General features: G+C 35.0%; 7 protein-coding genes, 1 long non-coding RNA gene and 5 pseudogenes across 8 annotated transcripts; 5 read left to right on the plus strand and 8 right to left on the minus strand.

Moving 5' to 3' along the window:
• The first annotated feature begins 320 nt into the window (after window positions 1-320).
• On the plus strand, window positions 321-7,591 carry LOC120128209 (annotated as a pseudogene).
• Window positions 7,592-10,713: 3,122 nt separating this feature from the next.
• LOC120128220 lies at window positions 10,714-12,620 on the plus strand. The gene has a single exon (XM_039145950.1). The coding sequence runs from the start codon at window positions 10,758-10,760 to the stop codon at window positions 12,357-12,359; it is 1,602 nt and encodes a 533-aa protein (XP_039001881.1). The 5' UTR covers window positions 10,714-10,757; the 3' UTR covers window positions 12,360-12,620.
• An 8,092-nt stretch (window positions 12,621-20,712) lies between these two features.
• LOC120128277 lies at window positions 20,713-22,954 on the plus strand. The gene is made up of 4 exons (XR_005516621.1): window positions 20,713-21,297; window positions 21,977-22,132; window positions 22,212-22,580; window positions 22,776-22,954. It is a non-coding gene; the product is annotated as an uncharacterized LOC120128277 (long non-coding RNA).
• A 300-nt stretch (window positions 22,955-23,254) lies between these two features.
• On the minus strand, window positions 23,255-23,936 carry LOC120128276 (annotated as a pseudogene).
• Window positions 23,937-27,997: 4,061 nt separating this feature from the next.
• On the minus strand, window positions 27,998-29,592 carry LOC120128274 (UDP-glycosyltransferase 92A1-like). The gene has a single exon (XM_039145983.1). The coding sequence runs from the start codon at window positions 29,576-29,578 to the stop codon at window positions 28,079-28,081; it is 1,500 nt and encodes a 499-aa protein (XP_039001914.1). The 5' UTR covers window positions 29,579-29,592; the 3' UTR covers window positions 27,998-28,078.
• A 2,196-nt stretch (window positions 29,593-31,788) lies between these two features.
• Window positions 31,789-33,274, minus strand: LOC120128275 (molybdate transporter 1-like). Its single transcript, XM_039145984.1, has one exon. It carries the CDS (start codon window positions 33,227-33,229, stop codon window positions 31,877-31,879), a length of 1,353 nt encoding a protein of 450 aa, XP_039001915.1. The 5' UTR covers window positions 33,230-33,274; the 3' UTR covers window positions 31,789-31,876.
• Window positions 33,275-37,384: 4,110 nt separating this feature from the next.
• LOC120128341 lies at window positions 37,385-43,307 on the minus strand (annotated as a pseudogene).
• A 3,873-nt stretch (window positions 43,308-47,180) lies between these two features.
• LOC120128384 (aspartic proteinase 39-like) lies at window positions 47,181-58,819 on the minus strand. The gene is made up of 10 exons (XM_039146065.1): window positions 58,569-58,819; window positions 58,326-58,455; window positions 57,514-57,761; window positions 56,736-56,963; window positions 55,560-55,722; window positions 55,400-55,473; window positions 54,703-54,790; window positions 48,603-48,678; window positions 48,071-48,142; window positions 47,181-47,586 (listed from the first exon to the last, which is right to left on the minus strand). Exons 1-10 carry the CDS (start codon window positions 58,802-58,804, stop codon window positions 47,435-47,437), a joined length of 1,467 nt encoding a protein of 488 aa, XP_039001996.1. The 5' UTR covers window positions 58,805-58,819; the 3' UTR covers window positions 47,181-47,434.
• Window positions 58,820-59,433: 614 nt separating this feature from the next.
• Window positions 59,434-79,465, minus strand: LOC120128317. The gene is made up of 3 exons (XM_039146019.1): window positions 79,174-79,465; window positions 78,636-78,999; window positions 59,434-59,460 (listed from the first exon to the last, which is right to left on the minus strand). The coding sequence occupies exons 1-2, from the start codon at window positions 79,348-79,350 to the stop codon at window positions 78,664-78,666; spliced, it is 513 nt and encodes a 170-aa protein (XP_039001950.1). The 5' UTR covers window positions 79,351-79,465; the 3' UTR covers window positions 59,434-59,460; window positions 78,636-78,663.
• Window positions 61,687-64,055, minus strand: LOC120128316 (ras-related protein RABA5e-like). The gene is made up of 2 exons (XM_039146018.1): window positions 63,622-64,055; window positions 61,687-62,157 (listed from the first exon to the last, which is right to left on the minus strand). Exons 1-2 carry the CDS (start codon window positions 63,956-63,958, stop codon window positions 61,838-61,840), a joined length of 657 nt encoding a protein of 218 aa, XP_039001949.1. The 5' UTR covers window positions 63,959-64,055; the 3' UTR covers window positions 61,687-61,837.
• Window positions 65,077-71,589, minus strand: LOC120128318 (annotated as a pseudogene).
• Window positions 79,466-108,529: 29,064 nt separating the features above from the next.
• On the plus strand, window positions 108,530-112,911 carry LOC120128279 (annotated as a pseudogene).
• A 4,574-nt stretch (window positions 112,912-117,485) lies between these two features.
• On the plus strand, window positions 117,486-119,349 carry LOC120128342. Its single transcript, XM_039146031.1, has 3 exons — window positions 117,486-117,561; window positions 117,755-118,734; window positions 119,002-119,349. The coding sequence occupies exons 1-3, from the start codon at window positions 117,486-117,488 to the stop codon at window positions 119,347-119,349; spliced, it is 1,404 nt and encodes a 467-aa protein (XP_039001962.1).
• The last annotated feature ends 13,504 nt before the right edge of the window (window positions 119,350-132,853 follow it).

Here is a 132,853-nt window from a genome sequence, read left to right on the forward strand (position 1 = left end):
TTAAATTTGTTAATATTGGCACCTAAAAGTTTTAAGATTTTGTCTTATGTAAAAATAATCTACCCCTAAGTGTAATTTAAAGTTTGATTTAGGTTTTGGGTTAATTTAATTTAAGGTAGAAAGAAATTAGTTCAGGCTATTAATTAATTGGGTTTTGACATATAAGAAAGTTGATTTGATTTAGGGTTAATTTAGATTACGTGTTTACATTTTATAAGCATGGCCAGGAGCCTATAAAAACGCATTCTTCGTCACCATTTCCTTTTAACTTTCCCGCCACATACACAAACGAAAAGCTTCGACAAATTATCTAATCGGCAATGGCATCGACCACCGCAACCACCACATTGCTCAACCCTTCTCCTTAAACTTCCCCCTTCAAATCTTCAATACCCATTTCCAAATCCATCATTTCCTATTCAACAACCACTCGAAAGCTCACACCTTCTCGTTCTATCGTGAATTCCAGCTCTCTTTCACAGTCAATCTCCAACGCCGCCGTAACTGCCACCCCAATCTCCGTGATGTTGTTTCCCATTATTCCTCCGACGAGCCTAAAAAGGGCGATGATATCCTCGTGAAAGCCCTCGAACGTGAAGGGGTCGAGCACGTGTTGGCTTACCTAGGTGGAGCTTCAGCGGAGATCCACCAGGCTTTAACCCGATCCAAATTGATCTGAAATATCCTTCCGTGTCACGAACAAGGAGGAATCTTCGCCTCCGAGGGTTACGCACGCTCCTCTGTCCGTCCTGGAGTCTGTATTACAACTTCCGGCCACGGGGCAACTTAGTGACTGGCCTTGCTGATGCAATGCTCGATAGTATCCCTGTAGTGGCGATCACCAGCCAGGTACCTCGGAGAATGATCAGAACCGATGTTTTTCAAGATATTCCGATTGTTGAGGTAACAAGGACTATCACAAAGCATAATTATCTTGTTCTTGATGTGGATGATATCCCTAGGATCATTACCGAAGCTTTCTTCTTAGCTACCTCAGATAGACCAGGCCCTGTTTTGATCGATATAACTAAAGATATACAACAGAAGCTTGCTGTTCCTAAATGGAACCAGCCTCTTAGATTACCTGGTTACATGTCTAGGTTGCCTAAGGAACCCAACAAGGCTCATTTGGAGCAGATTGTGAGATTTATTTCAGAATCTAACAGGCCTGTTTTGTATGTTGGTGGTGGCTGTTTGAACTCCGGTGAGGAGTTGAAGCGATTCTTTGAGCTTACTGGAATACGGTCGCGAGTACCTTGATGGGTCTCAACTCGTTTCCGAGCTCCGATCCGTTGTCTTTACATATGCTTGGGATGCACGGAACCGTGTATGCTAATTATGCTGTGGATAAGAGTGATTTGTTGCTTGCTTTTGGTGCTTGGTTTGATGATCGAGTGACAGTAAACCTTGAGGCTTTTGCCAGCCGGGCCAATATCGTGCATATCGATATTGATTCAGCCGTGATCGGGAAGAACAAGCAGTATCATGTGTCGGTTTGTTCGGATGTCAAATTGGCATTAAGGGGATGAACTGGATATTGGAGAGTAAAAGAGCTAACCTTAAACTTGATTATTCGGTTGGGAGAGAGGAGTTGAATGAGCAGAAAGTGAAATACCCTTTGAATCAGCATCAGACATGGGTTGTTCAGTTTTACAAGTACAAGAGGCCGCGTCAATGGTTAACATTCGGTGGTTTGGGGGCAATGGGATTTGGATTGCCAACTGCCATTGTCACCACCGTTACGAATCCAGGGACGGTTGTTGTCGACGTTGACGGTGAAGGAAGTGTTACTGAAGACGGCTATCGGATAGAGCAAAATCGCAACTGATAATTTGAGAAAATAAAAATGAATATAAAAGAGGCACAAAATTTTTGTGGAAAACCCCTAAATAATATAGGGTAAAAACCACGGGCAACGATAGAAGAATTTCACTATGAGAAAATAGGAATTACAGCCTCTCTCGATCTACCAAGGAGGAAACAATGATAATTCTCTCTAGTATTGGAAGAAAGCTAGAATGCTTTGGGATGGTTTTGAAGCTAAATGAGCTAGGGTATTTATAGTTGAAGCTTTAAGGACTAATTTGTAAATACCCTAAATTACAATGGCTAAAATTGAGGTTCTACCATTTCCAAAATTCAGTAAAATCAAGCTCCTTTTTTACTACACAATTCGGTGGAGATAAGTTTTTTTTTCAACATTTGCATGCTACTTTCGGTGCATGCTACTTTCGGTGCATGCATATTAAATTTTCAACAATCTCCCACTTAAAGATTTGATTGGAACAATCATATCTTCACACCATTCTTTCTACCTTATACCATCATGTTGCTTACGTTTCTGACAGGCCACAAGAGGACCGACACCAAGTAAATTTATCGGTATTGATCGCCTTCGTCATGAAATCTGCTATGTTGTCTTTGGTATGGATATTCTGCATATCTACTGTTCCTTCTTCCACCTTTTCATGAATGAAGTTGTACTGAACTCGTATGTGTTTTGTCCTTGAATGAAATGTTGGATTCCTTGCTAGATGCAAGGCGCTTTGACTGTCACAAAACAGAGAAACATGCTCTTGATTGTGCCCAAGCTCCTCCAATAACATCTTCAACCAAATTGCTTCTTTACTGGCTTGTGTAGCTGCTACATATTCTGCCTCTGTTGTGGATGTAGCCACAACTGACTGCAATTTTGAAACCCATCTTACAGCTCCACCAGCAACTTTGAACACATATTTTCTTTTATCCAAATCCCCTGCATAGTCAGAATCTACATACCCATTGATTAGTAAATTTGATCCTCCATAACATAATGCAATATTTGAGGTCCCTTTGATGTATCTCAAGACCCTTTTTACTATATTTCAATACTTTTTGCCTGGATTCACCATGTACCGACTAACCACTCCCACTGCTTGTGCAATGTCTGGTCTTGTGCATATCATAGCGAATATTAAACTTCCCACTGCTGATGCATACGGTACTCGAGACATCTCTATCCTCTCTTCTTCACTGCTAGGACTCATACTGGAGGATAATTTGAAGTTAATAGGAAGAGGGGTAGAAATTGGCTTACAATCTTGCATGCTGAATCGTGACAAGATCTTCTTCAAGTAATTCTTTTGTGAAAGCCAAATCTTCCTATTACTTATGTCTCGGTGAATTTGCATCCCTAGAATCTTGTTTGCTGATCCCAAGTTCTTCATTTCAAATTCCCTAGCCAGTTGTGCCTTCAATTCTTCAATATGATCTTTGTTGAGTCCTGCAACCAACATGTCATCCACATACAACAACAATATAACAAAATCGTTATCACCAGACCTCTTGAAATAAGCACAAGGGTCTGCATTAAGTCTGTTGTATCCAAGGCACATAATGAAGGAATCAAATCTCTTATACCAACACCTCGGCGCCTGCTTTAGACCGTACATAGATTTGTTCAACCTGCAAACCAAGTTCTTCTTTTCTTCTTCTTCAAAACCTTCAGGCTGGAGCATATAAATATCTTCTTCAAGATTTCCATGAAGAAAAGTTGTTTTAACATCTAGCTGCTCTAGATGTAAGTTCATTGTAGCACACATTACCAAGACTACTCGAACTATTGTTAGTCGAAGCACAGGAGAAAATATTTCATTAAAATCAATACCTTTTTTTTGAGCATATCATTTGACCACCAGTCTTGCCCGATACCTCTCCACTTGATCATCACCATTTCGTTTGATTTTGAAGACCCATTTGTTACCAATTGGATTCTTTCCTTGTGTTAGTGGCACAAGATCCCATGTATTATTTTTATGAAGGGCTTTAATTTCTTCTTGCATCGCCATCATCTATAGTGAAGCATCTGAGCTGTTTATTACCTCCTGGTATGTTGATGGCTCACCGTCCTCTGTTAAAAGGCAGTATGTAACATTTCCTTCTATAACATAATATGAGTTCCAATTGGGTCGTCTTCTCACACGATCTGATTGACGAGTTGTTGGAGCTTCAGAACTCTCTGGTTTTTGTTCATCATGTGCTGGTTCTGCTTCAGAAGAATCTCCTTGTTCAACCTCTTTTTCCACATGTATCTGTGTAGTCTCTGACTTTTCAGCGCTATCATCATCTTCTTTTCTTTATAGCTTATCTTCTACAAAGATAACATCCCCGCTGATGACTACTTTGTGGGCAGTGGGATCCCACAAGCGATACCCCTTGACTCCATCAGCATACCCCAAGAATTTGCATTTCCTGGATTTTGGATCCAACTTTGAGATTTCTTGGGAGTTGTACATCACGTACACAATACTTCCAAATATATGGAGGTTTGAATAATCAGCTGGTTTACCAGTCCACATCTCCATTGGTGTCTTCAGCTCTATTGCAGTTGATGGAGTTCGATTCACCAAATAATAGGCGGTATTGACTGCTTCTGCCCAGAATGATTTGTTTAGGCCTGCATCCCTTAATAGGCTCTTGTTCTTTCTAACAAGGTTCTGTTCATCCGCTCTGCCACTCCATTTTGTTGAGGAGTGTTCGCCACTGTGAACTGTCTTTTGATGTCTTATTTCCTACAAAAGTCATCAAATTCTTCGCTTGTGTATTCTCCTCCATTATCTGTTCTGAAACACTTGATCTTATTTCCAGAATCAAGTTCCACCCGCGTCTTGAAGTTTTTGAAAGTTGAAAACACATCTGACTTCTTCTTAATAGGGTACACCCAACATCTCTTGGAGTAGTCATCAATAAATGAGACAAAGTACTTTGCTCCGCCTAGGGATGTAACTGGTGCTTGCCATACGTCAGAGTGAACCAATTCTAGAACATTTTTGCCTCTGGAATTTGATGTGTTGAATTTCAACCGGTGCTGCTTACTTGTTATGCAATGCTCACACAAAGGAAATGTTACCTTTGTTAAGCCTAAAAGTAGCTTTTGCTCCACAAGGATTTTCATTCCTTGTTCCGACATGTGTCTAAGTTTCTGGTGCCATAGCATTTCAAAATCTGAACTACATGAGGCAACAGAGGCTTCTGCTTCTAGCAAAGTTTCTCCCTTCAGCATGTACATGTTTGCAGCTATCATTTCGCCTTTCAGCACCACAAGCGCTCAACGGAACACCTTCATGATTCATTTCCGTGTTTCAATCTTACTTGCATTATTATCCAACAATCCGTACGATAATAATTTTTTCTTCAGGCCTTTCACGTGCCACACATCTCGAACAACTTTAATTGTTCCATCATACATTTTTAATTTGATGGTCCCCACGCCAACGATCTCTAAGGCATGATCATTGCAACTATACACAGATCCTCCTGAGACATGTTCATAATGATGGAACCATTCTCTTCTTGAGGTCATGTGATATGTTGCTCCTGAATCAATGAGCCATATATCTGCAAATCTTTTTCTACCTTCTACGGTGGTTGACGCTTCACAGCATATAACATCTCCATCATCTGAAGTGTCTGCGGTATTGCCTTGTGGATTGGAGTTTTTATTTAGACCCCAACAATCCTTTTTCAAGTGACCATTCTTTCCAAAGTTGTAGCACTTTAAATTCTTCTTGCTCCTCGACTTCGATCTACCATGTTTGTGACTGTTGCTTTGACCACGTTCTGTTGATCTCCCTCTCATCGTTGTCAACGCTTCTGCTTGTTGCAGATTTACTTGTCTATCTTCCTTGTTCTTGCGCCGATTTTCTTCTTGGAGAACAGCAGCTGCAACATCATCGAAGACTAGAGTGGTGACATTACTATTTGTCAAGTTGATGATGAGTTGATCATACGAATCAGGTTGACGCTTCACAGCATATAACATCTCCATCATCTGAAATGTTTGCGGTATTGCCTTGTGGATTGGAGTTTTTATTTAGACCCCAACAATCCTTCTTCAAGTGACCATTCTTTCCAAAGTTGTAGCACTTTAAATTTTTCTTGCTCCTCGACTTCGATCTACCATGTTTGTGACTGTTGCTTTGGCCACGTTTTGTTGATATCCCTCTCATCGTTGTCAACGCTTCTGCTTGTTGCAGATTTACTTGTATGTCTTCCTTGTTCTTGCGCCGATTTTCTTCTTGGAGAACAGCAGCTGCAACGTCAACGAAGACTAGAGTGGTGACATTACTATTTGTCAAGTTGATGATGAGTTGATCATACGAATCATGTAGACTTTGAAGTAGAAGTTCAGCACGTTATTGTTCTCCTATTGTACATCTTAAGGATGTAAGCTGAGAAAATAAAGTGTTCAACGTGTTTAAGTGTTCCGTCACTCAAGTAGATTCTGGCATCCGGAGAGTGTACAATTTCCTCTTAAAGAAAATTTTATTGTGCAACAATGTGGCCTCGTACAGTTTGGTGAGATGATCTCATATCTCCTTAGTTGTCTTCTTCTCCTCGATGCTTGACAATACTTCATCTGCTAATGCTAGATGAAAGTTTGCATAGCATTCCCGTCCATTTCGATCCATTTGTTGTCATCTGTGAAATCCACCGGCCTTTTACATATAGCTGCTAGACAACCGTCTTTCCTCATGATGGCCTTCATCTTCAATTTCCACAATGAGAAATTTCTCCCATTGAATTTTTCAATATCAAATTTCGTTGCCATAGCTTCTTTTACGGGTAATAACTTCTTACTTTCTTATGTTGGAGGATCCACCTTTTGGTGGCAACCACAAAGACAATAAGCAGATATTACACACTCTAATCTGGCTCGGATACCAATTATTGCTGAAGACGGCTATCGGATAGAGCAAAATCGTAACTGATAATTTGAGAAAATAAAAATGAAGATAAAAGAGGCACAAAATTTACGTGGAAAACCCCTAAATAATATAGGGTAAAAACCACGGGCAACGGTAGAAGAATTTCACTATGAGAAAATAGGAATTACAACCTCTCTCGATCTACCAAGGAGAAACAATGATAATTCTCTCTTGATAAAAGGAGAAAAACAACTCTCAAGAAACTCTCTAAATTCTCTCTAGTATTGGAAGAAAGCTAGAATCATTTGGGACGATTTTGAAGCTAAATGAGCTAGGGTATTTATAGTTGAAGCTTTAAGGACTAATTTGCAAATACCCTAAATTACAATGGCTAAAATTGAGGTTCTACCATTTCCAAAATTCAACAAAATCAAGCTCCTTTTTTACTACACAATTTGGTAGAGATAAGTTTTTTTCCAACATTTGCATGCTACTTTCGGTGCATGCATATTAAATTTTCAACAGGAAGTTTCATCATGAACGTCCAAGAGTTGGCAACGATCAGTGTGGAGAATCTTCCCATAAAGATACTGTTATTAAATAATCAGCATTTGGGCATGGTTGTTCAAGGGGAGGATTGGTTTTACAAGTCGAACAGAGCTCATTCATACTTGGGCAGCCCATGGAACAAGTTCGAGATGTTCCCAAACATGATGAAATTTGCAGACGCGTGCGGAATATCTGCTGCCCATGATGCCGAGAAGCGATTCGGAAAATGTTGGAACGCGGGACCTTACTTTCTAGACATAATCGTTTCACATCAAGAACATGTACTGCCAATGATGCCGAGTGGAGGGACTATAAAAAATGTGATCACAGAGAGTGATGGAAGAACAAAATATTGATTTCAATGAAAATAAGATATATGTGTTTTAGTAATGTAATTTATATATGAGCAACATCGTATTAAATTATGGATGCGATTACAAGGTCGTGATTGCAGATGTTGTCATAAAAGTTGTAATAAAAAGGGTATTGAATGAGACATTGCTTATCAAACACCTACTATGGATCGGAGCAAAGGGTGTTACACTTACGCTCCTCCGGCCTTTCCGGAGTTTGTATGGCGATTTCCAGCCCCGGGGTAACTTAGTGAATGAGCTTACTGATGCAATGCTCAACAGTATCCCTCTCGTAGCGATCACCAGTTAAACCCCTCGATAAATGATCCCAACTCCCAAGAGATTTCCTTTGTTGAGGTAACAGGGTCTATTACAAAGCATAACCCCTCTTCTCCTTGATGTGGATGATTTCCGTAGGATCATTACCGAAGCCTATTTCGTATGTTGGTGGCGGGTGTTTGAACTCCGGGGAGGAGTCGAAGAAGTTTATCGAGCTTATGATGATACCCGTCACGAGTACTTTGATGGGTTTCGTCTCATTTTCGAGCTAGGATCTGTCGTCCTTACAAATGCTTGAGATGTATGGAATTGCGCATGCTAATTAAACTGTGGATAAGAGTGATTTATGGCTTGATCATCAAATCGCACACCAAAAGCAAGCAACAAATCACTTTTTCCACAGCTAAATTAACATACACATGCATGCGTAACAACAACGGATCTGAGAGGAAGAATTTATAACTATTTTGTTCAACTAATATTATTATTTCCAGTCAAATTATTACTTATAATTGGAGTAGCAGTTGAGAGGAATATATTTTTATTGCAAATTTATTTTTTTATTGAAATAAAAATGTTGACTTATTATTATTATCGTTATTATTTAATCAAATTGTTATCTATAATTAAAGTGGAAGTTGAGAAGAAGCTTCTTTTTTGTAAATTAAAATTTTCATTGAAATGAAAACATTCTTATTATATCACTTTACGATAATGACAACTATTATCATTACTAGTATTATTATTTTACACGTTTATATTATTTTTTTCTTACTGATTATTTCTAGTTAAATGTCTCATCTAATACATTTAAATAATTATTAAAATATAAATCTTAAATAAGACTCATGACAATAATAAAAACTCATTTGTAAAATATTTTTTTCATCGTTTGGGCATGAAATAAGTTTTTCATTATTGTTATTGTTGTTCGATTAAATTATTAAGCAGGAAGTTGAGAGAAAGATGTCTTTTCTTGGCAAATTGATTTTTTTATTGAAATGAAAACGATCTCATTATATGAACTTACGATGTTGATTATTATTATTGCTTGGTCAAATTATTATTTATAATTGAAGTACAAGTCGAGAGGAAGCTGCTTTTTGCAAACTAGAAATTATTATTTATATTGAAATGGAAACGGTCTTATTATATTAATTTACAATGATTTATGCAATACCAATTCGTAAGGACAAAATTACATTTGGTAAAGCAAAAGAAAATTGCACAAAAATGCAAAGAAATGTGAAATGCTATCGTAAACGAGTGGAAGAGATAGGTGTTTGTCACTTTTTTTTCAGCAAAAACATATTTTATTAATATAATAATATCACCGAAAAGTCAAAAATTACCGAAAGTTACACCTAAAGAAAAATAAAGAAAATATCTATCTGAAAAGGCATAAAGAAAAAATCAAACAACAAGATAATCAAATACGAGGAAGAGATTTCAAAACACCCGTGGCCTCAATGTCGTGTAAGTTACTTAAAACAAGACAATCTACTTTTCAAAATTTGATTCAAAATTTTTTCAACAAAATTAAAATCTTAAAATAAGACTCGTAAACTCAACTAACTATTTTGCTACGATTGACCTTATGCTTCCAATTTTAGAGAAAGATCGGTTTTCCATATGGTAGACTTGACATCTTCATTGCCGAGCCTCAAGTTTACGGTGATGCTCGCATTTTGGTCACTGATGATAGCAGAATTTTCAACGAAACTCAAATATTTACCAAAAGAAGTTTGTTTGAAGCTGACATTTCCGTCGTTTGCAATGATAACCTCCAACGTGAAAGATGGATCATTGAGTCCAGCAGCTACAAACCGCTGATAGGGTCGGCCGTTTAGTGGGCTGAGACACAGATACTGATCGTTATCTCCTTTAAGTGCCACAAACTTCGGCAATGTCAATCTCGATGCTGATGCCATTTTTCACTACTTCGCTCTCTTTCTTCCCTTGTTGTGTTTATTATGCTTTGGAAAATCACAGGGTAGCTAAGGTATTTACAGCTGAAACATGGGTGCTCTCTTTTGCCCCTCGTGAAACATGTTGTTTGTCTTGTTACCAGCTCAGTTGGTAGAACACAAGGTTCTTAACCTTGAGGTCGTGGGATCGAGTCCCACGGAGGGCATTTCATAATTCGGAGGTCTTCTATAGAAGCTGCTCTCAACCTGGTGTTGGGGTCAGCCTACTATCTTACCTCCCCCTTACCCCATTACAAATTATTTCAAAATATTTCCATTTGCAAATTATACTTCTCTCCTAATTGTGGGTTTAATTTACACAAGAAATGTGTTGAGCTTCCTCTCCAAATGAATCATATGTTTATGGTTATTTGAATTGTAAGTTTGTTGTTAATATTGAATGTGTATCGAACGTTGAATTATACCAAATTTGATAACGGTCATGTTAACGTTTCCGTTAAATGTTAACGGCAAATGATTTGATTGACGGTTATGTCGACACCAACTCCATAATTAAGTGGTCATTTGAGTTGTTCACTCATATAAAATTTCCAATTGATTAAGGTGAATCCAAATGACCCAATAATGTTTCTTGACACGTAAATAACACCTAACACACATTTGGTATCAATTATGATTTGTCCAATCCACAAAGCAAGGAATAAAGTGAAAAGTAAAAAAAAAATATAAATCCTCCAAATGATTAAGAAGAATCCCAATATTCTTTCTTCACACGCACATAATATATGTAGCACACATTAAGCATCCATTTCATTCGTCTAATCCACAAAGCAAGGAATAGAGTGAATGCAGACTCTTTTAAAGAAATATTACTAAGATTGCTCACCAATCTCCCCTTTTCCAAATTTATGCCTTTACTTTGGTTATTGGATTTCAATTTCTGTGCTACATCAGAAGGAGAAATGGAGGTGTCAAAGAATTATGGGCATCAACATCCACTTGTGTTGTTGAATGAAGAGCAACTCATCACCCATCAAAGTGGAGTAATAGCCGACTGCTCCAGGTGTGGGGAGAAGGTGTCTGCTCCATGTTTTCGCTGTGCCGAGGACTGTGGTTTTTACCTTCACAAGGTATGTGCCGACGCACCTTTGGAGCTTAATCACCCTTTCCATCGCAACCATCCTCTTCTTCTTATGCAAAAGGCACCTTATCGATGGATTTGCGATTTTTGCGATGGAATGGGTGAGAAGTTCGTTTATCATTGCTCTTGTGGTTTGGACTTGCATATTAAATGTGCTTTGTTTACATTTAATATTGCTCAAAATAATTTGAAAGCGCTTGAGCATGTTGCCCTTGAAGATCCTTTGATTTCCACTAAAATTGATGTTAGAAAGTGCTTTGGGTGCTGGGAACCGTTAGCAAATGATGCGTACTTCTCTCCTCATTGTGAGTTTAATTTACACAAAAAACGTGCTAAGCTTCCTTTCAAACTGAATCACATGTGCCACCGCAAACATCCGCTTCTCTTACAATTCAATAGCGATCGGCTCTCTTGCAAGATATGCCAAGAAACCCGACGAAGAGGATTTGTTTATGGTTGTTCACCTTGCAAGTTTGCTATCCACATTCAATGTGTATCACCGAAACCCATCATTGAAGATAAAAGTCATCCACGCCCATTCTCTTCGTTCTTGAGACAAGCTCCATTCATCTGTGATGCGTGTAGTACCGAGGGAATTCATGTTGCATATACATGTGGTACATGCAGCGTTATTGTCCATAAAGAATGCATTTCATTGCCACGTATTATCAAAAGCAGGTTCCATGATCATCGTGTTTTTCACACATATTCCCTTCACAAAGAAGGTCTTGGAAGTTTGAATTGTCTAATATGTCACGATGAGGTCAATACAGATTATGGAAGCTACTACTGTACAGATTGCGATATCATATTCCATGTGAAGTGTGCAACGAAGGACAGTGATTGGTATTATGTTGTTCCACCAGAAAATGAAGATGAGAAGCCTCTTGATGTTAACTCTATCACTAAAGTTCTTGAGAGGAACGTTGCCGGAGAAGCCACATTAATAGAACATTTCAAGCATAATCACTACTTAACCTTAAGATACAACAACAGAGAGTACGGTGATAAATGTGTGATGGGTGTATGTTACCGGTCTCAGATTCATTCTATGATTGCTCTCAGTGTGAGTTCTTTCTTCATAGAAGTTGTGCCGAATTACCAAAATGAAGAATATTTGGTTTCATCATTGCCAATTAGCCGCCTCGTCCTTACTTCAGACGACATTTTCGAATGTGAACTATGTGATTGGGTTTCTAATGGTTTTGCCTATAAATGTAATGAATGTGGAAGACGCTTGTGCCTTCGATGTGCCTCTCTTAAACCGGGTTCTCTAACATGTCCAGGACACCAACATCCCCTTCTTCTGTATATAGAGGGTCAAGGAAGTGTAATGCTTGTGGTGAGTATGGTGCGGAGTATTGGTGTAAAGATTGCAAGTATTCTGTCGATGCTCAGTGTATTCGACTGCCAGAGAGAGTAAGACACAAATGCGACGATCATCTTCTTGCCCTCACTTATCACGAGGTTAATGATTATTCGAAACACCATCGCTGTGACATTTGTGAGAAAAGAACGGATCCAAAGCTCTGGTTTTATCATTGTGCTACTTGTGATACTTCTGCTCACGTGAATTGCGCTCTCGGAGAATATCCATTTATCAAAACCGGGAGCATCTACAAACAAGGGGATCATCCACACCCTCTCACATTTGTGAAGAAGATACATTTGTGAAGAAGATAAATTTCTACCCAGAATGCACTAAATGTGGTAAGCCCTGTGAATATCTGGCTCTTGAATGTGCAAAACCTGACTGCAACTACATTGTTCATTGGAAATGTATAAAACCAGATGGCTGATAGCAGTTTCGATTCCGGAGAAGATCCAGACGAGTGACGACAGTGATGTAAGTTTAAATAATGTAATGCAGCCATTTTATTAGTTTGGATTCCTTATTGTTGTCATATTGTATCTTGATCATGTTGTCATTTTCTTCTTTGCAATGGCTACTACGAAGTGAAGTCCATCGACACCAGCTCACCGTCATCGAGAAGATTGATTATTGTCTGGATTGCGAAAAATGTGATAAGCCTCGTGAAGATTTGGCACCTGAATGCAGAAAGATTGTCAGGGTAGCACGTTCTAAACTAGAAAACAGAGTATGGTCCTTGATTTGTTACTTGTAATGCTTGCTATATTTGTCCTTGTAACTTGGTGTTTCACGCTTGTATTGATGTCATGTAATAATCTCAACTTTGAGTTTGTGAGGTTTGGATTGGCTTTGATTGTTGATTTCTAGAATTTGATTGTAATTTGGCAGTGTGATTTTACTTGCATGAAGATGATAATAATAATAAGGTTGTTTGTCTATGTTATTTGCTGTGTAATCATATCTTTATGTCTTCATATATCTATAAATCATTTTATCTTTACCTTTTTCAGATTCGACTTCGATTCCAAGTGTTGATAAAATAAAATAGATTGGGGCTAAAGGGATTGTGATTTCTCGAGAAATGTAGGGCTCTGGGTCCCTTTTGTCTCATGTTTGGAGATATTTTTTTGTGGTTCCAATTTACTTCTCTGAAGATCTTGGTATACGAAACAAAAGAGATAGTATAACAATTAAAATATTAAAAAGAACTTGACGAAAATATCGACATTTAATTATTTTTTCCCTTGAAAGATGGTCTGAAAATTGAATGACCACTCATTGTTAATTGACTGCCAATTCATTTGCTGTTGGATTGCTGGTCCATCCCATTGATCATGCTTCTTGTCTATGTTTTCAATTGTATTGTGTTATTGCGATTACGGACATAATGAGTATTATTGCAGATATCGCGGTCGTGTAATAGTGGTTCAAACGATATAAAAACCATTTGTTATTCTAATGACGGACCGCTATTTAAATCTATGAGGTGATGTAAAACATTGGCATTCTGATATTTCTAAACAATCTTTCGAATTCTGGCTTCCTTCCTCTGCAGTGGTGCCAACTCGGGTTTCAACTCAAAAGAAATCCCAAATGACCAAAGCAATGGGAAACAGATCAAACAGAATGATAAAAGAAAAGACTTAGTACCTAAAATTAGGGTAATGCATTTTCAAATTCGGATTTGAATCTATCTAAAAAATTGAATATCTAAAATTTTGAATAGATAATATAATGATCTGTATTCGATCTAAAAAAATAAAATATTTAACATTTTCGATTTCAGATTTTTATGTCGAATATTCATATATCCAAACATATGATATGATTTGATATAACTTTTTTTAATAACTCCTATTAAGAGAGGGAAAAGTTTAAATATCCTACAATCTCGACATATTTAAAAATAACAATTAATCCTTTAACTCTGCTCGATTTGTGTATAACTTTTAAATTTGAATTTTACAACTTCCACACATTTTTTAACTGCGCAACTTACAATATATATATATATATATATATATATATATATATATATATAGTTTCATTCAATAATAACCCACACAAATAATCAAACTTAATCATAGACTTCCATAATGTTTCTGTTGCTACTGGTGATTGTCTTTTTTACTCATTAGAAATTATTTTAAGATTTATCTATTATCGAATCAATAAATGCAAAATTAGAATATTTAATCTCATTAAAAGATGATAAAATATTCTACAAACAAACAATTATAATATTAATTTCATATTCAAGAGCATATTATCAAACGATTTAACCATCTAATGATAAAAAAAATCATTGTAAAAGACTTAATGATCAAATCGATGCACAAATTAAAGTTATATGACTAATAAGATAATTTACCCAAAGTATTATATAAATATATATATTTTTAAAAATATTTATTTATTTTAAAAAATTATGCATATTCTATTTTTTATAATTTTAAAAAATATTATTTTTTAAGAAAGAAGTGAAAACCCGTTGGCGGAACAAACAACCTATTGAACAAACAATAAGAAAAGACCCTATTCTGTTTCTTTCTCTCTCTATTTCCATTGTCAGTAGCCGTTGCTGCTTCCCGCTCCGCCGCCACAGCTATTCAAGCGCCATTTTTTAGGGCCGCTAAGGTTCTTATATATCTTCACCTATCTTCGATAAGCTCCCTTTCATGTTACTCTTTATGTATTAAATGAAAATAGGGTGAAGTAGTTTCTTCGAACAATCCTAAATAAGTTTCTTTTGATGGGGGGTTTTTGGCAAGAGAGATGGAGTTTGAAACGAAAGATGAGAAATTTAAGGTCGGTTTTCTTTTTTGTCTAGAAATACAGTACCCAAAGGATGAAATGTGTGTTTCCCCCTCCTTAAGAGTTTAACTTAAAACCTTATGGAATAACTTGCTTTTGGATGTGGAATTGTGAATTAATTATGTTTTCTGAATTTGGAAGTCTTCAAAACTTTGTAGATGAGTGAATTTTGTATGCATATTTGCTAATTTTTTGTGGATATGTTGTTGCGGAAGACGGCTATCGGATAGAGCAAAATCGTAACTGATAATTTGAGAAAATAAAAATGAAGATAAAAAGAGACACAAAATTTACGTGGAAAACCCCTAAATAATATAGGGTAAAAACCACGGGCAACGGTAGAAGAATTTCACTATGAGAAAATAGGAATTACAACCTCTCTCGATCTACCAAGGAGAAAACAATGATAATTCTCTCTTGATAAAAAGGAGAAAACAACTCTCAAGAAACTCTCTAAATTCTCTCTAGTATTGGAAGAAAGCTAGAATGCTTTGGGATGATTTTGAAGCTAAATGAGCTAGGGTATTTATAGTTGAAACTTAAGGACTAATCTTATAAATACCCTAAATTACAATGACTAAAATTAATTATCCCATTACCCAATTTCAACAAAAATTAGGTACCTAATTTTTGACTTTGACAAAGCACCATTTGGTGCCTAATTTGGTGCCTAAATTATTTGACTTTTAATAATCTCCCACTTGAAGATTTGATTGGAATAATCATATCTTCACACCATTCTTTCTACCTTGTACCTTCATGTTGCTTACGTTTCTGACAGGCCACAGGAAGATCGACACCAGGTAAATTTATCAGCATTGATTGTCTTCGTCATGAAATCTGCTATGTTGTCTTTGGTATAGATCTTATGCATATCTACAGTTCCTTCTTCCACCTTTTCACGAATGAAATGGTACTGAACTCGTATGTTCTTTGTCCTTGAATGAAATGCTGGATTCCTTGCTAGATACAAGGCGCTTTGACTGTCACAAAACAGAGAGACATACTCTTGATTGTGCCCAAGCTCCTCCAATAGCATCTTCAACCAAATTGCTTCTTTATTGGCTTGTGTAGCTGCTACATATTCTGCATCTGTTGTGGACGTAGCCACAACTGACTGCAATTTTGAAACCCAGCTTACAGCTCCACCAGCAATTTTGAACACATATCCTGTAGTAGATTTGCTTTTATCCAAATCCCCTGCATAGTCAGAATCTACATAACCATTGATTAGTAAGTTTGATCCTCCGTAATATAATGCAACATTTGAGGTCCCTTTGATGTATCTGAGGATCCTCTTTACAATATTCCAATGCTCTTTGCCTGGATTCGCCATGTACCGACTAACCACTCCCACTGCTTGTGCAATGTCTGGTCTTGTGCATATCATAGCGAACATTAAACTTCCTACTGCTGATGCATACGGTACTCGAGACATCTTCATCCTCTCTTCTTCACTGCTAGGACTCATACTGGAGGATAATTTGAAGTTAATAGGAAGAGGGGTAGAAATTGGCTTACAATCTTGCATGCTAAATCGTGACAAGATTTTCTTCAAGTAATTCTTTTGTGAAAGCCAAATCTTCCTATTACTTCTGTCTCGGTGAATTTGCATCCCTAGAATCTTGTTTGTTGATCCCAAGTCCTTCATTTCAAATTCCCTAGCCAGTTGTGCATTCAATTCTTCAATATGATCTTTGTTGGGTCCTGCAACCAACATGTCATCCACATACAACAGCAATATAACAAAATCGTTATCACCAGACCTCTTGAAATAAGCACAAGGGTCTGCATTAAGTCTGTTGTATCCAAGGCACATAATGAAGGAATCAAATCTCTTATACCAACACCTCGGCGCCTGCTTTAGACCGTATAGAGATTTGTTCAACCTACAAACCAAGTTCTTCTTTTCTTTTTCTTCAAAACCTTCACGCTGGAGCATATAAATTTCTTCTTCAAGATTTCCATGAAGAAAAGTTATTTTAACATCTAGCTGCTCTAGATGTAAGTTCAATGTAGCACACATTGCCAAAACTACTCGAACTGTTGTTAGTCGAACCACAGGAGAAAATATTTCATTGAAATCAATAACTTCTTTTTGAGCATATCCTTTAACCACCAGTCTTGCACGATACCTCTCCACTTGATCGTCACCATTTCGCTTGATTTTGAAAACCCATTTGTTACCAATTTGCTTCCTTCCTTGTGGTAGTGACACAAGGTCCCATGTATTATTTTTATGAAGGGCTTCGATTTCTTCTTGCATCGCCATCATCCACAGTGAAACATCTGAGCTGTGTTTTGCCTCCTGGTATGTTGATGGCTCACCGTCCTCTGTTAAAAGACAGTATGCAATATTACCTTCTATAACATAATCTGAGTGCCAATTGGGACGTCTTCTCACACGATCTGATTGACGAGTTGTTGGAGCTTCAGAACTCCCTGCTTCTTGTTCATCATGTGCTCGTTCTGCTTCAGAATAATCTCCTTGTTCAACCTCATTTTCCACATGTATCTGTGTAGTCTCTGACTTTTCAGCGCTATCATCATCTTCTTTTCTTTGTAACTTATCTTCTACAAAGATAACATCCCTGCTAATGATCACTTTGTGGGCAGTAGGATCCCACAAGCGATACCCCTTTACACCATCAGCATACCCCAAGAATTTACATTTCCTGGATTTTGGATCCAGCTTTAAAATTTCTTGGGAGTTATACATCACATATACAATACTTCCAAATACATGGAGGTTTGAATAATCAGTTGGTTTACCAGTCCACATCTCCATTGGTGTCTTCAGCTCTATTACAGTTGATGGAGCTCGATTCACCAAATAACAGGCGGTATTGACTGCTTCTGCCCAGAATGATTTTTCTAGGCCTGCATCCCTCAACATTGTTATTGTTCTTTCTAACAAGGTTATGTTCATCCGCTCTTCCACTCCATTTTGTTGAGGAGTGTTCTCCACTGTGAACTGTCTTTTGATGCCTTCTTTCCTGCAAAAGTCATCAAATTCTTCACTTGTGTATTATCCTCCATTATCTGTTCTGAAACACTTGATTTTATTTCCAGAATCAAGTTCCACCCGCACTTTGAAGTTTTTGAAAGTTGAAAACACATCGGACTTCTTCTTAATAGGGTACACCCAACATCTCCTAGAGTAGTCATCAATAAATGAGACAAAATATTTTGCTCCGCATAGGGATGTAACTGGTGCTTGCCATACGTCAGAGTGAACCAATTCTAGAACACTTTTGCCTCTAGAATTTGATGTGTTGAATTTCAACCGGTGCTGCTTACTTGTTATGCAATGCTCACATAAAGTAAGTGATACCTTTGTTAAGCCTGAAAGTAGCTTTTTCTCCACAAGGACTTTCATTCCTTGTTCTGATATGTGTCCAAGTTTCTTATGCCATAGCATTGCAGAATCTGAACTACATGAGGCAACAGAGGCTTCTGCTTCTAGCAATGTCTCTCCCTTCAGCATGTACAAGTTTGCAGCTATCTTTTCACCTTTAAGCACCATAAGCGCTCTTCATGATTCATTTCCGTGTTTCAATCTTGCTAGCATTATTATCCAACAATCTGTATGATAATAAATTTTTCTTCAGACCTTTCACGTGCCGCACATCTCGAACAACTTTAATTGTTCCATCATACATCTTCAATTTGATGGTTCCCACGCCAACGATCTCTAAGGCATGATCATTGCAACTATACACAGATCCTCCTGAGACAGGTTCATAATGATGGAACCATTCTCTTCTTGAGGTCATGTGATATGTTGCTCCCGAATCAATGAGTCATATATCTGCAAATCGTTTTCTTCCTTCCACGGTGGTTGATGCTTCACAGCATAGAGCATCTCCATCATCTGAAGTGTTTGCGGTATTGCCTTGTGGATTGGAGTTTTTATTTAGACTCCAACAATCCTTCTTTAAGTGACCCTTCTTTCCACAGTTGTAACACTTTAAATTCTTCTTGCTTCTCGACTTCGATCTATCATGTTTGTGACTGCTGCTTTGGCCACGTTCTGTTGATCTCCCTCTCATCGTTGTCATCGTTGTCAACGCTTCTGCTTGTTACAGATTTACTTGTCTGTCTTCCTTGTTCTTGCACCGATTTTCTTCTTATAGAACAGCAGCTGCAACGTCATCGAAGACTGGACTGGTGACATTATTGTTTGTCAAGTTGATCATATGAATCCGGTAGACTTTGAAGTAGAAGTTCAACACGTTCTTGTTCTCCTATTTTATAGCTTAAGGATGTAAGCTGAGAAAATAAAGTGTTCAGTGTATTTAAGTGCCCCGTCACTGAAGTAGATTCTGGCATACGGAGAGTGTACAATTTTCTCTTAAGGAAAATTTTATTGTGCAACGATGTGGCCTCGTACAGTTTGGTGAGATGATCCCATATCTCCTTAGCTGTCTTCTTCTCCTCGATACTTGACAATACTTCATCTGCTAATGCTAGATGAAAGTTTGCCATAACATTTCCGTCCATTTTGATCCATTTGTTGTCGTCTGTGAAATCTACTGGTGTTTCGCTGATAGTTGCTAGACAACCGTCTTTCCTCAGGATGACCTTCATCTTCAATTTCCACAATGAAAAATTTCTCCCATTGAACTTTTCAATATCAAATTTTGTTGCCATTGCTTCGTTTACGGATAGCTCCCACTATTTCACTATCGTGAATAGTTCTCTGGAATCTTCAAAGAATGAGTAATAACTTCTTACTTTCTTATGTTGGAGGATCCACCTTTTGGTGGCAACCACAAAGACAATAAGCAGATATTACACACTCTAATCTAGCTCTGATACCAATTGTTGTGGAAGACGACTATCAGATAGAGCAAAATCGCAACTGATAATTTGAGAAAATAAAAATGAAGATAAAAAGAGACACAAAATTTACGTGAAAAACCCCTAAATAATATAGGGTAAAAACCACGGGCAACGGTAGAAGAATTTCACTATGAGAAAATAAGAATTACAACCTCTCTCGATCTACCAAGGAGAAAATAATGATAATTCTCTCTTGATAAAAAGGAGAAAATAACTCTCAAGAAACTCTCTAAATTCTCTCTAGTATTGAAAGAAAGCTAGAATGCTTTGGGATGATTTTGAAACTAAATGAGCTAGGGTATTTATAGTTGAAACTTAAGGACTAATCTTATAAATACCCTAAATTACAATAACTAAAATTAATTATCGCATTACCCAATTTCAACAAAAATTAGGTACCTAATTTTTGACTTTGACAAAGCACCATTTGGTGCCTAATTTGGTGCCTAAATTATTTGACTTTTAACATATGTAAGATAAGATTTATTGAAGAAAATGATAAGTGGCATGCTTACTCAGCTGCCGTTCAACATATGGGCATGCCGACTCAGTTGTCTTTAACTGCAATGACCGAAATGAAAGTATTCATTAATGGTAGTTAGTCGAATGAAAGTTTTTCTGATTTCAGTGACCAAAGTGCAAGTGCATTAAAAGTTCAGTGATTACCAGTGTAGTTTACTCTTAGTTTAAAATGACAGGCTCCAAAGGATTAAATGAACAGCTTTGTGTTAATTTTAAAGGTTGTTACTTGGCACATTACATTTCAGTGAGAATGAAGAAAATAATGATAGCCATTGGTTTCGAAGGATCAGCCAACAAGATTGGTGTTGGTGTTGTGACATTAGATGGCACTATTTTGTCGAACCCGAGGCACGCCTACGTTACCTTACTCGGTCAAGGTTTCCTTCCACGGGAAACTGCTCAACACCATCTCCAACATGTGCTCCCACTGGTTAAATCGGCTTTAAAAGAGCCCGAGATAACCCCTGATGACATTGACTGCCTTTGTTACACTAAGGGTCCGGGTATGGGTGCACCGTTACAAGTGTCCGCCGTTGTTGTTAGGGTTCTTTCACTGCTATGGAAGAAGCCCATTGTTGTGGTTAACCACTTTGTTGCACATATCAAGATGGGAAGCATTGTTACCGGAGCAGATGATCCCGTTGTGTTGTATGTTAGTGGTGGGAATTCTCAAGTTATCGCATATAGTGAAGGACGATACAGAATCTTCGGATAGACTATTGATATTGCTTTCGGGAATTGCTTGGATCGGTTTGCTCGAGTTTTAACCCTCTCGAATGATCCGAGCCCTGGATATAACATTGAGCAGGTACTTGAAAGTTGTTATGTTGTATTTTTCAAGTTCAGAAAGATCAAATATTTCTTGATTCCCGGTTATAACAGAGCTCCTTTGCAATGCTTCTATTGAACCTATTTCCAGTTCACTGTTATGCTTTAGATGCTCAAACATCGGAGGTTTTGCCATTGCTTGAATACCTTTAGGTTGTCAAATGCAGCGCATGTTGGTACTTCAAGTGATTTAAGTGTGTGTGTATATATATATATATATATAGATATAACCGTATGTATAAGGAAGGGAGCCGGATTTTGGTGTTTCAATACGGGGATATGGTCTTCCAGGGACCTCGAAAACTTGGACATCTTAGAAAAAATCGAACATACATGAACTCACACACAGGTCCGAGTTAGGTTAATTTTCTAACTTATTCAATCTGGTTTCATCCATTTCGAATCTGTACATCTTGCTGAAGTTTGATTTAATCATTCAATTGACGTATTCGGGTTTCTTTTGATATGTCTCTTTACATCTTGCTATTCCCCATTTGCACTTCTAGAGACAAAGTGGATGCTTTTACCGGAGCTTCCATGTTTCTAGATGTGTTTTCTATTTCCTTTTTCGGACCAAGTTTTTCTCCCACAACTTCATGTACTAATTTCCAAAAGTATTTCCGTTCGCCCTTCCTGATACGGCTTTTCTCCATTCCCAGCTAGCAAAGAAAGGTGAAAAATTTATCGATCTTCCATATGTGGTCAAAGGGATGGATGTTTCCTTTAGTGGAATATTGAGCTTCATTGAAGCTACTGCTGAGGAGAAGCTCAAAAACAACTAATGCAGCCCTGCGGATTTATGCTATTCGCTTCAGGTGAATTACTTAGAGGCCAAGGATCTTTACGTATGCATCCTAATGCATTGTTTTCAACTTATACCGTAAAACGTTGCAGTAAACTCTGTTTGCAATGCTTGTGGAGATCACAGAACGAGCGATGGCTCATTGAGACTCGAAAGATGTTCTCATAGTTGGTGGTGTGGGTTGCAATGAGCGGTTACAAGAGATGATGCAGACAATGTGTTCTGAACGGGGTGGGAGATTGTTAGCTACTGATGACAGGTACTGCATTGACAATGGAGCAATGATAGCGTATACGGGTCTCCTTGCCTATGTTCATGGGTCCACAACACCATTCAAGGAGTCAACATTCGCTCAGCGGTTTCGAACCGATGAGGTGCACGCAATCTGGAGGGAGAAACAGGAGTCCAGTGACTCGAGTGCTCTTGCAGACGGATGAAATTAGAAGCCAGTTGCTATTAAGGTATGTATTTCATCTTGGTGTTGCCAAAAAGGGAAATGAAGACTCCTATTTTGGACATATACTCGTATCCAAAACTCACTCTAGTCTGAGTCGTGACCTAATGGCCATTTGTGTGTGCTTTACTTCTAGAGTCATTTTAATCGTTTCCCACCATTATCGTTGAATCGTGTTTTAGGTCATTTCAACAATTTGCAGGTTTCAATGATTGTTGCATGCCCCAGATAAGGATCTTGAAGATTCACTGAAGATTGATGTATTAATTATACATATTATCTTGTAGTAGACTTTACCAGGAAAGATCTAAGTAAAAAGCTTTACTCTGTACTATGAAGATGTCTGAATATGTAAATCATGTTCTGAATATGTTTATTTGGATATCTTGTTAAATGTTATGCTACACATGCACTATCGAATAAAAATTGCATATATGGAGCACTAAGACCACCTAATTCGAATATGTAAATCATATTATGAATATATCTGAATATTATTATTTTTAAATCTAAATTCCATCTAAGACGATCATGAATTTCTGTAATGGTAGATCTTGATGAATAAAAATTTAATGCTGATTAGATTATAATTTATTCGATAGTTATTCTAAATCTGAATAAATCGAATTTTTATTTAAAATAAATGAAACCGAAATGGAAGAGAAGATTGTCTTGATCTATAGGAGAATGATGAGGTTGTATGTCAATATAGAGCACTAAGACCACCTCCATTCATCGTTTGTTTGAATTCATTAAAATTGATCCTACCATCCCCATCCTCGTCCACTTGCCTTATCATCCTCTTACAATCCTCGATGCTTTTCCCTTGTTTAAGCCCGAGAGAAATCAAAACGGATCCCAACTAATCGACGGAAATGTAACCGTCTCCGTTCTGATCGAAAACCTTAAAAGCTTCTTTTATATCTTCGTCTTCATATTTATCACCCATAATGAATTGGTACAACTCACTGAACCCGTTGATATTGACACAATCATCGACGTCGAATTTTTCAATCATTTGAGTTAAGTCTCCTTCGGAAACGGAGATGCCCAAACTCTCCAACGACTCGGCTAAGTCCTTCTTTGTAATCTTTCCGTCTCCGTTCTTGTCGAACATTTGGAAAACCCTTTCTAACTCTATTCGGTCCATTCCAACAAAGATGTGGATGCCGACGTCGGTGTCGTCAAGATGAAAATGAACTAGAGAGGTATGTTTTCGATCGGGAAAAGATTAATCCAAGAATGATGAAGCAAGGATTTCAGTATCTTAGAAACCTAAAAAAATTCTAAAACTGATTGTTTGTATGGTTAGAAAGTCAACAAGAAAATACTTGGCATTGGAAGAGAAAAAGAACCCCTAATTTCCAAAATCAATGAAGGTTGTTCTCAATTCAATGGCGGGGAGAATATTTTGGAGAAAAATTAGATGCAAAGTTGAAGGAAAAGCACCACATTGTTAATATTAGGATTTATATATGTGTGTGTGTGTGATCTTATGCTTTTTTTAAGATTAAAATTTTGAACATATTTTTGGTAAAAATTCTATATTATTAAGATCCTTCCCCAACCATAATTCCATAAATGAATAATATTGAACGCTTAAGCACATAGGATTAAATGAATAATCAATATTAGTTAATGAGTGAATTGACGAGATTTTGAAATGCATGGGATTGATTGAGTGTTGAAAAAAATATCCACAAGTTTAATTGATTTTTTATAAGCTTGTGGCTTTTAACAACCACTCGAGTTTAAATTAAAGTTTCGGTATCATGTCAGTGGACTCGTTGCGTTTGGTTCAAATATTGGTTGGGGTGAGTATTTAATCGGGTTAAGTTGAGTCGAGTAAAAAAATGAGTTAGTCAAGTTACACGTTTTATTTGATCATTGAAACTTCATTTTTTAAAGTTTTTTCGATTCGAGTTTGTGAAATTCGAATAGAGTCAAGTTCTTTGAATTTATGTTCAAATTAAATTGCAATCATTTATAATATTCTGGTACATGTTGGTTCTAATTTGTCGACTTATTCTAATCATATAAGATATACATATATATTCCATCATATTCTTTTCACATTGTAACGTTATTTGATAAATCAAATAATATCTAAAATATAAAGTTATTTATAATATTATTTTTCAAAGAATGTATTTTAAAGATGAAGTATTGAGGAGTGTATAAAGAATCGTATAATTGATAGGAATCAATAATTTGCAGAAAAGAACAAAAATACAGGTAAAAGATCAAAAATAATAAAATAAAAAGTTGAGAGACTAAATTGTAAAACAAGCACATTTGTTGTTAAAATTAGGAATCGAAATTACATACATATTCTATAGTGGTAGAAGCATGTTGTTCAAATTTAGTCAAACTGGATTTAAAATGGAGGAATTGAAGGGAAAAAATGAGGAAATCCTACAATGCAGAAGGATTAAATTAACAAAATAGAAAATTTGTTGTAAAAAAAAATTAAAGATACATACGTATTTTAAAATATTTTAAGAACATATGATTCAAATTTGATAAAATGGACTTAAAGTAATGAATTGAAAGAATAAAGAAGTTACAGACTAAATCATAAAATTATCAAATTACTTAACTAAATTTTTTATTTTTCAGTTGACTTGAATTTTTCAAATTCAAACTCAAATTTTAAGTTACTTGAATAACTCGAAATTTACATAAGAACTTAAGTTTTATTTGAATTTTAAGTGTGAGTTGAATTTGAATTTACAAATTTTGAATAATTTAAAAATTAAAATTAAAATGATATCATTCGGTTTTGACTTAAATAATTTGATTATTTTACCATATGATCCTTAATTATATTGTTCTTCAATTTCTTTTTTTTTTTAAGTTTATTTATTTTTATCAAGATTGAATCGCATACTCTTCAACCACTATAGAATAAATGTGTAATGTCATTCTTCTTTTTGATAATAAATTTAATCTTTTCATAATTTTTCTTTAATATTGTATTTTATTTAATTTAATCTTCCAACTACCATTCTTTACAAATTCTTTCTTCCTATTAATTATTTCACTTCTTCATATCCCTCAATATTTTTCCTCAAAAACCCTATATTTTTTTAAAAAAATATTATAAACATATTATATAACTTTAGATGATATTTGATTTATTAAATAACATTACAAATCTTATGTATGCATGTTAAAAGGAATATGAAAAATGTATATATATATATATATATATATCATATATGGTTAGAAAGACTCGTTTAAATTGAAATCAATCAGTAATATATCAATATAAATAAGGGTAAACTATGCATTTAATATCTAAACTATTAGTTTCGGTCCGTTTTAGTACCTAAATTTTTATTTATTTTTTTCAAAATCATACCTAACATTTAGTTTTTGTTTCATTTTAGTATCCTGTCGTTAAAAACTTAACGGACGGGCTGACATGGCATAGCTTCGATGGACGGACGACCAATCTGAACAGTGGACCACGAGAGAATGACTAGTCTACCAATATAGTCTAGTTTCAGGCCTATCAGACCGTGAACCGTGGAGATCGAAGGATGAAGAAATCGAAGAGCCCATCGTCAATTTGGAGAGATTGAGGCGTTTCTCGGTGAAATGGAAGCCATAATCACGTTTATGGGGTCGAAAAGGTGTGGGTTGGAAAGTTTGGGTTTCATCAGCTGACGGGTGCGAAGACCGGCAAGCTGTCCTTTAAGTTTTTAACGGCGGAGTACTAAAATGAAACAAAAAGAAAACGTTAGGTATGGTTTTGAAAAAAAATGAAAGTTTAGGTATTAAAAATATATCAAAATTGATAATTTAGGTACCAAATACGTAATTTACCCTATAAATAATTACATTTAAATTTGAACATAAACTCAAACAAATGTATTTGATGTCATTGATTCGATTAGACTTGAATTTTTTTAAATAAAGTTAGAATGATAAAAGGACACTCATAAACTCAACTAACACAGTATTTTTCTAACTCAACTAATTCAAAATTTCTCTACATTCTTTCAATCGAATAATCACCCCTACTTTTTGAACTTGCTTTCTCATTTCATCAACTTAAGGGGAGATAAACCCTTACCCAAAAGTCTTATATGGAGAAATTGAACATGTATAAAGAGGTGTCAACAGAGATGAACGAATGAATTTTTAAAAAAAAAAGTGTAAACTAATAGGAGGTTATATTAAAGACTTAAAAATATGAAATTATAAAATTTTACAAGATTTAAAAATAGATAAACAATAAAAAATTAAAATAAATTAAAGAGACAATCACAAAACACCCTCTCAAACTATGTTTATATCTAAGGGCCACTAGTTATTGATGATGGTGTTTTGTGGTCGTTGGTTTCTGTAGAGAATGTATTTATTATTGATGGAGTTGTCACTTTCAAATTCCATGTAAAGAAAGACGTCTCCTTGTAAGCTTTCTTGTCATAATGCTTCATATCAATGTGGTTGGAATTAGATGGACACCACATGAGTCAATGGCCTCATCAAATTTATTATGAGGCCCCTTTAATCTTTTCTAGAAAATTGTTTGGTTCTCACAAGATAATTTTAAATATATTTTATTTTCTTAAAATTATTAAAATTTTATATTAACATATTTTTATAAATTAAATTAGGTTATTATTTTTATGATATAAATTATATATACCACTTAAATTGTCGTGAATAAAATTCACAAATATTGATTTCTCATACAGGTAGAACCTTCAAAACTAATAATAATAAAATTTGCATTTGAAGAAACTAAAATTTGTTATATTCTGAATTTTTGAATTGACGAAAAATAATTTCTTTAAAAATCTCACCTCGTATTTTAAATACTTTAAAGTTCATATTTTATTTCATAAATAAAGGTAAATTATTATTGATTTGTTCAATTTTTAGAATTTTTTTACAACTTGAATGTCAAGATCTACTACTATAATTTTATTTCATTTTATTTGAAGAAAAATTCAAAAAGGAATTTATTGGGAAAAATATATTATAGATCTGCATTTACTTCATAAAATTACAAATTGATATACATGAAATTACGATTAAGTTTATTTTTTATAATTGATGTCATTAAAATAGAATGTTTAGTTCTACAATATTACGATAATCAAGAAGACAACAACAAAAATAAAATAAACTGGAAATAAAAATATCAAGGTTTGCATAAAAAATCATAGTCTCTAATATTTATTTAAAGGACTATATACAACAAAATGAATCTTTTTTAATACGAATTATAACATAATCATGTAGGGGACAGATATACAACAAAATTTGTAGCGTGGGACTTTGTCTCGCACCCTAATCAAGATAAATGATGGGTTGGGCCTCGTACATTCGCATCCACAACAAATCCTCTCCGTTTCTTCTCTTTTACCAAGCAAATCGAACTTTTTGGAATGGAATTAATACGGTTCATATGATCTCAACCTGATAAAAATCCTAACACAACTTTATTAATGGATAAGATGAAATTACAATTACTTTTCATAATTAAATTCAGGCTGAAACAACAGATCGATCTTGTTTCGTTGCTGTAATGGCTGAAACAAAATCATCCAATGCTTTAATGGAAGATCCTTTCTCGTTTCCTTCATCTTTCACAGCTGCCCTTATATGTTGTGCAATTTCTTCAGCTTTTCTCTTCATATCCCCTCCTTTCCCTTCCTTCTCCATCACCATTTCTATCACTTCCTTAACATGTTTACTCGAAATAGAATTCTGAACCCCTCTCGTCAACTCCACCGCCACACCCATTTCCTCCACCAACATCTTCGAATTATACCCCTGCTCCGCTGCAATCGGCCATCCTATGATCTTCACCCCTTGGCTCAAGCTTTCCATCGTCGAATTCCACCCGCAATGGCTTAAAAACGTCCCGGTCGATTCATGCGACAATATCTCCAATTGCGGTGCCCAGTTTTTCACCAACAACCCTCGGTTATTCCGATTCATTCGATCTTCGAACCCTTGTGGTAACCATTCTGATTCGAATTCGGCTTTCGGGTCGTGTCCGAGTGGAGGCCTAATCACCCAAATGAATGGTTTCCCACTGTTTTCCAACCCAATTGCCAGATCCATCATATTTGATGCACTAATAGTGTTTTGAGAGCCAAATGAAATGTAGAGAACTGAATCACGACCATGCATGTCAAGCCATTGAACACATTTCTCAGGTGAAATTCTAGGAGATTTTCTTACACGTTGTACTGTTGAAGATGACTGCAAATTGTTTAGCAATTGTTTTGGCAAAAGTGGACCAATTGGCCAAACTGGAGAATTGGTGTATTTCCTCAGTAAATCAAGTCCAAATGGCTCAATCTCTTCAACTGTGTAACAAAGCCACCCAAAAGACTGCAAACAACATGACAACCGTGGCTGCATACACATGGACAATGGATCGTTCCCATCAGCTTTCCTCATTAATCCATGCAGCTGAGTAACATGAAACTTACATCTTTGAGGGAATCCAGGTAAATTAAACTCTTCATCATCTGTTTTCCGATGCGGGAGATTCAACCAGAAGGAAACGTAAGCCAAAGTACCATAAGCACCACCTGTTGCAAAAACGATGTTCACGGTGTTGGTAGCGTCCGCAACGTCGACTGCCCATCCGAGGAGAAAATCCGATATGATACAAAGAGGGGGCTTCCCTTGTTTTTTGATGATACCTAACAACAAGTCATGGAGTGGGGTTTTGAGTGAAGCGGATGAAATTATGAGTTTACCGATTTGGTTCAACGACAAGTTCTCGGTGTGCTCCGTGCCGGGTGGCAAGCCGTGGTCTGCACCGTTGAATGGAAGCTCGAGTAAGTGGATCCATGGCGGAGAGTTTTGTTGGTGGAGATAATGAATGTTGAGAGGGGTATTGGCAATGGCGATGTTGAAGCCTGTGAGATGGTGGATTTGGTTTGCCAAAGCTAGAAATGGGATAAGATGGCCGTGGGCCATGAATGGGAGCATTACAATGTCAATCTTCTGTTCATCATTGGGATCCATACTTCTCTTCAGGACGAACCACATAATTTTAGGTTAAGACGAAGGAATTTATAATATTTTAACATAAATATTTTATAAAAATTTAGAGTTTAAAAGTATATTATCAATAAAAATTAAAAAATTAATTATATAATAACTTAAAATTTTTAGGAGAACAGTTGTTCCCACCAACTCTTTTGATTCATCTATATTCACCACTAATTTTCATGAGATTCCGCCCTTATTTAAGTATATTTCATATCCTATTTGATTATATTTAACGTTAGTGGAAGTTAATTAATACAATATATACTTTAAGAATGAATACATCAAGTGATTTAAGTGGTAAAGGAAAATGTTATTCTTATCAAAGATCTTGAGTTTGAGTATGCGTTTATATTATCAATTGATTATGAAAGTTCTAAATAGATATTATTTTATAATCATGTAAACTATCAATATATATATACACTTGAAGAACTCAACTAAAGAGAGAAATGTAATTAGTGAATTGCTATAAAAATATCAATAAAGAAGTTGTAAATAGAAGATGGACAGGTATGCCAGTGGTATGAAAGGGGTTAACGTGGACGTTGAAGGCTCCGCAGTCTTCATAAGAGATAAAGATGTGTATATTCAATCGGATGGATTAAGGAGATGTCGAAGACGATTGCATCTTTAATAAAATTTTCGGATGGATTAATAATCTAATTTTAAATTCTTAAAATTTAATATAATTTTCTGAATTTTATATTCGTTCTCAAATGATTAAGTATCCATACTAATAATATAAAATATATTACTAAAAATTCTTTTAAATAAATAATTAGTGTTTGATAAAATCTAATTTAAAATTAGTTTTATATTAATTAATAAATTTTGAGAAATCCCAATGAAGCGATGATCTCATGCTAGTATTTAATTATTATTGAAAGATTTACTGATTATATTGTCGTTCAAAATCTCCTAATAATTAGATTTAGTATTTCTATTACGATAATATTGTGAGATGTATATAATTTTATCTTTTATTCTATAATGGATATTAGAGAATATTATAAAAGAGATCGACATGATCGTAAAATGCTTATCATGATTTATCTCCTAACATAAAAATAGAATATTATGATTCAACTAAAAGTTTTAGCGATGTTGATGACATGATTCAAGAGCATGGAGAAGCACTTGCAAAGATGAAATTATATAGCGATTAAGAAAGATTGTTGCTCTCTCAAAATTTTGGTATAATGGTATTTTGGTTCCGTTTTAATTTAAATATTAATCTCAAAAGATGTTTGTCCCTTCCAATTTTTTAAATTTAAATATTTAATATATTTTTATTATTTTGATATAAAATAATTTTTCTCCCTCAACATTTGATCTTATCTCCGTTAATGGCACAACAATTGAGAACAAAGGATGTTTAGGGAATTTAAACCCATGACAAATCCCTTAAAAGGAATTTCCAAGCGACATTGGCATTATTATGTTCTTAATTGGGTCATTGTACGGTGTTACGATGTCAGAAGATAAATCACGATAAATGTTTTGTACATTACATGATTTTCAGATCTATTTTCTCCTTCTTTTTTTAAAAGATATTTTCTAAGACTTTTTATAGGATAGGGAAAAAACCACTAATATTAATCAGATTATGAATAATTTATGAATAAACATTACAGCTTAAAATTGTTTGCAGGTCTAAATCTTTATTTAGTATTCAAACTAGTGAATACAGATGTTGCGGAAGACGGCTATCGGATAGAGTAAAATCGTAACTGATAATTTGAGAAAATAAAAATGAAGATAAAAAGAGACACAAAATTTACGTGAAAAACCCCTAAATAAAATAGGGTAAAAACCACGGGCAACGGTAGAAGAATTTCACTATGATAAAATAGGAATTACAACTTCTCTCGATCTACCAAGGAGAAAACAATAATAATTCTCTCTTGATAAAAAGAAGAAAACAACTCTTAAGAAACTCTCTAAATTCTCTCTAGTATTGGAAGAAAGCTAGAATGATTTAGGATGGTTTTGAAACCAAATGGGATAGGGTATTTATAGTTAAATCTTAAGGACTTAATCTTGTAAATACACTAAAGTTTAATGACTAAAATTTGTAATTTGACCTTGCTAATTTTCAACCATTTTAACAACCTAATTTGAACCAAAATAGCAGCCGGCTGCTGCCACCTAAATTGACAATTATTTTCAACATCAGACACATAATTTTAAATGAATACATATGAACAAGATTCACTGAAATAACGTACATTTCTTTGGTTATTCAAAGAATAGCTGAAAAGCATGGTGTTCCTATGGAGTTGCACGAATATTAATCGTAGAACATGATCGATCTCGGCCAAAGTCCCTTAGTTTAAGAATCAAATGCACCACGATTCCGGAAAGGAACCCGAGTGCTGCACTCGAGCCAACGAGCGAAACCGCCGTGCATATCAACATTACGAAAGCTTCCCCCTTCGAGTTCATATCTCTGCAGGTCATTGCTAGCTCAATCCCTGCAAATAAAAGCAGAACACCCAAGAGTCCAACGGGAAATTGGTGCAAGATCACCACTAAAGAAGTTCCCAAAACCAAGCCCAACACCATTTTCGCTGCGCCAAGGATCGCCACACACCCGCCACTCCTGCCTCCGAACTTGTACTGTCCGGCTAGTCCACCTGCACCATGGCAGCACGACGGCATGGCACCAAACCAGCACCCCAACAAGTTCATTAGCCCGACCGTTATCGAGACCGAAGTAGCCGAGAATTCCTTTCCTGGAAAAAGGTCAGACGACAATTTGCATACCGCGATCACCGAATTGAGTATTGATAAAGGCAGTTGTGGGACGGTTTCCTTGATGAATCCTTCCTTCCATGCATGCCCTGTTATTTGCACGACGTCAATCGATGACGGTCCGAATTTGATGTGTTTTACCACTGCAGGCCTTCGTATAAATGCCAAGACTACTCCCAACATGAAAATGATGAAAGCTGAAGGAATATTAGCCATGATCCTCCTGATTCTTTTGGTTTTTGAATTTGTTTCTTCGTCGACGACATCGGTCTCTGTCTCGTTTCGTTCCTCACCGGCACCGTTGACAACAATTATGAAACAAGCACAAACGATTGCCAGAACCAATCCATCCAACCCCAACCAATGCCTGTTCCCAATCGATTTCGATTTCGAAAAATCCTGAACTTTTCTAATGTACTTAACTGCACTCATAGCAAATGACAACCCTTGTGCCAACTGAATTCCCCTAACAACAGACAATGGTATCAACTTATACACCAGCTGCATCAACCCCGTAGCACCCAAAACCAACAAGATCCCACCCGTGCAAATCCCGGCCGCCATGATTTCAGGGATATTAAAACCCGAATCCGATATAGCCGCCGCCGCGATTGACTTCATTGGCTGGACAGGCATCGGAACACCGTATATGGCGCCGGTGACGATGTTGTAGGCACCTGTGAAAATCAATGTGGTGCCTAAGTTAAGGTCCTTGGCGAGTGTCAAGGCCAACACAATGGGAGTGTATGTGCCCAAATCTCCCATAGCACCATTCAATTCTGCCCATTTGGACCGGAAAGTTAAGTTTCTCTTCAGTTTATGAGCCATGGTGGGGTTGTTTTCAGTGGTTTGGGGGCTTTGAGACTCCATGGCAATGAAATGCAGCAGTGATTACAGAATGAGAAAGGAATGTTAGGGCTTTATAGCTTGCAGAGGGTGGTGACTTTTTGGGTAAAATACATCATAATCTCACCTAATTATACTCAAATGATCGTTTTGCTCATAAAACTTTCAAACGTTATAAAATAATCAACTCTATCGAATCATCATAAAATGACCAATGCGACATTGTAACAAATGTGAAAGTTTGATAAAACTAGTGATAATTTTATAACAGTTTGACAAAGTTCAATAAACTTTTTATAACAATTCGATAAATGTTAATATCATTTATAACTTTCTAAAGTTCAAATAATCAAAATAATTGTTCAAATATAGTTCAGTAGCCTCTAATATATTTTACCCTAACTTTTACTGTCCTTTAGGTTCACGAGAGGCCAAATATGTGATGAGCATCTAAAATAGTGACCTTAGTTAGTACCGGACCAAGTTCATGTGACGTGACCCAAAAATTTTAAATAATGAAGAATAACAATATATTCCGAAAGTCAACTTTAATATTACAAATAGATTTAATCTTAAACAACATCATTAATTAATTTAATAATCGAGGTCAACTAGAAAGAGTAGTTTTATTGATAAAAAAAGATGATGTATTTTCTTTAGATAATTTAAATTCAAAGAGTTTAATAGGTAAGTATACGTGAGTTTATCTAAATTTTGTCGATAAAATATTGATAAGAGTATAAAAAGAATTCATTGAATTGATAGGAAGACAAAATTTGTAAAGAATTATAATTGGAAGATCAAATTAAATAAAACACAAAGTTGAAAGACTAAATTTTAAAAAGAAAATATTTATTCTTTAAAAAATAAAAATCGAAGTTAAATAGAGATTCTGCTCTAATTAGAAACATGTGGTTCAAATTTGATCAAAATTAACTTAAAATAATGGAGGGATTGATGAAACAAGTAAATCAGGATCAAATCACAAAATAATCAAATTAATTAGTTAAACAACAAAACATCGTTTTGATTTTTTAATTTCAATTATTCAAAAATATTCAAATTGAACTCGATTTATACTCGTAATCCAAACCAAACTTAATTTTTTTTAATATGAGATAAATACAAGATAATATATGTTCAAAAATTCTCAATATTGAATGCTCATACACCCTCGCATACGGGTGTTCAAATTCAAAATCTCAAAAATTAACAAAAATTCTTTAACTGTTGAGGTCACTTAGTTCGTATAGTAACTCAAATATTTTTAATATTCGTTAGTTATATTTTTTTATTTTAATAAAGTTGGAAGAAAATATATTGTTTGTAAAAGGGAATAACATTGAGAGGTGTTTAGGCAATTGAGGTGGAATTTATGCGTCTTTCAAGACGTGGTTGAATCTGTTTTATAGTCATGATTCGATCATCAAAACAACCACTTTTCCCCTTTCAAATTTACTTTACAACCCGCACACCACAATGAATAACTTAAGTCCAATGTGGTTCAAGGAAGGATTGAACTCCAAACTATGGACCTTAAACTCGAATAATTATTATTCACAAATAAAAATTTTATCATTCGTAAGCACCCTAAGAATGAGGGGTCCATATTGATTTTGTTTCCTTGTTTTAATTAAAGGTATTCATGTTTGAATTCTCCTACTTTAGATATTTGAAATATTGAGTAGGGCTGTTCATTCGGTTAATTCGGTGGTCGACCGAACCGAATTACCATTAATCGAGTTAATTGAATTTTTTTTTCTTTAACCGTTATTCGAATCGAACTTTTTTTCGGAAATATTAACCGAACCGAATAAATTTCGGTTAATTCGGTTAATTTTAGAATTAACCAAATTTTTTTAAAATTTTCTAATTTATATAAAAATTAAATATTTTTTAATTAAAAAAACAGTTTATAATTAATTTAAATAATATATAATTATAAAATAAAAATTTTATATAAATTTTTTAATTAATTAATATTGATTTAGGTTTAAAAGTTATTGGATCTTAAATTATTAATTAGGTTTTAAATGGTTTTGGCTGAGCTCATATGTTATATATAATATATTTAATATTTTTTAATTCAAAAAAAAACAGTTTACAATTAATTTAAATAATATATAATTATAAAATATAAATTTTATATAAATTTTTTAATTAATTAATATTTATTTAGGTTTAAAAATTATTGGATCTTAAATTATTAATTGGATTTTAAATGGTTTGGGTTGAACACATATGTTATATATAATATATTTAAAATTTAATTTCGGTTAATTAACCGATTTCGAACCGAATTAACCCTAAACCGAATTCTAAAAATTTTCTTAACTGTTAACCGATCAAACTAATTCGGTGACCGACCGAATTAACCGAATTAATTCAAAAATTTGAACACCCCTAATATTGAGTATCCAAGATTTTCGAGTATTAAAAACCTTTAGCCATGTCCTGACTTATAATAATCAGGTACCCACAAATTTTAAGTACTTACATTTTCAAATCACAAGTATTTATTTCATATTTATTCATTAATTTTTTTAAATTATATTATTTAAAAATACATGAAAAAAATATAAAACTTAACATTTAAAAATGTATAATACATAATCTAAGTACATAATTTAAAAATTCAAAAAAAATATAATTTAGAAAGATAAAACTTAAAAATCCAAAAAGAAAATTGAAAAACACAACTAAAACTAGAATGTTACGAGATTAGAAAAATAATTTAGTTTGTTACGGAAAATAATTTGAAAAATTAAAGATTCTGAATATTATGATAAAATAATTTAAAAATTAAGAATGGAAAATCTAATCTAAAATAATAATAAAATAATCAAGTAGTCAGATATCCGATTAAAAAAAATTATAATAAAAGTCCAACCTGCAAACCCACAAAAATAACAGATCGGATATTCAGTCCGTAAATTTAAATATTTTCCTTCTGATAATTTTTAATTGAATTGATGAGTCAACGGATTATTTTAGGTCGACAGATATTTCGACATCCCTAGTTTTAATAGCAGAAACAAAATAATGCTTTAATGGAACACCATTTTGGTTTACTTCATCTTTCCCATCACCGTTTCTATAGCACACCTAACCTCTTCACTCGAAATGCATCATTCTTGTCAACTCTACGGCAACGCCCCTTTCCTCCATCTTCAAATTATAAGTGTGGTCCGCCACCATCGCCCACCCTACGATCTCCATCAACATCTTCCAATGGTTTAGGCAAAAGAGGCCCAATTGCCCAAACAGGGAACTTGCTGTATTTTCTCAGCATGCAGTTGAGAAACATGAAATTTGCATCTTTCTGGGAATCCAGGTACATTAAATCATTGTAATCCATCTTTCAATGCGAAGTATTAAACCACAACGAAACATAAGCCACGATCTCATAAGCACCACAGGTCAAAAATGTGATGTTTACAGTTCCTACACTATTCGCAACATCAGCACCCCACCCGAAGAACACATCCGAAATAACACAAACAAATTTAACAATGCAATCCAACGTTAAGCTCTTGGTGTTCTCTGTGTCGAGTGGCAACCCGTGGTCTAAACTGTTGAATGGAAGCTCAAACAAGTGGATTCCGAGATTGGGGTCTTGTCGGAGAGTGTCAAACATTAAAAATGAGGAATCCGAACAACAAAGGGGAACACTGTAGCATACAGGCAGCATAGGTACTCCACTCCCATATAAACAGAGGGATACACAGTGAAATAAGTACACAATGCACAAATTATCCAGGGAAGATCGTATCCGACAATCATCCCAAGATTTATTTCTTCCCCATTAATCACATTATTTAAAGAATAAACGTGTATGTCACATTCTTACAAATCAGCAACCAAAATTACCCTCTAAAAAATCTCCATAACCCGAACAAAATAATGTTCCTAAAGAGGTAGAAGACCAGCATTCCGAAAACAACCAATTGGGGAGAATTTCCGAAAAGATGGCAAGATGAAAAAAATGGAAATGGAAGGACTAAGAAAACAACACAAACTAGTGGAGAGGGGGGCATCTTCTGTCAAAGAATAGCCCGACTCACCAGACTAACCAAAATCACAACCTGATAAAGTGGCAAACTTGGAGTTCCCTATGCGGATGAAAGAGTACTTTTTGTACAGAAAATTCCAAGCATATGAACCTAATAACTTCAGGACTGTATGGACCGATGAATGACTTGAATGGACTGGAAAACTAATCATGGTTTCATAGAACCATTTCTAAATGAACAGAAATTATCAATGTACTCAAAGCACAAAACCAAAAATTCAATCCAGAACCGAACTCATGATGGAGCAGCTGCGGCAGAAGCCTTCTCCATCTTCTCCTTTTCAATCTCACCTCTCCTCAGTTCAGCATGCTGAGCAACACCATTTGCAAGAGCTTGATAATGGAGATCCAGAGTCTGCATGAGGTTCTGAAACTTCATAGGATCTGATGCTTGCAAAGCTAAGGGAAAGAAGAAAAAGCCCTCATCTCAAACAATGCTGTGGAAATTTTGACGAAAACAGAAGATGCATGAAAACAAGATTAGAGGCAGTTTAACCATTTACCCTTGACAATATCTACAAAGAAAAGAAAAGGGTCAACATCATCAATTGGTGACTGCATCTCTTCATCATCACTAAAGTCATCATCAGAGTCATATTCGTCATCGTCCTCATCATTTCCACGGAAAGCTTTAGCCTACAAAGAAAACATGGTCAGGTGGAGTGAGATAAAGGATTGCAAAGTCCAGGCAGAGACCCATTCCTGAAAGAAAGTATATTCTAATAGTACATACATGGATATGTGCTAAGATACAAGCTCATTAAAGAAGTCCCATCACAGGATTAATATTAACTTTCAAAGTTTGTCATTCTAACAGTCCTTTCCAAGCAAGTCATTGGTACCAACATTCCGAGAATCCTCCATCCCATCCACATGATACCATACATTTCCCCATGGGCATATTTTCAGGACTTGCAACTTTTAACTGTGATATTTATGATAGAATGGAGTATACAACTTTAAGGATCAAAATCATGCATACCTGGGCAGCTAATTTTTGAAGCCTGAGGCTATCAGCTTCATCTTCATCCTCTGCATCGACTCCCATTTCCTTGTCAGAACCATCCTCATCATCAGCAGTCTGGAAACCATCCATGTCATTTGCAGCTTCTGCATGCACAAATAACAAAGGGAATTAATAACAGAGAATGATGGAAGGATACAATCTCAAAAAGACAGCACCCCCCCCAAACAAATACGAGAACGAGAAAGAACTCGATACCTGCAACTTGATCCTTACGCAACTAGGAGATCAAGGGCTTCCCTGAAAACACGCCCAAGAGCCTCCCCAGGTATCTGTTCACCAGGAAGTGCAAGAAGTGATGTAAGACCCAAGCAGCAGACTTTCTTATCATGTTCCCTGTATAAGCCAGATAACTTGTTAACTATAGCCAGACAATACCTGAAGTGGGAGCTTCATTGTAAAACTAATGATATTATACTCAAGTCTTGCACGGACTGATAAGGAAAATGATCAAAGCAAATACAAAACTACCTACCGCTTAAAATTAGCCCGTACACCACTCTTTCGAACTTGTTGCAACAGCTGGAACCAAAGGTTGAACACTTCCGTTGTAACAGCGAACTTATTCAATATGCTGAGTGTCAAAACAGCATTGTAATATATTGCGATAGCAATCTGGTTAAAGAAAATCAATATTGTGTTAGGGAATCGTAGACAAAAAACGTTTCCAGGAATACAAAAGCATTTCTGACAGAAGAAAAACAACAAGCAAAATGTGTAATATATATAAGACATGAGTCACATGATATGAAATATGACAAGATGTTGCAAAAGAATACAGCTATATCTTGACACTTTACCACTTTTATAAGAAGACATTTCAACCGTGATTTCTCTGTTCGATTCAATCGATCGAGTGTGATTCTTAAATATGGCTCAACCCAATGATCCACATGCCCTCTACAGTTTTGAATCACTACTTCAATCAGCTTGGGGGCTGGTTCAATATCACTGTCCTCTAAATTTTTATCTGCCATAACCTGCAAAAGAAAAAGTAAATGATATAGGCATTATAAACAAAAGAGATTGACATATAGGTACGACAGAAATTTGCAACAAGATAAAAAGACTGAAGAAAATGTACTTCATCTCCTTATCCCTTGAAAGTTTTCCATCTACAGGCAACTTTTTATAACTAAAAATGAACTCACAGATGAAATCATATTCCAAAGACTTTGCTGGTAGTCCGGCTCCTTGCAAGTAAGAAAATGTGCAGTACCCCTGGATACATAGTTGTCCAAAGGAACCAAAATATCTGCATGAAAACAGCTACAATTTAAACAACAAAAATATAAAGATAAAAGAAAACAAATAATGATAAATTGAAATTAAATGACAAAGAGAGTATGAGACTTCCCATTTTCGTTATTATAATGTAAACATAATCATATGAACCTACTAGAACAAACATAAACGAATTATCCATATTTTATTATAAACAAATCTGGATGTCTACATTGCAGTGGCAATCTGATATTAAATTTAGCGGTGTTGTCTTTGCAATTTAACAGTTAAAAAAACCATGAATCAGTAAGGATTGTTTCAAGTCAGCATGTCAACTCTTCATGATTTGTAAGAACATTATATGTTTTACCATACAAGTTAACAAACACAATTAATTTATTTGGCAATGTGGACCTTAGGCAAACATGCAAAAAACAGAAGTTCCAGATCGGTAGGTTATGAAAGCTTTTCAAGAAGCAAATAGGATTACTATGTAGTTCACAATGATGTAGGCCGTGATGAATTTCAGCCAATATAGATAAGAAGAAAACACTTAAAAGTGTTAATATATAGAGCCAAGTTAATAAATTCTAAAACATTCAGATAATAATAAAATAATGAAGGAACTAAGGCAAAAAGAAAGTCAAATCAAATCATACTTGGAAAGAAGTCTATAGCCCAATCGGCTAATGCTTCAATCATCAAAAGCCAAAGGCTCCACATATCCAACGAAATAGTCGGAGAAAAGAAGGTCATATATGAAACAATCTCCAAGACTTCTTCAAAAACCTCTCCGGAAGTATACAAAAAGAAGTCTGATGTAACGAACCCATAAAATGATATAGACCAAATACCATCTCATACAAGTCAACTTTTGCATGTATGAAATGCAATAGCCGATCCAATGAACCATTTGATAATGTAATTTATAAAATCACTTTTACATTTTCTTCAGCACAATAAATCTGGGTTCTTTTTTAACAAGTTCTAACAAAGCTTGGTTTACTTAGAACATAACCAATTATACACAAACACATTCAATATCTAACTACATTTGCCATGGTTACTCTGATGCAATTCTATAACCAAATTGCACAGGCTAATGTCACAAGATGCTCTTTCATCAAGAATTGTACAATTTTAAAAAAAGTCTAAAACATAAGTGGGAAGACAATCTCAAAAAGAACGTCAAGCTGTGGTTGCAATAAAGTATACATGCTATTTTTTATATGCTGCATATAAATGAATGTTAATTCAGTCAAAAATCCATTTGAATATTTATAAACTAAAAACAATTGCAATATGAAAACACAGGCGATGCAGAACACAGAAATTTCATATTGGTTGTGTGATGTAATAAAAGAACCCTGCTACCATAAATATATGGCGAAGTAGGGATGAGCTTTGTTTGTTTACAAAAAAAAAAGAGAGAAAAAAAACAGAAGTTAAACATTACACATAAAGAAATTATTCTAATTAGCACTGCAACAGAAAAAAATCATTGCTTTTTTGTATTAAATTTTTAAGTTAATACGATATAATTAGCACTTCCCAGGTAGCAGAAACCTCAGCAAATTTCCCAATCAGCAACAGATACAAAGTAACAGGCACGCAATGGAAAGAAAACATTCAAAACAAATCCTAATCTTTCAGTTGAATGCAGCTAACTTTTAGCCTTGAAAAAGTGGATGGTCTAGTTATCCCTAATCTTTCAGTTGAATGCAGCTAACTTTTAGCCTTGAAAAAGTGGATGGTCTAGTTATCCCAAAGGAAATGGCAATGCCGGCTCTCACTAAACTTCTTAAACTGACCAAAGAAAATCAAAAGCACCAGTTACTGACATGATTCGTGCATAAACACATCGCAAACCTGTTGCTTAGATATTGAAGAATGAGGTTGGTAACTCTGTCTGGGAGATAGCCACCAACACGAATAACACCCAATAAGTTCAAGTGGCATTCCAAAATCTTTCCAGCATAGTTCTTTTGAAACATTTGGGCAAAAGCCCTGTTTTCTGGATCACTAAGCTTTAAATCCCCAAACCTATGAAAAAGCCACCAAAATCACAAATTAGCTTGGAAACTCAAAGACTACAACAAATTACTCCAAACCATGTTCGAATTTTCAAGTTTACCTAGTATATAGCCTATTCAAAATATGAACAATCCATTTTTTCACCTTCCACCACCCCCATGATTTGCTGAGCTCAGGATCCAAAGGTTGGCCTTCCAGTGGTACAGACCTCTCCAAAACATTTAAGAAAAGCATCATCCAAGCACTGAAGGCATTAGGATCAAGTAACTGCTTAGGGATCTCCAACTGAAAAGTGCAAACAATATCCCAAAGACGGCATGTTAATCATAAAAACAAATCACTTGAAACTAATTACAGTGGGCATAAAACACTGAAGAAGAACGATAAACCAATTTGATAACTTACATAGATAGATGACCAGAAAATTTTACAAATAAGCTTTATCAAATCCGCTACTTCCACTGCTGGTTTTTCAATCTGGACAAGTCTGTTGAATATATTTAGAATCTGAGGAAATGTCTCCTCAACAATGTGGTGAACTGGAGTTCTCTCCTCGTCCGACTTAAACCTAGAATGATAAATAAAATGATGACATTAGTTTTCAAAAATCAAACAAAAACTGAGTTAAGAGAAACAAAGGTTTGCTATTCTAAATAAAGCCTTATAACACTTTCGAATGGAAAAAGGTCCATCCTAGCAAATATTCCACTCGAGCATTAAGGCCATCGAATAATTTTAATTGAATTAAGCACACAACTCGCATCACCTTCGTTGAGCAATTTACATTCTGAAAAATATCAAAAGCACAAACTGAAAACAAAAAGTGAGAATTTTTGAAACAAAAAAAAAGAAAAAAATTGTGTACACGTACTCATGTTTTCTAGCAAGTATCTGCAACACAAACAAAGCCCCATAAACCTGCTGTTCCTGTAGGTTATGCTTCACCCAATCCAGAAGCAGTGGCCACTGCTCCGGATAATCCGCATGGATAATGGTCTTGAGACACTCACCCAATTGCACCCTGCAATAAAACCGATATGATGCAGAAAGCAACAAATGCATGTAAACTACACACCCTACCATGTAACCAGTAAATAATTCTATACGAACAAGCAAGAGGGACAACAAGCAATATTACCTCAACAAAGGAGGAACTTGAGATACAAATACAAGAATATGATCACGAACCACATCTTTATCACTTTGCAGAATTTTCTGTGGCTCATCTACATTCATTAAAGAGAACAAAGTTCATATTCATGAATACAAACATAAACATAAGCCTAAAATGTGCAATATATATATATATATATATATATATATATGATTGATTGAGTTTATACTTGGATCAAGAGGAGCCCAATTCTTAGCAATGAAATTCTTAAACTGAATAGAAGCAACTTGACGAACCGCCATAGGACAATTATTATCAATGACGATCTGTAACAGTCTCACTAGATGCTGAGGCATATACTGAAACTAAAACCAAACAAAATTAAAAAAAATCAATCTTTTGATCTAATAATCAAATCCAATTACTATCAAATAAAAAATCAATAAATAAAATAAACCTTATTGAGGCTTTCTTCAGCAGCTTTGCGTTCAGCGGGATTGGGACTAAGTGCAGCTTGAAGAATCACAACAAGACTTGGAACATCCATTTTTCTCTAATATTAAAAAAACAAAACTAAAAAAAATTTAAACAAAAATCTCTAAATCTTAGTCACTCAAACTCAGTTCAATGAGATGAGAATCTAAGATTCAGAGGATGAGAGTGTAACCTCCAGACCCGGTCTGTAAGTTAGACCCAAATCTAAGTGGTCACATATCCCATTCAGATGTAATTTTTTAAACAACTTATAATACATTAGATATAATACAAAACAAAATATTAATAATACAAATATATCCAAAACGATAGCAAATACATGTCACCAGATACAACGGAAAGCATGTAAAGATATATGTTCGTACAAAATAAGTAGTTGATCTCCCCTGATGCCAAATCTGCTAGCTTACGGTCTGCTGTTATCTGAAAAGGGTAAAAACTATAGAATGAGCTAAAAAGCCCAGTGTGCTTCAAACAGTGTATAAAAATATTTTAATAAAATATTTCAGTAAAATCATTTCATTAAACATGTTTCTTTTATTTAAAATATGAACACTACCCCATCCGTCACGAACAAAATGTGTAGGTTCCCCAGAACCATACACCCCGTCACGTCCAGTAAAGCCCTGAGTACAAAGTCGAGGAGTCTGCAAGTATTCTTCCTCCAACAATTCCCCCCCCAATGTCAGTAATAAACAAGTATGTATTCAAGTAAAATTGGTGAATAATTCATGTTTTAAAAAAAACCATATACCGAAATACAGAAATCAGATATCAGGAAATCAATATTCAGGAATCACGTATCATGTATCATGTCATAACAGTATTATGAATTATCACCAATCTAAAACAATTCAAACAATATTTTTAAAACAGTAAAATAACACTGTCATGAAACACACCTGTAACAGTCTGAGAAATCAAATAGGGAAGCTTATTACTGGTTTTGTCGATCACGCTCTGCTGCGGCGCTAGATCCTACGAATTGAAAAAATCCATATTGGAAACCTAATATAAATAATCTAAATATTATTTAAATAATATACGGAAACCTACGGGTAATTCTCGTAGTACGCGGTTCAGGCTGATCTAACGAACGGACAACACCGGATCTAATTGATCCTTGCTCAGGTGAAACACGAGTACCTTCATAAAATATTTTTATTGAATCAATATCTTAACCAAATCTCAATTAAATAATCAAAATATTAAAATATTAAGCCTTTTGGGTTTACAAGCTCGATTCAGGAATTTCGGGTCAGAATTTGGTAAAACGGACTTCGGAATCAGATTTAGGACGTCGAAAAACATAAAGTATGACTTTCCGAAAATTTGAATTCTTGGTCAAAATCAAAGTCAATGGGTTTGACTGACGATTCGAAGACTTTCGGGTTTGAATTTTGTGAAACCGACCCCAAAAACGGATTCGGGACGTCGAAAAATGTCAAGATATGTATTCTCGGAAAAGATTAACGGTTGTTTAATGACCGGTCAAAGCCGGTCAACAAAATATCAACCATAGCCTTTTTTTTTTAATAATTACTAAAATATCACCTTTTTCAAATTAAATTCTTAAAATAGCACATTTTCAAATTAAATTCCCAATATAGCACTTTTTGAATTAAATTCCCAAAATAGCACCCATTTCGAATTAATTCCCAAAATAGCACCCATTTCGAATTTATTCCTAAAATATCACCCGATCAACGGTCAACGGTCCACGGTCAACGGGTCAGGTCGGGTCAACGGATCGGGTCGGTCAATGGGTCGAGTCGGAACCGGTTAAAAATCGGTTAAACCGGTCATTTCAACCTTCCCCACGCGCAGTGGCGACGCGTGAGGTTTCTTCTGGCTGCGTAAAATTCACAGAAAAATTTCTAAAAATTATTTTGAGCGATTTCAAGATACTTACAAAGATTGGTTCAAATTTTTGAACGGCGGAGAGCTCGATTTCATCAAATTGGAAACTTTGACCGCTTCACCTCCCCACGCGCCGCCATCGACGGAGACCGAGGATAGCACCGGCGGACTCGGAACGACACAAGGAACACGATGGTGCGAGAGGTGTCGTAAACATAGCAACGATCGGCGATGAATTTAAGATTCTCTCGGCGATTGAGCTAAAAAAAATCGAGACTTTGACTAGAAATTCCCGGCGTTTGGCAGCGTTTCACTTCAATTAATTTAAGGGAATTGTTCCTCACTCGATAACGAACACGATGGTGTTTTCAAAAAAACGATCGGAAGTCGAACGGCGTCAGAATCGAGGTTGGAAGTTGGGCGTATGGGAGGAGATTTTATGAATTGGTTTCTGTGTTTTCACGCAGAAACCAAATCATTTCCTTTAAAGAGAAAGCCTGTCGACACTTTTTGGGTTAATTCAGGGTTTGGTTCCTGAATTTTCTTCAACTCTAAAATATGTTACAAATTTAAAAAACTTTCAATTTAATCCTCAAATTTTCACCAATTTACACAATCAAATTAAAAAAAATTCCAATTTTTCGAATTGTTACATAGAGTGAATTTGAATAAAAAGAAAATGGGTGATGTTTTACTGGGGAAGACAACTGCAAACTTAGAGTGGAGGAGTGGTATTTAAATACTAGGGTTTTAGCTATCAAAATATAATAATATTTTCTTTTTTTAAAAAAAAACCCATTAATTCAGTACTACACGTGTGGTCGAATGTTCTGTTTTCTATACCTTAACCTTTCAAATCGGTGTCGTTGTTCGTGTTTGACTCGTGAGTAACATGGTCGCACGTGTGTCTCCGTATTAGCAAAGGTTTTTCTTATTTATTAAATATAATATAAAAATAATTTAATTTTTTATAGAAAAAATTATCTCTATAAAAAAATTAAATTTTAAATCGATTCATATAAAAATATAATCTGTCAAAAAATGGATAAATAAAATATATTTTTTAAAGCTATAATCTTTTTTATATTTTACTTCAAATAAAATATATAATTAGATTATGAGTATGATAAATATAATTAAGAGATAATATAATTAAAATAAGCATAAATTATATGTTTAGTATCCTAACTATCACTTTTGTTTCATTTTGGTGACTTAATTATATTTTTTTTACAAAATTATATCCGGCGTTGAAAATTAACAAGTGACTAGAATGAACTAAATCTAATTGTTAAGTATGGTTTCAAAAAAAATAGTTAGATGACCAAACCAGAATAGAAGTAATAGTTCATATACTAAACATGTAGTTTACCCTTAAAATAAATAAAATTAGAATAAAATAATATTGAAAACATTCTTCATTTAGATATTTATCTCCTTAATTTTTTTCAAACTTTTCCATTAAAAATATTTAACAAATAATTTTAATTTTAACTTATCGAACATGTTTAAAATATTAAGTTATTAATTTTTTACATTTTCAACGAGTTATCCGACATAACCTAAATATTTCTAATAATAAAATAATGATCGATAATATTTTCTAATGTGATGAAATACTAGACGATTGTAAATGAAACTCAAGGTCGAAGCATGAAACTAGGATATATTTGGTTTTAAAAAATATTTTTATTTTTTTATTTGCTGAAGATAATTTTTTTTTCTTCTTTCCAATAATTAAAAAAATATGTTTGGATAACAAAATATCAGAAATAAAAATAATGAAAATGTGCTTATCAAATTTTTGAAATAAAAATGAATAAATCATTATTAAATAACTAAATTAAAACATTAATCAACAAAAAATTAATTATAACAATAAATAATTAAACTAAAACATAATTATCAGAAAAATTGAACTCAAACTTGAGCATAAATAATCAAACCTGAAGTTGAACATGAATTCGAGTTTACTTTTCAATAAGCAAACAAAGTTAATTGAATAACCGTGAGTGGTTGGATCTATATTCCGACTCAAAGTTGAGCTCGACTCGATTACACCCTCTAACTCAATTGTAACCTTATTTTCACCCAAAAAATCAAAGAATAAAATATAAAATATGTATAACTTGCATAGCAAGCTAAGCTATGCCATTGATCGGAATATGCAATAATTGAACAATAGTTAATGTGCTACAATTGCTTTATCCCAGTTTGTTGTCCTATGTATACACATACATGTACAAGTTATGTATGCTATTGCTATGCTATCATTTACTTTTTAAATGGAATTCTATTCTATCATGTTAATCATTCAACAAACCATATTGAGATGAACAACTCGATTTCGATTTTATATTTAATTCCTTTTTATCTTAAATTCATTGTTAGTCGTCTACGGTTTTACTAGCAGCTCGAAAAGAAGTGCAGTAGCGTAGCTAGCATGATCAAAATCATAATAAACCTGGCCTTTGAATGGCAAGCAGAAGAAATATAGTGGGAACCTACTAGATGCACCGTTCCGGTCCTTTCGTCCAGCACTTGTATGCTTGAAGAGCCTGAAAACAAACGTAAAAACCACGTCACAAAACGGGAACACAAAGAACCCTAGATCTCTCTCGAGATCAAGTAGTTCTTTCTAGCTAGAATTGATACTTTCATAGTTGACAACCATCAAAAACATTACTTATAATAGTTATTTTCAACCGAAAGTTGAAATAGAAGTAAATTCAGAAAATTCATTTTCTAAACGATGAACAAGTTACATGTAGGCACTATGTGATAAAGAATATAAGAAACTCACTTCAAGGCAACTAATCTGGTCAAGAATATAAATGGAAAATAATGGTATATGCTTAAAGAAAAGGGACACTAACTATAGAAAACTAGTAATACTCAAGAATCGAACACAATCAAGTAAGAAAAGGAAAGCAGAAACATATCTTATAAAACAAACAAAATATTAACATTAGCTCGAGACTTACGCCTATTTAGCACAAAACTATTAACCAAACAAGAAAAGAAAAGTAACTGGATACTCACAATTGTACTCGGTCCATCCAATGGCCTGATTTTCCAAATCATACACAACGAGCTTGTTTGAAAGCACCAAATCTGTAAGAAACACAACAACGTTGAGAGGAAGATTATACCTTACACCCATCTCAGCAAATTCGGGTTGCAACTTAAGATTTAATACCTAAATCGACATTATCATGCAGAACGTGCTCTATAGCAACGAAGTCCTCAATTTTGTTTTGGCAAGTTACCAATCAGAACACCAAGCATTATATCAAATTATCCGCCAATATAACACAAAATAAGTCATTATAAGGAGAAGTATTTAAAAAACTCCAGAAATGTTTAATACGAATGCAAATAAACAAATCTAAGTTTGAATATACTCATCGCATTACGATAAATCATGTGGGCTATTGCGCAGCAATAATGTTTTCCGAAAACAGGTTAGAGAATTAAACAGGAGAGGAATGGTAAATGAAAACGTATAACAATTGTACTTGGAAGCATAAGTCTTCAGTTACAAAGTCACTAAAAGTATGGTTAGAAGGCATACCACCCAAGAGGGTCATATTCTTCCTATCCCTAGATTGCAATCCACTGTTTTGCCATCCAATGCACCACAATCCACTCTGCACAAAAACTCTCTCATAAATATCAATTTATGCAAACTCTACATGTTTATAACACTGGAAGAACCTATAACTTAAGACGGTTTAGATTTAATCACATGTCATAAACAATCATAGTTCTGCATCTACACAAACATCACAGTTCTCAAAATTAAACCTATTTAAAATTCATTGAACCTAATCTAATATTTACATGCTGAGCCAAAGACAAGGCAAATGTGACGCAAGGGGCCCTTAAATAATAGCAAAAACAATGATGAACAACTTAAGTTCCCTAAATTAAAACTATACCAAGTAAGAGCAAAGGCAAGTTTTATTTAAAGACTTTTTCACACAAGCATAAAGCATAGACCACACCGAACCGCATTGAGATACAAATTTTTACTTCAAAAGAATATACAGAGATGGGAACCATTAATTTTTTTTTTGATAGGAATGGAAGGCCTCGTTAAAAACCCCCTTCTTGATTAAAGGAACTTAGTGGTAAGCTCCTTAATCAGCGGAAGGAGGAAAAGAGTGCCTTAAAAACTTTATTGATAATATAATCTTACATAAGATTTAAACACTACACCACAATACATCCCATAAAACTTAACAACAATTTTCTAATAAACCTTCTCGCTGGACCAGAAAATCCAGTGACAGGTCCTTACAGTCAACCTATCCCTTTCTTAGCTAAGCTATCAGCCTCCCCATTACTCGCTCTTGGAATCCACCTCACTGAATGAACCTTGCCATTTGAAAGAGTCAAAATCTGATTAACCAAAGACAAGTAGAAAACAGGAGCCAAAGCCGGTGATTTAATCCATTCCACTACCGACTTGCAATCACTCTCAACAATCAATCTCCCAACAGAAACCCAAACTGAAGCCAGAAAAATTTCAATACCCCTTTTAATAGCCTTTAATTCAGCTAGCGGAGGAGTAACTTGGTCTACTTTCTCTGAAAAAGTCAAAAGCGTGCAACACTCCGAATCTCTCAATATACCTCCTATACCTCCACCCGAGCCTCCAAGCCTAACAGCTCCATCAACGTTCATCTTAAGAAAATCAACAGGGGGGGAATCCAACGCAGATTATGACCAACTTTAACTAAAGTTAGAGAAAACCCATCTGCTAGAGATGGATTACCAATCAGCAAATCCTCCTGAATATTAACCGTAGGAAACTTGGCTAAAAACCATTTTGATAGCCTGAATCTAACTGTAAAGAACAGAGACATGCTGTCCAGGTTAGAACCTTCGAACACTATAGCATTCCTGGCTTTCCAGATTGACCAGAAGATAACACCTGGAATAAACTTCCATATCGTCGAGTTTCCCCTCAACTCACCCCAGGAACTAAGCAAAGCAGGAGGGTCTTGAGGAAGAACAAACGAAATATCCCAGAAGCTAGCTATTTTATTCCACAAATTCCAAGCAACAATACAGGAAATAAATAAGTGTTGAATTGTTTCCTCCTGAATCTTGCAGAAAGGACACTGTATATCTTCCCCTAAAGAAACTCCTCTCTTAACCAACTCAGCCTTAACTGCCAATTTCTGATGTGCAAGTTGCCATAGAAAAGCTTCCACTCTCGGTGGAGCCAAACCCTTCCAAACTCCTTGTAGCCACACATCATTACTCCCTACCTCCGAGCCAATGTTTTTCCTGCATGATTTAACCGAAAACAGTCCATCTCCACTAGCAGACCAAGAAAGAGAGTCCTCCACCAGCTCTGACAGTTTGACATCCTTTATTTTTGTCATCAAAGCTAACCACTGGTCCAATTCCCAATCACTCAGATTCCTTCTAGTTTGGACATTCCACTCCCAACCACTCGGTCCATAGCTGCCAAACTCAACAATCTCCCCCCCTTTATTAATGGAAAGCACATAGATTCTAGGAAAAATTATTTTTAGAGGGACCTCATCAGCCCAAACATCATTCCAAAAAGAAATTGATTTCCCATTACCTACTTGCAGCTTCGAATTCAATCTAAGAAAGTTCCCTACCGAATCATTCTTAGAAAAATTATTAGCAATGCCTCTCAAGATCCATGAAGATTTCGGAGAAGTAACCTTTCCAATAGACATAGTGTTCCAACAAATCTTTTGCTTACTACACAACACAGATTTCCGGAGAGAGTTTTTGTCATTGGCAAATTTACACACCCACTTGCCTAGTAAAGCCCGGTTAGTAAGATTCAAATCAAGGACACCTAGTCCACCACAGTTCAAAGGCCTGCAAACCGTGTTCCAATTTACCCAGTGAATCCTCCGCTTATCCCCCTTCTCACCCCAAAGAAAGTTAGCCATTAAGGAATTAAGCTTCTTTCCGATATTGCACGGCATTTTGAAAAGAGATAGAAAGAAAATCGGCAAAGAGGTTAGCACCGACTTCAACAGAACTGTCCTCCCAGCCAAAGACAAACAGGACGCTTTCCACCACGCAAGTTTGGAACTAAAATTCTTAAAGACCGGATCCCATAGAGCCTCTGTGTTTTTCCTAGCTCCCAAGGGAAGTCCCAAGTATTCTGTAGGTAGAAAACCAACTGAACAGCCCACTTGTTCTGCCCAATCTGATAACACTCCCTCTTCCAAATTGATACCGAACAGCTTACTCTTTGCTAAATTGAGGTGTAAACCTGTCATAATGCTAAAGATCCTCATCACCCTTTTTACATTCTTGATCTGATTAATAGAGGCTTGACAAAAAATTATTAAATCATCGGCGAATTGTAGATGGGACAGCCTGGTAGAATTTCCAGAATTCCCCATAATAATACCCTGGAATAAACCCCTCTCGATTGCTTTAGAAAGCATCAAGTGTAGCATCTCGCCTATAATGTTGAACAAAAGTGGAGAAAGACTGCAGCCTTGTCTAAGACCTTTTTCCATTGCAAACTCCTCAGAAGGTGACCCGTTAACAAGAATCGAAATAGAAGCTGTAGACAGACATTGAGTAATCCACGATGACCATCTGTTTCCAAATCCCATTTCTTTCATTGCTCTAAACAAAATAGGCCATTCCACAGTGTCGTATGCTCTTCGGAAGTCAACTTTAAAAACTACCCCTTGTAGTCCTTGTTTTCTCCAGAAATCAATACCTTCGTTCGCAATGAAGGCGCAATCCAATAACTGTCTCCCCGGAATAAAAGCAAATTGGGATTGACTTATTATGTCGCCAACACAGCCACTCAACCTTTTAGATAATACTTTTGAGAGAATCTTGTATAAACTACCTACAAGGCTGATTGGTCTAAAATCCTCCACACTTTCCGGATTAGTCTTCTTCGGAATGAGTGTAATAAACGCGTGATTAACTCCGTGTTCCCATTTTCTACCTATGTAAAAATCCTGGAAAAACTTCAATACATGTTCCTTTAAACCCGGCCAACATTTCTTGAAGAAGCCCATGGTAAAGCCATCCGGTCCTGGTGCTTTAGAACTATCCGAAGAAGCTATCGCTTGCCATATTTCTTGTTCCGTGAACTGCTCCTCAAGTTTTAAAGATTGGAACCCTGATAGCATAGCAAACTCTAGGGATAAATCCTCTACACCCAGCGTTGACATAGAACTATAGGATTCCTTAAAAAAGGCCGCAATATGCAACTTAATAGATTGCGGATCTGCAACTTCAGAACCATTGATCTTCAAACTAGTAATTTCATTTCTCCTACTCCTGTTTAGGGCAGTTAAATGAAAAAATCTAGTGTTTCTATCCCCATCTTTAATCCATTTCGCCCTTGATTTCTGGAACCAGATGCTTTCTTCGATCCTATACAACCTCCATAGATCCGATCTGAACTGTAGCAGATGCCCCCAGTCCTGTTGGCAGAGGTCCCCAGCTTGAGCTTTAAATTCAAGATTATTTATCTTCAATTCCAGATCTGCTATGGACTCAGAAATTCCATTGAACTTTCTGCCCGACCAACTTCTGATCGATTTTTTAGTTTCTTGAAGAATGCTGAAAATGCCCCTACTCCTTCTACTCCCCCTCGAAACATCCAAGGATGATTTAACTATATCCTCAAACCCTTTTTCCTCTAGAAGATAGTTAAAAAATCTGAATGGTTTGGGGCCCCAATCAACAGTTTTTTCCTCCAAACAAACGGGATTATGATCAGATAAAGACCTCGGTAACATGCTTTGCAGAACATTAGGAAAACTTATCAGAAAATCCCCAGAAATTAGGAACCTATCCAATCTGACCCAAGTAGAGGCTTCTCTATTATTACACCAAGTGAACCTTCCCCCAACCATAGGTAGATCGATTAAATTAGTATGATTCAGGAAATTTCTTAGAATAGCTATAGAAAACCAATTCTGGGACATTCCTATCTTCTCTGTCGGATCAAAATACACATTAAAATCACCCCCAATGCAAACTGATACTGTTTGAGCAGTGACAAAATTCAGCAATTCCCTGAAAAAATCCTCCTTTTCAGCATCAATACTTGGACCATATACATTAATAATCACACATTTATCACATGAATTCTTAAAACTTCCAAAGACAGCTATGAATCTGCTGCTTAAATGTCTATTTGTAACTTCAAAATCCTTATCATTCCACAACACCATTAATCCTCCTGCAGACCCCACAGCTGGAATGACAATCCAACTATTAAGAATACTTCCACCTATCCTTCCCCTAATAGCCTGAGAACATTTTTCCAGCTTTGTTTCTTGAATGAGAAGAATGCCTGGTTTATAATTCCTGACCATAGTAGCTACGGCTCTAGATTTTTCCTTTTTTCGGATACCCCTTATGTTCCAAGAAATAATCTTCATCTTTACCATGTATATATCTATGGAAACAAAACCTCAAAGCAAAGCAGCCGAGAGATCCCTACTCCCCCGGAACCACCCCTTCCCCACGATCAGCCAAACCTTTCTCCATATTAATTATTTTATCCAAAAAGGCCTTCTTCCCCTCTTTGAATGAGATCCCAAGCAATTTACTGACTTCCCATGTAGCCAGCGCTTCTTCTAAAAATAAGGAAAAATTTGGAGAATAAACAGTAGGGATACTAGCCACGTCCAGTGCTTCCCTAATTAGTATCCTTTTCTTTCTTCTAATACCAATCCTTGCTTCTGATCCAGGCTTATTCCCTTTAACACCCTCACCATCTCCCCGGGGAAGCTGTGACCGAACTACATCCGAATTCTGACTAGAACCATCTTCATCCTGAGTCCCAATCGGGCTTCTCCCCGATATATTAGTAATAGGTAAAATACTCGAGGTAGGAATATTTCTAGACCTATTATGATCAGACACCTCCAGTGGAAACATTGACCCATTTTCTCTGCATGGATTAAACCACACCTTTCTTTCTCTGGATCTTCTATACACTCTGGAGACAGGCCCTCTCTTCCACCCTCCCAAATGCAGACTCCTAGACAGGTGATTGAAAGGACTCCAGCTACTAAGGCCAATAGTATGAGGCTCCTTATAACATCCACTCCCTTGATTCCTGCCCATGTGAATCGACTTTTCTTCCCTAACCTCCTCTATACCTTCCTCACTACTAGCTTCTTTGTTCAGGAATGTTCCTCCATCAATCAAAACCTCATTGGACTTGTTAGGATCTTCTCTATGTACTGGTTGTATCCTAACGACGACCCCACCAGGAATTGGATTTGGGAATAGATAAGAAGGATCATTAGCCGTTTTTTGCACATTTGATTTATCCGAACCAGTTTGCTGCGGCTCCACCAAAGTTTCCAACCGGGATTCATTCCCCTTACCAAACCCCAAATTGGTTAGATTAACCCCAGGCCCAATAAAAGAAAATGGGTTGTCCTCACTCGAGTCAACAGATTGGGCTGCCACACTTTCAACTATAAAATCATCTCTTAAACCAAGACCTCGATAATCCCCTTTTAAATTCAAAATCCCATCTGGTAATTCTGACATCATAGCACCACTAGTTTAACCTTGTAGTTCCTGCGACAATAAATGCTCTTCCCCTTTGCCGCCTACCATAGATGTACAGTTTTCCCCTACCAACCATCTTAAATTTTGTAGTTAAATATACTTACATAGGGGAACAGGTACTCATGTGGATTCACCTTCAGAGTAACTGAATTTGCAAAATGGAAAGTGACATTTGGAAATGCCTCATCAAGACTGCAAGAAAATAAATATATGCAAATTATATTGTGGCTTGGCAAAGTATGGATTAATATCAAAATAGGTGTGGCATATAAAACTTAATATAGCAATCATCTATCAAGTTAATCTAGCCAATGGGAGCAGAGAACTATTGGGACAAAAGACTGCATTCAGAACAATTGGGGAGAAAAAAAGAATCAAGAACTACACTAGTATCACCAAGAACTATATAGCTACAATGAAAAATTAAATGATTAGACATTGAGGCATGTACTAAAGGGATACAATTTCCTTGATCAAGAAAATATATTAGAGGCACCTGAAAAGCAGGTACAATGCTAGCGCAATTGAACCAAAAACAAACAAATATTAAAGAATAAAACTTAATTCTTAACTGAAACACGAGGAAAAAGAGAATGCAAAGGATAAAAATATGATAAAAAGTCGTCCCAAAAAAAGATTGAGATGCCACATAAAATTTAGTTAAATAAAGAAAATTTAAGATATAAAAAATGAAAAATATTCAAACTTAAGCATGATAAATATTTTCAAAGAAGCAATCAGAGGGGGATGTGGGTGCTCAAAGGTCACATACACATAATTGCTATTTCCCACGTTTCATACCTCTTGGAGTACTGAAAACATGTATATTCATCTTGAACAGTTTGAAGCTTCAACTGAGGCTGCTGAGAAAGTATCTAACAAGAGATTTGGAAAAATGAAACACTTTAGCAGACTGAAGTGAAACTCACAATAAGGTATAAACCGATTTTATATCACATACCTCATTAACTAACGGTTCATAAACCATTTCCGGGAGATATGCTAAGGTTGTTCCACTGTCTATTATTGTCCCTTTTCGGTCTGCTGAATCGAACATATCTGCCGTAAAATTTAGGAAATCATGACCAACTTGAATTGCTGTCATATTGACATTGTAATGTGGCCTGAAATTTCAAATGACAAGACCGAGTTCAATGTGCAGAATCACATACATACTCATGTGAATAAGAAGATGAACTCAAAAGATTGACTATCAAAACATGAAAATGGGTTGATTAATAACTTATCATAGACAAGCTATCCAGTCAGTACCCATTTGTTGCTGAGCTAAACAATGGCTTTAAGCCATAAAGGGATTTCTTGGCATGGCGACAGTAGTAAATGAACAATTTCATGTGTCATTGAACAAGAGATCATTTTGAGAATCTGATCACTTCAATTATGTTATGAGCAATCCGTTTATTGAGCACCTGTTCACCTCATATTTTCAACTTTTCCTAAACCATTTTTCTAATTTGTCCCTTGCTATTCACTCATTACATAAGAAACCAATACACCATCTAGCTGCTACAAAATTTTCAACTTTGCTAACTCACAAATCAAATTATGTAATGACAATTTAGGTCCATCCCTCTTGAACTTCCAATTATTAGCATAAGTGGATCAGAGAAAAGATAAGAACAATGATTTTTTTTAATTTCTCATATGTCAGTGATTCTCCATTACTACCCAGTGAAGCTTACCATGGACCATAACATCAGGTAAATTAACCATGTTAAACCTATATAACAATGACATGAAGTAAATCCAAGAATAACTTCACTGAAAATTGAACAGATGGAGCTCCACATTTAAACCACCAGAATTTGAGTATGAAAACTACTATTAATCATTTGTCATCACATCAATTCAGGCAAGTTACCCTTAAGTCTTCAGCTAGCCCTTCTAAGTCGGCATAATAGAAAAAGATAATTCATGGGCCAAAATAAAAAATAACTAACAGTACACTATCTCATTCAGTCCATTCATACAAATGATTTCCCATGAACTTCAAAACTAATACAATTTTATGACACATAGGGTAAACTAAACCAAATCAATGGAAGAAAAAATATCAGTAAGTGGAAATTTTGATAATAAAAAACAAGCAATGATATTCACCAAAGATGTCACATACTGATTTGGTACCAAAGGAGTCATGTTAACTTTTGGCCGCACAACATGCCCAATAGCAAAGATACCTCCTCCATTAACTCCATCCAAGCAGTGAGCAAACATATTTTTAACTTTTCCAGATGCAGCAAGCTGGGAAATCATTGATGAATTAGCTTTTCCAAAACCAAGAATTCCATCAAGTGCTTCTTCATTAGATGAGCCAAGATTCCCTGATTGTGTAGCACCACACCTATGAAAAAAGAATGCTAGAATAACCATAAATACCACCAAAAAGAAAAGAAAAACAGAACCAAACAGCAAATATGCACATACTTTATAAACACAAAATGTAAATTACATATGCAAAAGCAAACAATCGTTAATCCCAGGCATTTTTGAAACAAATGCAATCTCATGACATAATTCTGAAGAATCCTGAAAGGTATATGTAGTTCAAAGAAGATCTTATAAAACAAAATAATCGTGAAAATACATGAAGCATTAAAGAAATTGGGTTCAATTTTCAAAAACTTTTTTGACTTTTCAGGAATAATTTTCAAATGGCTAAATCTAGATGACCGTCAAGTTATGTTTTCTGGAAAGGAAAAATAAGAAGTGAATTTTAAAAAGTTAAAGAGATTTACTTGTAATGACATCAGCAGAAGTTACACATGCAAGTTAGAATATCTAGCAATATAGTGCCTACAATGTTACAAGTTCAAAATTTTAAAAGCTCACACAGTACCACATGTAACACAAGTATGAATTAGAGAATAGTAGGAGAAGGATTAACAACTCACCCAAATATAACACTTCCATTTGCAGATGAGGTCTCCAGATCGCCAGACACTAGATCATATAGCACAGTATCATTTACAAAGTATCCAGCAGTGGAACTCCCATCTCCATATATCTCAAGATATGGACAAGACATATTAGCTATACAACCGGCCAACAGACCTCCATTTATAGCATAACAAAAATCTTGATCACATGAAACCAACTTGCCAGAGGCAGAATCCTCAATATTGTACAAAGTAAGGTCTATCTGTAACCATAGAATATAAATAAAACAAAAAAAATCAAATATAATAAAAGATGCCGATATATCAAGATAATCTGTGGTAGATAGTTGTTACCCTAATAAGACATTGCTATATAGCAAAGTGAATATTTCAGACAAATTGAACATCAAAAGCAATTCATTGTTATTTTCAACTGTTACTTTTTAGGTTTGAATGCAAAATCAAATAACTAATTTCCAGCAATGGGTTTTAACCATTTGTTCATTTTCAATCATTTACTATAATTTTACTTCCAGCTCTTACTTTTTAGTCTATAAATAAGGGGTTTCTTTCTCTCATTTTCAAGAAACAAATTTAAAATGAGCAGAATATAATCAGTAAAAGTCACAACCAAAAAAGAAAGAATCCAACGAGGCCTTGGCTTAATGACAAGGAAGAAGCTTTGGGAAACTAGAGGTCTCAGGTTCAAATCCAGATTCATTTTGGTGAGTTAGTATGAATTGAGTTAGTTATTCAGTTCAATGCTTGTAATTATTGATTTCAATTGCAACTTTCAGTAAAGAAAGAAAAAAAAAAGGATGACTTACACCAAGAGAGCTTCTTTTGGGGCATTCTTCGCATTGAATACAATTAACCCACATTATATCACTTCCTGTATCTACTTGCAGATAGTAATGTTTTGAAGGTGTTCCTATCCCAATTCTAGCGTAATAAAGTCTACAAAATATTCAAAATTAAAAGGAAAAAATATCACAAACTTTAGCTGTTTTTAATCGAATTTCTGATAGCAAATTCAATGATTAAAAGAAGAGGGAAAATGGAACAGTTACCCAAGTCCGTTGGGCCGACCGGAACCGCCCAAGGGAAGATCAACGCCGGTGAGAATTCGAAGTTGACGAAGGCTATCGTGGACTTTTAAGTCAACGATTGAGCGTTGACTGCCGGCGAATTTGTACTTGACATGAATAACGCCGGAACTGAGAGCTCTGTTTATGGAAGAAGCTAAGAGAAAGCAAATTAGAAGCATAAGAAGTGAATAGTGAGAGTTAATCACACGAAGAATCATACTTCAAAAGCTTCAATTGAAATCGAAATCACTAAGTTTTTCTTCTCTCGATCGATCGATTGATTTTTTCTTTTATTTTAATCCAAAGCTTTTTTTTTATAGAGTAAAATACACCACAGGTCGTTTCGTTATTAGTAAGCTTACAAATGGGTTACTTTCAAAAAGTTACATAAGTGGCACCTAATTTATCGATTCATTATAATCAGATCACTCAATTGTAACTATAACTAAAAAATAGGATTAAGCAAAAAAGATTAATCAAAAATCGATCTGAATTATAGTTTTTGGACGATTTAATCCAAAAATTTAAAAATATGATAAAAATAATCATTTATATTTAAAAATAGTGAAATAACCTAAAATGCTATATACTAATTATTAATTGTTTTTATTTATATAAAAAACTTAAGAAATATTTATGAAAAAGACTTTAAAATTTACTTGAAAATTATAAAATAAAATTATTTTGTCAAAATAAAATATAAAATCTCAAGTTGATATGGAAAAAACAAAAACTATGGTTAACTTTAGGGGTGTTCATTCGGTTAAAATGGTGGCCGACCGAACCAAAATACCCTTAACCGAATTAACCGAACTTTTTTTCTTTAACCATTAACCGAATCAAACTTTTTTTTAAAGTATTAACCGAACCGAATAAATTTTGGTTAATTCAGTTAATTTTTGAATTAACCGAATTTTTTTAGAATTTTAGAAATTAATATTTTTTAATTAAAATAATAATAATTTACAATTAATTTAAATAATATCTAATTATAAATAATATCTAATTAATTTGATTCAAACATTTTGCATTTAGTATTGAGATTATTTTAATTAATATTGATTTGAGTTTTAAATGGATTGGGCCGGCTAAGTCTCTTAATATAATTATATTTAAAGGTTAATTCGGTTAATTAACGATTTCGAACCGAATTAATCGTTAACCGATTTCGAACCGAATTAATCGTTAACCGAATTCCAAAAAAAATCCTTAATTGTTCCCCGACCGAACTAATTTAGTTCGGTCGGTTAATTCGGTTAAAACCGAATTTTGAACACCCCTAGTTAACTTAATCAAAAATTGATTGACTACTAAAAAATTTAAAAATTCAAACTGGATTAAATCGTATACACTCCTATTAAAGAGTTAACTTCCATCACACAATAGAGTGGCTTTTTTGAATCAATCAATTAATTAAATGACCTATTTATAACTTTTCTAGATTCGATAACTCATTCATAATCTCACTATTAATTAACGACCTAATTATAACTTTTTAAAATTCATTGACTTGTTTATAATCTTATTAATAATTGAGTGACATGTATTAAAATTTAACCATTTCCATATTGGAAGTAAAATGGAAATTTGCTTTTAGAGGAAGAAAAAGGAAACAGAAAAGAGTAAGACTAGGAGGAACTGAGACGACATTGCATTTTTGGGAGATAAATGGGGCCCAGAAACTGATTCATTCTGATTTATAATCCAATCAAATTATCTAATTTATTATTTAATTAAATGACAATAATAAATAAATTCTGAGTATTTATTTATGTATATCCTTGTTTAAAAAGATAACACATACATACATCGTGATTTGAATCTGTAACTTAAATAAATTAATATTTGTTATTAAATCAAATAATATATTTTATAGGATACTAAATGTTATTTATAAACTATTTCGATAAAGTCGGGGATTTATTTATGTAGGTTTGTATGATGCACTCAAATTTTAAGGTTTAATAGCATTTTAGATTTTTATAAATTTAAATATCATTCAAAATAAGCTTTGATGTTAATTTAAGGTTTAAATGCTCAACAATCGTTCTTTTAAAAAATAGATAATGAGGTCCCTCTAAATATTGTATCATTAGTGTGTCTCAACCTTAAAACCGAACCTTAGTTCTTGTTGAGGTAGTAATAATATTCAATCAATTGAATTAACTCATATAAATAATCATTAGTTTAAGTACAGTTAATTTTTATTTAAGGATTTAAAAGATTATATATTGTTTAAGTATTATATTAAAAAAATGAGCACTTAAATCATACACGATATGTTAGATATTATTTATTTAAGATTGAGCAAAACAATCGAAAAAATTTGATATGAACCATACATTTTAAAACCATTTATGTTTCACTAGTTTAAGATTTATAATTATATGAACTAAATGTTATCTTTTATTTATTTATGATAGTTTTTCATCTTTTATAATGTAAAAATAAATATTTTATATTTAAATAAGAAAAATAAATTAAATTATCATATAAATTTATTAATTATTTTAAAAATATTTATGAAAAAACTTTGAAACTCTACATAATACCCAAAATCTATAAAATAGTCGTTTTGTCAAAATAAAGTATAAAATAAACCTATAATTAATATAAAAAAGTTGAGAATCGAACCGAACCGAACAACTATCTTAAGACGGTTAAAAAAAACCGGGAAAAAAACATGATGAACCCAACTAATACCCCTCGAACTCTACCAAAGGGTTGGGTTATCCACCTGATACAGTAGGAAACCGGAAACGATATCACATTAGAGTTCGAGTCACATGGGTTACCGGTCAGAGTTTGAGTCACACGGGTTATCAGACCGATCTGGTCGAAAACTAGTGACTATACCACAGTAGAGTTCGAGTCACACACGGGTTATCCATCTCACCCAATAAGAAACTAGACAACATTCACATCCGAGTCCGAGTAACGTACCAAGTAACAGAGTGAGATGAAATATCACTAGAAATAATGACTTTGATAGCAAGATATCAAGTTCTAAACATTTAGTAATACAATGTGAACAAATATGGCAGCCTGCTTCACTTTAAGCAGGTAAACTTTGTAATCGGAAAACTCAAAGACATAATTTAACCATATGATACAATCTTGTTCGGTAATAACATATCCCGGAGCACATGTATCCGTCCGGATAACATGAAGAAAAACGAATTAACTTACCACATTGAATCGGAAAACCACGAGAAGGGCTCATCTTGTACACCTTCTGAAAGAAGGAGATCTTAGCTGGAGCAGCAAGAAAAATTCCGGGTTTGCTTCGATGCATCGGTTTCTGTTTTAGTAAGGCTTACCCGATTGACGGTTAATTCGGCTTTGTAAGTATCTGAGTTCAGTACCTTCCTGCTGACGTTGTTGTAAATATCTCGTATGACAAGCTCAAATGCCTTCTTGACGTTCGTTGAATCTAAAGCAGATGTCTCCATGAAGAACAGATCTTCTTCTTCAGCTAGGGTTTTGCCTTCTTCGACGCTCACATCTCGGATGGTTTCAAGATCGCATTTGTTGGCAACCAACATCCTTGCCACCGTCGTATCACAATGAGCTGCACAAAAGGTTTTAAGTGAGCACAATCCTCACCATATATCGTGGTCATGGATAAAACCGGACAGAAATAATGAATGCAGCAAGGCTATAGGAGCACAAACCATAATTATGTTCAGTTTGGTATAGAAGTTGATTTGATTACAATTCGAGTAATAATCGAACATATTCTTTTCAAATTGTACAGAATTTGGTTTGGTTTCGGCTTGGTTAATGACTCAGTTCCTACTGAATTCCATTCGGTTTAGGTCCGGGTAACATTCGATTCTGTTTCTAATAGAATGCATCTACCACATTATTTTCAAAACCAAGCCATTGTTCCCTACCAGAAAATGGATCCCTAGCCAGCAAACTTTTCTCAATTTTATTTGGTTAAATTTTAAGGATAGTCCCTCCACTTATCATTTTGTGACGATCCTCGAAACTGGTCCTTCAAATTTTTGAATTGCTCATATTCAGTCCTATGTATAACTTTCTCTGCAAACTCCATTAAGAAATTAGAAACAATCACAGGTTTAACCATCAAACCTTTACATTTGTTATCAAATTGGACCCCACTCTTTCCTTTTGCTTTAATTAGCCCTCAACTTTTTATTTTTGCCAAATTAGACAAATTCAATCTAAGTTAAGAGAGAACATTATCCAAAAGACTGAAAATGAGCAATTTGAAAAGTAAAAGACCCATTGTGAGCAAATAAAAGTAGTGAGACTTAAATCCGCACAAATCGAAAAGTGCCGGGACTATCCTTAGAACTTAACCTATATTTAGGTAACACTTGATATTGTTATTTTCAGCTTTCTTCTTACTTAAGCCTTACATTACTATCATTTCAGCATCAGATCCAGTACTCCAAACCACAAGAATCAATGGAATCAGCACAATCAAAATAGAATCCTTAAAAAAAGACCCAAAAAAGGCGACAAATATCCATGGATCTTTACATAAAACTCTTTTCTTGAGCTAAATTCACCAAATCGAAAACAAAAATCAAAACCAACTCAAGATTACTAACAACTGACTGGCTGAGTCTTAGTTTGATTGATTAACAACTCACATTCTGGAGGCGTGAGTTAGAGCATGCTTAAGTGCGCAATTAACATCGATTTAGTTCAGGATAGTGTAAGCATTATATCCATTTAAAAGATTGTCAACAGCCGAGAACAACCATACGAAAATCGGATCCAACTCAAGATTATCAACAGCTGATTGATAGTCTTAGTACGATTAAAACACCTTACATTCTAGAGGCGATGAGCTCGAGCATGCTTAAGCGCACAATTGACTTCAATTTAGTTAAGGATAGTGTAGACATTGTATCAATTTAAAAGATTATCAACATCTAAGAATAACCACTAACATAAATCCTCCAATTCCACAGCAAAAAATACCATAAGAACTCTCAAAATTCCATATAAATTCAAAACCAAAACCCTAAACTAAGAAGAGGGTAGTTTAAAAGCTTACTCTTGAGTTCATCAAGCCAACGAGCGACACTATCGAATGTGGTTCTACGGCTGATGTCATAAACAATGAGAGCACCGACAGCGCCTCTGTAATAAGCCGAGGTGACGGCACGGAACCTTTCTTGACCGGCGGTGTCCCAAATCTGAGCCTTTACTTCTTTGCCGTCAATTCCCATGCTCTGGGTCTGAAACTCGACGCCGATGGTGGCTTTGGAATGCGGGTTGAATTCATTGCGAGCGTAGCGCGAAAGGAGATTGGATTTACCAACGGCTGAGTCTCCGATTATGACTATCTTGAAAAGGTACTCTTCGCCGCCTTCTTCGTCGGATTCCGACATGGATTCGGTTGTTTGTGCGGTGTTAGGTTTCTGGTTATTAAGACAAAAGGAAAAGGAAGAGAGAGAGAAGACAGGGGAATGGGATGTGGGGAAGGCTTTGTCTGAACCAAAGCTGGCAAAGAGGTACTGCGCATGAACTTGTTTATTAATTGATTTTCTTGCGATTATTAGTAGGGTAAACTAAGCTTTTAGTATCTCAACTATCACTTTTATTCCGTTTAATTATCTAATTATTATTTTTTTCAAAATAATATTTAATGTTATTTTGATTTCATTTTGGTAATTGTTGTTAAAAATTAACAGATTACTGATATGACATTTTTAAACTTTTACAATGATGATAGGACATTAACTTATGGTGACACATCAGTATCACTGTTAATTTTTAACGATAAGTGATTACAATAAAACAAAAACATAATATTAATATGATTTGAAATGAAAAATAGTTAAGTGACCAAAATAAAGAAAAATGATAATTAAGATACTAAACATATAGTTTACCAATACTATTATTATTAGGGTAACCTACATTACTGGTCATTAAAGTATGAAGAAATTTCTTTTTAATCATTTAAGTTTTAAAATAATGAAATAACCACTAACATTATCGTTTTGTAACAAATAAATTATTCACTTGTATATTTTCTTGACAAGTTAATGTTAAGGTCATTAATTTTATAAATAAGAGTGAATTTGAGTCTAATATTTCAAATCGAGAAAAACTTAAATAAATAAAAATATATTAATCTCATGTATAAACTCGTTCGAAGAGATGCAAACAGAACTATATGAAAATTATTTAATTTTATATTGAATTTGCTTCGATTAAATTCCAATTAGTCTATTGGTTTCATCTATGGACAAAAATGATTACAATGGGTTTATCATGATTTCAATATTTTCAAGTTTAACAGTATACTTTTCCCCATTGATAGGATGTGAAAGTAAGGGTCAGCAGAAGTCATTTTATTTTGGAGTAAAACATATATATCCGAATCGATGTATTCGATCAAGTCGATCTGTTCGGTTAAAGCGGTCTCCATCGAAGTCGGATATGGATTCCGATTTAAAACAAGAAAATAAAGACGAGTGATCGACTGCAACAAGAGAAAATTAGTTAATTCATGAAGATGATTAATGGATTTATAAAACAATATACAACAGAGTCCCGCCATCCTTACAATCAAAGTATCTGATTTTGCAATATGGTGGATTGATGGAAGTTTTGCCAATATTAGTATGTAAATGTCAAGGGTGGAAAGTACAAAAACTGCAACTCCGGATGTGTGGATTCCGGGAATGTAGCTGAATTCCCGATAATGGCTACGCCGCTGAGTTTTTAGTTGACATTAAAAGATGTCAGTCACACAACTTCAGATTCAACCGATGCATCTATTGCATTTCCGGCTTCCAAAACCTTTTGCATTGATACACCTGCAGAAGATCAGAATCATTCAAAAGTTCCGCATCTTTTGGTCGATACTGTAACACGATAAAAATGATCAAATAAGCATGAAAGAGTTCAGCAGTCATACCTCCATGGGAGATGATCGAAGAACATATTGGGTGCGACCACGATATCTTTTAGATCTTCTTGGTTTACTATGACCGCTTTATACTTCTGGTTGTCATCATGAACTCCCCAGCTTTTCCAGAGTGGGATGCTTAAGTTTGGAGGTTGAGGTAGTATATGAATTAGAAGACCTGGTAAAAACATCTCCGTAGGATCACTGGCTGAACTGTTTTCGGATCTAGAGGCAGTTTTCATAAACTGAGATATTGGATCATCATATGATTGGTTCGGATCTTCAGAAAAAGGATAAACCATCTCTCTGTTGCCGATGCCGACATGGTTTTGTCCACTGTCAGTCCCATGATAGAGGGAAGCCTCTTGATTGTGATCCTCGCTCACTGCACAAGTACTCAAATCCTTTAGTAGAACTTCGGCCACTGCATAGTTTACGCAGCAAACTCTACATCTATATACTAAGACTCGAGTACGAGTGTTGGATACGTGCATGTCTATAACATAGATATGATCAAATTTTTCTACATGTCCAAGGACCCGGACATGGGTACTACTCGAAGAAATATGACGGGTCAGAGAAACATAGTTTATATACGATGACACAAAGTACAGGTGATAGCAAAAGATGACCCTTTATCATTATGGTAAACCGGAAATTTTGCATTTCATCTCTCAAGCCATTTATTTGCACGATCATGAAGTCATCTTTAAAATCATTCAAATAATTTACCTGAGCTTGTTTCGGAAGAACATTTGGATGGTTCTGGTTTGATTTTATTTCCATTGGTTTTGCTAGCATAAAGAAATTGGCGCGCAAGTCTGAGAATCAAGGTTGTATCAGTTTGGGTGTTTTCTGATAAAGCTGTTATTGCAGCTGCACGAAGCCGTAAGATTGATCCAACTGAAAGGCGGGTAGAAAATTCACTGTCGTGTATAATGCTGCAGAAAGCTCAAACATTGAAAAAAAAAGCAAGTATTTACGGATAAAGTTGGTTGTCATGCCTTTAAACGTTCAGCCACATGATTACATTAAGAATTTACCTTGTTATAAAATTGGAACATGCATCTGCCACAACCGAATCGACACAAGGAAGAGGCCCATAGGAATAAACATGTAAATTTGGAAATTTTCCATGTAGCTGCACAGAAAGCAAGGGCAGACAATTCAACCTAAAATGGTGAAAACAAGCTTTTCAAGTGAAAGAAATGATTGCATATTCAGAGTTTCAGACATTTCTAAAGAGAATGCAAATGCATGATATCTACAGAAGGAATAAACTGTCCGAAGATGAAACATACCTTTAAGACACAATACAAAACTGTGATGATGAATGACCTAGATGACTAGAACACATGGAAACATAAATGTAAGATGCCTTTTAAACCATTTTACTTGGACTCGGTTAAGAGGCTGGGTACGAGAATGCGCTCATCACGGATATTTTCAAGTTTTTCTAAGGTTTTTCATGTATTTGAAGGATCCTTAGGATATCAGATCCCCATACTCGCAAACATCGGATATGGGTGATGGGCATCAGTACTTCAAGTGAAGAGTTAGACAACATAGATTATAACCATATTTAGTTGCACATAAAAAGAGATTACCTGAAAGTTATTTATTTATTTGATGTGCTAAAGTCGTTTTCAATCATTCAGCATGGTATACAAGCAACCAGTAGATTATCACATCAAATAACAAGGGAAAGCATACTCTTATTCCTAGCAATGCAGCAATCGAACCTCCCAAGGAATGCCCAACTATGCGTAAATTATAACCTTCACATTCACATCCTGCTCCAAGCAAAGAAGAAAGGAAGCCACCTGACTGAGTTTCTGCAACACCAGTTGCATTCCATAGATATCAGCTGAGGCATAAGACACAGTATGTATATAGTTTCATAAGTAAAGCTAATAACAAGAACAAGGCAAACATAACAATCTCCTTGCCTTCTCTGGAATATCCTTCAAGCTGTGCATAAAGATCCTGGGCAGTTTCTACTATACCTGAATGCCCAAAGTGTGGGAAAGATGATTCTACACGTTGCTTGACAGAAGGGTGAATATCACTGCTACTGCAAATCGGAAAACATGCCATGTTGATTAGAGACACCAACAGACAAACAAAAAATAGAATAGCATCAATTTACTATATTTGGAGGGAAAACGGTGATGTTTTAAAAAGTCAGTACAAGGCCATTTGTCCTACACAGGTATGATCCATTTTTATGCATTAGGAGGGACCCTGGAGGCCATATCCCCATACCTATATGTCAGACACCAGTACTTTGAGAAAAATGAAAGTCAAAGAAATATAGCTGCAGCAACCATATGTTTTGCATAGATGGAAATCCATTTCATGTAAATGGCATGCACATATACTCTCATGCAGATGGGCCCATAGGTGCACGCACAGGTGTACATGAACACAGAAAAGAAAAAGGGGTAGAGAGATAGAAATACTAACTTTATCAGTCCATCCAAATCCATCACAGTCAGGGAATGCTCCATGCCTAAACCATCAATTATGAGGTCTTCAGGGGTCTCAGTTCCTCGTACAGCAATCACTACAGATCTTAGATCATTTAAAACCACAACGAAATACGCAGCTTCACATGCTTTCTAGTCCAGAAAAGAGAAAAAAGTTAAAAGAAAAAAATACTTATTCAATGAAATATTTCCAATTCTCTTTGTCCCTAAAGAAGAAAATTTTGAATAGACAAGTAATCTTATATGGATAAGGTTAAACAACACAATGGAGTAGGGTTGTTGTATATCCTAAATGGTTGTTGCCTATGAAAAGAAGAAAATTTTCTGTCATGCATCATGCTATAAGATAAAATATCTTCTAGCATCTATCGTAACTATAACTAGAACCACCATGCCATAAATAGTCAAAGCTGTTAGAGAACTACTAGGTGGTTGCAGATATACTGGCCTTCTGGAAACTATTACTGGAATAACTATTTAACTCACAGTCTAGAACAGTGTATGATAATAAACATATTAGATCTGGTTCTTGCTTTGACATATAGATTAAATCAAAAGAATAAAGCTAAACTCACTTGACGAACGCGGCCACGCCGAAGTACTTCAGGGGGTAGATTGACAAATTTTAAAAAGGCTGCTGCATGACCTCGCCACCAGTTATCACCATCAAGGGCAGGACGCCTAACAATGGAAGAACTTAAATAAAGAAAGTGGGATAAAACAGATCTCTAGAAGATATTATTAACATGTACAAAGCATTTTAACACGGTAGACGTAAAATCCTTATATATGAATAAGTACTGCATGCAAATATATCTACTCAAGCATGTGAAACATAATATTGCATAAGTCGATGTTCATGATATATAAATAATCATGCACATCAAGTGAAATTCGCCTCTATATTGACAACCTTTTACGAGACCATGGAGATAAAACCCCTTGCCTATAGAGCCACACACATGGAAATACACAAGAATTTCTTCCCATATCAAGTAAAGGTCCCTGCATTTGTAAATTTTTGCTCAAGTTTAAAATATAAATCACAAAAAGTATATTCAAACAGTATGCTCTATCATAATACCGTGTACGCAGCTTCAGCAAATTTATGAAAAGTTACAGCTGCTTGCAGGTGTTCTAGAGGTGCCCCAACAGAACATTCATTGGTTTTACAGGATTGACCAAGCTTCTGTATCAATGCTAGACCTGAAAAGATGATGCTTCTCACGTGTCAGGCAAATAAGTGCAGTCGATGAAGAAAATTAAGGAAAGTAGCTACTGACTACATTAGGACATATCCAAATCACCCCCTCATTTTTTTTCTTTTTCTTTCCTATAGAAATAAAGTATATAAAATAGCAATGGTTGGCATGTAGTTAATCATACATGTAATTTAACTAGGTTAAGTCATTATCCTATTTTGCGTCTTTCATTAGATAAAGAGGTGTCCAAGTTTTGTGTCTTTCAAATAAACAAGGTTGAAAAATATATAGCAGCAGCCCCAAAATGACAAAACAATAATGCTGCTAAAAGGAATGTAAGTTAGGATACTCTCATTTGGATTCCTGTCATATCCAGATAAGAATTTTAATTTTGTTGAATTTGATGTGGGAACCATCTGATTACCATAAATTACGGAAAAAAGGCCTTTGGATTTGATATGAAATGAAAATAAACCTGTCAAAAGTTCTAAATGTCCAGTCCCTGATGAACGGTAAGCAACAAGCTCACCCAGTAATTTTGCTACTGAATATACTTCATCGTCTTCCATCACAGTTCTAGACAAAGAATGAAAGAATTATTAAAAAAAATAGAGAGAGAGAGAGAGAAGAAAAATCAATGTTGAACTATAATATCTCCATTTCATTTAAAATTGTGGGGGTACCTACAAGTAATTAATACGTCCCATACAGCACAAAGCTTCACGAATACCATGATCAAATATCTCTTGATAGTGAGTTTTCCATGCATCATCTTGGGATGCATAATAAAACCTCCGCCTTAAGACATCCGATCCAGTAAAACAATGTGCTAATGCTATACAGCAGGCCATGATCAGATATAAAAGCATTACTTTATGCTTCCATGCACAACTGATATGAAATCCTCCTGCATTAAAAACATAGCCAAAGATGAGTTCAAGTTTCTATAAAAACTATGAAAAGAAGAATTTTGCATTCAAATATGAATATTGATTAAAATTGCACCTTTCAAAGATTATCAAAAATATCACTACACTTATGACCCAGCCTATGCTAACAATCATTATGTTCAGCAGCTTGACAGTATTCTGAAACTCTGAATGAGAATATAGATGAATCACAGAACAGTCTATAGTACAGACTGTTTAAAATTTAGGAAGTTTTATGAATTCAGTTTTGTCTGTTGAGATTTCCTTTTCGCTATTTTGATTGTAACTTTTTGGCAACTTCAAACTTCAAAGATAAGGTGTTGTATTTGCAAAAGAAGAATCTAAACTTTCGGAAACTCACCATGCATTCAACAAGAAACTGAACCAACTGTTGGACAAGGACATGCCAGCATGAACAAGGAAATTTAAACAGTATGGTTCACATTCATGCTTCTTAAACTAAGTTAAAATTTTGGGAGCTTTTCCTCGCATTTGCAGGATCATTTATATCTCATCTAAAAATTTGTGATGTTTCTCACATGAGTTAATTAGTAAAGCTAAGGATAAGATCTTGAACTAAAACATGAAGTACTAGCTTTTGGAAATTATAGATACTGTTAGCATACGGCAGAATATGTACTCCTGGATAATGGCAGCTTAATACAAGTGTACAAAATGTGACATTTAAGCAATGATTTGCATGCTTATCAGGAACATTTAATCTAGAACAACAAGGATTTCTTTCTCTATGGCTTCATTTATTGACTTCAAATGATATGTCAACTTAAACATGATGGAATAGATAGAAAATTAATGGATATGAATATGCAGTGGGATTAACTTAATAAACTCAAAAATCCAAGTAGTAACATAATAATTAAGAAGAAAAAAACAAGGTCAAGTAAAACAAAATGAATGAAAATCCAACCCAATTTTTACCTATAAAGCACTCGGTTGAAAGGTAAGCATCTTTAGAAAGATACTGAGCCACACTAATCAGAAGATAGAAAGCATCCGAAATTTGCAAAATGGTAAGCACCATGGAGAACCGGCTCCACCAGAGCCATGTTTTGTATTTCACCTATTAAATCCAAAAAAGAAAAAGAGCCCATTTTAGATTTCAATGTAGACTTCACAAAAAACCCATCAGAATCAGAAGAACAGGAGGAATACCCTTCTTTTATGCGAAGAACGGGGTCCAAGACTTGAGCGTCAGGAGGAGTCTGGGTTATGATTCTGGCAGTAGCTTCTTGTGCAATTCCCAGTCGAATCATCGTCCCGATTCTAACAATGGAAAGCAATGAAACAACGATGATGGGCAGAACTTTTTGAGGATTACAACCTGGAAACGAAACGGCCACCACGATGCAACCCAAAACCAACACCATTAAATTCAACAATACGATAATTTTCGATGAAAATCTCACGCTTTCGATCCACATTGCCGGGTGTTTGTTTGTTTGTTCGTAATTTTGTTTTTTCTTTCTTCGAATCAAATTGGATTGAGGCCTGTGTATATGAATGCAAAAATGAGTTGTTTTTGGAACAGTATTTAGATAATTGGTTTGTTCATGGGGAATGGACATCCAAAGCAGGACGTGAAAGTCTGGGCTTTGGTTGGTCTCACGCACTGAGGAGGAGGAGATCGGGTCTCTGTAAAATTAGTTTAAGGTTTTATTTTTATATGTTAAAGGCGTTTTTCATCTCTTTCGAAAAAACGCTTTATTGCGTGACGTCCGAATATAATGGATTCTCGACCGTTCAAAACATGGACTCGTGTTTTCCTTTGTCTTTTCCCTTTGTTTACTCTTAATGGACCGGTTATTGAACCCATGTTATAATTTAATTATTAAGTACACAAATGATCTCTTAATGATAGAGTTATTTTATCGAGTCTTCAACTATTAAAGGTTATAAAATTAGTTTTCTGACTATAGAACATCGCTTTGTTGAGTTTTCGACTATTGAAAGTTACAAAATGATTATCTAACTATTCATTTGTTCTAAACTCGTCATTTTCTGTTAAAAAATTAATGTTCGTTTGAGTTTGACGTTAACATACTGATTTGATATTGTTAAAGTATAAATGCAACTGAGTATTGAATGAACAAAGTGAAAGTAGTATGCATTATTTCATTAATAGGAAACGTTCATACATTACAGTAAATGCTCACTGCCTTTATACACAAAGGAGAAGAAGTATAAAATGGAGGAAAAATACGTTAGAGATGAGAGAGAGAGTTTGTTAGATCTAATAGCTCTAACCACCTCATTGAAACCTCCACATTGAAGTTGAACAATCAATAGTTTATGCCTATGTTTCATAAACAACGGTGCTGATAGTGGTTTAGTTAAAATGTCAGCAACCTGTTCATATGCAGGGACCTCAAGAACCTGTAGCTTCCCTGCTGCAATCATTTTGCGAACAAAGAAGAGATCAAGTTCTACATGTTTGAATTTTGAGTGTAAAACCGGATTGGCACAAACAACAACTGCACTTGAGTTATCACACCACAACGTAGGTTTCCCATGAGGAACAATGTGTACTTCACTCACCAAGGATTCAAGACACACCATTTCAGCAGCTGCATATGCAACACTTCTATATTCTGCTTCAGCTGTTGAACGAGCTACAACTTGTTGTTTTCTTGAACTCCATGCAACTAGATTTCCCCCAAAGTAAATACAAAACCCAGATGTAGATCGTCTATCATCAACATCTGCTCCCCAACTTGCATCAGCAAAGCCTGTCAAAGACAATCGAGAAGAGACCAAGAAATGAAAACCAAAGTCAATCGTTCCTTGTAAATACCTTAAGATGTGTTTCACTGCTTGAAAATGAGTTTCAATAGGAGCTTGCATAAATTGGCACATACGATTTACAGCAAATGCAATGTCTGGGCGAGTGATCACAACATATTGTAATGCTCCTACAATGCTGCGATATTGTGAAACATTATCAACAGGATTTCCATCCTTGGCAGAAAGTTTGCAGTTAGTAACCATAGGTGTAGGAAGACCATTCGTATTTTGAAAACCATTGCGACATAGTAGCTCATTAATATATTTCTGCTGACTCAAAACACCACCACCAGAATCATAACTAACTTTAATGCCTAAGAAATAACTGAGAGAACCCAGATCTTTTAAGGTAAATTTTTCATGCAGCTTGTCAATGACCACCTGCACCTCACTTGTTTTATCACCAATGAGTATTATATCATCAACGTAGACAAATAGATAAATCAAACAATCTTCATTCTTTCGAACAAAAAGAGAAGAATCATATTTTGCTACCACAAATCCTTCAGTTTCTATATAGCTCCTCAGGCTATCAAACCAAGCACGTGGTACTTGTTTTAAACCATAAATGGCCTTATGTAATTTGCAAACCAATTGATCACCACCAAACTCAAACCCTGGAGGCTGAGTCATATAAACTTCTTCTTCAAGCACATCATTTAAGAAAACATTGTTAATGTCTACATGTCTAAGCTATCATCCTTTCGATAACGCTAAAGTCAGAATAACTCTAACAGTTACTGGTTTAACAACCAGACTAAACACCTTATGAAAATCAATACATGCTGCTGAAGAAAACCTTTTGCCACTAATCTTGCCTTATAGCGAGCAATTGAGCCATCGGTATTTTCTTTATTTTGAACAGCCATTTATAAGCTAATGTTCTCCTATCAGGTGGTAGAGACACGAGGGACCAAGTTTTATATTTCATTAAAGCTTCATACTCCTCCTGAACAGTAGTTTTCCAATATGGACTTGTTAAAGCTTGCTTGATGTTATGTGGTTCTTCATTAGTCCAAGCTATAGCTTGAAAAATTTTAGGCTTCGAAATCCCACTCTTACTCCTTGTTTGCATTGGATGAAAATTTAAGGTAGAGTTGTATTCAACTTCAGCAACTGTTTGACTAGGAATATCAGTAGAAACAATAGTAGAAACAACAGTAGAACTTGACACTGATTGTGTAGTTTCCAAACTATTTCCTTCATGAGCACGAGAACTACCAACTCCTGCCTCATTGTGCACACTATTCGCAGGTGATACACCATTTCCATCCATACCATGATCACCACACCCTTGTTGAGTTTGAATTTGTGGTGCAAAAATAAGTGGAAGCTCCCACGTTGAAACATGTGAATCTCCCCAATCATGACTCTTTAACCTACAAGATTCATATGGAAATTTTCCCTCATCAAAAATTACATGTCTGGAAATAAACATTCTTCCATCATCATCTAGACAACGATACCCCTTGTGTGATGGAATATACCCTAGAATAATACACTAGTTAGATCGATACTCAAGTTTATGATGATTAAACGGTCTTACTAAATGAAAACATGCACAACCAAAAACCCTTAATATTGAATAATCAGTAAGTTGTTGATGTAAGACTTCAAAAGGTGACTTTCCATGTAATACTCCTGTAGGTAAATGATTAATAAGAAACACAGCTGAGGTAAACGCATAGCTCCAGAATTTCAAAGGCAAGAAGGCTTGAGATAGTAATACCAACCCCATTTCAACAATATGACGATGTTTACGTTCAGCTTTTCCATTTTGCTCAGATGTACCTGGACAAGAGATTCGATGCTGAACTCCATTAGCTAGAAACCATCCTTTCAGCGCCTGATACTCTCCACCACCATCACTCTATAATATCTTAATCTTGACACCAAATTGAACCTCAACAAGTTTATAAAAATTAAGGAAACATTCCATAACTTTTGAATTTCTCTTAATCAAATGGAACCATATAAATATGTTGTAAACATAAACAATGACATATAATAGGCAAAACTATCACTTGAAACAATAGTGGCTGGTCCCCAAACATCATAGACAACTAATTGGAAAGGAGCAGTGTACTCAGTAATTGAATTCGAAAAAAGGAGCTTGTGAGCTTTACTTTGTAAACAAGCATTGCAAACATAAGATAAAGTGCTTTCATTGACAGCAATATTACATGCTTTAACCATGCTAAGAGCTGAATGCCCTAATCTTTTGTGCCATAAGTCTAACGGGCCACACGACTTAGAGACATTATTTAATTGCATGCATTGTATATTAGGTGACAAAAGCTGGTATAATCCATCATCCGTGAGCTTCCCTGTCAGTAATATGGTCTGTATCTGAGCATCCTTCACGAAACATTTAAACGAATGAAATTCAATAAAAAACGTTATTATCCCGAGTAAACTGTGAAACAGATAATAAGTTTTTCTGAATATCAGGAACATGCAAGACATTTTGCAAAACTAATGGCTTCGTTTTAGAGGGAAAACAACTTTGACCAGCATGAGAAATTTTAACACCTTCTCCATTCCCCATATGAAGACATTGATTACCTGTATAAGCCATACCAGTATTAAGAAGTGACACATCATTCGCAACATGATGTGATGGCCCCGTATCAGGGTACCACACTGGATCAGCATTACCAGTGGACATAACTAGTCGAGGTGAGTGAGAAGTGGAAACAAAGGCAGCTGATGGATTCACAAATCCTTGGGAATTTTTAATCGAATCTATCCCACCATAAACTTGCATTGGAGAGTACCATGGAACCCCTAGATAAAAAGATCTTGAACTAGGCATTATGAAATGCGTATTAGAATAAAAGAAGCCATGAAGAGAAGGAAAAGATACACTCATCGAGGGAAAAGATACACCCATTGCACGAGTGAACGCCTGAGCATTCGAAGGTAACTGCTGCTTGTTCGCAGAACTTTGTGATGACCTCCGCTCTTCACTACTTCGAGTATCAGTGGAGATACCTGTAAAGTTTCTATCAAAGCGATAATAGCATTTTTGCACTGTATGACCAAATTTACCACAAAGTTGGCATTTAGGACGATTCGAATTATCAAATTATCCTCAACCACGTCCAAGATAAGTATCACCCGACTGTCCTCGCATAGCATCATCTTGCTTGGTAGTGACAATGACCTCAGAAGATCCAGAATCACACTCTTTAGTATCAGTAGACTTAGAGACCAGGTTAGCTGAAATTATTTCAGTGAGAAAAGCCTTATGTCGTGTTTCACACTCAAGCAATATTTCAGTGAGCACATCTAACGACAAACTATCGCGAGAAGCAATAGCAATAACATATTCAAATTCCATGGATAAACCATCAAGAATGACACTGACTTGTTCGTGTCCTGTAATTGGACTGCCTGCAGCACATAACAAAACACAAATGGACTTGACCTTGGCAAGAAATTCACTCATTGTCTGGCCAGCTTTGCACTGAGAATGAAGACTATGTCGAATGGATGATATCTTGGCACTAGATCTAGCACCAAATAATCGAGCAATAGTGGTCCAAATAGAATAAGCAGATGTGAGTCCGGTAAGATGAGGTAATATTTCAGTGCTAACCGTAGTGAGCAACCACGATCCTAACAACTTATCTTGCTGTTAATAGAGATTGAACGTCTGAGTATCCGCAGCATGACCCGATTTCGTTGTTGTAACAGCCACAAGAGGTTCTCCTTCATCCGAAATAAACCGAAGTAAACCATAACCATTAATGATGAGAGATACCTGATGCTTCCATAGCAAATAGGTACCCTCAGAAAGTTTAACCACATCTTGTTTGGGTATGTGCTGCACGGAGGAGATCTCATCATACACACCCACACGCAGCAGTAAACTAACGATGCTGAAGCTCCCAACCCTTGGCGACTGATACCATGTTAAAGTATAAATGCAACTGAGTATTGAATGAACAAAGTGAAAGTAGTATGCATTCTTTCATTAATAGGAAACGTTCATACATTACAGTAAATGCTCACTGCCTTTATACACAAAGGAGAAGAAGTATAAAATGAAGGGAAAATACGTTAGAGATGAGAGAGAGATAGTTTGTTAGATCTAACAGCTTTAACCACCTCACACTCTTCACACATGCACACATGCATGAGATACATGCATACATCATACACTAACAGATATGATAAAATTATATTTAATAATGTCTATTAGCGTTGTCGTTACTTTTAAGCATTGGCTCGATGGTATAAATTTTTCAGCATTGGCTCGATGGTATAATGTTTTAAGCATTGACTCGATAACATAATGTAAATAAAGACTCGATCTACAAAATAAATACACTTCAAATGATTCTAAGATCAAATTTTATCATATCTCAATCAGCGCGTTAATGTCCAACTCAAAAGGCTGTCAAAATTTTAATGGAAAAATATGAGTTTGAAACATATGAATAATCGATGGTCATTTTGTAATTTTTAATTGTCAGGGGACCCAACAAAATAACACCCTATAATCGTGAGACCATTTTATAACTTTTAATAATTGAGGGACTTAATAAAACAACATCCTATAACTGGGGATCTATATTGATATACTAAGAGACGGTAATTGTAAATGTCGATAGCAACCCACTTCTTTTAATTCAAATAAACAAACACAAATTAGTACGAACTAATTTATCTCAGTATTTAAAGGAATTGTTGTCACTCCTAGAAGTTAAGAGTTCGAGCACTAGTAATTGCCAACATATATTAACTTTGTTTAGCTTAATAAAAAAAACAATAATTAAGATAATAAAAAAAAGTGATTAGAAAAATTTTCGAGAGATAACATTATATCACATTAATTTTTTATATTCAATTTTTTAACTAAATAAAAAGATATTATATTTTGAAACAATTGTCGAGATTTAAATTCACATAAAATAAAATGACAAACATTTTAAATTATTCGACCAATTAATAGATCTCAGTTTTATATCCAATTTAAGCAATGAAAACCCACCCCATGTACACCATAAATATATTCATACTATTTTAATTGAAAATAATTCGTGGGATTTTTGGAAGGGGAAAACATAACCTAAAAATGGGGGACAAAACATTAACATTTGTCATTGAAAATTCATGTACTTTCAAATTTTGAATAGCTAAACCTCATTACTTTCTTGCTGAAATGGCCTTAATATTTGGGCAGACCTTCATTCTGCAAATTTAATGCCTCCCCTACCAAATACTAATAAATACAAATATATATTTCAACTCGATCTCGGAAAGAATAATAAACGATTTGTATGATGTCTTCATTTAAAATCATTCTCGAGTAGGGATAAGTAAATAGTTATTTTAATTTGATTAAGAAGAAACTCAATTGGGATAACTTGGTTTTGATAATGAAGTTGTTCGGTTTTGATAGATCGATAATCATTGATATAAAAACCAGACCAACAGAATGTTCACCCCTAGTCTCGAGTTCGATATCTGAAAAAATCATATTCCTTTCTCTTATGAACATACATACATAACAAAGTCAATTACATGAAAAGGGAAAGATTATATTTACTGTTATTGAGTACAACCTTGAAGCTTAATATTGAACTAAACATTACAAGTTCTTCCAAAGTTCCATTTTTTATATAATTTTATGCCTAAAAGTCATAACCCGGGATAAGAAAAAGGATTACAGATGTTTGAGATTTCGGTGTTAGACTTGCTAAATCCGGGTTTAACACGAGCTAAGCCCGGTTTGACAAGGTTGTCTTAGTTTAAGAGGCTCAAGGTGCTGAGAGACTTGGTGGTTTGCAATGTAGGAAGAGAGTGGACATACTTGCAGTTGGGGCAAGCAGGGGAAGATTTGGAGAGAATGACTAGAAGATGGCAATTCAAGCATGGCAAAGTCACCATGTTAGTGGTGCTTGAAGAATGTTGTTGGTGCTTGTAGTCGCACTCTTCAACCGACACCAAACCACCGTTGAAATGTTCCGAGACATCGGAGTTTGTCGGTGAAATGTTGAGCTCGAGGTTTAGTTTCTGATCTTTAGGCCAACTCCATGTCTTTTTCAAGGTTTTCCTGTTCATGTAGTACATTCTACCTGACTGCAAAGAAACATCAAAAGAATATACACAATATAAAACATTACTTCGACTCTTCATTTTTCTTAAAAAACCCGAATCGTACAGAAACAAGTAGCATAATATACATATATGTGCATGTGTGTACATGGAGGAATATGAACTAAAATGAAAGATTTCAGGGAAAGAAGACCATACTTCAAGATCAAGGCATTGTTCCCAGTCTAATGGCAGAGGGTCTTTAACTTGAAGATCAACACTGGTTTGAAACGGCGAACCGCCATCGAGGAGCTGATCTGGGAAAAGCTTCCTCTTCTTCGAAGGAAAACCGAACCCTTCGGCTTGTGATGATGAGATGATGGACTGAAATTGCATGTTTTATCCGCTGGAACACATTGGTTCGTAGCCAAAGACAACTCTGTAAGTTCCATAACAATGACAACCTTCTAAAACTCTTTTGGGGAAATCATCAAACAGGTAAGAGGCAATGGGAGATGTGGGAGATTGAATACATAAAGAAGGGTTCATAAATTGGGTTGATCAAACACCTTTAAAAGGAGGACAGGCCAAGCATTAAAGTGGCAAGTAGATATCACTTTAATGCACCCAAAATCTTGCTTCACTTCTTATTAAACATTTTCAACTGAACTAAACATGAGACCCTCAAAATCCAACCCCCTCTTTAAATTGTTGAAAGTTCTCCATAAATTCCACCAACTCCCCTCTTTTCTTCAACTTGAATTTTTCATGACTTCCCTTCATGGGGAGTAATTATATATAAGAATTTCAAATCAATAATTGGCTGTTAGGGTCTAAGACTTAAATTATATTTTAATATGATCCCTCGTTTGATAAATAAATAAATTAAGAGGAAAAAGTAGAAATTTCTAACATCAGAGATAGAGTTATGTGATATAGACCTTTTCGTACATCTAGTCCATACAGAACAATACTTCTTGTATTAACCTTTTATTTGGAAAGTTTATAACGAATGAAAGTTGGAATTCATATTGGAGAGAAATTATTTGTCCGTACAATTATATATATGTAACTAGAATTATAAGGTTTAAAGTATTCTCGTGAGATTTTTCATATTTTTCGTTGATATAATATACTCTTCTGATTTGTTTAAGATTCTTTTATTGATAATTTTTATATGAATTTATGTGTTTCATCTTTATTGTGTGAACATTTGTTTAAAATTATTTATTGTGTAACTTATAGTATTTAATATGTGCAAATTTTTATATTTAATGCATGAACAACGCATAATTATATATATATATTGATATAGTATCATTTAATTGATTGATATTAAATATTAATCATATATTTTCATTTATATAATGAACATTTAATAAGAATATATAGTCTATTAGATGATACAAACTCTACTATAAATTAAGATGTTGATGGTTAAATTTCTCTCATCCCACACAATAACTCTTTTTCATTAAAAAATTAATTTTTGTTATTTTTCAAATTTTATGTTTTTTTATTGATTCAATCGATTTCAAAAAAAATCAATATCATATTAATATCCAATCTTATGGATCACTGACTCATTTTCATTCTTACGTTTTTCTCCTCTTAAAAATCAAAAAGCATGAAATCGCAAAGCCTCTAAGCATACAGCTACAAAAAGTACACATGGAGAAAACAAAGCACATGAAATAGGTCTAGCTAGTTAATATGATGGTGCCGATGGGTAAAAATAAGGGCACCTATAACATTGTACATTAGATATCCTGAAACAGTGATTAATAACCAATTTGGAAATCCAGAGGTACTGTACCCTAAACCATAAATACATCCATTGCAGTTCACCTAATTTCAAATTTCAAAGTTTAAATTAATTTTTTTAATCTGAATGATTTTTTAGAACAAAGATAAGTGCTTTGGTCGGACATTCGAACAATTCAAAACTCGAAATTTAAAAAAGAAAATCATTTTTAATCGAATCGAGTTTTGCTCATCTCTAACTTATATATAAGAGCATGAATTAGGGGGTCCACTTATATGTGTAGGTGAATTGGTTGAACAAGTTAATTACAAAGAAATGCAGCGAATTTTGTGTTTGCTGCTGGTCGATGCATTAATTCGTTACATTAATAATTGATCCAAACCCTAAATGTTTGCAGTAAATGAGGAGAGCCAGAAACCAGGCTCCATCTGCATGTGTACAACTTAGGGTTTCAACTACTTTGCCATGCATTTATCAAAAATGCTTCCCAAACTTTAAGTTTCATAATTACCTTTCCTTTCCTTGCAATTCTTCTCTACCAACTGTGAAACTATGGGCAGACAGAACCCAGGTCTTGTCGATTTTAAATTAGAATCGATCAGGAAGGATATCATTGGTCACAAGATCATATTTTCTCCTATAAAAAATATATTGGTAAGGAGTGTAACGTCACCGTTTCTAAACACAAGGTCCTCACTTTTTCTTTTCGATTTCGATGTGGTATAAATACATTCTACCTTCATCTTTAGACAGTTTATTTCCCTCTTTGAAGTGTCAAACGTGATACGGGACAAAGGTTGATTGTGTGATGTTGGAGTTGGTGTTTTGAATGCACTTCGATACCTAAATTAGAGAGTATTCTTGTGGAAAAATGAAGGAAAGCTCAATAGAAGAATCAACAAAGTAACGGTTAAGAGAAAGATAGAGAAGATGTTTGAATAAGGAAAATACTGATGATAATAAAAAAAAGTATACTGTGTTATCGTTTCGTTAAAGCATTGACAGTTACAAGGAAAAGTAAGCTAAGAAGAACGAGAAGAGAATGAGAAGCAAGATTGTAGAACTTGATTCATTTCATAAGATCATAATTCTCTCAATCGTAGAGAGCTACATTTATACATCATATAAGAGCAATACTAGAAGCTCTAACAGTTACAACAACCTTAACTAACTCTAACAAATCTAACTATGATAAGACAGCTAAGCAAAACAGCTTTTCCAGATTGTACACACTAAAATTCATGCTACTGCAAAACCCTCCTTGATTAAGACCACCAATTTACGTGAAACCAAGGTGTACACAACATCATGCTTCTACACTCCCCCTACTGTAGCCTCCTCCTAATCTAAACACCAACTACACATGAGAACCCGAAGTGCGTGCAAACTCATACACTAACACTCCCCATATTGCAACCTCAACCTCGCTCAGGCTTAATTCACTCTTCAACCCGCGATTCCACAAATTTATCTGGAATTTGAGACACAAGCAGCCGTTGTCTATGTTTGAGAAACATAGGAGCAAACAATGGCTTAGTTAAAACTTCAGCCACTTGCTCAAAAGCAGGAACCTCCTGAACAGAGAGTTTTCCAGCAGCCACCATCTCCCTAACAAAGAAAAAATCAAGCTCAGCATGCTTAAACTTTGAATGGAGTATTGGATTTGCACAGGCTGTAACAACACTAGAATTGTCACACCATAAAACAGACTTGCCATGAACGGTCACACATAGTTCACTTAAGAGTGACTCAAGCCACACCATCTCAGTAGCAGCACACACAACACTCCTATACTCAACCTCTGCAGTGGAGCGAGCAACCACCTACTGCTTGCGTGAGCCCTAGGAAACTAAGTTTCGAGCAAAATAGATGTAGTAGCCCGAGGTCGAACGTCTGTCATCTGCATCGGACCCCCAGTTTGCATTAGTAAACCCTGTCAAGGACAAGCGAGACGATACTGAAAACCAAAGACCAAAGTCGACAGTGGCCTCTAAGTACCTTAGTATGCGCTTCACTGCCTGAATGTGGACATCACATGGAGACTGCATAAACTGGCACACCCTATTCACTGCAAAGGCAATGTCTGAACGGGTGATAACAACGTACTGCAGTGTACCAACAATACTTCGATAGTGTGTAGCATCTTTAACCAGTGTCCCATTGTCAACAGTCAACTTGCAACTAGTAGCCATAGGCGTAGGAAGTCCTTTAGCATCTTTCAAACCACTCTTACACAAAATATCTCGTATGTACTTTTACTGACTCAGAATAATTTCATCATCTGGTCGATACACCTCAATTCCTAAAAAAAATCAAACACCCTAGACCCTTCAAAGCAAACTGACTATTAAGCTTGTTAATCACCTCCTGAACTTCTTCTTCACAACTTCCAGTCACAATGATGTCATCTACATACACAAGCAAGTATATGATATTACCATCAGTCTCCTTAACAAACAACGAAGCATCGTACCTTGACAGTATAAATCATTGATTCTCCAAATACTCTTTGAGTTTCTCGAACCATGCTCGAGGAGCCTGCTTCAGACCATAAATGGTTTTGTTGAGTTTACAAACCAAGCTACCATCACCATGCTCATAGCATGGCGGTTGCACCATATACACCTCCTTAGCTAAGACTTCATTCAAAAAGGCGTTGTTGACAACAACTTGCTTTAGCGACCATCCTTTCGATAATGCAAGGGATAGAACGACACACACAGTTGCTGGCTTGACCACAGGGCTAAAAACTTCATGATAATCAATCCCAGGCTACTGCAAAAAACCCTTGGCCACAAGTCAGGCTTTGTGCCTTGCTATAGACCCATCAACATTTCTTTTGATTTTAAAAATCCACTTGCAACTTACTGGTTTCCTACCACTCGATAGCGAAACAAACGTCCACGTGTTGTTCTTCACTAGTGCATCGTATTCGGCTTGAGCTGCTACCTTCCATTCTGAGCTTTTCATGGCTTCTCGAATGGTCCGTGGTTCTTTATCTAAATAAGCTACTTGAAAAATTTTTGGTTTCCGAATTCCACTCTTGCTTCGGGTTACCATAAGATGAACATTGCATTGTTCTTCATTATGTTGTACTATAGCAGGTTGTGATTCTTCACAGAATCCTAACTCATTATCGTTCAGATTAGTTGATGCACTAAACACAGGCTCTCCTGGATCGACTTCCTCAACAGGTGTTATTAAGCCATTACCTGCACATACACTGTCCTCTACAGCACCAACTACGTGTGGTGCATCAGCCATATGTGTGCTAGGGTTCTGCATATAGGCACAAGTTGAATTTGGTGATTCTCTACTCTCTAGCAATCTGACTTGGCTCTCGGATCGACTGTATTACGGGTAGAACATTAACCGAGGAATCGCGACTTCGATCAACTGTCTTTCCCTCAGAATAAGGGAATACTTCTTCATCGAATACAATATGTCGTGAGATAAAAATCCTCCCATTTTCATCTAAACACTTGTACCCTTTGTATGAATGGCTATAACCAAGAAACACACTGTTTCGACCTGAATTCTAACTTGTGCTGATTAAATGATCTCAAAAGAGGGAAACATGCACAACCAAAGACTTTTAGCATGGAATAATCAAGAGCTTGTTTATGAAGGACCTCAAAAGGTGACTTGACATTCAATAATTTTGTTGGCAACCGATTTATTAAGTGTACAACTTATACAAAGGCATGACTCTGATACCATGTTATCGTTTCGTTAAAGCATTGACAGTTACAAGGCAAAGTAAGCTAAGAAGGACGAGAAGAGAATGAGAAACAAGATTGTAGAACTGGATTCATTTCATAATATCATAATTCTCTCAATCGTAGAGAGCTACATTTATACATCATATAAGAGCAATTCTAGAAGCTCTAACAGATACAACAACCTTAACTGACTCTAACAAAACTAACTATGAGAAGCCAACTAAGCAAAACATCTTTTTTCAGATTGTACACACTAATATATCGCATACTTAATTTGATATAGACTTCTTTGAGTATTTATATATGATCGTTTAAACTTACTCTTATTAAGTGCTTGAAGCTAGGACTTATACATGTATGATGTCATCATTACTAATTTAGCTTGATTTGGTTCTTGTTTGTGGATATTTTTAGGCATTATCTTTTAAATTTTATCAAAATATTTTATCACGTTTTTAAAAATATTTAATTGTTTTTTTCGTGTTATTGAACTTTTGAAATCTATCGCTCATCTCTTTATTATTTTACCTCTCCAACTATACGAATAAATAGTAAGGTTTATTTTAAGTATCAATTTAAAGTAACAAAATCAAATTTAAGTATCTAATTAGACCAGAAAAATTATAAGTACAAAGTTTAAAGTAAGAAGCAATTTAAACTATAAAGCAAAGATAGAATATCTAATTGAACCAAAAACTATTCAAATATTAATTCATTTAACAGTTTATATAAAAACTATTCACATCGAAACGAAATATGACAAAAATATTTCATCAATCATTAATATTGTTGCATTTTCAAGGACCTTTTTATTATTAAGAAATTAATTTTATATAATAGTAAGATATCCCATGACTTCACCCATTATTAATCTAAAAACATCAGTTAAATGGATAATGAGCATTGTGGTCTTGGGCTTCCAATTAGATCCCTCAAATGGATAAGTAGCCTAGGTTGAGCCCAAAATTCTCCAATGGTTACCCATATCAATATTAAGTAATATTTGTCCAAATCCATTTTTGGTATGCTCATATTATAATTATTATTATTTAAAATAAATGGATGTCCCTTTTTTTCCCATATGTATGGGGTAAGGGGGAGGTAAGATAGTAGGCTACCCCCAATACCAGGTTGAGAGCAGCTTCCTTAGGAGACCTCCGAATTATGAAATGCCCTCCGTGGGACTCGATCCCACGACCTCATGGTTAAAAACCTTTCGCTCTACCAACTGAGTTGGATGGTCATTTCAAATGGTTGTCCCTTGTTCTCATATGTAATGGGGTAAGGGGGAGGTAAGATAGTAGGCTGCCCCCAACACTAGGTTGAGAGCAACTTCCGTAGGCGACCTCCAAATTATAATGGGATCGAGTCCCATGGAGGGCATTTCATAATTTGGAGGTCTCCTACGGAAGTTGCTCTTAACCTAATGTTGGGGGCAGTCTACTATCTTACCTCCTCTTACCCCATTACATATGGGAACAAGGGACAACCATTTGAAATGACCATCCAGCTCAGTTGGTAAAGCGAAAGGTTTTTAACCTTGAGGTCGTGGGATCGAGTCCCACGGAGGGCATTTCATAATTCGGAGGTCTTCTAAGGAAGCTGCTCTCAACCTGCTGTTGGGGGTAGCCTACTATCTTATCTCCCCTTACTCCATACATAAGGGGAAAAAAGGGACAACCATTTATTTTAAATAATAATAATTATAATATGAGCATACCAAAAATGGATTTGGACAAATATAAATATATTAAATACACACACACATATATATATATATATATATATATATTAAATTTTAAAAAAATAAAGGGAAATTTTTTTCATTCTTCACTTTTTAGTGAAATTTCTATCCAATAAAATTTGAAGTTTACAAGCATAATAATAAATACAATAATGTATGAATAGTTATAACTAGAAGAAAATTAATATAAAAGTACAATTAAGATGATAAACGAAATATATACAATTAAGATAGGGATACAATTAGACTTTGTTTCGAAATTCGATTCGAGTTTGATTAAGTCACAATTTAAATTTTTAGTTCGAATGAATTTTTTTGATTCAGTTTGCTTGTTTAATGAAAAAAATGAATTTAATTTTTTTATGTTAAATATTATTATTTATATTTGAGTTTAAGTAAAATAAAAAACTTGATTAGTCTCATAAGATAATTGAGTTGAACATAAGAATATTTGAATGCAGTTTGTTCGACCATTAAAATTAATTAATTTTTTTATATATATTTTACATGTTTTTTTCTTAAAGTTTATGTTTATTTTTCTAATAATATTAACTTCTAAATTCGAACTTCAATTTAATCTGAATAGTCCTGACTTTATTACTCAATCAATTAAGCTTGTTGAATTATTGTCGGCAGACTGATGAAGGATCTAAAAAGGTATTATTATGAGTTGAAAATTGGCGAAGTGTGAGGCCCCATTGGACTTTACGTGTATAGTTTTGCCATTTGGCTTTTATTTATTTTTTCAATGTCTCACCCAATGTTAATTTAATGCTATCAAAAAAAAAAAAAAAAACTGGATAAGTTGGGGGAAGTTTCCTTGTCAGCTTCCCATGCACTCATGAACAGGGTGTGCAAAAATACACGATCCGATTGATCTGATCTGTCGACCCGTTGACTCGAACATTAAAAAATCGGGTAATTTTTAAAAAAAATTATCCGACTAGATTGGGTACCCGACCTGACATTTCCCAGGTCGGGCCCGGGTCACAAAATTGTATTTATCCGGTTACCCGAGTACCCGGTTAGTTTTTATTTTTTTTAATTTTTATATATATATATAATGGATTATTTATATTATGGATTATTAGATTTTGTATTTCGAACTTTTAAATTTTATGTTCGGATGTTGAGGTATGTAATTCGAAGTTTCGAAGATTTAAATTTGTGTATATTTTTTTAAAATTAATAATTTGAAAATAAAATAAAAAAATGAATACCGGGTACCCGCAACATCAGGGTCATGACACGGGTCGAGAAATTACCGATCTGTATGTTTCCTATACTCAATAATCAGGTACCCGAATTTGCACACCCTTATTCATGAAGAGGCTGCTTGCATTTTATTTCCTATATTTCTTTATAAAAATGCGGTCTTATCCGAGTTTTGACGGAATGAAAATGATACAAGCACCGAAGTCTAAATTTAAGACCTTAATATAATAAGTTTTGATGTGGTATTATGAAGTAAAAATAACTCATTCTAAATTATAATATTTTCTTCCACTTAATCTTAATACCGTGATATTTTTATTATCGTGCTCAATAATTCTTTGATATCTATTATCACACGATAATTATTATCTTCTTAAAAAAAGTATTGAATAAGATGCGTAGTGTATTTACTTACATATCCAAAATTCTCTTATTTCATTTTTTATATGAGATGAATGAATTATGTCCTCTCTTAAATGTGACACCAACCCTAACTTTGCCCCTAAGAATCAATTTACTTATTTAGTTGAATATGTATAATTTATACAAATCGAGTTTTGGGTAAGAAAATTTATATTTAATAACAAAATATATAATTATCTATTCTATAATTCAAATCAAAAATTGAGTTGTAATCTTAATTATCGAAGAAAAGTGTAAAGTCGTTCAAACTATTATTATTATTATTATAGCTATTACTATTCGAATCCGAATCATTTATAGGTAAATGTTCAACCCACAGACACTGAGACCACAATTAGGCTTTAATAATGTATATTTATTAATAATGAAATATATTTATAATGTTGATGAGTGACAATTTCAAAGAGAAATAGTCATTTTTTCCCTTGGAGAAAGAGGAGCCACCTAACATTTGAGTTACTTAGTTGTCCTTTCCCTTAGAAAATTCCATGTTTTACTACTTATCAACACTACTAACTATTCAATATTTCGATTTAGCCCTTGTAACACAATTTAGGAATTAACATTTGAATGATGAACTTTAGTTCGAAGTATTCAAATGCATTGATTCCTTAGCAATCTCGAGAATCAATGTTTACGAGTCAGGGCTGCAACCAAACCATTAAATTTTCAAGGGACTAAATTGAAATTTTAAATTTTTGATCGGTCAATATAGTTTCATTATTATTTTTAATCTTAAATTATACGTTTTTCAAAAACATGGCTAAACTAAAATCTATCTTTGTGGGGTTGGGCCAAAAGACAATTTTGTAATTTTTAGGGGGCATGACCGGTAAGATTACCGAAGGATTGAACCTTGACTAATGCCAACTTAAAACTTAAACACAATTTATTTATCGCCCCCCTTTTAATCCAATCAACAAATTTAAGTATATTTTACTGGATTAAGGTAAATTAGATGCATAAAGATAAAGTTCTTACAAAGTTTAGGGAAAAGTAAATTTAGGAATTATAGCAGGTCAGATATCTGTAATTTTTAAATTATTCAAATTCGAATATATAGATTTTTCTAAATACTTTGAATTCATTTTTTTATTTGTAACTCATCTGAGTATTATTAACTAAATTAAGTAAAAAAGAGTACAATACAACTATAAATATTTGTCTATCTCTAAATAGAGATGAAACTATCAGCTTGGAATATTCGTCGGCGACATTCCAACAACCTTATCATCTTATTCTTTTAATCAAATTTCTACTTTTACATTATGTTTTTGATTGTTTGCTTGTGAAGCAAGACGTATAATTAATTAATTAATTCATTAGGTTTAGGCGAATAATTGAAACATAAAGGCTTGGAACTAACATCATGAGTATGACCGTTGTAATGTTGAAGTTAAGCCTACATTTTTATTCCTACTCTTTTGACATAATTTTTTTTAGAAAATATATTTTTTATTTATTATGTTGTTGGAAAATTGACAGTGAAATAATCAACCATATATTTATGAAGAAATTATGTGAGATCTTGCGAAAATGACATGATTATTAAATTGTCATTGAAATGTATGTGGAAAATTGTCACTCTTTCATTTTATGCATTAACAATTTTTTTATTTTCTAAATAAATATTAAAGTAGAATATATTAAGGGTTTAAGATAATTTATTTATTTTTTATGATGGAGTTGAGCAATGTCTCATTCTATGCTTATCATGGGTGAATCTTTAGATTCAACTTGTTCCATTCCTAACATCATGATTTGAATTTTTAATCTTACTTAAGAGAATAACATCTAATCCTATACTAGATAAACCGATAATTAATTATATTTACATAGTTTTAAGATATATAAAAAAAGTGTTATAGTAGAAATAGACAATTCAAATTTAATAGTAATTAATAAAATTTTAAAAATATAAGTAAATACTTATTATAGTATTTTTGAAAACCTAAATTTTATATAAATTTAATAAATTTATTTTGATAAATGTTGATGTTCAATAGAAAAAATGATAATGGTAAGTGTTTATGGAGAGTCATCTCTTTGAATTTGGACAGAGAATATAAATTCGACTTCAGGGTTTTCTTCTTCTTTCTGAAAGCATCATTACAACTCTCCTAGGATACCCACCAAGCTCGGGTCTTCCGTTGACATCATCACTTAAATTTTTTTATCAAATTAAAAGGATGCATTATCTTCGACACCTATAACTATTTAAATATTAATAATGATAAAATTTATAAAAAAATATAGAAATTATTACTTGTAATTGAAAAAAAAACAGCACATCAACTACAAAGGAACGAAAATGTGGAAATGAAAAAGCCCAATGGAAAATGACAAAGACGTGGGTAGCATTTTTCTGGAAGAATCTTCATAATTTGGAAAGCACCAGCTAAGGTTGAGTGATTGTTAAATGGCGTAAGATTAAACAATTTTTTAAGCAAAATTAAACGGATCAAAGTTATTATTATTAATTAGGGTTAACATGCCATACAGCTAGTAGTGAGGAATCACACGAAACATTGATAATGATACATAACTACTTATTTATTTATTTTCATATTTATATTTAATACAACATAAAAGTATACGTGATTTGTTAAAAAAGTAATATCATCTATAAAAATAAAATTATTTTTACATATCAATAATCTCTATAGTAAATAATTAAAAGATTTTGGTTGACATATCTTCTCTTTTTTTAAATTGTGAGTTCAATACTCATTAGGAGTAAAAATTATTCTTTGTCCTCCCCCAGAAAGTAATTATTCAATATATATAAAATATAATGTGATATAAATAAATCAAACTCGAGTTCACAATGTTTCTCGTTAACGAGATTTCTATTTAATGGTAAAATTGATGAAGATTGAATCTTATAACACGAAAATATTATGTATGGAATCTGATTATAATTATTGGAGTGTTGCATTATAATTGTAATTAAAAAGAGTAAATTATAAATTTGATCACTCAACTTTCTTCTCACTCTTATTTTGACTATTAAAATTTAAAAATTTATTCATTGAACTTTTGATTCGCTCCTATTTTAGACTCGGGTGTTAAATCATAAATGGAAGAGTGACATGGCAACTACATGTGCTGATGTAGACTGCTTTTTATTGACATAGAATCCATGTGTCATCCACGTCATTTTTTCTTTTAATTTTATCTTCTTCCTCCAAAGATAAAAGTTTTACAATTTCATTTATGTGTCATGCGCGTCAGAGCTGCAATTATTATTCTTTGGCGTCTTCTCCGATCACTCAAGATATCGACGAACTTGTTTCACTCTCTTCTACCATTCTATTAGTTTAGATTTTACTTAAATCACTTTAAAACTCATAAAACTCAATAGTAAATTCAATAACTCATAAAATCCTAAACCATTTTGATATATAATATCCACCATCCAATCAACATAAAATCAAGATATATAACTCGCTTCCTCCTTCTTCACCTCCCACCGTTGAGATTTGGAAGAAGATACTTCATCATCGAGAAATTAAAAGGAAATCGAAACTATAAGTTTTTCACACAAAAGATGAAGAAAGTTTGGGGTCATTTCATAAATTTTAAAAGAAAAATATACAATCATAATGTCGTTAAGTATTTAAAGCTAGAGTGATCAAAATAGGAACAAATGAAGAGTTTAGTGAGTAAATTAATTTTTTTAACTTTGATGACCAAAATAAGAGTGCAGAGAAAGTTGAATGATGGAATCTAGAGTTTATCCCTAAAAGAAAGCTCAATAGTATTTTCGTGGGTAATAATAATTGTTGAAAATTCGTCAGTATTCCGTTAATAACCGGTGGATATAATATACTTAGAGATGATTTGAAAAGTCCACGGGATTTCGTCCGTACTATGCCCTTCCCCAGTTGATGCAATTTCATTTTTCATCACTTTGGTCTTTAGGTTGTTGGCATAATTTATACATATAATTCTTGAAGCTTCGTTTTCCGATAAAAAAATGTGCATACGTGGCTCTACTTGCTTACTATTCCAATTATTAGAAAATACACTAATTAGAATATCAAGAAAGTTCATCTTTACCGTTTTATTTAGATATCAACTCTTTCTCTCTCTCTCTATATATATATACACGAGTTACAGTTTATTTACACAATATAAAATTTTTTAGTTTTACACAGATTTAATAATTTTAGGTGAGTGAAAATAGATAGATGAAATTGATTCCTTTGTTTTTTATCGGTGCATATCGTTTTATTTCATATTGTTAATATTAATTATATATTTTCACTCATCTAACGATCTTAAATCTATGTAAAACTAAAAGATTTTTACATTGAGTAATAGGACTTTATCTCTATATATATATGGGGACGGAGCTAAGATTAAACTATGAGAGGGACATGTTTAATTTAAAAACATATAGGGTTTTTAAAATGAAATATGCCATAAAATTTAAAAGAGATAATGCTTAATTTCACTAATTTTAAAACTAAAAGGTCTTAAAAATTAATTAAACCAGAAAATGGAGGTTGAAACATGATTTTATTTTAAAATTTAAAGATCCAAAAAGATAATTAAACCAATAAATTTTGGGAGGAATAAAGACTTAATTATAATGATTTTAAAAATATAGTGACCTAAAAACAATTAAACCAACAAAGTTTGGGAAGGGCAATTGCTCCTCCCACCTACCATGTAGCTCATCCCTATTTATCTATCAATTTATATATATATATATATATATATATATATATATATGGATAGAGCCAGGATCAAACACCAAAAGGGTGATACTATTAAACTTTAAAAGTAAGGATTTATTTAGTATTGAAACTCAAAATTTGGGGAAGATAAGAACTAATTTATTTAATATTTAACTTATAAGGACCTAAATTATTAAAGATCAAAAAATTTGAGAGCATGAATCTTTGTCATCCTTGTTTCAGCTCTACCCCGATTTATATTTAATTTGAATTTGGTTTGATATATCGATTGGCTCCTAAATAATGTTAGGATCAAATATCAGGATGAATCAAATTATCAAACATTGAAAATAAAGATTTATTAAATATCTATATTCAAAATGTAGAGAGGACAAAGTCTAATTTATCTGATATTTGAACATATAAGGATCTAAATTGTTGTTAAATAACAAAATCGAGGACACGAGCTCCTTCCCTTCCTTCTTTAGTTGCATCCCCTCTCTCTCTCTATTTTTAATTTAATTTTGGTTTAGTATATCGATTAGTTCCTGGATTTTAATTTGTTTCTCAAACTAGTACCTGAAATTTTTAAGACTATTTTGATACTTAAATTTGATAAAAAAAAAAATTCTGAAAGTCGTGTTCGCCGGTTGTAGATAAGATACAAAGTGTATGCTGGTAAGGGATCGTGAGGTACGTTCCCCGTGAGTCATAAGCTCACGAGGTTTGATAATTCATATAGGTTGCAGGTTCGAAGGTATTAACAAATGTAAATTTATTAGAGGTTAGGATTTGATATATATTAAAGTTTTAAGGAACATGGTGGATCAAGGGGTTTGATAATTCAAATTTGTATACAAAGTATCAATTTTTTTTTTAAATGAACAATCTTTTTTTAAAATTTACATTAATTACAAATGCTTCCTATCTAGAGTTATTTTGGTCTATGTTTTGATGTATTTTGTTGTTAATGCATTTGTTTGTGCTCTATGATTATTTATTTTAGGAGAAAATCGCCTCAGTGACCAAAAAAAAGTTATAATATACGATTTTAACCAACTTTTTTTGGATTTGCCAAAATGACCAACAAAATCGCAACGCGAAATAAAAATCGCAACGCGATCCCCAGAATCGCAAATCAGTTTCCAAAATCGCAACGCGATTCTTGAAAATCGCAATGCGATATACGGATTCACATTGCGATTTTCCAAAATCGCAACGCGAATATGAAAATCGCAACGCGAACACATAAATCGCAACGTGTATCCGTATATCGCAACGCGTATCCGTAAATCGCAATGCGTATCCGTATATCGCAACGCGTATCCGTAAATCGCAACGATAATCCGTAAATCGCAACGAGAATCTATAAATCGCAACGATAATCCGTAAATCGCAACGAGAATCTGTAAATCGCAACGATAATCCGTAAATCGCAACGAGAATCTGTAAATCACAACACTGAAATTTTGGGTATATAACACTGAAATCATAAACTAAATCCCTAAATCGCAACTCATTCCATCTCCATCTATCACTCTCTCCGGCGACATCCGTTCCTATATCCAACGACATCCTTCCCAATCCGGCAACAGGTTTTAGTTTCGCAGCTCGTCTGTTTAGTAAATTAATTTACAACCATGAAATCATCTAATGTTGATCATGTTTGGATAGATTTGTGTTTTGGAGGGTCATGGGATAATGTTCATGGTGTTTTACAATATATGCCTTTACCCATGAATCTTCAACTAAAATTATCTTTACAAAAGTTAACTTATGAAACTCTAATGCTACGTGTTTCAAATAAATTGAATTTAGAGCCCCTAAGTGGATTTAGGCTATCTTATCAGAGAAATGGTAAAGTTTATTTGTTAACCGACAATGAAGATGTTGAACGATTCATTGCTTACATTAGTGTTTCACAAGATGATGTTACATTGTATGTTGTTGAACCTAGAAGTAGTATTGTTGGGTCAGTAGCGGGTAGTAATCAACTAAGTTTTTCTCAAAACCCACAACTTTCTCTAATCCAAATCCCAATCAACTTTCAGCACCAAATTCCGGTTTTCGTATTGACCAGTTAGACGATGATGAGCCAACAGAAAAAATTGTGAGTACTAGTCAGTATTCGAAATTTGGTCTTGGTCAATATCCGGACTTTGATATTGGTCAATACATTTTGATGATGTTTCAGAAGAAGAAACAGACCATGTGTGTAATGATTTTAATATTGGTCAATACCCGAATTTTGATGATGAAACACCCGTTGCCGAGGAAGATGTTGTTGATGATAATGAGGAGGAAGTTACGACTGTGAATGAACATGTTGAACATCCATTCTGTAATTCATATAATCCTGAAGAAGAAAAAGAAGAAGAAAAAGTCCCCGAAGAAAAGAAAATGCCACGGGAGTATAACTGGAATATGCCAGAATTACTTCAGTTACCGGAAGAAGAGTTGGCAAAGAAAGCAGTTGATTGTTACACAAAAGTTATTCGTGTCAAGAAAGATGATTGTTTTGATACAAAGGAAGACTTGAAGATAGCTTTGTATACGAAATGTGTGGAAGATGGCTATCAACTAAAAGTTAACAAATCAAGCAAAGATCGTTTCGAAACAAGGTGTATGATTGACAAAACTGTACGTGGCGTATGATTGCAAAGAGAATAAAGATTGCAAAATGTTTCAAGTTAGGACTTTTATTGATAAACATACATGTTCAAGAACCCAAGTTTTTCCTCACCATAGACAGGCAAACAAAAAGGTGTTGGGTGGTTTTCTGGCTGAGTTAATATTTTTGAATGGCAGGGTATATCGGGGACATGAAATTATGACTGACATGAATGCTCGGTTCAAGATTAGTATATCATATTCTCAAGCTTGGAGAGCCAAATGTTATGCCTTGGAATTGTTGAGGGGGTCGCCAGAAAGCATCGTTTGCCCAACTGCCGGCTTATTGTCACAATTTAAAGCTGAAAAATCCTGGGTCGGTAACTCATATCAAAACAGATAGAGATTGACGCTTTGAGTTGCTGTTTATCGCCATTGGTGCTACGGTTAGTAAATCAATATAATTTTGTTGACTCATTTTGTTAGTTACATGCATTTCACATTTAAATGATTATATTTCTTGTGTATATTATTTTGTAGATTCGTTCGTTTATTACTTGCATGCGCCCAGTTATTATAGTTGACGGAGCACATTTGAAAGGTCGATACCTTGGAGTAAACTTATTAGCAGTAGCCATGGATGCTAACAATGGGATATTGCCAATAGCTTACGGGGTTGGCAAATCTGAAACCTCTGATTCATGGACATGGTTTATGGGGCATCTTAGGGATTGCATAGGTCCTATTAGCAATCTGACAATCATATCCGATAGGGCAAACTCAATTGACAACGCTGTTAGAAGGTGTTTCCCAGATACTTTCATGGACTTTGTGGTGTTCATTTGTATAGAAATCTAAAATCAAGGTCTGCTGGTATAAAAAAGCACAAATGGACATACTGGAAGGCTGTAAAAGCTTATCGGGAAGTGGATTTCAATAAGCATATAAATTGTTTAAGACGTGTTTTGCCTCAGTGTGCTCAAACACTAGAAGATGTCGGGTTTGAAAGATGGTCAAGAGTACATCAACTTGGAGCAAGATATGGTTTCATGACGTCTAATAGTGCAGAATCAATCAACGCTCTAAGTCGTCATTCCCGGAAATTACCCATTACTATGTTAATGGAGTTTTTTCGAGCCTCTATCAACAGTGGTACTACAAGAAAAGAAACCATGCAGGTATTATTTCTTTGAATTCGTAACTTATCATATTTATATTTTACTAAGTATTGTTTATTTAAATTTACAGGAACATTGGAACATCGTGTTACACCATGGACTGAAAAAAAGATAACGAAACGTGTTGTGAAGTCAACGTTATGGAGAGTTGAACCATGTTCAAACACTTTGTTTCAAGTACTGGATAATAACTTAAATGGGCTAGTCGATCTAAATGCAAAGACGTGTAGTTGTATGAAATGGCAAACATCTGGTTATCCGTGTGGCCATGTTATAAAAGTTGCTCTTCATTTAAACCAAGATGATTCAAGCGCATACGCTATGGATTGCTACACTACAGAAGTTTATCGACAGACTTATGCCGAGATTGTCACCCTATTCCACATCCTTCTGAGTGGGACATACCAGATGACTTACAAACAGTTTTGCCACCAGCCATGGACAGAAGGCTACCTGGCCGACCAAAAAGTCACGATCGTATACCGTCTAAGGGTGAAGAGAAGAAGAGATCGACATGTAGTCGGTGCAAGGAAAGTGGTCATACAAGGTTGACATGTGGATCACCAGTGCCATCAAAATCATCTTTTCCTCTACCAAAATATGGATCCTCATCAAAATCCAAAGCTCATATGGTGTCAAGCAAAAGGCAACCATCTTCAAAATCCCAATCACAATTGGCTTCACCTTTTGGGACTGTTAACTTAGGTGATTTTTAAATGCAAACGTTGTATTATGTGGATTTTATGTGTGAACTTTTAACATTTTCAGTTGAATTAATGACTCAGGCCAACCATTTTGACTTAACCAACTCTTGTTATTCAGTTGTTATCACTATTAGGCATGCATTTGACTATCGCAACACGGAAATTACAATTGGTAAGTTTATATACTTTTGGTTTGAAAATGTTTGGTTAAGTACCTAGAATTCAATAATTTGTTGTTTGTAGGTTTTAGATGTGTAGAAAGTGTTGTTTGAGCAAATGTTTGGTTTCTGCAGGTTAATCTCAGAAGTGAACTGCGTGAAAATGATGTATGGCTGCAAAAGTTGATTCAATAGTTTAATTGATTGTTTTTTTATTGTTTAATTGATTTGTAAAAGTTGATTCAATAGTAGATGATCGGAAATAAGAATTATTGCTTATTTTTTGATTGTTTAATTGATTTGTAAAAGATGATTTGTAAAAGTTGATTTGTGTAATTGATGCGAATATAATTCTTATTTGTGCTTGTTTAATTGATTGAAATGTAATGGTTGATTTTGTTGATTTCAATCTGCATTATGTTGAAGGCAAAATTGACTATCGCAATGCGAAATGAAAATCGCAATGCGAAATGAAAATCGCAATGCGAAATGAAAATCGCAACGAGAGAATCGCAATGCGAAATGAAAATCGCAATGCGAAAATGAAAATCGCAATGGGAGAATCGCAATGCGATTTTAATTTCGCATTGCGATTCTCTCGTTGCGATTTTCATTTCGCATTGCAATTTTCATTTCGCATTGCGATAGTCAATTTTGCCTTCAACATAATGCAGATTGAAATCAACAAAATCAACCATTACATTTCGCAATGCGGAAATGAAAATCGCAACGAGAGAATCGCAATGCGAAATGAAAATCGCAATGCGAAATGAAAATCGCAATGCGAAATGAAAATCGCAACGAGAGAATCGCAATGCGAAATGAAAATCGCAATGCGAAATGAAAATCGCAATGGGAGAATCGCAATGCGATTTTAATTTCGCATTGTGATTCTCTCGTTGCGATTTTCATTTCGCATTGCGATTTTCATTTCGCATTGCGATAGTCAATTTTGCCTTCAACATAATGCAGATTGAAATCAACAAAATCAACCATTACATTTCGCAATGCGGAAATGAAAATCGCAACGAGAGAATCGCAATGCGAAATGAAAATCGCAATGCGAAATGAAAATCGCAACGAGAGAATCGCAATGCGAAATTAAAATCGCATTGCGATTCTCCCATTGCGATTTTCATTTCCGCATTGCGATTTTCATTTCGCATTGCGATTCTCTCGTTGCGATTTTCATTTCGCATTGCGATTTTCATTTCGCATTGCGATAGTCAATTTTGCCTTCAACATAATGCAGATTGAAATCAACAAAATCAACCATTACATTTCAATCAATTAAACAAGCACAAATAAGAATTATATTCGCATCAATTACACAAATCAACTTTTACAAATCATCTTTTACAAATCAATTAAACAATCAAAAAAAGCAATAATTCTTATTCCGATCATCTACTATTGAATCAACTTTTACAAATCAATTAAACAATCAAAAAACAATCAATTAAACTATTGAATCAACTTTTGCAGCCATACATCATTTTCACGCAGTTCACTTCTGAGATTAACCTGCAGAAACCAAACATTTGCTCAAACAACACTTTCTACACATCTAAAACCTACAAACAGCAAATTATTGAATTCTAGGTACTTAACCAAACATTTTCAAACCAAAAGTATATAAACTTACCAATTGTTTATGGACATTTTTATAACGCGGATGCAGGTAGGCAGCGTCTCGTATAAATCGATTTAGCCATATAATGCCGAAACCACAAGCCTACTGCAGCTCTATCTCTATCGGTGGGAGGTAGATACTTGATGCTTCCCGTCGTCAAACGCTCCAACGCCAAGCATACGAAAGGACCACAATCTCCTCTGGCTCCGCTCGTTTGTTGTGGCGCGGTCTCGTCTCTAATAACTGTAATATTGAGCTTCTTTGGCTTCTTGTTTCCAGAACGAGTCCAATAATTGATCGCATCCAAGAATTTAGCCAAATGAGAGCTCCATCCCTTAATAACATCTCTTAAATCAGCCAATGATATGTAATTTATCATGCTGTCATACACTATTGTCTTAAGGGATGGGAGCTAAAGCTCGACGAGAATCCAATGCTTACGTTCCAAACAGGGATAAACACCTGCAATCATAAGTAATAATTCTTCATTTGCGCACTTATTTTATAAAACCTTTAAACTCAATCTAAAATAAATACTAACCTTATCGACCTCCCACCATGCAGGATAAAGTTTAGCTTGTCCATTGCCCAAATCAAATGATTCATTTCGTGCATTCTTCAAGTGAACGGCGTGAAAAGACGTCGGCATAATTGTATATCGTATATTTTATTTTTCTAAGTTTTCTTATTATTAGAAGACGTGTCACCCACGCATCGATATGCTGTTTTACAAAAAAGACATATATAGTGACTTACATAATTTAAAAAAAATTAATCAAATTGAAATATAAGAAAAATATAAGACTTACCCCCCCATCGAAATAGCCATTGTTTTCGACCCTAATAATACGCCCCACCAAGACCGATCAAGCAACAAATAGATATCATCGGTGAGCTTGCATATGTCAGTGAAACACCCCTGGCTCCGCTCATGTAGATAAAAATCAACAGCGGTCTTAGCCCAAAGGGTTATCCAGAATTGTGTCCGGTAGTTGTTCCCTCTCCTCTTCAGATACCGGTATGGTACTGGCCGGTAACTCATACAAGAGCCAACTTGAATCCATCATGTCCGGCACGTCAGAGGGTTTCTCAAGAAGCCTACATATGACGCCATGTGAACGGGCTCTTGAATGGTGGGAGGGACCTCTTCAATGATGACAGTGGCCTCTTGAACGGTGGGAGGGGACTCTCGAGGAATGATAGGGGGGCCTCTTCAACGATAGGAGTGGACTCTTGAGGGATGACAGGCGAGTCGGGCTTCTTCTTGCGGTGTCTTCGCACTATTGGGGTGTACGGAGACTTAATAGCACGTGCACGCTGTCTGATGCGTGAACTCCGTCGTGCAAGCATAACCCGACGTAAAGCATCCACTCTATCGGGCCGCTAAATAATTAAATACAAAAATCAGTAAATAAACAGACATGATATTTAAACAGTGAAAACAAAGACAAATATGTTTCAAACTTGCATTGTATTCACCCAAGTCATTATTCTATCATAGTTCACAAAATGCATCAGATAACAAAGAAAAATATGTTTCAAACTAATACCCTGAAGTTAGTATTTGTCTTTGTTTTGTCTTTTGGTTGAAAGTAAATTTATCCATTCAAGTTTCAATTTGTAGAAGAAGAAATAGTTTACTTTCGCAACACGAAACTTAAAATCGCAACGCGAAACCAAAATCGCAACGCGAAATGAAAATCGCAACGACAGAATCGCAATGCGAAATGAAAATCGCAACGAAAGAATCGCAACGCGAAATGAAAATCGCAATGCGATTTTGGTTTCGCGTTGCGATCTTGTCGTTGCGATTTTGGTTTCGCGTTGCGATTCTGTCGTTGCGATTTTCATTTCGCGTTGCGATTTTGGTTTCGCGTTGCGATTTTAAGTTTCGTGTTGCGAAAGTAAACTATTTCTTCTTCTGCAAATTGAAACTTGAATGGATAAATTTACTTTCAACCAAAAGACAAAACAAAGACAAATACTATTTAACAGTGTTAAAGAATACACAGTTTAGCAGAATTGGCAGCAACCGAACAAATTTACTTTCAACCAAAAGACAAAACAAAGACAAATACTATTTCACAGTGTTATAGAATACACAGTTTAGCAGAATTGGCAGCAACCGAACAAATTTACTTTCAACCAAAAGACAAAACAAAGACAAATACTATTTCACAGTGTTAAAGAATACACAGTTTAGCAGAATTGGCAGCAACCGAACAAATTTACTTTCAACCAAAAGACAAAACAAAGACAAATACTATTTCACAGTGTTAAAGAATACACAGTTTAGCAGAATTGGCAGCAACCGAATAAATTTACTAAGCAATCTAAGTGAAATGGCTAATCTAAGTGAAATTACGAGTAAATTTATCATTAAGTTAAATATGGAAAATCTTAAACTTACCTCGTTGCGTAGAGTATGAACCTCATTCTGTAACGATACTATCATCTCACGTAGAGCGGCAACCTCACCACGTAAAGTTGACACCTCCACACGCCATGCACCATCGTTATCGCGTAGTAGTACCGATCTCCTCACGCAAGGCATTGACCTCATCACGTAACTCCCTTGACTCATCCCGTTGAGGTGGAGGTGGAGAACATGGAGATAGGAGTCGTGGCATCTTTGCCGGTCGCCTATCATGAGGTGATGGTGGAGAAGAGGCTCGATGATGACGGGATAGGTGATGGCTCTCGTTCTAGAGGTGTATAGTCGGGTCGATCGGGTGATGGCTCTAGGTGAGGTGATGGCTCTCGAATTGGAGGAAGTGGATGCTGCTCATCATCCGTGCCATCAAAAAAATTCTGACTAGCTTGCCACCAATCAGTGGCAAGCTCTTCCTCCGTGGGTGTCAGTCTTTGTAATGGAATGTTAGCCTCCTAAAATATAAAAACTCAAACAAAGTTAAACGTCTACTATTAATAACTTGTTTATATATTATATGAAAGTATTGTGTTAACTTACATTATTTTTGTGGCATATGGTATTAAGTCTTCCCAATCCAACAGAGTTTTCCTCTTCCAGGAAATAGCCCTGGGAATATCATTTGACGTTTTTATTGCATATGTACGCATGCTGGGGAAAGCCTCGAATATCCAAATCTACAAACAATATAATAACAAAATTAGTAATTGTTAAATAATTAATTATAATTTTAGAAACATTATATAGAAATTCTTACCTTAAAGGCCCAAACAAAGCCTGACAAAGTGTATTTGGACCCATCGCCCCGCAAACTTTTGCGGTCATCAAAGGCAGACGACAACTTAGTCCAGGTAGCTTTCCATATATACGAACCCCACGGAAACAGATTCCATGCATTCAGGTCCTCTACCAATATTATTAGCTCCCGATGAATAGGTTGTCTGGCCTCTCTGCCTAAAAAGCCAGCATACACAAGTAGTAGAAGGCATACTCGGACAACATCGACGTCATCCATCCGAGTGAAACCAGCTTTCTTATTAAACAATTTCTTCAGGTCGTCGACATGTAGGTTCGGCTTCTCCATTGACTCATCCGGAAAAACCCGGGATAACCATGATGGGCGGGCGATATGACGAGTGTACCGGCCTACATCATCGTGTCCGAATCGTAGACCAGTGATTAAGCGAACTCCTTCCGCCCAAAACAAGTATACGCTGGTGGAAAATGAAACCATATCTCTTCCTCACCACGTTGTATACTGTCGGGTAGATTTGATGTCATGGTCTGAAGCCACAAATGGGTCAAATTAGCATCTCCACCCGGATGCTGTACTCTCAGCCATGGCCCGAAGCAGGTTTCCTCAAACAATTGTCTTGAGCAGGTGAAAGCTTCTTTGCAATTGTAGTGGCCAGGCTGACTTTATTTCTCAGGTCAATTGAGCCGAAAAAATTTCTACAAAACAATAAACATACCAAGTTAGATATACCAAAACTACACTGTGAGATATACCAAAAACAATAAACATAAAAAGTAGTAGTTTATTCTTGAAACTAAAATTTGCAACACTGTTTTGTCTTTTGGTTGAAATGAAATCGCAACGAGAGAATCGCAACGCGAGATGACAATCGCAACGCGAAATGAAAATCGCAACGAGAGAATCGCAACGCGAAATGAAAATCGCAATGCGATTTTGGTTTCGCGTTGCGATTCTCTCGTTGCGATTTTCATTTCGCGTTGCGATTCTCTCGTTGCGATTTTCATTTCTCTCGTTGCGACAGTCATTCTCTCGTTGCGATTTTCATTTATCTCGTTGCGACTCTTCTGCAAATTGAAACTTGAATGGATTGCATTACTTCAACCAAAAGACAGAACAAAGACAAAGACAAATACTAACTTGAAAATCGGAATGAGAGAATAGCAACGCGAAATGAAAATCGCAACGACAGAATCGTAACGCGAAATGAAATCTAAGTGAAATGGTTAATCTATTATTGAAATGACCAGTAAACTTATCATCAGTTTCAATATGAAAAACCTACAATAATGCAAACATTTCAAAATAAAAATAATTAAAAAACTAACCCTCGGAGGTTGATTTTCCATTTCTGAATATTGTGAGGGATTTCTGACCGTGAATGGTTGTGAGGGATTTCGCCGGAGATGGGGACGGAAATCTTCGGAGATGGGGACGGATTCTTCGCCGTAGAGAGTGAGAGATGGAGATGGGACTGAGTTGTGATTTTAGGTTTTAGGTTATGAGTTGCGATTACGGGATTTTGTCTTAATATTCTTTTTGTAATTTGAAAATAAAATACGCGTAGCGATTATAATGGCGCTTTAAATATCGCGTTGCGATTTACGGATACGCGTTGCGATTTTATGTATTATCGTTGCGATTTACGGATACGCGTTGCGATATACGGATACGCATTGCGATTTACCCATACGCGTTGCGATTTACGGATACACGTTGCGATTTACGGATACGCGTTGCGATTTATGTGTTCGCGTTGCGATTTTCATATTCGCGTTGCGATTTTGGAAAATCGCAATGCGAATTTGTACTATCGCATTGCGATTTTCAAGAATCGCGTTGCGATTTTGGAAACTGATTTGCGATTCTGGGGATCGCGTTGCGATTTTTATTTCGCGTTGCGATTTTGTTGGTCATTTTGGCAAATCCAAAAAAAGTTGGTTAAAATCGTATATTATAACTTTTTTTTGGTCACTGAGGCGATTTTCTCTTATTTTAGTCATAGTTATATAAACATTTTGATTTTTTTATAATATCGTTTGTGTATTGTATTAACGAATTCTAATTATAGTTATATATATGCAATATAAATATTCGTAGAAAAAAATAAAGAGATAATTTCAGTCATTTATTTTTATATCTAATGATTTTAAAAAATATAAAATTAAAAGTTTTTTTTTTATATTAGATGTAGTTAGATCATGCCCTTTTATATCTTTTATATATATTATTAAGGTTTACGAAACACGCAAGCCCATTGGCACGAAAGTCAACTTTTGAAGGTACCATCCAACTGTTTAGTTGTTGCCTAAATTAGCAGTAATGAATAAATTACTATTATTGAACACAAAATTTAGTTTTGGTCGGTTAATATAATTATTTTTTAAATTAAATTCACGCAATAATTTTTTTTATTGTATTCCCGGTTCTAAGACTTAACCTTCATTAATCTGGATCGATCTGAGTCTTCCAATAAGAATTTTTTGCATACACAATGACTTAAACTCGAAACCTTACTTAAACGATATCAAGATGTTTACCATTTAAAACAACAATCTGTTAATAATTCACGCATTAAGTCTTAATAATTAATTCTTATTACTTTCATTTGAATTTCTAACATCTACCATACTTTTATAAAAAGAATCTTTCCCTTATAGAGCTCAATGCCGTGTAAAGAAGAACCATTGAAAAGTCTATTTTGGAGTGTGAGAAAGTGAATTTTAGTTGTGAGGGTCCAAGGGTTAGAGGAATATATATATATAACGTTAAAATCCGCTTATACAGTGTGTGTATATTTTTAGTTCTATACAAATTTATAACGATTGAATAAATGTAAATATATTCACGAACATAAATTGTAAAATAAACACAAACATGTATATTTAGGTACAATATAAAAAAATCAAATACAATATATGAAAAAAAAAGAGAAAGGGATGGTTGGGGAAATGTCCTTTTCAATCCTTATAACGTGGGAATCATAGAGAACTAGGAGGCAAAACAAAATTAAATATTATTTTTAAATTTAGCAACTATTTTTAAATTGCTTGTCCAGTTCAGTTGGTAGAGCGCAATGCTCTTAATCTTGTGGTCGTGGGATCGAGTCCCACGGTGGGTAATTTATAATTCTGACTGTCGAAGTCTTCCACGGAAGCTGCTCTCAACCTTATGTTGGGGGCAGCCTACTACCTTACCTCTCTCTCACCCCATTACATATGAGAATATGATTAGCTAATTTTTTAATTTCTTCAAAGGATCGCTTTCAATTTATCATTTAAACTAGTTAGTTTGCACATGATGTGACATTAATTTACTTAAATTTGATTTTATAAGTGTAACATATAAAAGTACGCGTCACAAAGGATAAATTGAGGGATATTAAAATAAGAATATAAATTAAATTTTCTAATATAAAATCAAACATCTAATTAAATATATTAAAATATTTGATATTTTTCAACTAAATTAATATACTATTATTGAAAATTAAATTTTCATCAAATCAATTAACATTGACCCCACGATTTGTCACATGCATGCCATAATGACATTGTATTCTATCAAGATTTTGCCTTTCATTCAAAATTTTCCCTTGGCGTCATCGCTTCACATTGTTTATTTATTTTTCATTAAGATTCTGTTTGTTAGGAAATTCGTAAACTAAGAAAAAAATATTTATAAATAATACATTCAATAATTATAATATCAAACAATACCATACATAATCAAATTAAAAAATAAAAGAAACCTAAACTTAAAATACAATATATCCAAAACACTATAAATAAAATTTCATCCTCACGGTATATAAATATATTATAATTCAAATCCAAATAATTTAAAATAGACTTGATGAGATTTGAACATTTGAAATCTTTTACAGACTATTATTGATAAATTCGATCTAGAAGTATATATCAATTTATAATTTAACATGCACTTTCCATAATTTTTTTTAATAATTAAAAAGTTATTATTTAGTTAGAAATTTGATCTACATCTACATGGTTAATGAGAATATTTTCGTAAAAAATTTTCCAACGGTACAAACAAAGAAAAAATATCAACTAACCTTTTACAGTGACATATATATCTCTTTCGCCGGTAATAAAATAACTAACCGTCGCTAAAAACTACCACTGCGGTAATTTGTCTCTTCTATTGATATTTTTCGCTTAGTTATTTAAATGTGTTCATTTAATTAATTGCAATAAGCAACGTGAAGTAGATTTGTTTAGTCTTTCAATCTTCTTTGTTTAATTACCGACATTAATGATGATTAATTTAAATTCATTAACAATAAAAAATGTTCAAACTATTGAAGATTGGATCTACTTGATGTTTGAAAATATTTGCATAAAAGATATTCAATTTGGTTATTAAAATATTATTTTCCTACATATTAATAAATAATAATATTAAGATCAATTTGTATATAGGAATCAAGAGCGAATTTAACCGGAATTTGAGGACAATGGGGACATAGTCTGCTCACGTTCTGGGAAACTTGAATCATTGTTTCTTGCACGAAAAAGGAATTCAATCCTTCTATTTTCTCTTTTATTATTGTAATTAAAATCTCCACCAAAAGCTGTGGTGTCAACTTGATTCAATCTCACATGCCACTGCCCCATCATAATTGAGAAATCACATGGAATTTTTTAAAATAATATATTAAAAATATTTAAAATATAAAATAATTTGTCGATAATAAATTGATCTAGTAAAATGAGATATTAAGTTTTTAAACAAATCCAATTGTTTGAATATTGATGATGTGAATGAAGTTAATTAGATTATATTAGGGGCTTCATTCTAATTATAAATTTTTGTTGATAATGCACATATACTCTGCAGACGAAGCTGCTTCAACTCGAGACTTTTGAGGAAAATATTACTCTCTTTTAAGATTGAGGTTGTTGAATGAATTTACTTATGCAACACTTAATTCAGATTAATTGATTAATAAATCAAATATCATTAATTAAAAAAACAATTTTAAATCTACCCATTGGTCCATTAATGGATTGAAGGTGGGTATTGACGTGCATTTTAATAAATAGGAAATTCAGTAAAAAAATAGATAAATAATAGCTTAACAACTGGCATAAATAATAATTTTAGTAATATACTTCCATGTTTTATTTTCTTTGATATAAAAATATATAAAACATGAATATGTTAAAATTAAAATATTTAAAAAATAATCACATTAGATAAAATATATAATTTACTATTCAAATACATAAATTAATGTTAATAATTTGTCGCATTACACGTTGAAGACTGAGAAGGGGATATTAGAAGTAGTCGTTAGGTTATGGGTTGGATTTAAATAATTTTATATTTCAATTTGACTTTATATTTATATTTAATTAATAAAACATGTTTTATTTAACTTAAATTGTACTTTTTTAAATCATATTATGTAATAAAATAAATTTACGAATCAAACAAAATCTAAGTAATTTATTTTATTATTCATGTCTGCTCCTAGCGAAGATAGAATGGGCCGTTGGATGAAGAAAGAGTAGAAATGAACATATTATTGTCTTGATCATTAAATTTTAAAATATTTTAATTTGATCATTCAATTTTGATGTCGTTTGATTTTTGTCACTTTGTAATTAATTATTTAACAGTGTTATGATAAGATATCTATTTTTAAAAAATATAAAATGATCCTAAAATTTTCTTTTAAATTTATTAAAATACTACTAAAATCGTGATTCCTACATTTTTAACATAGTTTTTAGATTCTCCTTTTATTTTTCGACGTTGGAGCATCTTCTTTCAAATAAAAGTGGATTTTAAACCAAAGTGATTTTTCTTTAGGTTTTTTATTGAAATTTTATGAGTTTTAAAGAGTTTTTGTTAAGATATAAATTGATAGAGTGATAGAAAACAATGAGACGAGTTCGTTGATATCTGGAGTAGTCGAAGAAATGAGATGACAACATGAGATGAAGATGAAACTCTAAAAGTTTTGAAGTTTTTAGGAGTATGATAAAATAGGGGGAAAATGAGATGGCTTCCAATTCAAGGATGGACTGGAGGAGCGGGTGAGGGCAGTCGTCCCCCTAAAAATTTTAAATTCTTATATATTTTAGATATTTCATTTTTATTTTGAATTAAAAATCAGTTTTCTCCCTCTAAAATTTTATATGTTTGCATTCTGTTAGAATTTCATGAATTTATCTCTTCTAACATAAAATTACGTCTCCGTCAACTTTCATGTTTATCACTATATTATTTCATATTTATAAAATAATATTATTTCATATTTCGTGAAAAAAATGAACTGAAATTTTGATAGTAAATTTAAAAAGTATCAAAATATATCGAACATATTTATCACTATATTGTTTCATATTTATAAAATAATATTATTTTCAGATCGATTTTCAAGTTTCTTTTATTATATTAATATAATTGAAATTAATTGAATTTGTCCCTTGTGAAACAGCACACCATCAAGGCATCAACGACTATTTTTCCATTATATATACTCTTCATTTCATACAAGCTTCTCAACTCAGTAGACATCACCATAACAGAATTCCTTCCTCCTTTTTCTTTTCTTCCAAACAGGAAAACTCCGAGAAAATCTTGGTACATTGGCCGGCGGTGTGTTCTTCGGTGTCATCTATGATGGTTCGGCGGGGCAACCCGACGAGGGGCCGGTTTTGGCCCCAAATGCTAGTGGCTATGGCCGTTGTTGTTCTTGCAAGCAATGTAGGTTCGGTGTCTGCTGATGCTTATATTTATTCTTCGCCTCCACCACCTTACGAGTACAAATCACCACCACCACCTTCTCCTTCTCCTCCGCCGCCTTATGTGTATAAATCTCCACCACCACCGTCGCCTTCTCCTCCACCACCACCAAAACATGAAGAGAAGCCATATTATTATAAATCACCACCACCACCATCACCTCCTCCCCCAACTCCTTACGAGTACAAGTCTCCTCCTCCACCACCAAAGCACGAAGAGAAACCGTACTATTATAAATCTCCACCACCACCATCACCTTCTCCTCCACCTCCTTATGAATATAAGTCTCCACCACCTCCATCACCACCTCCTCCATACGTTTATAAGTCTCCACCACCACCTTCACCATCTCCACCACCTCCGTACGTCTACAAGTCTCCACCACCACCACCGAAACACGAGGAGCAACCCCCATACTATTACAAGTCTCCTCCACCACCTTCACCATCCCCACCACCTCCATACGTCTACAAGTCTCCACCACCACCACCAAAACACGAGGAGCAACCCCCGTATTACTACAAGTCTCCTCCACCACCTTCACCATCCCCACCACCTCCATACGTCTACAAATCTCCACCACCACCACCCAAACATGAAGAGCAGCCTCCATACTACTACAAGTCTCCTCCACCACCTTCACCTTCCCCACCACCTCCATACGTCTACAAATCTCCACCACCACCTTCACCATCCCCACCACCTCCATATGTCTACAAATCTCCACCACCACCACCGAAACACGAGGAGCAACCTCCATACTATTACAAGTCTCCTCCACCTCCTTCACCACCACCTCCATACGTCTACAAGTCCCCTCCACCACCACCGAAACATGAGGAGCAGCCCCCATACTACTACAAATCTCCACCACCACCTTCACCATCCCCACCACCTCCATACGTCTACAAATCTCCACCACCACCAAAACACGAGGAACAACCCCCATACTACTACAAGTCCCCACCCCCGCCAGTCCACTCTCCACCCCCATCATACTACTACAAGTCTCCACCACCACCGGTGAAGTCCCCTCCTTACTACTACCATTCTCCACCACCACCAACTCCTTATTACCCCCACCCCCTCATTGTCAAGGTGATCGGAAAAGTTTACTGTTACAGATGCTATGACTGGACCTATCCAGTGAAGTCACACAACAAGAAACATCTCAAAGGTACAATTCAAATTTAATTTAATGCACTATTAATTGATTTATCTTACATTTTCATGTTTATTAGCTTTATTTTTATTTCTTACTTTCACATTTTCATGGAACTGTCTATGTCATGTACTATAGAGGTAAAAATATGATGTTTTAAATATTTTAATTCAATTTGATGCAAACATAATAATTAAACGGATCACAGAATATATTCTTTGGACATAAATTAAGTTATAAAATAAAAAAATTAATCATATATAAAAAATATATTTTTGTTTCTTATATGTTTGTACCCAAATTATGACTTTACTGTGTCAATATAATATTTTATATAGCTTAGTTGATAACATATACTACATTATCATGTGGGCTTAGATAAAATAATTTAGGATGAATATTAAATATATATATATTTATATTTTAATCATAATAATTTAATGGTAAAAATTTGTTTTTTAGTATAATTAAATTAATTTCATGAAAAGGAAAAAAATTAGTTATTGGAGTTGTTGATGACTAAAAGTAAAAAAAAAAACATGTTTTGATTGACTTTTAAGCAAAAAAGGGAATGAAAATTTCAATTATTGCACATGGAGCAGGTGCTGTCGTGGAAGTGACATGCAAAGCTGGAGATAAGGAAATCACTGTCTACGACAAGACCAGAATCAATGGCAAATTCAGCGTCGCAGTTCCTGGGTTTGACTATGCCAATTATGGAGCCGACGCTTGCACGGCCAAGCTCCATGCCCCACCAAAGGGTTCACCATGCAACATAGCTACTAGCCTACATAAGGGCGACAAGGGTGCCGAGCTCAAGGTCTATTCAAAAGACAAGTACGAGGTTGTGCTCAAGGCTAAGCCATTTGCTTATGCTCCCAAGAAACCATACAAGGGATGTGAGAAGCCTAAGCCGAAGCCTCCGACTCCGTACTACTACAAATCTCCACCGCCACCGTCACCGGTTTACATCTACAAGTCACCACCTCCACCGGCTCCTACTTATGTTTACAAGTCACCACCACCTCCAACACCCACCTATGTTTACAAGTCACCACCTCCACCTTACTACTACAAGTCTCCACCACCACCGAAACATGTAGTGAACCCCCCGTACTATTACAAGTCTCCGCCACCACCAAGTCCCACCTATATTTACAAGTCACCACCTCCACCAACACCTACCTATGTTTACAAGTCACCACCTCCTCCCCCATATTACTACAAATCTCCACCACCACCGAAGCATGTTGTGAGCCCCCCATACTACTACAAGTCACCACCACCAGTACCCACTTATGTTTACAAGTCACCACCACCACCACCACCCACCTATATTTACAAGTCACCACCTCCTCCCCCATACTACTACAAGTCTCCACCACCACCGAAACATGTGGTGAATCCCCCATACTATTACAAGTCTCCACCACCACCAAGTCCCACCTATGTTTACAAGTCACCACCTCCTCCATACTACTACAAATCTCCACCACCACCAGTTCACTCTCCACCACCACCATACTACTACAAGTCTCCACCACCACCAAAACACGTCGAACAACCACCATACTACTACAAGTCTCCACCACCACCAAGCCCTACCTATGTTTACAAGTCCCCACCACCTCCCCCGTACTACTACAAGACCCCCACTACCAGTCCACTCTCCACCACCACCATACTACTACAAGTCCCCACCACCACCACCAAAACACGAAGAACAACCCCCATACTACTACAAGTCTCCTCCCCCGCCATCACCATCTCCTCCTCCACCATACTATTACAAATCCCCGCCACCACCAGTCCACTCTCCACCTCCACCATACTACTACAAGTCTCCTCCACCACCATCGCCATCTCCTCCTCCTCCATACTATTACAAATCCCCGCCACCTCCAATCCACTCTCCACCTCCACCATACTACTACAAGTCCCCACCACCGCCACCAAAACACGAAGAGCAACCCCCATACTACTACAAATCTCCTCCACCACCATCGCCATCTCCTCCTCCATACTATTACAAATCCCCACCACCACCAGTCCACTCTCCACCTCCACTATACTACTACAAGTCCCCACCACCGCCACCAAAACACGAAGAGCAACCCCCATACTACTACAAATCTCCTCCACCACCATCACCATCTCCTCCTCCACCATACTATTACAAATCCCCACCACCACCGGTCCACTCTCCACCTCCACCATACTACTACAAGTCCCCACCACCACCAAAACACGAAGAACAACCCCCATACTACTACAAATCTCCTCCACCACCATCGCCATCTCCTCCACCATACTATTACAAATCTCCACCACCACCAGTCCACTCTTCACCTCCACCATACTACTACAAGTCTCCACCACCACCAGTCCACTCCCCTCCGCCGCCCTACTACTACAAGTCTCCACCCCACCAGTTCACTCCCCTCCACCACCATACTACTACAAATCACCCCACCTCCAGTAAAGGCCCCAGCACCTATCTACCATTACAACTCTCCTCCTCCACCATCACCATCACCTCCACCCCCATACTACTACAAGTCCCACCACCTCCATCAACATATCCTCCTCCACCATACTACTACAAATCACCCCCACCACCAGTTCATTCTCCACCACCACCATACTACTACAAATCACCCCCACCTCCCGTGAAGGCTCCAGCACCTACATACCACTACAACTCCCCCCTCCACCATCACCATCTCCCCCTCCCCCCTACTACTACAAATCTCCCCCACCACCATCTCCCTCACCCCCTCCATACTACTACCACTCACCTCCCCCACCGGTGAAATCACCTCCACCTCCAGTCTACATTTATGCTTCTCCACCACCACCAATCCCCTACTAGACCCAAAAACATCAACCACACATTGTTCATGTAAGTAACATTTCAATTAAACAAATAGTTAATCATAAATCATTCGACATCCTTATTCATTTCCAACATCAAAATTTCAGGTTCTAGTTTCACAGAAAGAATAAAGGCAGGTTCCGAGGAGTGGAGTTTTGGACACCAAATCAGTTCCTTTTCAAGTCCATGGAATAAGGGTCTAAGCACTGCATCTGAGAGATACAATCTTGATAACTCGGGCCTACAGATAACTTCCACTTCTTTGGTAGCACTGTTCCACCTGCTCTTAATTTATTGTAGTGGCGTAAGAAGTAAGTGAGGGTGTTTTTTCTTTTCTTTTAATTTATTGTGGGCATGTGTATTTGCTATTTGGTGGATAATCTGTTGTTCTATGTGCACTATCAGTGTTGTTGACAATAAAGGAAGATATTTATGTCCCAATGCCAATGCTTTGCAACAACAGCCTTTCACTCATCAGTTGGCTGTTTACACGAATTAATTCAATCATAAAACGACACCCCTTTTAATATATTAAAAACATATTTTATAACTATTGGTATCTAATCTTAAAAAATCGTCAACTTAATCATGACATCATCCATTATATTAATTTCACGACGAATCTATTTAATCTCGGATAAGGATTATTCAGACCAGAAACAATGAACTATGAGCAGTACCAGGATCGATGATCAGTTTAATTATATTTGATTATACCTTAATCATGAAATTCTAGTAGAGAAAGAACCAAAATAAATTGCAGAGGAAGGGAAAATAGACGAGGATTACCTCAAAGTAATCTATTAGATTGAGTTTTGATTAGTTAATTATTGAATTAAATTTACATTGTAAAATAAAATAATTAACATTTTCTTCATATATTAAATCATTTATTCAAATTTTAACAAATATTGAATTCAAAAAATAGATTAAAAAATTATTTTGAAATCAACTTATGATTTGGTGTCTAAAAATAGGGATATGTGAGGGGCAAAAGAGTTCCATTCGAATAAATAAATATAGATAAATTTTTATATAATCATTAATATTGATTCATTAATGAAATAAATAAACCAGATACAATAAAATTCATTACAATAATTATTTTAATTAAATATAAATATAAATAAATTTTATTGGAGTACATTGGTGCAGTTCTTCGAAAAGAAACTTCTCCTTTTCCTTTTATTATTATTTATTTGTAGTGGAAATTCATAAATTAATAAAAGTAATAAAAAAATAAAAGGGAAGTGGCAAAAGTTAAGTAGATGAAGAAGCTAGTTGCCAGGTCATTGTCATAATCATGATCATCATCGCTGTCAATAATTTGTCGTGGAATTAAGTCAATTGACAATTCAAAAGTGAAAAAAAGATAAATTAATCAAGAGGCAGCCCTCCCCCACATGCAAAATTATTCCTTTTTCCCTATTTTGGCAGCACCTTTCTAGGGTTTATAATTGCCATAGCTGGATTTTTATTCCTTTATGTCTAAAAAATAAATTATTATAATCTATTTTGGATCTTGATTGATATTAGGTCAAGGGATCAATTAAATTTCGTGGAACATGTTTTTGATACGACCTTTTGAATTAAATTTCTTTCGACTCAAATTTATAATCTTTCGAAAATTATAATAATACTATTGGTGTCAATTGAATTAAAATTTACTTTTTATATTTATAAATTTTATTATTAATCTATTTTTTACGATATTATTAAATTAAAAAAATATATTAGATTAGTAAATAGCTGGATAACCGTATTCTGTTATAAAGTAAAATTATTATTATATCCGAAAAGTAATATAATATTTTTGAGAAAAATACAGGTAATTTATGATAATAATAAATACTAAAATGATGATTTTTTAAATATGAATGAGTAAATTTATTTAATTATTTCGAATTAAGAACAAATTATACAAAAATTCATACGCTAAGTTTTAATTTTTTTTATTAGTTATTTATTTTATTGATTATGCTCATTTTAAAATATTATTTGTATCCGCTCCTAAAAATATTATGTTATTAATATATATATATATATATAATAACCTTCATAAAATTAATATTTTTGAATCTATCAATAATTTCATCTCTATTCATGATTTGAATCATGATTATTTTAACAACATGCATATTCAAGTAGCACTCAAGCAAATTGTCGCCCAAGAGAGCAAATCCTTCGATGGCTTTGTGCAATTTTTAATTTGTTGATTATAAAATATTGGAAAAGAATAGGACATCCTTTTCTCTTTTGTTTTGTCTCTAAAAATATGGCAAGACAAGTGAGATCGTTTCAGCAGCCATAACAGTACCATTCTCAATTTTAAATTCTCCGCATCTCATATATATATAACATATAAATAAAGCCAAAAATCTTGGAAGAAATTAAATGTAAAAAAAAAAAATCAATCTTTTTTGTTAGACAATAATTAAATGGGTAAATTACACCAAACTCCACTCAAATTATTAATAAAATTACAAACGAGTCACAAAATTTCAAAACTTATAAATGGATCAATCAATCAATTAATTAATACTAACAGGTTACTTTGTTTCTGTAGCATCTATTAGTTTTGTAGTTCTAGTTGGCTATCTTGACTGTAATAATCGACAAGTTAAGTATTCTTATTGTTATAATTGTTAAATAAAATAATCTATGACAAAGTATACAAATGGTCTACCAACTATAAGGTGTTGCTTTATTGAGTCACAAGACTATTAAAAGTTAGAAAAATTGGTGATCGTCTAAGGTGGACATTAACCTGTTGATTGAGATATAATAAAATATGATCCTAGAATATTTTAGTTGTATTTTATGGATTGATTCTCTATTTACGTTATGTTTGCTAAGACAATGCTTGAAAGCAATGATGTTGTCAATAAACATCATTAAAATATGATTTTATCATATATTAGCCAGCGAGTTAATGTTTAGCTTAGACGAGCGTCAATTTTTTAATGGAAAAAGGATAATTTTGAAACATATAAATGGTGACCGTTTTGTAATTTTCAATAGTCGGAGACTCAAAAAAATCTTATAGTAAATGGATCATCTTATAACTTTTAATAGTCATGGAACTCAACAAAATAACACCCTATAGTCGGGAGATCATTTGTCTACTTTACCCAATAATATAATTATTATTAAAAAGCTAGCATCTGATTCATTTTAATGATAGAATGACTTATTTATAACAATTGATTAGTTTAACGACCAACTTATAAGTTTTTAATATTCAGTGACTTATTTATAATCGTAATAATAATTAAGCGACCTATTTTCTAGTTTATCCTAATTAAATAAAGTGGACACGACTATCGACAGACAATCATGAAATAGGCATGCTTTCTAAGTTTCTTGTTCATTTTCAGTCAAATTAAATAACGTGCAAAAGCATGATGTTACCTTCAAGGATTCTGTCATGTTGTTATGAAAACAATTTCTGATAAAATAAAATAAAATTTTATATCAAATTCGAATTAATTTTTTTAAATACTTTTATTTGAATTCTGGTTGATTTGATTACAATGACTCTTTGGATGATGCAAAAGGTCAGTTATAGGAGCTTTTACTGGCCAGAACTAGCAAGTTCATTGTAACCACAATTGAATTTTACACTTTACTTCTGTAATTGATTGCGTTGTCTTAAAAGCAGTGTGATTGTGGCTCTTGTAATCCATGGTTGTTGGATTTTTATATAATATTAGAGTTTAACATTTATATTCTACATGTATTTTAAGATAAAACTTACATACAGTCTGATATAAATATAAAGAAGTTATTTTTATTCGATAAAATAAAATTTTAATTAAAAATATAAAGAAAGATGTATTATAGTTATTATCTTTAAATAAATAGAGGAAAATTATACTATTATATTCTCGAGTCCGGTTAGAGATTTTTTACCCTAACTATAAGGTCGACCCGGCCCAACCTATCTTCCACAAAACCTGATCTGATTCAAACCTCGACTTTATAAGATTGAATTGAAACTTGTTGAATTCAAGTAAAATGATCATCCCTAGACATAAATGTTCCTTTTAGAAATAAAAGGACTAAAATACACTTTATATTATAAGATAGGGACTTATATAGTAGTTTTATCACTTTTAACCACGTGGATCATATACTCATGAAAGAAAATGAATCCTTTACCCATGATGAAATAAGTGAATTTATAATAATTGGGTCTTTGCGTTTTGGAGTAGGCCTCAAGCCTAAGCTTGGTCCAAAGACTATTTAAGAACCGCAAACCGAAGGAAAGCCCAAGCGATTTCCACAAAAAAATGCATCTCATTGCCCCCATATTCTCATAAGCAAATGGCATGATTATAGTCTTTTTCATTACGAATTTTTTTTAGAACTTTTGATTGCATAATATGCCATGAGGAGGTCAATCCAGAGCATGGTAGTTATCAATGATTTATACAGCTCCATTTTTAACAAGTTGTTATTATTGTTATTATTATTAATCGATAAGAGGATGTGTATTATTACTGAAGTCGACCCTGCAAAACTTCCACGTTAATGCAAATGGGAATGTTTAATTCCCAAAACAATGTTGTAATGCTATTATTTCCCCAAATGGGGTGTTTGCTACAATTAAGTCAAACACTGAAACATGCTCTAATGTTTCAGATGGGTTTCAGACTTTTCTGGTTTTGCTGTAACCTTTGGCTGCAAAAACACATGAAAGACGTCGAGATATCCATGGAAATTGTGTTGAAGACGCCGAGAGCTCCAACCTTCCATGCAAAGACGCCGAGTAATCTGCTGAAGATGCCGAGAGATCAAACTTAACTGTAGCAAACACCCCATTTGGGGAAATAATAGCATTACAACATTGTTTTGGGAATTAAACATTCCCATTTTGGGAATTAATCATTGCTCTTGTGGTTTGGACTTTCATATTAAATGTGCTTTGTTTTCATTTAATATTGCTCAAAATCATTTGAAAGAGCTTCAGCATGTTGCCCTTCAACCTCCAATCATTTCTACTAAAACAGATGATGAAGAACTTGAAGATGTTACCAAGTGCTTTGGGTGCTGGGAACCAATAGCAAATTATGCATACTTCTCTCCTGATTGTGGATTTAATCTACATAAAAAATGTGCTGAGCTTCCCCTCACACTTGATCATAAATGTCATCGCAAACACCCTCTCCTTTTACAATTTAATAGCGATCGGCTCTCTTGCAAGATATGCCAACATACCTGGGATGAAGGGTTTGTTTATGGTTGTTTGACTTGTAAGTTTGTTGTTCATATTGAATGTTTTTCATCACATCTTGTTCCTGTTATCAAAGATGAGCGTCATGAACACCCATTCAGTTTGTTCCCAAGACGAACACCTTTCATCTGCGATGCATGTGGTACCGAAGGAACTTACTCTGCTTATATGTGTTGTGAATGCAACATTTTAGTCCATAAAAAGTGTACCTCGTTACCAAGCATCATCAAGAGCAGGTGGCATGATCATGCAATCTTTCACAACTATTTCCTTCCAGATGATTTTGGAAGCTCAAATTGCATTATTTGTCATGATGCGGTAAACCCAGAGCACGGGAGTTATTGTTGCTCATATTGCAATGATACATTCCATGTTCGTTGTGTGACAAAGGAAGCAAGTTCATATTCTATAGTTTCACGTGAAGATGCAAATAAGATATCTTATGAAAGTTCCATCACCTGTGTTTTGGAGAGGAACGATGCTGGAGAAGCTACAGAAATTCAACATTTCAAGCATACGCATAATCTCCAATTAAGTTCTTTTGTTGGAGGGTGCGAAAACAGTTGCGATGGGTGTATGTTACCGATATCGGATCCATTTTACTCTTGTTCACAATGCGAATTTTTTCTTCATAAAACTTGTGTCGAGTTACCGAAGAAGAAGCATGTGTGGCATCATAAATGTCGGCAACTCTCGTTCTCATTTCAGGTACATTATTTAATTGCGCAGAATGTAGCCAAGTGTCTAATGCCTTTGCCTATGAATGTGGTGGATGTATGGGACAAACATGTATCCGATGTGTGATTGCACTTACCCCAGGTGCTCGAACATGTTTTAATCATGAACATCCCCTCCTTTACTATCAAAATTACGAAGAGCGATGCAATGCACGTGGTGATACTACAGACGGGGCATTTCGCTGTAAGGATTGCAACTTTGTGCTAAACCATGAATGTTTTTCTCTCTGAAACACAGTTCATCATAAATGTGATGAACATCTTCTTAAACTCACTAATCATGACGATAATAGTTATTCAGAAAGTTATTATTGTGATATTTGTGAAGAAAGTCGAGATTCATATTGTTGGTTTTATCATTGTGCAATATCCATTCATCAAACTCGGGAGCATCTATGAAGAATACGATCATCCACACCCACTCACCTTCGTCAAGAAGAGTTACTATTATCCTGATTGTGATGAATGTCACGAGCCTTGTGAAGATTTGGCTCTTCAATGCACGAAGTCCGGATGCAACTATATTGTCCATTGGAATTGTGTAGCACCTGATGATCTACAAAGATGGGATCTTTATGGTATGTAGCAGTTCAGAACTACTCATATTTGAAAATGGGCCCTTTTTCTGTAGGAAAATTCAAGACTGGAAAATAGAGTTTGATCCTATCATCGTTGCTTGTAATTCTAGCTACATTTGTCATTGTAATTTGGTTTTTCCAACATTTATATTCCAATTAGCTTTTCATTTTGTATTTGGTGTTGGATATATGTTGTGATGTTTAGCAGCAGAGAAGTGTGAGTTATCCATTTATTGGATGAAGTGAAATAAACATAAGAGTTATCCATTTATTGGATGAAGTGAAATAAACATAAGAGCTCTCCATTTATTGGATGAGAGAGATTAAAAACTACAACAAAACATCTCAATTTTGATGAATAAGTTGTCTCTGATCAATTGATTTAACGATCAATTTAATTATTACAAAATTATAATGATAACTCAGATAACGATTGAAAATTAATCGTAAAACCACTCTCAAAGTTTCAATAACAGATATAAAAATATTTACACATAAAAAATCAATCTATAAACATCAAAGAAGTTTTTTTCAATTTAAGCTTATAACTTAAAAAAACATTTAGATTTCGTCAAACATGAATAATATACTACAAATTTACATCTTATGTTGAGTTTCTGATATGGTATCTTTCGCCAAACATTCTGGGCTTCTTCTCCGCTGTGCTCTCTGACGCCAGTTGCTAAAGTGTTGCTTCCTGCTTGATTCGCCATGTTTACAAATAAGAAAATGAATGTTGTTTTGGACAAAACCAATTTCCTTCTCTAGAAGCAGCATGTCCTCTTCACGGTTCGTAGTCATCGGCTCGAACGGCTCCTTAATGGTACGATGACTGTACCACCTGAATTTGTTATTGATGAGGATGGAGTATCTAGTGTTAATGAAGCGTTTGAAGACTTCATGGCACAAGACAGTGCTCTTGCCTCGTGGCTCTTATCCACAATCAGTGCTCCGCTTTTACCTCAGTTTGTAGGAGCTGATTCCGCAACGGCTGTTTGGCGTACTGTGGTGCAGTTTTTTGCCAACCGCTCGACAACAACAGTCATGAATTTACACTACAAGCTGCAGTCGTTGAGGAAAGGTGATGACTCCATGCGTGTTTATCTCACACGCATCAAGGAGATTTGTGATGCTCTCGAGTCGTGTGGCAGTCCTGTGTCGCAAGTTGAGCACGCTGTGAGTGTCTTAAAAGGCTTGCTAAGAGAGTATCAATCCTTTATGGCGGTAATTACAACAAGTCCAGATTTGCTTACTCTGGATCGGATCTATTCCATGCTTATTGATGCCGAGACTCAATTGGCTGGATTTGATTCTCATGCTGAGAATTTCCCGATGAGTGCTAACGTTGTGCAAGGCCAAACTCATGCCACTAATACTGCTTCGGATAATACTCATAACTACAAACCACAGCAGTTTGCCTCAATGCGTGGAGGACGACCTGGTGGTAGAGGTCGAGCCCGCCTGCAGTGTCAATTATGTGGCAAGAATGGCCACTCGGTTGACAGATACTGGTATCGGTTTGATCGTGATTTTGTTGGTGTCATAGCGAATAATGCTTAGTCAAAATCTAAGGATGAATCCAGCAATGTCAACTATGTGAGCCTCGACAATGTTAGTTGTGCATGTTGTGCCAGTAAACATGGTGCTGCTTCGGTGCAAGCTGGTGGTGTTCCCCAGGCTAATTTTGTTGCGCCTCATCGTGCTCAGTGGGTGGTTGATTCGGGGGCCACACATCACGTGACCCCGGATGCATCCAACACAGCTCATATCACTGACCTTGATGGTCCAGGTAACTTATTGGTTGGAAATGGAGTTTCCCTTAGTGTAAATACGGTTGGTAAATCCTTATTGCATTCAGCGTCATCCTCACGAGCTTTGTTGCTCACAGAATTATTACATGTGCCTCAAATTACTAAACATCTTCTTTCGGTGTCAAAGATTGCTAGGGATAATCATGTGTTCTTCGAGTTTCATTCGGATGGATGCTGCATTCGTGATGAGGCATCAGGCGAGGTTATACTACGAGGCAATCAACAAGGTGGCCTTTATACATTTGCATTGGATAATAATAGTTTGAGTACTTATAATAAACCAAAGGCTTTTTCGATGAATGTCTCTTGTAATGTACTTGATCTGTGGCATAGGAGGTTAGGACACCCAGCCATTTTTGTTTTAAAGATTGTTTGTAGGACAATTGCTGTTGATATTTCGAATAATGCAAATCACACGTGTGCTGCTTGTTGTTTGGGTAAAAGTCACAAGTTACCCTTTACTGAGTCCGATACTATATATGATGTTCCATTCCAACTTGTTTTCTCTGATCTCTGGGGGCCTGCACCTGAACCCTCGACTGGAAATAGATATTACATTTCGTTTGTAGATGCATGTACAAGATACACATGGGTTTATTTTTTGAAGGATAAGTCACAGGCACTTGTAGCATTTCAAATGTTCCAAATGATGGTTAAGACACAATTCTCTCTACCTATAAAAGCTGTGCAAAGTGACTGGGGAGGGGAGTACAGAAACTGGGCGAATGAATTAAACCGAGAAGGAGTTTTACACAGGGTCATGTGTCCTCACACTTCTGAGCAAAATGGGGTAGTAGAACGTAAGCATCGACACTTAATAGAGTTGGCGCTTGTGTTATTAGCTCAAGCCTCCTTTCCAGTTCGTTTTTGATCATATGCAGTAGCTACTGCAGCTCACCTTGTGAACAGATTGCCCACCAAAGTGCTCGGCAACGTGTCACCATTCGAGAAGCTATTCAATAGGAAACCAGACTATAAATTGCTACGTGTGTTTGGTTGTAGGTGTTTCCCACACTTACGAGCATTTCAACCGCATAAGTTGATGCCCCGATCCAGAGAATGCACGTTCTTAGGTTATAACACTCAACATCGAGGCTTTCAGTGCATTGACCCCAATGGTCGAGTATTTATTAGCAGGCATGTTAAATTTGATGAGTTTGTTTTCCCTTTTGCAGAAAAAAGACTACTACATGCTGTCATACTCAGCCTTCACCGAGATCAGCAGCTCTTGAGGTTGTTGTTAAGCATCACAAGCCATGTCTTCAAGAAGAACTGCCACAACATGCGTCTGCTAGTGACACTTCGCATGTAGGTGCTGTGTTGAGTGAATATAGTCACGACTCCTTGGTGGCCGAGGCCGATCTGCCCGATAGTGATAATGTTCCCTTGTTGCCTGCTGAAGGTTCCTCATCAAGTGCTGGTTCGAGTAGTAGTGGTGAGAACAATGTCGATGTGCAGCCTGGCAATGAAGCCTCAGTTGAGTCTTCGGTTGATGTTATTCCTATTACCAACAATCATCCCATGCTTACACGCAGTAAGTGTGGTATATTCAAACCGAAAGTGTTTGTTAGTGAGGTTGGTGGGACAATTCCTACGGATGTCCATTAGGCTATGAAATCGAGCAACTGGGCAGCTGCTGTGCAAGATGAACTAGCAGCCTTGCAACGAAATGGTACATGGTCGTTGGTGACACTGCCAGCTGGACGAACAGCCGTTGGGTGCAAGTGGTTGTTCAAGTTAAAACAGAATCCGGATGGCACTGTCAATCTTTACAAGGCACGCCTTGTTGCAAAGGGTTTTTCAGAAGTTCCAGGGCAAGATTTTAAAGAGACCTTCAGTCCAGTAGTCAAGTTCCCAACACTAAATGTTGTGTTGTCCCTTGCTGTCACAAACAGATGGCCCCTAAGGCATGTAGATGTGAACAACACCTTCTTAAATGGTGATTTGAGTGAGGACGTCTTCATGCAACAACCGCCTGGGTTTGAACAAACTGCTGCAGATGACACTAAACTTGTGTGCAAACTTCATAAGGCCCTTTATGGGTTACGCCAAGCACCAAGAAATTGGCACTCTAAGTTGAAGGACAATCTGTTGCAAATGGGATTTCGGCCATCGAAAGCTGATGTTTCATTGTTCATCACTCGTGCACGTGGTGTATCAACATTTGTGCTCGTTTATGTCGATGACATCCTTGTTACTGGTGAGAATGTTGAGGAAGTTGAACGAGTGGTGCAAATGCTTCATGACAAATTTTCCTTAAAAGACCTTGGAGACCTAAAGTACTTTATAGGTATTGAAGTTCAGAGATGTGCTGGTTCTCTAATGCTCAGTCAAAAAAAATTATTTTAGAGTTGCTGGAGAAAACAAATATGTTAAAGGCCACACCAACTGCCACACCTATGACTGCTAACAAAAAACTCTGTAGTGGTGAAGATGAATTATTAGAGAATGCGAGAGAGCTTTGAAGTATAGTAGGATCGTTGTTGCATGTTTGCCATACGAGGCCGGATGTAACCTACAGTGTGAGCAAGATAGCTCAATTCATGCATGCACCACGAGAGTGTCATATGCTGGCTGCAAAATGCATATTGCCTTATCTAGCTAGAACGGTTGAGTTTGGACTTATGTTTTCACCGTCCAAGGAAGCAATGCATGTAAAGGTTTTTGCAGATGCTGACTGGGGTGGATGTGTTGATGATCGACGGTCCATGACAGGTTACTGTGTCTTCATTGGCAGCAACATGGTGTCGTGGGCTGCTAAGAAGCAAAAAGTGGTTTCTAGATCGACCATGGAAGCTGAATATCGAAGCTTAGCTGATGCAGCAACAGAGGTTACATGGGTGGAAGCACTCCTAACTGATCTAGAAGTAAAACGACATGAATGCCCCATCATCTGGTGTGACAACACCAGTGCAATTGCGTTGAGCGTCAATCCAATTCATCATGTGCAGTCAAAATATGTGGATTTGGATGTTCACTTTGTAAGGGAAAAGATTGCAGCCAACCAGTTGTGCGTTAGCTATGTTCTTGCTACACATCAAACTGCTGATGGCCTAACAAAACCATTGGCTAATACTACATTCACCACTTTTCGTGCGAGAGTTAATGTGATGCTGCTGAAAGGTGAAAAAGAGGAAAAAGTAGGGAGAATGTTGAGAGATCACGTGTAAAGAGTACACATAATTAGTGTGCCCTCAAGGGTATGTGAGCAAAACCTCAGACTATTAGTCTGTTAGTCAGTTAGGCATGCTGTTATGCAGACGGTTTTCTTACTCTTGTAGCTATAAAAGCAGTCTTTCTCAGCTGTGTAAAACATGAATAATATACTACAAATTTACATCTTATGTTGAGTTTCTAATATCCCATAACAAGTCCAAGATGTTCCTCACTCTCCAAGGCATGTCTACTATCAAACTTGTTTCATACTATTTTCTGACCTCTTGCTCAACTATCATCTGCAACAGCTCCTCCTAAAGGTCTTGGCATGCAACTTCTTACAAAAATATATTCCGAAAAGTGTTTTTCGTCTTATCATATATAATAAAAAAATGTTAATCTAATAAATAAGTTTATACCGATATTATTTTGGGTAACACAAATGGTCCCTGACAATGAGGTGATGTTCTATTGAGTTCTCCGATTATTAAAAGTTATAAAATGATTTTCTGACTATAAGACGATATTTTGTTCAGTCTCTGGCTATTAAAAGTTACAAAATAGTCACCCGACTATTCATGTTTCAAATTCATGGTAATCTGAGTTGGACATTAACTTGTTGTAAAAAAATCTGATCACATAATTGTTTGAGTTGTATCTTGTGGATCGACTCCCCATTTATATTATGTCATCGAGTCAGTGCTTGAAATATTATATCGTTGAGCAAGTGCTTGAAAGCAACGGCAGTATCAGTAGACATCATTAAAATATGATTTTATCGTATCTCATTCAACATGTTAACTCTAGTTAAGACGACCGTTAAACTTTTAACAGAAAAAGATGAGTTTGGAACTTATGAATAGGCGAGTGACTCTTTTGTAAATTTTAATAGTCGAGACTCAACAAAACAACATCTTATAGTTAAATAAACATTTTGTAACTTTTACTAGTCCGAAAATTCAAAAAAGTATCACTCTATAGTAAAGGGATCATTTGTACATTTTACTCTATTATTTTTTATATTAATTTTTGGATAAATTGTATATTTAGCCACCTAACTATTTGGGTAGTTCCATTTTAATCATTCAACTATTTTTTTTCAAAATCACACAATAATGTTACATTTTGATCATCTGAGTTAAAAATTTAACGATGATATTAACATGTCACTAAAAGGTAATATCACGTCACCATTAAAAAAAATAAAAATACTACATCAATGATTCTGTTAATTTTTTTAATAATAAATAACCAAAATAAAATTAAAATATAACATTAAATATAATTTTTCTAAAAAAATTAAATGAGTAAAACAGAACCGCAGAGTAATTGAAAGAGAAAATAACCTTAGTGACAAAAAATGGCTTATAATATACAATTTTAACCAACTTTTTTTGGATTTGCCAAAATGACCAATTAAATCGCAATGTGATCGATAATTCGCAACGCGATCTCCGGTATTGCAAATCAGTTTCCAGATTCGCAACGCGATTCGGACTATCGCATTGTGATTTTCCAAATTCGCGTTGTGATTTTACGACTATCGCAATGCGAATATGTAAATCGCAATGCGAGTATGACTATCGCAATGCGATTCTGACTATCGCAACGAGATTCTGACTATCGCAACGAGATTCTGACTATCGCAACGCGATTCTGACTGTCGCAACGCGATGCTGACTATCGCAATGCGATTTTCAAAGCGCTATTATTATCGCAACGCATATTTTTTTCAAATTTCAAACACGAATATTAATATATCGGAACACTGAACCGTCCACAATATATCCCGTAATCGTAACTCATAACCTAAAACCCTAAATCATAACTCAATCACATCTCCATCTCTCACTCTCTAAGGTGACATCCGTCCCCATCTCCGACGAAATCCGTCTATCTCCATCTCTCAGAGCCACCCTCACAATCATTAAAGGTCAGAAATAGAAAATCAACCAAATCAACCACCGAGGGTTAGTTTTTTTAATTATTTTTATTTTGAAATTTTTGCATTATTATTAGGTTTTTCATATTGAAATTGATGATAAGTTTATTGGTAATTTCAATAATAGATTAACCATTTCATTTAGATGGCTTATTAAATTCATTCAATTGCTGCCAATACTGCTAAACTGTTTAGTCTTTAAACCCTGTGAATTTAGTATTTGTCTTTGTTTTGTCTTTTGGTTGAAGTAATGCAATCCATTCAAGTTTCAATTGTAGTATTTGAAATCGAGAATCGCAACGCGAAATGAAAATCGCAACGACAGAATTGCAATGTGATTTTAGTTTCGCGTTGCGATAGTCATTTTTGTGTTGTGATTTTAAGTTTCAGAAACTATTCTTCTTCTGCAAATTGAAACTTGAATGAATTGCATTAGTTCAACAAAAAAACAAAGACAAATACTAAATTCACAGTGTTGCAAATTTAAGTTTGAAGAATAAACTACTACTCTTTATGTTTATTGTTCTTGGTGTATCTTCACAGTGTAGTTTTTGGTATATCTAACTTGGTATGTTTATTGTTTTTGTAGAACTTTTATTCGGCTCAATTGACCTTAAGAAATAAATTAAGCCTGGCCAAAACAATTGCGTCGAAGCTTTCACCTGCACAAAGAAAAATATTTGAGGATACTTGCTTCGGGCCATGGCTGAAAGTACAACATCCGGGTGGAGATGCTATGTTGACCCATCTGTTTCTTCAAACCATGACTAGCGATCTACCAGAGACTATACAACGTAGTGATGAAGAGATATGGTTTGATTTTTAATCGGCGTATACGTGTTTTGGGTGGGAGGAGTTTTGCTTAATCACCGGTCTACGCTTCGAACACGATGATGTAGATCGGTACACTAGACATATTACCCGCCTATCATGGTTATCCCGGGTTTTTCCTGAGCTGTCAATGGAGAAGCCGAATTTACACGTGGAAGACTTGACAAAATTATTTAATAAGAAAGATGATTTTACTCGGATGGATGACGTCGATGTTGTCCGAGTATGCCTTCTAATACTTTTGCATGCCGACTTTTTAGGCATAGAGGCCAGACAACCTATTCCTAATGATCTAATTAAATTGGTAGAGGACCTAAATGCATGGAACCTGTTTCCATGGGGTTCGTATCTATGGAAAGCTACATGGAATAAGTTGTCGTCTGCCTTTGATGATCGAAAAAGTTTGCGTGGCGATGGTTCCAAATACACTTTGTCAGGATTTATTTGGCCCTTTAAGGTAAGAATTTTTATATAATGTTTACAAAATTATAATTAATTATTATTTAACAATTACTAATGTTTGTTATTATATTGTTTGTAGATTTGGATATTTGAGGCCTTTCCCGCCATGCAGTCATATGCATTAAAAACTTCTAATGATATTCCTAGGGCTATTTCCTGGAAGAGGAAACAGACTTTGCAGCAATGGGAAGATTTACTACCGTATACGACAATAAATAATGTAAGTTAACACAAATACTACTATATGTTTATAAACAAGTTATTACTAGTACACGTTTAACTTTGTTTGAGCTTTTATATTGTTAGGAGTCCAACACTCCATTACAGAGGCTGATACCCACGGAAGCTGAGCTTGCCACTGATTGGTGGCAAGCTAGTAAGCATTTTTTTGATGGCACGGATGATGAGAAACCTCTACTTTGAGAGCAATCATCTCACCCAGAGCCATCACCTGATCGACCCGACTATACACCTCCACAACGAGAGCCATCACCTATTCTGTCACATCATCGAGCCTCTTCTCCACCATCACCTCATGATAAACGACCGACAAAGATGCCACGACGTTTATCTCCCTTTTCTCTACCTCCACCTCCACGGGATGAGTTAGGGGAGTTACGTGATGAGGTCAATGCCTTACGTGAGGAGGTCGGTACTTTACGCGATGACAATGGTGCATGGCGTGTTGAGGTGTCTACTTTACGTGGTGAAGTAGCCGCTCTATGTGAGATGGTAGCATCGTTACAGAATGAGGCGCAACGAGGTAAGTTTAATATTTTTCATATTTAACTTGATGATAAATTTACTCGTAATTTCACTTAGATTAACCATTTCACTTAGATTGCTTAGTAAATTCATTCGGTTGCTGCCAATACTGCTAAACTGTTTATTCTTTAACCCTGTGAAGTTAGTATTTGTTTTTGGTTGTCTTTTGGTTAAAGTAATGTAATCTATTCAAGTTTCAATTTGCAGAAGAAGAATAGTTTACTTTCACAATGCGAAAATGACTATCGCAATGCGAAAATGACTATCGTAACGCGAATTTGACTATCGCAACGAAAGAATCGCAATGCGAAATGAAAATCACATTGCGATAGTCAAATTCGCGTTGCGATAGTCATTTTCGCGTTGCGATAGTCATTTTTGCGTTGCGATAGTCATTTTCGCGTTGCGATAGTCATTCGTGTTGCGATTTTAAGTTTCATATTCTATTCTTCTTCTGCAAATTGAAACTTGAATGAATTGCATTACTTCAACCAAAAGACAAAGAAAAATACTAACTTCACAGTGTTGAAAATTTAAGTTTCAAGAATAAACTACTACTCTTTATGTTGTCATTGAACATGCACTAAACCTATATGTTGTCCTTTTAAATGTTTATATAAGTGATTACTTCTGGAATGTTATCTGATGCATTTTGTGAACAATGATAGAATAATGACTTGGGTGAATATCGTGCAAGTTTAAAATATATTTGTCTTTGTTTTCACTGTTTAATATCATGTCTGTTTATTTAGTGATTTATGTATTAATTTATTTTTAGTGGCCCGCTAACGTGGATGCTCTACGTCGGGTTTTTCTTGCAAGACGGAGTTCACGCATCAGACGGCGTGCACGTGCCATTAAGTCTCCGTTCACCCCAATAGTGAGAAGAATCCGTAAGAAAAATCCTGACTCACCTCTCATCTTTCAAGAGGCCTCCCCTATCGTTCAAGAGGCCCCTATCATCCCTCAAGAGTCCCCTCCCACCGTTTAAGAGGCCACTGTCATCGTTGAAGATGTCCCTCCCAACATTCTAGAGCCCGATTCACACGGCATAATATATCGAATTATTGATAAACCCCCTCACGTGCCGGACATGATGGATGACTATTGGCTTTCGTATAAGTTACCGACCAGTACCATTCTGGTAGATGAAGTGGAGAGGAAACAACTACCGGAAATAATTCTGGATAATATCCTTTGGGCTAAGACCGCAGTTGATTTTTATCTACATGAGCGGAGCCAAGGGTGTTACGCTGACATATACAAACTCAACGATGATATGCATTTGTTGATTGAACGGTCTTAGTGGGGTGTGTTATTAGGGGTTGAAGACAATGACTATTTCGATGGGGGGTAAGTCTTATATTTCTTCTTATATTTCATTTTGATTATTTTTTTTAAAATTTATGTAATTCACTAATATATGTTTTTTTTTGTAAAACAGCATATTGATGCATGGGTGTCACGTCTTCTAATAGTAAGGGCTTTGAAGAAAAATAAAAATAAAAAAATACGCGATATACAATTATGCCGACGTATTTTCACGTAGTTCACTTGAAGAATCAACGACAAGAATCATATGTGTTGGCTAATGGACAAATTAAACTTTATCCTGCATGGTGGGAGGTCGATAAAGTTAGTATTTATTTTTTTTTAAATATTTTAAAGGTTTTCATAAATAAGTGCGCAATTTGAATTATTACTTATGAATGCAGGTATTTATCCCTGTTTTGGAACGTACTCATTGGCTTCTCGTCGAGCTTCAGCTCCTATCCCTGAAGACAATAGTATATGACAGCATGATAAATTACATATCATTGTCTGATTTGAGAGATATTATTAAGGGATGTAGCTCTCATTTGGCTAAATTCTTGGATGCGATTAATTATTGGACTTATTCTGGAAACAAGAAGCCAAAGAAGTTCAATGTTACAGTTATCAGAGATGAGACCGCACCACAACAAACGCCGGAAGCCAGAGGGGATTGTGGTCCTCTCGTATGCATGTGCTTGGTGCGTTTGACGACAGGAAGTACACAGTTTCTACCTCCCATCGATAGAGATAGATGTGTAGTAGGCTTGTGGTTTCGGCATTTTATGGCTAGAGCGATATATTCAAACGCTGCTTACCTGCATCCGTGTTATGAAAGTGTCATAAACAAATTGTAAGTCAAATGCAAGTGTTGTTAAGTACCTAGAATTCAATTTGCTGTTTGTTGGTTTTAGATGTGTAGAAAGTGTTATTTGAGCAAATGTTTGGTTTCTGCAGGTTAATCCTGAAGTGAGTTGCGTGAAATTGATGTATGGGTGCATAAGCAACTGTTTGGGGTACACTTTTTTTGATTGTTTAATTGACTCTTAAAAGTCTGATTTGTTTAATTGATGAGGAAAATAAGAATTATTATAATTTTTTGCTTGTTTAATTGATTTATAAAAACTGATTTGTAAAAGTTGATTTGTTTAATATTGATGTGTAAATAATTCTTATTTGTGCTTGTTTAATTGATTGAAATGTAAAAGTTGATTTGTTGATTTTAATATGTATCATATTGAAGGCAAAAGACCTGTTGGAGGTACACTTTCACAACGCTAAACTCAAAATCGCAATGCGAAAGTCAATTCGCGTTGAGTTTGCGATTTTCTCATTGCGATAGTCAAATACCCGTTGCGATAATCAAATTCGCGTTGCGATTTTCTCGTTGCGATAGTCAAATAGCCGTTGCGATAGTCAAATTCGCGTTGCGATAGACAAATTTGCGTTACGATTTTTGCGTTGCGATAGTCATATTCGTGTTGCGATAGTCAAATTCGCGTTGCGATTTTTGAGTTGCGATAATCAAATTCGCATTGCGATAGTTAAATTCGCGTTGCGATATTCAAATGAATGTGAAATAAGTGATAACAACTGAACATATCATAGCAATGTTCAAACTCAAGTTACTAATACATGCCTAACTGAAAATGTTAAAAGTTTACACATAAAATACACATAATAGTCAAATTCGCGTTGCGATATTCAAATGAATGTGTAATAAGTGATAACAACTGAACATATCATAGAAATGTTCAAACTCAAGTTACTAATACATGCCTAACTGAAAATGTTAAAAGTTTACACATAATACAACGTTTGCATTTTAAAATTACCTAAGTTAATATTCCCAAAAGGTGAAGCCGGTTGTGATTGGGATTTTGATTTTGATTGCGATTTTGATTGCCTTTTTCTTGACACCATATGAGCTTTGGATTTTGATGAGGACCCATATTTTGGTAGAGGAAAAGATGATTGTGATGGCACTGGTGATCCACATGTCAACCTTGTATGACCACTTTCCTTGCACCGACTACATGTCGATCTCTTCTTCTCTTCACCCTTAGACGGTATACGATCGTGACTTTTTGGTCGGCCAGGTAGCCTTCTGTACATGGCTGGTGGCAAAACTGTTTGTAAGTCATCTGGTATGTCCCACTCAGAAGGATGTGGAATAGGGTAGATAATCTCGGCATAAGTCTGTCGATATACTTCTGTAGTGTAGCAATCCATAGCGTATGCGCTTGAATCATCTTGGTTTAGATGAAGAGCAACTTTTATAACATGCCCACACGGATAACCAGATGTTTTCCATTTCATACAACTACACGTCTTTGCATTTAGATCGACAAGCCCATTTAAGCTATTATCCAGTACTTCAAACAAAGTGTTTGAACATGGTTCAACTCTCCATGACGTTGACTTCACAACACGTTTCGTTATTTTTTTTTCAGTCCATGGTGTAATACGATATTCCAATGTTCCTGTAATTTTAAATAAATAATACTTAGTAAAATATATGATAAGTTACGAATTTAAAGAAATAATACCTGCATGGTTTCTTTTCTTGTAGTACCACTGTTATATAGCGGCTCGAAAAAACTCCATTAACATAGTAATGGGTAATTTCCGGGAATGACGACTTAGAGCGTTGATTGATTCTGCACTATAAGACGTCATGAAACCATATCTTGCTCCAAGTTGATGTACTCTTGACCATCTTTCAAACCCGACATCTTCTAGTGTTTGAGCACACTGAGGCAAAACACGTCTTAAACAATTTATATGCTTATTAAAATCCACTTCCCGATAAGCTTTTACAGCCTTCTAGTATGTCCATTTGTGATTTTTTATACCAGCAGACCTTGATTTTAGATTTCTATATAAATGAACACCACAAAGTCCGTAAAAAGTATCTGGGAAACACCTTCTAACAGCGTTGTCAATTGAGTTTGCCCTATCGGATATGATTGTCAGATTGCTAATAGGACCTATGCAATCCCTAAGATGCCCCATAAACCATGTCCATGAATCAGAGGTTTAACATTTGCCAACCCCGTAAGCTATTGGCAGTATCTCATTGTTAGCATCCATGGCTACTGCTAATAAATTTACTCCAAGGTATCAACCTTTTAAATGTGCTCCGTCAACTATAATAAATGGGCGCATACAAGTAATAAACGAACGAATCTACAAAATCATGTACACAAGAAATATAATCATTTAAATGTGAAA

The sequence above is a fragment of the Hibiscus syriacus genome, unplaced genomic scaffold, assembly GCF_006381635.1.
Source record: "Hibiscus syriacus cultivar Baekdansim isolate YM2019G1 unplaced genomic scaffold, ASM638163v2 tig00110478_pilon, whole genome shotgun sequence".
Taxonomy (NCBI): Eukaryota; Viridiplantae; Streptophyta; class Magnoliopsida; order Malvales; family Malvaceae; genus Hibiscus; species Hibiscus syriacus.

Excerpts from the sequence above, each read along its gene's own strand:
- LOC120128220 (XM_039145950.1), top strand. The coding sequence starts at position 10,758 with ATGGAGGTGTCAAAGAATTATGGGCATCAACATCCACTTGTGTTGTTG.
- LOC120128317 (XM_039146019.1), bottom strand. The coding sequence starts at position 79,350 with ATGCAATTTCAGTCCATCATCTCATCATCACAAGCCGAAGGGTTCGGT. Across the intron at positions 79,000-79,173 it reads AACAATGCCTTGATCTTGAA|TCAGGTAGAATGTACTACAT; the intron begins GTATGGTCTTCT and ends GTTTCTTTGCAG.
- LOC120128274 (XM_039145983.1), bottom strand. The coding sequence starts at position 29,578 with ATGGATCCCAATGATGAACAGAAGATTGACATTGTAATGCTCCCATTC.
- LOC120128316 (XM_039146018.1), bottom strand. The coding sequence starts at position 63,958 with ATGTCGGAATCCGACGAAGAAGGCGGCGAAGAGTACCTTTTCAAGATA. Across the intron at positions 62,158-63,621 it reads TTGGCTTGATGAACTCAAGA|CTCATTGTGATACGACGGTG; the intron begins GTAAGCTTTTAA and ends CCTTTTGTGCAG.
- LOC120128342 (XM_039146031.1), top strand. The coding sequence starts at position 117,486 with ATGAAAGACGTCGAGATATCCATGGAAATTGTGTTGAAGACGCCGAGA. Across the intron at positions 117,562-117,754 it reads CTTCCATGCAAAGACGCCGA|AGCTTCAGCATGTTGCCCTT; the intron begins GTAATCTGCTGA and ends ATCATTTGAAAG. Across the intron at positions 118,735-119,001 it reads AACTCTCGTTCTCATTTCAG|TTCATCATAAATGTGATGAA; the intron begins GTACATTATTTA and ends TCTGAAACACAG.
- LOC120128275 (XM_039145984.1), bottom strand. The coding sequence starts at position 33,229 with ATGGAGTCTCAAAGCCCCCAAACCACTGAAAACAACCCCACCATGGCT.
- LOC120128384 (XM_039146065.1), bottom strand. The coding sequence starts at position 58,804 with ATGATTCTTCGTGTGATTAACTCTCACTATTCACTTCTTATGCTTCTA. Across the intron at positions 48,679-54,702 it reads ATGAGTACCTGTTCCCCTAT|AGTGGATTGTGGTGCATTGG; the intron begins GTAAGTATATTT and ends GTTTTTGTGCAG. Across the intron at positions 48,143-48,602 it reads GAATATGACCCTCTTGGGTG|ATTTGGTGCTTTCAAACAAG; the intron begins GTATGCCTTCTA and ends TGTTTCTTACAG.